Genomic DNA, 121,896 nt, shown 5'->3' on the forward strand with positions numbered 1-121,896 from the left:
CTCCAGTTCTGTAATTCTGTAATCAGAAATATTTTGGTACAACTATCTTAAATACTGGCTGGTGGCACCCATATGTGGAGCATGGAGAAACAAAACAAAGGATCAGACAAACCCAACCAATAACAAACTCTAGAAATCTGACTGTAGAAAACTGAGCCTACCAGAAAAGAAGGGGGAAGAGGAAGGAAAAGAGGAGGTGTTGGGAGAGACCCCGCGCAGTGAGCAGAAGGGCCTTGACCTGAGTCCCTAAGGCATGTGAAAACACATGCGTCTTGGAGAAAAACCTCTGAGTGACAGGACTTGGTGCTGAGTGCCCGGAAAGTGACCTGCGTGGAGTCAGGCCTTTACAACTCCACAGTCTTAGAATAACAAAAATAATGAGCGAACTTCCCAAGCTCTAGCTAGGGGGTGATGAGGTTATGTGCTTGAGAACTAACCACCTGGTAGCCTACTGTCTGAAGTAAATAGATAATAGTAAGAAAGTAGACTAATCATTCATATGTGTTGTCAGTATGTGGTATGCTTTGATGTTAAACCTGCTGCAATTAAAATAGTATATCATGAGCACTAAGACAATAAAGATTTACTGTATACTGGACATGACAGTCCCCCATGTCTGATTTCCCTCACTGTCGTGTCCCAGGTCCAGGACTCACTAGAAGTCCACAAGGAGGGAACAAAACAGACTATGGTGGAGGGCTATGGTGTCTTGGTGTGGGTGGGTGTGGTGTGGTAGCAACACCAGAAGGGGGTGACTCTACACCTGTAAATTATATGCAATGCTGTAAACCAATGTCTCCTCAATAAAACAAATGAATGAGTCTTTAATAAGTTTCAGTTTTAAACTCTTACACTCAATTTCATTAGTTATAATTAAAAGAAATGAAATCCTTATCTTTTGATGGCTAATGGCTAACATTGTCTTCCGCAATAAGAAAGCATAATCATTTAACCATCATTTGTCAGCTTTTAAATCTTTGATATGTTGTGGTTTGCTTTCCCTTTCTAAACACTGATTTTTGCACCTTATTGGTAATTGTCTTTGTTTGTTCAGGGTGTTATAATAAAAATACCATAAACTGGGTGATTTAAACATTTAATTCTCACAGTTGTACAGATGGGATCTCCAAGATCCAGGAACCAGCCAATTCTGTGCTTGGTGGGACCTTCCTAGTTCATAGATATCTAGCTGCCTGTGTATTCATGGGGTGAAATAGACAAGAGAGCTCTCTGGGAGCCCTTTGATAAGGGGACTAATCCCACTCCTGGGGACCCCACCTCTGTGACGTAGTCACCTCCCAAGGATTTCAAAACATGAGATTCAGGGGCCTCCCTGGTAGCACAAGGCTTTAAGTCTCGGCATTATTAAACTATCAGCAGCCACTGCAGCACGAGTTCAATCCCTGGCCGGAGAGCTGACCCACATGGCACAGCAGACCTCTCCTGTCTTGCCCGCTGCTCCCCTCAACAGTATATTTTAGCAGATCCTCTTGTTCTCCTCCCCACTCTGACTCTGGTGAATACTCTTACCACCACACACGCAAATCCGGCCTACACCCCAATTCTTGTATGCATAAATAAATAAAAATAAAACTTTAAAAACATGAGCTTCAGGGGACACAAATATCCAGTCAATAACACTATTCATAATTTAGATTAAAAAAGGAAATTTTTGAATGATCCTTAATTAAAATAACAAAAGTTCCAATTTCAATAGAACCTGGATCCTTCCCTATGAACAGCCATCACCTTCATTTCTACTGATATGTCTGAAATCACAAGAAGCAATATATAAGCTCATAGCAAAATGAAATGGAAACCTCAAATCTTCCCACAGTTGTCCTAGTTAATGAAAAATCTGTGACAATGTACCACTAAGTTACTAGAATGTAAGACGTACTGACTAAACTCTGCTGCTAGTTTATCCCCTTGAACTGTAATATCCTTGTTTTGTGAGGACTTTGTTCTGATTCTACCATCATGCCATTGTCCATCCCCTCCCACCCAGAGGTCTGTCCTTCAGGTGGTCAGATTGATTTCTAAATATGTCCGACACATCCAGATGTGTCAGATGACTGGAGAAAGTAGAAGACATATTTTGAAGAGCTATCTGAAAGTCAGGAACAGCCCTGGCATTGGAATGTTCTAGAGATAGTATACTTGGAATTTGACCTATTTAGAACTAAACATTAGAGGGTCCAGAGATCCATTGTAGGCAATATTGTATGAGATTGCATACAAATAATTGGCTACTTTTTTTAAAGATTTCATTTATTTTTGCATAGAAGAACTGGGGTGTAGGCCATAGGTGGGGGTGGTGAGAGAACTCACCAGAGATAGAATGGGGAGCAGAGCATTGGTTCTCTTTTTTTTTTTTTTTTGTATTGTGATGACTGAGATCCGAAAGTTTAGAACTTCTGATGTTGAGTGAAACCCACAAAAAAGGCAAAGCCATCTCAGGAAAGTAGAGGGCTTTAATTAAAGATCAAAACGGCTTTTCATAGGATCCTGGTTCTCCCAATCACCAACTGAGTCATCTCAAAAGGTTGTTAGTCTCCTTGTGCCTCATTTTTCTCAACTATAAAATAGGAATAATAGCAGTATCTACCACAGAGGGTAGAATGGGAGAATGGAGTGGATGGGTGTAGGGTAGGGTAAAAAGTATCAGGTTTTTCTGAGGGAACCCTGTGGTCCTAAATGCATGCCTGATGGCGGGCACCTGGAGTAGGGTGTGGGCCTATGTAGATGGGATTCACCTGGGCTGAGACTGGGCTTTTAGGGGCGGTGTTGCAGGGATGCCAGCAGAAGCTGAGAGTAAAGAAGCAGTAGAAGCAGAAGCCGAGAAAGAAGCAGGAGAGCAGAGAAGCAGAGAGAACGCCAGAGACCCCAGAGAGTGAAGACTTGCTGGGGGCTGGGAGGCTGGCAGTCCAGCCAGCCCCCCAGCACCCCTTCCTGCCATATGCCTGGCAAATCTAAATAAAAGCCACTGAGGACTCTGAGTCCTCCTTTACCCAGTCTTCTGGATCAGAAAACCTGCTCAGTGCCCCTTCCTGCCCCTACAATGGGATATGGAAAGTTCTTGAACAATGTGTGGCATGCGGCAAATGTTAGCTGCCAGGTACTTGGAACAGAGCTTGAAACTCCGTACTCCCAGCTATAAACCAAAAATAGAGATTTGACTTTTGGAAACAGGGTAGAGAAGGAGGTATTTTGATACTCACACAAAATAATAACAGTGGTCTCTGGAGAATAGCTCACACTCACTACAGAAATGGAAACTGAGAAGACAGCAGCTACACTTGGAGTCTATAAAAATATTGAGATTTAATAAGGAGAATTTAAAAAATGTAGAGGAAGAACATCCTCTAAACTTTACATATAGCTAGATATGTAGATAAATTTATATGTTTATGTAGAGTTAGAAAACAGCTTTTAATTCTCTAATTTTAAAAATTATTTTTTAATTTTTTAAAATATTTTTTTAAAAAATTAAAAAGTATTTCAAGAAAACTAGAAACAAACATTGGCTAGTGGAGAGGCTGGACACAATCACAGTGAATTAGAAACAGGTGGATAAGGTGCAGTTTCATGGAAACTGAAAAGAATATTCATCTTCTTTAACACAATAAAGAGCAGAACTGGCATTGCACAAAATTGTGTGATGTGCCAAACAAACTTGAAAACATTTCTATAAGACAGAAGGATAGGATGAGTTAAGGAAACAATGATAAATATATAAGAGCGAAAAGAAATTATAAAGATGCAAAGGAAGAATGACAGTTTTTCCTAGGAGTAATAGAATAATTAGATTCCAACCAATGATGATAATAAATATAATTAACATTTCTTTAGCTAAAAATTAGCTACAAAAAACAAGAGCATGAAGTTGGAATTGGACATGACAGAAAATTCAGTGAAAATAAATCCACACTTAAAAGCATACAGTTTTTTTCTTGCTATTATAATAGCAAAAGAGAAATTTTTATAGGTATTTGGGATAAAAACACACACAAAAAAACCTTTACAAATAGAAAATTTGGTTATGTTCCAAAGAATATAAATCACCTGTGCTTAAATTACTCTAATTATGTATTTGCAATAATAATGTCAGAAAACAACAAAGCAAGCTCAGTAGCTTTTGAAGATGGTAAACTGTGAATCTAGGAATCCAGAGTTAACAGAAGATTTATTTTAATAGAAAAAAAAAACATGAGTATTCAAGAAGTGAAAGGGAAGCAGGGTGCTCATAGAAATATTGTGCTATGATTATCAAGACTTATCGGTATCCTGGTTAATGTGCCTATGGAATCACTGGACACTGGCTGTAGTTTTTGTTTTGGCCATGACCTGGCATTCTCCATGAAGAGGCAGGAATGGACACAGTGCAGGTTTCTGATCCAGCAGACCGGGTGAAGGAGGAGTCAGAGTCCTCAGTGGCTTTTGCAGGCTTTTATTGGGGTTTACCCGGTACACAGCAGGCAGGGGCGCTGGGGGGCCGGGAGGCTGGCAGGCCTCTCAGCCTCCCGCAAGTCTTCACTCTATCTGGGTGTAGGGTAAGGAAAAATGTCAGGCTTTTCTGCCCTCCCGCCATTAGGCTAGATGATGGATCCTTGCGGTCCTGAATGCATGCCTGATGGTGGACACCTGGAATAGGGTGCGGGCATAAGTAGATGGGATTCACCTGGGCTGAGACTGGGCTTTTAAAGGAGGCATCCCGGGGATGCCAATAGAAGCCAAGAATGAATGGGAGCCAAAAGAGAAAGAGAACGTCAGAGAGCCCAGATAGAGTGAAGATTTTCTGGGGGCTGGGAGGGCTGCCAGCCTCCCAGGCCCCCAGCACTCCTGCCTGCCATGTACCTGCTAAATCCCAATAAAAGACCTGCAAAAAACCACTGAGGACTCTGACTCCTCCTTTATCCAGTCTGCTGGATCCTAGAAAACCTGCTCAGTGGCCATTCCTCGCCCTACACTGGGCTCTCCGGCCTTCTCTCGTGTTCTCTCTTCTCTCGGCTTCTCTGCTCCTCTCTCGGCTTCTGTTTGTTCTTGGCTTCTGCTTCTACTAGTGTCCCCGTGACACTGCCCTTAAAAACCCAGTCTTGGGCCTCCCCAGTGGCTCAGCGGTTGAGCGCTGGTCTGCGAAGCTGCCCGCAGCCTCTGCAGCGCCAGTTTGATTCCTGGCCGCTGGCGAGATTCCCACATGGTGCACAAACCTCTCTTGCTGCGCCCGCTGCTCCCCTCAGCAGTGTACTTCATCAGTCTGTTCTGTTCCCCGCTCTGGCTCTGGTGAATTCTCTCACCCTCCCGCGCTTCTGACTGTACCCAGTGCTCGTATAAATAAATAAATAAATCTTTAAAAAAAAAACAGTCTTAGCCCAGGTGAATCCCATCTACATACACCCACGCTCTACGTCAGGTGTCCGCCATCAGGCATGCATTCAGGACCGCAAGGATCCGTCATCTATCCTGATAGTGGGAGGGCAGAAAAGCCTGATTTTTTACCTTACCCTACACTCCAGTAGCCCTTCTCAGCAGCCCTCCCTTAGTTCCATTTTGTAATGAAAATTGAAGCATGTCCTCATTTAAGGGTTCTTGACACAGTAACAAAGACTAATCATTCACTTGTCCTTAACCTCTCAAAAAATTTCAAAAAGCAGATATCAACATGTGACAAGCTTTGATATCTAGTTCATAAAGCTAGACATTAAACCAACATCCGAACAAAAATAACAATAGCCCCCAGAAATGAAATCTTAGCTAAGGAACTCTTGAGATACTTCAAAGATTCCAATGTGAGCTGATAGTGTGACTTGGATGGGGACAAAAATGCTCCAGACAGCCTTATTCTCCAGAGGACCTCTTCTTTCTGGCCAGCCAGCCATCCCAGCACACTCCTTCTCCTCAGGGATCGGACATCCTGGCTGGGACGCCTTCTCTGTCCTGTGCCAGGCTAGTGATGGATGATTCGTCTTCATTACTTAATCAGTTGTGCACTGAATGTGGAATGGATTCAACAGTCAGAGGAAGAAATGGAAAAACAAGCCTATAATTATTTGGGAGATGATATGACTTAGGTAAAAGCTCTGTTTAAAGCAGCAACATCCTAAGTCTATTCAATCCTATTGGGCTCGCCAAAGAGATGTGCTTCTCTTCCTTTAAACCTGACGCAGAATGCTGGAACCCTAGAAATCTTTGTCAAGAGATGGCAGAAGCCAAGCCACCCTCTCTTCTCATATGTGCCCCAAATCAAATTAATAGAACAATTTCATTAATAAAAACAGATCATTTCCCTCTATCCCTTTCAAAATAGGATGATTTTGTGCTGTCCGTGTTATTGAAAGTCAAGATAGGCCACAGTCTGAGAAAAAGGATGTGGCTGGATATCCATACAGCTGGAAAATAAAATTAGAAAACTATGTTGGATTATGGTTTTCTAAAGAACCAAAGAAACTGCAGGAGAACTCCAAATTCCAGTTAAAATAGAAGCTGGGCACTTGGCCCTGAAATGGAGGCTGGCTTAGTAGTTGAAGAAATGGTTGTCGGTAGAAAGGATTTGGAACCTCAATCATAGGTCCATCATGACTATTCCTTGCTCTTCTGGAACCAAGGAGATTTGGTCTATGTAGGGTAAGTGATTATCAGGCTTTTCTGCCCTCCCACCATTGGCATTGATGATGATGACTCCCTGCAGTCCTACGTGCATGCCTGATGGCGGACACCTGGAGCGGGTGTGGGCATGCATAGGTGGGTACACCTGTGCTGAGACTGGCTTATAAAGGCAGCGTCATGAGGATGCCAGCAGAGCAGAGAAAGAGTAGCAGTGGTGGAAGCAGCAGAGAAGCAGAGACAGTGGGGACACCATGGGAGAATGCCAGAGTCCAGAAAGAGTGAAGACTTGTTGGGGGTTGGGAGGCTGGCAGGCACCCCTGCCTGCTGTGCCCCTGGTGAAATTAAATAAAAGCCTGAAAGGCCACCTCGGGGTACAGAGTTCTCCTTTATCCATCTGCTTGGATCATAGAAAACCTGTGCTAGTCTACTAGCACAGAGAGGAAGAAGAAGAGGGTGGGAGAAGCAGCTTCCTGAGATGTCTGCTTGACTCCCCTTGAAAGATGAACTAAGAAAATTTCAGGAGGAAGAGTCTGAGAAGAATTGGGAGGAGAGAGAAATGTATAGAAAGTCACAATTGGATTCTAGAGAAAAGAATTTGTTGTAGGCCAATAAAAAAACTTGAAGTTGTGGGCTTCCTTGGTGGCCTATGGGTTAAGTCTCAGCACTACCCCCGGGAAGACTCACTGCAAAGACCTGGGTTCAATTCCTGGCCAGGGAGCTGACCCAATATGGCGTAGCAGACCTCTCCTGTCTCGCCCACTGTTCCCCTCGGCAGTGTATTTCAGTAGATACACCTGTTATGCTCCCTACTCTGTCTTTGGTGAATCCTCTCATTCCCCCCCTCACCGTACCTCTGGCCTGCACCCCAGTTCTTCTATGCACAATTGAATAAATAAAATCTTTAAAAAAGGAAAAACTTCTCGTGTTATTTTACTCTAGAGCATAATGTTTCAAGGAAAAACAAAGACAATGGAGCTAAAGAAATCGAATAGGTGTCCCTCCTTTGTTTCAATTTAAGGATTCAGGCTCATCCCTTTACGCAGTCTGTGCATCTATTTCCATGAGATGCAGAGACTCACAGGCAGGCCACATGCCTGTCTGTTGGGGACACAGTGTCTGGCGACAACAACTGTTTGTTGGAAGAATAAGTAACACGGCTATATAGATAAGAACTAGTGATCATTCCTGCAGTCAAACCTCCACCTGGCAGCAGGCACCCCTGAGAGCTGGTATTTCAGAACAGCTTTGAATAATATCAGCGACAAAGAGATGGATACTGGTAAAGGCAATTTGGGTAATTTAAATTATTAAGTCACGTAGTTAGGTGATTTAATTTACTTTTTATTTTATTTTTTTAAAGATTGATTTATTTATGCATACAAGGACTGGGGTACAAGCCAGAGGTGCTGGGGGCTAGGTGGTGAGAGGACTCATCCACCAGAGATAGAGCGGGGAACAGAACAGGCAGACTGACTGAAATATACTGCTGAGGGGAGCAGCGGGGGAGACAGGAGAGGTCTGCTGTGCCATGTGGGAAGCTCCCTGGCTGGCTGGGGATGGAACTTGTGCTGCAGTGGCTGCAGACAACTTCGTAGTGCTGTGCTTAACCCCTTGTGCCACGAGGGAGACCCTGATTTAATTTATTAATTACCTCAACAACTGGATAATTTAGATGGTCTGAATTTATTGAGTTAAAGTACCCTTTGTTCTGTTGATTTTTACCTTACAAAGCCAAATGGAATCTACCATTTTGTGTAGCCCCTCTTTTAAATCTTACTTCTGCTAACTTCTCTTTGGCATTATGACCAAATGCTGTTTGCAAATGCAGAAACTGAAACTCAAATCATCTAAATCACTTACCCAGAGTCAGAATGCCAGGCTTTATGACTATTCTGGGCCTTGAATTCAGTTCTCTTTGATTCCATAATCTATGAGCTTACCCACACTGCTGTACTGAAAATAACTACAACTCCTTAAAATGGACATTTATGAAGTGGCTGCTCCAGCACTTACCATCTCAAAATCCTCTCTCCATACACCATTTAATTTGTCAATACTGCTCACAAAATTCAGCTCAGAAATAAACAGTGTCTCAGATGTTATCTGACTTACCTGCTCACTGTGTAGCAGGATTGTGGCCAAATTTGATTTGCACCCAGTAGTTCCATTTCATTGAACTGAAATTGCCTGGGGGTTGCCAGACTTACACTCACCTAATGGTAAATAAAAATTCAAGATTTTATATGAATTGTTTCAAAGAAATCTCTCCCTGATTCAGTTATAAACCTTGCTGTTTTAATTAAAATGCAGGATGATTTATCTTTGTTAAATATCATCATTTTGGATTAGAAATGCCACAATCATTTTGACACTGGACTCTCACATCTATCATATAAACTAGCCTCCAAACTTGATGGCATCTGCTCCTCGGCTACTGTATTTTTCTAATTATTTAGAAATGGCTAAATTATTAAAAGGACAAGCTAAATAACACAATCTAGGGCCTCCTAGGTGGTCTAGAGGTTTAGTCTCAGTGCTATCACGGCTACTGCCTGAGTTCAATCCTCCGCAAGGAAGCTGACCCACATATGACACAGACCTCTCCTGTCTCGCCTGCTACTCCTCATTAGCAGTGTATTTCAGTAGATCTGCCTGTTCTGCTCCCCACTCTGTCTCTGGTGAGTCCTCTCACACCCCCCCCCCACGCCTCTGGTCTATATGCTGTTCTTCTACACAAACACACACAACAAATTCTAAATCACAAAGTCTAACAGCATTGTGTTAGAAATGCCTCTTAATAAAAAAGAACTGAATATATCTGGAGAAATGATCCAATTGTTTGCAGGATGATAATCCAGACTATATTTCACTACATTATGAAGCAAAAATAAAAGTCAGCTTTATACAAATGCTGTGTTCAAATCATTATACTCTACATGTCAATCCTGTCAAAACAGGGTGATTTGTTCTGACTTATGCTTAGTTAAGAGTGAATCCGGGTTGGTTTGTCTCAATTACACAATCTTTTCTCTAGTCTTAGAAAGCATAAGAGGTTCTAGAATTCTCTTGGGACCAAATATCTGCATGCTTAGGGGCCTTGTTTCTGGCAAAGGAAAATACAGATATTTCAGTGAAAGATATGGTGGGAACATATGTTGATATTATTTGTGGTACCCTGTTTTTTTTTAATATCACATGATTCTCTCCTTTTTTTCTCAACATACACCCTGGCCATTTCACTAACTTCTCAGTTCTGTGAGCCTCCAACTTAGCTGTCTGATTATTCTGAAACTCACATGTTTTGTAGAATGTGATTTTTAAAACTAGAAGACAAACTCTATAGAATCATCTTAGAAATGGGCCTAACTTAGAATGGGATTAACTAACTTAGAAATGCTAACTTCCTTAATGTTGCCAAAGCAATTCGCCATTTGGAAGTCATCTTGTCACTTCAAATCTTTCTGATAACTGTCTATAAGGGCTTGCAGAGACCTCAGTAAGAAGAACTCATGATGCCAGAGCATTTTCTTTATTTAAATCTCTGTCTCCTCTTATAATAAAGATCCCCCCCCAATGTTCCTGTTTAAAAATGTGAATTTAATCCAATATTGTACTTTAATTGTTATCCCTTGAACCTGGTTTCAGCTTTGCGGGATTTGTATCACTCTATCTCGATGTCAAACACGTATTTTCCAGTTATGAGGTCCACTTTTCTTTCTTTTGAAATAGTAATGATCTTTTCTGAACCTGCTCTGCATCTTTGCTGGGTTGTGGCCCATTTGCTAGGCACATTGAGCTGACCCTCTGCAGGTTTGCTCTAAGCCCTGTGCTCTACCCCCACGCTGGGAAACCTGAATCTCCCTGCAGTTCCCATAGGCTCCACATGATGGCGGCCTTGTCTCCGCAAACCGGACTTCAGGCTTCTCCAAGCGCTGAGCATGTTCTGGCCTCAGGTTGGAGCTCCCGTGAGTAATTTGCCAGCGCCCTTCCCTCCCATGGCAGGTCTCCACACCTGTGGCTGAAACGCAGGCGCTGTGAGCTGTAGGGTGCAGCGTGTGGCAATACCCGGACGCCTTCAGATGCTTCTTATTTACACAAATGTGTGGGTTTTGACTTGCTTTTTCTGTTGAATGCTTTTCCAGCATTCATTTTCTGGTTTGTGTGTGTGTGTGTATGTGTGTGTGTGTTGCATAGAAGAACTGGCATGTGTGTGTGTGTGTTGCATAGAAGAACTGGCTTGTAGGGGTGTGTGTGTGTGTGTTGCATAGAAGAACTGGCTTGTAGGGTGTGTGTGTGTGTGTGTGTGTTGCATAGAAGAACTGGCTTGTAGGGGTGTGTGTGTGTTGCATAGAAGAACTGGCTTGTAGGGTGTGTGTGTGTGTGTGTTGCATAGAAGAACTGGCTTGTAGGGGTGTGTGTGTGTGTGTGTTGCATAGAAGAACTGGCTTGTAGGGGTGTGTGTGTGTGTGTGTTGCATAGAAGAACTGGCTTGTAGGGGTGTGTGTGTGTGTGTGTGTGTTGCATAGAAGAACTGGCTTGTAGGCCAGAGGTGCAGGGGATGAGAAACAGAGTGGGGAGCAGGTGAGGCAGATTTACTGAAATACACTGCTAAGGGCAGCAGGGGTGGGGGAAGCCATATTATCCAGGAGAGGTCTGCTTTGCCATATGTGGGTAAGCCCTTGGCCAACGCATTGAAATCAGACCGTGGTAGGGGTAGCGCTGAGACTTAACCTCTACGCCACCAGGGAGGCCCTATTTATGTTTGTTTAATATGAGTGATCATTATTTTGGGTATATCGGGCTAAATAAAGAATAGTAACATTAATTTCACCTGTTATTTGTTAACTTTTTTGAATGTGGCTACTAGAACATAGGAGCTAACAATAATAACTAGACTAATATATATATCTTTTTAATATTTTATTTTATATAATTTTACATCATTTTTCATTTTTGCACAATGTATGCATTTTCATTTTGGTTATATTCCCCATACAATTGCACCCACCCTTATTTTGACCCTAATCCTTCCTCTCCCCGCCTCGCCCCAGACTAATATATTTTTAAGCATCTACTGGCGGGCACAAATGGTACTAACCACGTTTCCCAGGTGCTCTCACAGCAGCTCTTTGAGAGAGGAAATATTGCTGTCACTATTTTGATTTAGGGTAAAGTAAGTTCATTACGGTTAAGTACAAAGTCATGCAAAAATTGAAGTAGCTGGAATATTAATTTAACTTATCTAGTGACATGATTCCTAAATCTACATGTCTTCTTTGGAGAAGTGTCTATTTAGGTTTTCTGCCCATTTTTTGATCGGGTTCTTTATTTTCTTTTTGTTGAATTGTGTGAGTTCATTGTAGATGTTCAATATCCGCCTCTTGTCAGAGGTATCTTTTGCAAATATTTTTTCCCGATTCAGTGGAATGTCTTTTTATATTAATGGTAGTTTCTTTTGCTGCACAGAGACCTTTTTTTTAATTTGATGCAGCCCCTTTGTTTATTTCTGCCTTTGTTTTCTTGGCTGTCGGCATCGAGTGCCCCAAGGTATCGCTGAAGCCCATATCATGGAGTGCTTTGCTGATGTTCTATGTATTTTATACAATCTTGCAGTCTTACATCCAAGACTAGGGGTGTCCTAATATTATCTCAATTAACGATAAATAAGAAGTGGAAGCCATATCATCCATTTAGCCCACGATCGTGTTAATCTGTCAGAGCAGCCCAAGATGACAAATATAGCAGCAAAGGTTCTGCTTGGTTCTCGGAGACAAACAAACAAACATGGGATGTGTGTGTGTGTGTGTGTGTTACATGCCATGCACACTTATTTGGCAATATGGCCAAATATTTATTTAAATAAACAACAGCTTAAGTAAATAAAAATTAAAAGCAGGATAGTTCGCTTTGAGTTCCTGGATAGAAAAGACATGTGAGAGATTTTTGCAGAAAAACTGAAATTCACTTTGTTATAGCTGCTATCCAAATTAATGAAGATATGATTGATAGATCTCATCTCTTATGTATTTTCTCATATATTTTCCACATTGCCAAGATACTTTATTCTTTAATAATACTCACTGTGCTTCGTGTATTTTGTACTATCACCAAAAGTGAGCTTATTATACAACAGGATGACAGAAAGAAAATTAATCTCCCTGGGGCCTCCCTGGTGGCACAGCAGTTGAGCGCTGGGCTGCTAAGCTGCCAGCAGCCTCTGCAGTGCCAGTTCGACCCTCAGACGAGGGCCCCACATGGCACGCAGACCTCTCGCTCAGCGCCTGCTGCTCCCCTCAGCAGTGTATTTCGTCAATCTTCCTGTTCTGCTCCCCGCTCTGGCTCTGGTGAATCCTCTCACTCTCCTGCGCTTCTGACTGTACCCAGTGCTTGTATAAATAATTTTTTTAGAAAAATTAATCTCCCTTTGTTACGTTATCCATTTCTCCCCTATTAAGATTTCCTTCTCATTTTTGACCTTTTAGGTAGCCAGAGCATGGTCACACACTTTTATAATGACAGTCTATACACACATTTTCTATGAGCTTTTATACAGTGCATATAAATACTGTAAAAAGTGTCATCCATTCTTGCAGCTTATATATACAAGAAATATCTTCTCCCTACTTATCATCTTGGAGTCTCTTTTCACTGCTCTCATCAAATGTGAGAAGAGTCTTCTTTCAGAAGGTTATTAAAGTTTGTTTTGCAGTTCATTGGTTGAGAATGAGATTTCCTAGTAAGTTCATTTTGATGTGTTTCCTAATTTGGGTTTAATTCTATTCATCCCAAGAGACATCAGAGTATAGAAATACTTATGACTCTGAATATGTATTATATTACTATGAAGTTGATGGTATTTTAAATAATTTAAGACAGAGCACTTTTTCCTCTAGTCATTTTAATGACCCATATCGACAGCAGAAATTTCAAAAACAGTTACATGAAACAGAATATCACTTGGAAAAGGAAGTTGCACACTTAAATTACCCCATGGAGCAGCATTTCTGTGACTAGTACATCTTGGTTCAAGGGCTGACCCCAACTGACTCAAAGGCTGAATTATCAGCTACCTACTTACTGGCCACATATCATGATCTCTCTGTTTTAATTTATACTGGAATAAGGAAAATAATTATATCTTAGGATGTAATTGATTTTCTTCCTTTAGATAGACCTAAATGGAGTCCCAATAAAATCGGTCATGTCCTGCCAGTAGGTTTGTATGTGGTAGGCATTTTTGCTTAAATTCTTTCCTCCCTCAAGCATGTTCAAAATGGCCCTGAAATGTGGGTCACTGCATCTCCCCTTCATTATCCTGACCATCCTTCATCACCCCGATCACCTCCAGGCCTTCTGGTTCTGATGAGCAGTCCTGTTTCATGATTTGTGACATCATTCTTACATCACTCAATCCCTCAATCTAACAACTATACTTTATAAGAGGTCTTTGCATGTCACCTATTAAACATTAATTTCATAGCTTCACTTTCAGAAGGAAATCCATTTCTCTATAAAATACATTTTCACATTGTCAGAGGCTGCATCACTATAGGCTCCAACTACTAGTAATAGTTTAAAAATAATCGAACATTCATGATTAAAAATTGAAATGTGGTAACTTAAATAAGTCTTAAAAAGGAGACATGAGTTATGAAGTGACATTCATGGTAGTTAGCCATAAGATGTCGAATTCAAGACAGATGTCAGAAAAATCATCTTTATGATTCTTGAAAATAATATGACTTCTTTTTGAGAAACACACCCGTATTACCAACACCAAACAAAAGTCAGTAGCCTATAACAAGTGAAATAATGTCCCCACCCTAGTTTTAATTTATAATGAGAAAAATAATGACATCTCAGCATCTCTCATTTCTTCCACTGCAAATGTGGACAGCAAACCACAACCATATGAGCAGCATTTGTGACCTTGCTGAATGGGAATCACAGCTGGTGTCCCCCCCCATTATAGTTTTGCAGATACCTGCAAATACCGTTTACATGAATTAGTCGTTCCTCTAGTCATTAGACTTCACTCTAGATCTCATGATTGAAGATATAATAATGAAGCAAAATATTTCCATGTCAAGCATTTTGCTCAGTGCAGTAACAACTGTATTGAATACAATTGGAATCCATAATTTATTTTAAGCTTTTAACAATACTGTTTTGTGGTCTTACACCTCTGAATCATATACAGTGTTTATAAACCAATGTTGCTTCAATAAAAAAATAACACCATTCCTTGAAGGGGCCCAGAGGGCTCTCTAGACTAACCAAGGAGCTCATGGAACAAAGAATGTCCTCCTCTGTTAGAATTTTGGCGTTTGTGTTCAACCAAATCTGCTCTCCACCAGCCTGCAGGTAAACAGCTCCATCTATTAGTTCTTCTATTGTTTACTTTCCCGTTTGCACGTGCATTAAGTGAATAAGTGAATTCATCTGGTGATGAAGGCCATCATTTCAAAAGGTCAGGAAGATTCACAAGGGCTTAAATCTAGACAGAGATCTCCACATGTAGGGGCAGGACGGACACAGTGCAGGTTTTCTGATCCAGCAGACCGGGTAAAGGAGGAGTCAGAGACCTCAGTGGCTTTTGCAGGTCTTTTATTTAGATTTACCGGGCACATGGCAGGCAGGGGTGCTGGGGGGCCCGGAGGCTGGCAGGCCTCCCAGCCCCCAGCAAATCTTCACTCTATCTGGGCTCTCTCTGGCCTTCTCTCATGGCCTTGCTTCTCTCTCTCTTCCGGCTTCCGTTCGTTCTTGGCTTCTGCTGGCGTCCCTGCCATGCAGCCCTTATAAACTCAGTCTCTCAACCCAGGTGTACACACTTCAGGTGCCCGCCATCAGGCATGCATTCAGGACCACAGGGTTCCCTCATCTATCCTAATGGCGGGAGGGCAGAAAAGCCTGATACTTTTTACCTTACCCTACAATCCACCCCCTCAGGGTTTTCTGCCATACAGTCTATATGTTTCTCTTGGCAATAGAACACTGCAGGCATGGCCCACAAAAACAAATATACATTACAATAGAACAACAAAATAAATAAAATACAATAGAACACAAATAATTCCAGGCAGGGCACCAGCAGATGAGCCACCAAATCTGCTACCGAAGGCACTGCTCATATGAGGGAGGGGAATCACTCACGGCATCTACTGGAACACTCCAGGAGCCGTCAGGCTTCCCGGCCTTCTCTGGCTGTGGTCTCAGCTACAAGCCACACACCGCATCCACCCCCAGGATGCACTAGCTCTGGGATTGGCGATTCTATTCTGTTGGGGGTAATCGCCAACCCTCAGGGTTTCTGTCTGCAGTCGCTCCAACACTCGGCCTTCACAGCCACCCATGTGACTCTCAGACCCCTGCACTCAGGCCAACCCATTGCACAGGCACATGGGTCGGGGATCCTTGGATACAAACTCTACATTCAGCTTGGGCTCCACCCCAAGGCACATTCCCCACCCGTCTCCCAAGGACGGGTTCCTCAGCTCCGCACCTGCACTCAAGAACGAGCAGGGCATCACCCACAGGTGATTTTATGAGACTCACTGGCCTTCAGCATACTCAGGCTGCTTAACAGCCACTCAGGGCTTCTCAACTCAGCTCCAGCTTTTGCCTTCTCAAAATTGGCTTTTTTCCTCTGCCTGGCTGCTGGGCATACACAGGCTGCTTTTGGCCACTGAGGCCCACCGGCCACCCCAAGGTTCCCAAAAAACATAACGTGCCAAGGTCCTCCGCCTTCTGGCGGGATTGTCAGTCCAAGTCCATTAGTCCCAAGTCCATGGGCTTCTTCCTTGTGTCAGCACTGGCGAGCTCTGAATCATGGTCCTCTAGCTTTCCCCAATGATTCGGCTGCCTCGGCGGTCTTGGGCTGGCCCTCTCGGGTGTCTCCTGCAGGCGAGGTCTTGTCCCACAGCTCCCAGACCTTGTCCATCTCCTGTGCTGCCGTGACGCCTCCAGCGTCGTCACAGGCAAACACAGTCTGCTGCTCCTCAGTCCCTCCAGGTCTTCGGAGGCTACATACCCGTCTGCAGGATCATCCTGCCGACTTACGCCAATTGTAGGGGCAGGAAGGGGCACTGAGCAGGTTTTCTATGATCCAGAAGACCAGGTAAAGGAGGAATCAGAGTCCTCAGTGGTTTTTGCAGGTCTTTTATTTAGATTTACCAGGTACATGGCAGGCAGGGGTGCTGGGGGGCCGGGAAGCTGGCAGGCCTCCCAGCCCCCAGCAAGTCCTCACTCTATCTGGGCCCTCCAGCCTTCTTTCTGCTTCTCTTCTTCTCTCGGCTTCTGTTCATTCTTGGCTTCTACTGGCATCCCCGTGATGCCGCCTTTATAAAACTCAGTCTCTCAGCCCAGGTGTACCTACTTCAGGCGCCCGCCATCAGGCATGCATTCAGGACCACAGGGTTCCCTCATCTATCCTAATGGCGGGAGGGCAGAAAAGCCTGATACTTTTTACCTTACCCTACACCACACATGGGTGGAGCTGCTGAAAGATAGGAAAGAAGAGGGCAATGCATGAGGAAGAAAAGTCTAGACCAGCAGAGAGAGCCCAGCACTCAGCAGCCAGCAGCTGGGGGCATAAGCCACAGGTTGACCAGAGGTTAGCATCTAACAAGTCCAGGAAAAATTGAAAATGTTTGCAGAAATGTAGGGGGGAGGGCTGGGGGGCGGAGACAGTGGCAGCCAGTACAGTAAGATTTGCTAATCCTAAGTGGCCTGTTTGGCCACCATTTTTGTTACCTAGGGCTCTGCACTCCTAAGCAAGGTCAGAACTGCCCAGTCAAGGGGCCTCTCTGGTGGCTCAGGTGGTTGAGCGCAGTGCTATGAAGCTGTCTGCAGCCTCTGCAGCGCGGGTTCGATCCCCACAGGCCTCGGATCAACCCACATAGCACAGCAGACCTGTCCTGTCTCACCTGCTGCTCCCCTCAGCAGTGTATTTCGTCAGTCTGCCTGTTCTGCTCCCCGCTCTGTCTCTGGTGAATCCTCTCATCTTCTCACACATCTGGCCTGTACCCCAGTTCTTGTATAAATAAAATAAATCTTAAAAAAAAAAAAAAGAACTGCCCAACCCTGCAAAGCACCTTTCAAATCAATCAAGTGCCGAAAATTTGATCACCTGGGAAGGGAATGCATTGTGAGGGATGACCAGGAATGCCCTGGGGGCTGTTGACTGATGCATAAACTTACTCCCCACTTACACATCACAAGGTATGACAGAGAATGCCAGGGGAGCCATTGACTGTTGTATAACAAAGGAACCCAGACACTGAGCAGCAAATACCTTGTTGATAAGATTGAAATCAGGGCTGGGGATCTAGGACTTGATCTCAATTACCATGCAGAGACATCAAGCAGATGAGAAGCACCTGGAGGGCAGACTCACAACCCCTGATGCTAGAGATGACAGAGCACATCTTCTATTTCCCTCCTCCCCTTTTCTCTTTCTTCTTCCCCTCACAACTGATGCTGTTTGATTACTCCATCAATAAAAAATTTGAGATCTTGCTCTCCAGCAGCATCCTGCATGGTGTAGCCTGCTCCACCACTCCTGTTTCTTTATCTGTGTGGTGGTGTCGTGGCGACATGAGATCAGGTCAAATATAGACATAGCCTCTGATCTGGAGATTTGACTTATATCAGACAGATGTGCCCAACTGTGGTCTGGGATTCAGGGCCGGGCAAATCTGGGATGGTGATGGTGTGGTTGGGGTGGGAATTGAGAGAGGGAAAGAGCTCACTCCTATAAAGGCCAGAATCGTGGACAGGCTACAGTGAAGTGATTGAGGACAGGGCTTGCGAAGGTAATCAGGTGGAGACTTTATTTCAGGTGACAGTCTTGACCCTGATTTCTTAGACCTGGAGCACACTGTGACGGTAACAGCGCAAGATCAACTGGAGTCGATGTCTTCTTATTGAGTTAGATCATCTTAAATAACCAGGAGAGGATGATGGACAAAATCTGTGTTGGGAGGAAGCCTGCCGATCAAGGTGACCTGAATTATGCTAATGGGAGCTGTAAAGGCAGAGAACTGGGAGTTTATGATGATAACTGGTCAGCTCCATAAATGAGCTTCATTCTCACCATGTATCTATTCAAATACGATGTCAGGCGACCAAAGCATGAAGCAAAATGTGTTATTAAGTCAGATCTCCTCGGATCACAAAGAAAACAATAAGGGAACAGTGATAGAAGAAGAGAAAAAGGAATAATCAAGAGAGAAAATGACTGGGTGGCCAGAGGCAAAACGTATGACAGATCCAAATGGCTTTCATTATTTCTCAGTTGGAAAATTCCAATAACTTCCTAAATTGTTTCCCTATCTTCACTGCTTTGCTATTCAAATTTATCTTGTAAACCATTTCCAGGTGACAGACTAAAATTCTTCAAGTGTAAACACTGTTACTTATTTCACTCTTCTACTGAAAAATGCCATTGAATTCAATTTCTGTACAATATGGCTCCAGCCCATGTCAAAGCTTATTTCATCGTATTGCTTATTTTCAACAGCTGAATATTAAACATAACTAAAGTAATTAATTAAATGATATTATTTTATAAATATTTCCTTTTATTTCTGACGAGTGTGCCCATCTTTGAAGAATGCTGTTCTTTATTTCCCTGTGAATCTGGGGGGGCTGCTAACCTGAAGATGAGGGACTTTCAACAGCTGGGGTACTTGGGGCCCCCATCAGGCCAACCAGAATCTCTTTTCCAGGAGGAGTGTCCCAAGAATGTGGTGACACAGGAATGGAGAGGGATGGAGACTCAAGGGATGGAGACTCGAGGGATGGAGACTCAGGCACGGGTCATTCAGCCTGTTAGATTAGATGAGAGCAGGCAGCTCTGTTAGATTAGACTGCAAGCAGGCAGCTGCCCAGGCCTCTGGCAGAAGAAGGGGTGTCAGGTTGGCACAGGAAAGGTGCAAGGAAGGAGCCATTCTACAGTAATACTTGGCTGAGGTTTGGGGAGAAAGAGGATCTGCCCCCTCCCCCCACATGTGACTCAAACCTGTCAGCTGGTTGCTAAACCTGTGTCCACACTCCCCCAGCTCCTCCACAAGGCCAAGCTCCAGAACACCCCCAAGGTGGTGCTGAGGTTCTGAGGACCCGGTCCAGGAGGGGCTGAGGGCCGTCCTCCGGGAGAGGCAGAGTTTCCTTTGCCCAGACTCCCAAGACTTGCTCCCACGGGGGTTTGGAGTGTCCTTCTCTGGAAGCCTCCTGTGGCCCTTGTGTTTCAGACGCAACACTCGTCCATCACTGCCCCTCTTTGTTTTATTTTCCTTTATTGCACTGACACCACCTATTACATCTTTGTTCTTTTGTCTACAGGGACTCCAAACATGGCCTCCTTTTGCCACGCTTCCTGGGTTCACACCCTGTGTAGTCCCTGCTCCCCAGGGTCTGGGCTGGTCCTGGGACTCATTTTATTTTATTTTTTAATTTTTTTAAGAGTTATTTATTTATTTGCTTGTTTGTTTATTTATACAAGCACTGGGTACAGTTAGAAGCGCGGGAGGGTGAGAGAATTCACCAGAGCCAGAGCGGGGAACAGAACAGGCAGACTGACAAAGTACACTTGAGGGGAGCAGCAGGCGCGGCGGGAGAGGTCTGCGTGCCATGTGGGACCCTCCTCCGGTGGCCGGGGAGCAACTGGGGATCGAACCAGCACTGCAGAGGCTGCGGGCAGCTTGGCAACCCAGCGCAACCCAGTGCTCAACCGCTGCGCCACCGGGGAGACCCTGGGACTCATTTTAAACCCTTGAGTGTGGCAGAAATGACGCTGGGCCAGTCCCAGGCCTAACCCGTTAGGAGGCAGGGGGCTTCCTCCTTGTGCTTTGGAGAGTTCTGTGCTGCCAGCTGCAGAGACCTCATCATGAGGGACCAAGCCTGGGAGGAGGCTACCCTGACACCTGGACACCAAGTCCCACTGGAATCCCATTTTCCCGCTATTTCCACTGAGAAGTCACACGTGAAAGTGAGCCACGATGGCCATCCCCGCTGCTCAACTGATGTCATATGGAACCATCCAGATGAGGCCAACCCACCCCTCGTAGGAGATAATAAAATAAGAGCTGGTTTAAGTCCCTCGGTGGTCCCTTATGTCTTGAAACATAACCCACACTTGATTCATTGTAATTACATTTCTGGCAGGAGTGTAAATTTCCTGAAAATAAGTTTTCTGTGGTCCATTGTGGATTTTTTTTTCTGCATCCGTAACACCAATAATAGTGCTGAGCAATTAAAACACATTGAATGAAAGATTGAATGTATTAATTAATGAATTTAAACCAGTCATAACCTGCAGGGTAAAATGTATAACTAGAATTTGGAAGGGCAAATACAACCAAAGAGATTTTCAAAAATTAACCTATAATAATATATATTATTATCGTTGAAGAATATTTGTTCAAACAGATTTTAGAGATGTCCGTATGAGAATGGAATCTTTCTTTTGGATAAGGTGAATTTTTTGACAAAAATGCATTGACCAAAGAATCCAAATTCAATTTCCCAGTCCAGTACTGGTTAAGTTTTCTAGTTTAATTAATTAATCCTAAATCAAGTGCTCCCCAAAGAAAATTATGTTAGGTGACCAGAAAATCTTTTAACTTATTATAGTGGGAAAAATTTAGAGCCCTCAGCAATCTTTGGTGAGAGCAATATATAGATCTTGCCCACTCTCCACCTGACTACATCCGAGGATAGATTCCCAAGATCTACCCCTCATCCTTGCCACAATACAGTAGATTGGCAAATATGTAAATAAACTGGTAAGAATTTTAATTATTGGGCCTCCCCTGGTGGCACAGGTGGTTGAGTGCAGCGCTGTGAAGCTGTCCACAGCCTCTGCAGCACAGGTTTGATCCCGGCAGGCAGGTGAGAATCCCACATGGCGAAGCAGACCTCTCCTGTCTCACCCGCTGTTCCCCTCAGCGGTGTACTTCGTCAGTCTGCCTGTTCTGTTCCCCGCTCTGTCTCTGGTGAATCCTCTCAGCAAGTCAGAGTGGGGAGCAGAACAGCTGGGTCTACTCAAGTACAATGCTGAGGGGAGTGGAGGGGAGCAGCGGGGAGAGAGGAGAGGCCGTGCATCTGGCCTGTACCGTGGATCTTGTATGCATGAATAAAAAAATCTTTAAAAATAAAGAATTTTAATTATTAACTCTGACTCTCATAAAAGCATGCAACTTTTGAACTTAGGATTCTAAAATTTCTATCAGTTATTACAAGCATCTGAATCAATTTATCATTCACAGTAACTTAGGTAGTTGTATACTTCTCCAAGAATCTCATAAATTTAAAGATTTCTTTGGCCTGTGTTTGATGGATCTGACAATCCAAGACAGAGGGAAAAGAATCATGCTTTGTGATTAGTTTATTTTGTGTAAAATTTGTATCTAAGAGCAAGTTGAGTATATAGATAGAATTGCTTGCCTTTCAGCCCCTAAGGCATTCCTCCAGTCCCAGGAGTTTAGGGATATGATGTCAGGATTTTCCATGTTTTCATTCTCTAATGTAAACTGTAGGGCTTCCATGCACATTTGTTAAAAACAAAAGAAAATATGTGCCAATAATCTAGATACATAACTTTAGCCAACCCCATGAGTGACCTAATGCCATACTTTTAATGGAAATATACATATGAAATATGTATATGAAATATATTGATGTTCTTCCCGTTAAGGTTTTGTCCTTCAAAAAAGTCACTTTTCAGAAATTAGATATTGAGAGCGAATTTTTCTTATTAAAAAACACACATAGGTCCACATTTCTTCGTGTTGAATTATTTTTAAACTACATTATTTTACTTTCATCCCTAGCAGAACAGAGCATTTGACTTTATTATCAGTGCCTTACTTAGAAGACTCAAAGATGGGCCTCCCTGGTGGTGCAAGGGGTTAAGTCTCAGCACTATGAAATTATTGGCAGCCACTGCAGCATGAGTTTGATCCCTGGACATGGAGCTACCCACATGGTGCAACAGACTTTTCCTGTCTTGCCCACTGCAAGTGGGCAGTGTATTTCGTCAGTCTGCCTGTTCTGTTCCCTACTCTGTCTCTGGTGAATCTTCTCATCCTCCTGCACCTCTGACCTACACCCCAGCTCTTGTTTATTTAAATAAATTTATCTTAAATAAATAAGTCTTTAAATAAATTAAAAAAAAAAGAAGACCGAAAGATTAGAAAGAACAGGAGGGGGTGGGTTGATTTCTAAGATTATGGTGTTTATTCTTGTTGAAATGGTCCATATCTTTTATTTCCAGGGCAATTAGAATCCACATAAGTTGAGGTAGGCAGTACTTGAGGGATGGGAAGAATAACTTACATCTCTTTCTCTTAAGGCAAATATATTCCCAGACTCCATAGCTTCTTTGAAAAACAGGTTGAAAATACATCTACTTTGACAGACCTTGAGCAGTTACTATCTGCTACTGAAGTTCCCCACGAGAAAATAGTGTCCTCTCACTTTCTATTTGCTCGATTGTGACAGCCATTTTGAATAGGGAATTACAGGGGGAAAAAAAAAAAACCCTGGTTAGACAAGGAGACATATGGAGAGAATATTTGCATCTCAGAAGTAAACTGTAGAGAATGAAAAGCTTGCTTTTCTCCAAAGTAGTATCTGAAATTTGAGTTTACAGGAAAGTGTTGATCAAATCCTCACCTTCTGATCAAATACAATTAAAAAAACTTAGGGGTTAAAACTCATTGAATTAAAAGTCAGAAAAGAAGAAATTTGATATTCCACATCCAAAATGTTGATCTGCTTTATAATTTTGGAACACATTAATAGAGGAAACTGAGAAAATCCCTTACTAAAGGTTGATAAAGTTCTAATTTTTGTTTGGGGATTATTTTAAAATAATTCAATTTGTGAACAATAATATTTCCTATTACCTTATTCATTGCCTCCTAAGCCATTTTACCTCTTTTTCATTTAAAAATGTATAAAACAAACTTTCAGAATTATGGAGCCAAGAGTTCTATGAGAAGAACTTATATTCCTAATTCTAAAGACATATTTATCTACCAATGGGAAAAATACAATAACACTTTGTTCCTCAAATAAGATTCCTTATAGACAAGCACCTGCAAATGAAGCTATTAAATTTTTATACTCACATCTTCTCACCCACATGATTTATAGAACTTTACTTGAAAATATTCAGTGCTAAATTCTGTTTGAAGATCCACTCCTATAGAGTTAACAAGATATTAGGCTGTCAGTCCAGGAATATAAGTCAAAATATCTTTATTCTGGATTCTCTCCTTTAACACATCTTCATATAACAAGTTCGACAGCATTCTTATGTTGAAGATAGCTGAGTACCCCCCCCCCCCAGAAAACCCAGGCAGAGGTGAACAAGGACATTTTCTGCTCTCTGAAAGGTTGTTTTGGCTAGGCCTTAGGTGGGGCTGCACTGCATCCTGCAGGCTTAATCAAATTTGGGGTAACATCCCTGAAATTCAGCACATTCAGGCACTCTATGAAATACACCTGATGATGATCTGGTTATCTCCTTTTTGTGAGAACTGGTGATTTTTGGTGCTTGTTCTTTGGTGCTTATGTTTCCATAGTTCAGTGATATTCAGTACATTGTTTAAAGTTCCTGGGCTACCATAATTCTTTTTTAAAAAGATTTATGTATTTATGCGTACAAGAACTGGGGTACAAGCCAGAGGTGTGGGGGTAAGAGGATTCACCAGAGACAGAGTGGAGAGCTGAACAGGAAGGTCTACTGAAATACACTGCTGAGGGGAGCAGTGGGTGAGACAGGAGAGGTCTGCTGCACCATGTGGTAGCTCCCTGGCCGGGGATCGAACTAGTTCTGCAATGGCTGGCAATAGCTTCATAGTGCTGTGTCTTAACCCCTTGTGCCACCAGGGAGGCCCTGGGCTAGCATAATTCTTGACACAGGAAAAGTAATTATGTAACCTATGCATTGTAAATTGACATTCCAAGCCTTGCTTTAACAGAAAATCAGGGAATTACATGGTTTATTAGGACTCACTCCTAACAGCCAACCCTCAACCTTTCTGAGGTCTTCTCTGTCCTGAGAATAACAGGGGATGCCATGATTACCTGCAGAACTGCTTGTCCGTTGGGAGATTTTGCATCAGTTAGCCTTAACTCATTACTGATTCATGAGCTGCTGTTTTGACTAAACAATGATGGAGAACAAAGCTACCTGAGAGGCTAACAAAATTTACGGTGGACTTCCACCATCCCTACCCTATGGGACTCTGTTGTCAAAAAACCCACTCAAGACAATGCCTTTCTTTCAGCTCCTCCACCTATCCCCATGGTACTTTTTTATTCCTATTAAGGTCTGCTTGCAAAGGAATTGCATTCACTATTCACATTTCTGTCAAATGCACTTTACAAGTTCTTTGCTTCTATTTATATACCAGTCCATAAAAGCTTCAGTACATACACTCAAAAGTCCATCCCCTCTGGCATTGGGTTTGACTTAGCAGGGAGCTATGGACCCCCCTCCCCCCCCCCCCCCCGCAACATTCCTCGATCCAATGGAGGCTCTGATTAGACGACAGAGACAGTTTAGCTTTGAAGATACTTTAGCTGCATCGTTCCATCAATTCATAATTATTTTATGACCAACTCAGGGCATGTTGCAAGCTTGGTTTCTGAAAATGCACTTAGAGTTGGCAGATAGTTGCTAGTTTATTGAGTTTTATCACTTTAGAATCAGCTACTTCAAGGAAATACTGATCCCTCCCAGCTGGCTTCTGAAACTTGATTTCTCTGAGTAATAGAAGCACAGACTTGTTTACTTAAAGACACAGCTTAGAATCCAGCAGACAAGGGAGGTATACAGCTGCCTTTGGTGCTTGTAGTAGTAACAGAGAAGGAATTTCTGGCTTATACAAAATGAGTACAAACTACCATTCTGCATTATTTGACTCCAATCCTGATTTGGCCTGTATAATTCTGAACTCTTGAATTTAAGAGTATTTTTTTTGTTCCAACAAAAGCTAGACGACTTTGGAATGTTTGTTCAATTCAGTAGCACCATTCTAACTTACTAAATACTGATAGAAAGTTACAGATATAGTTACATCTGTCTCTATCTATCCGTATAAACTTTCTGTAACATCTGTGCCCAAGAGCGATATCATTAGTGTGTTCGATAAATTCTCACTGCTAACAAGTTGATGGATGGAAGACTCTAGGTAACGAAAGGAGGCGGTTATAATATCAAATTATTGCACACAAAGCACCATTTTTTTCAGCATCACCTTGATTTATTTTCCTAGTCTTTTTTGTTCCTCATGTGGAAAAATAATTTCATCAAGAAAACAAATGTTTCTGCCAAAGTGAAAGAATCTCATGTTTTAATGCTTTTCTTTAAAAAAAGTCAACATTGAACTAAGGCATGCTCAACCTCCCTCCCCCCACTTTGCTGACTACATTTTAAAAAATCCATTGGCAGAAAGCAAGATAGTTTCCTCAAATACGATGATTATATTTTATTGCTGCTTTTGTTTAGTATGTATTTTTCTCAATTGGGAAAAAAAGTCTAGGTGAAAAAATTATCTAACAAGAGAAGTAGTTTACATGATCATAACATTTAAATGGCTGCCAAAAGAAAAAAAAAGTAAAAAAAAAAAAAAGATTTTAAATGTAGAATATCACATAACTTCAAAAAAACTTACCTCAATTTGCTATCATTTATCAGGTACTATAAGTCAACTTTCTAAATAGGATTACAGTCCTGTATTATAAGCCTCTAATGGTACTATGGTATACATTTAAAAAAATGCTACTACAAAAATTTTCCTTTCTCCTTTTTCTGCCTATTTTGTACTTAAGCTATGGGTATTTCTGAATAAAAAGCCTATGGTAGGTATAAATGCAATAGTTAACTGGTCCTGTCTGCTGATGTCCTTTTCATTTTTTGCAGAAGGTAGCAACTTTTAGTCCAGCATCTTCTCCTGTTTCTTGCCTTCCTTTTTCTTCTTCTTAGATTCTGCTGTAATTAAAAATAAAAGAAAGAAAAAAAGAGCATCACATTAGTAAGCTATAAGGGGAAGAGGGAAAGCCAGTTTTTCTAGAATTAGCAGAAATGCAGCAAGTACGTTGACAAGGTAGAGAGAGAGAGAGAGAGAGAGAGAGAGAGAGAGAGAGAATGATCAGGAGTAACACTGTCTACCTCCGTGTGAACACCTGCAAATGCCTATTATCTTATTGGTAGCCCCCTGTGATAAATGAAATACCGTCTGCAGGCCCTGCTTACAAAAAAGAAATACAGCAAGCTTCTTTGAGAAAGACTGGTCACCGCTCAGCAAAGAGCTATAAAACCTTTGCTTATACCTCCAGGGACATTGCAGAGACTCCTAGTCTTGGACGAAGCAGGTGGATTGTACCAACCTGGGCTATACCAGTTAACTACAACTATAAGGATTTAAATGAAAAGATTCGATTATTTTCCATTCAGTCATCTTGCCATTTCCCTTTTCCTAAGCACAAATGAAGCATAGCATAGGTCATGTCAGCTCTGGTTCCAAAGATGAGAATGGTTAGAATTAGTAGGCTACCAAGTGAAAGGATATTGTTAAATGTTTCTAAGATACTTCCCCTATCTGGTCTAACCTCGTGTTAAAAACATACGGATTAGGGATAGGCTCAGACTGCTAGAGTTTCTATTTATTTATTCATTTATTTATTTATTTATTTAGACAAGCACTGGGTACAGTCAGAAGCACAGGAAGGTGGAAGAATCAACCAGAGCCAGAGTGAGGAGCAGAACAGGCAGACTGATGAAGTACACTGCTGAGGGGAGCAGCAGGCGCAGCAGGAGAGGTCTGTGCGCCAAGTGGGACCCTCACTGGTGGCCAGGGATTGAACCGGCGCTGCAGAGGCTGCGGGCAGTTTCGCAGCCCAGCGCTCAACCACTGTGCCACTGGGGAGGCCCAGACTGCTAGAGTTTCTATCTGACTTCCTCACTAAGTTACCATAAGACTCTGGAGAAGTTATTTCAAGTATTTATGTCTCAAATTCCTAACCTGTGACTGGGCATACAAATAGTATCTCTTCACAGGGTCAATATCTAAATTAAATGAGTTGTATAAATCCACTGAGAATAGAGCATGACACATTTACACGTGCTCAATAAAGGTCAGCATGTATCATAAATGTGATAATAGACTATGAACAAAAGCTCACTTCTCTGTAAAATGAATATTCTTCATCATCACCAAGACATATTGACTGGGCAGGTGATGGAAAGTGCTAGGAACAGAGGGGAACCAGGACAAAGCAATGGCCAATGGGGGTTAGGGCATTGGTAACTGGACCACAGGGCCTATGTCCAAGAAGGCCCTTAGGCTTCTGGTGAGAGAGGGCAGGATACCAACCACACACATTGTACAAATCTCAGCTTATACCTGAGCAGAGATTGAGCCATTTTCATTCTTTACTTACCACCACATCAGATAAGTCTCAAAGTCCATCAGATTTGAGGCAAATCTAGTATTGCTGTGCAAAGTAATTTGTCCTGAGCGTCCTCTACTTGAACTTCAAGGGCACACCACACACAATCAAGTCAGGAGTTGCTAAAATCTTGCTAAATTGTTGCTTGCATGTATTCCTATCTATCCTCAGCGTTTCCTCCTTCTATATTGAAGAGACAATCATCTGCTCTTTACTTTGGTTTATTACATGTGTCTCCTCTGACATATTAAAGGTGAAATGACCAGAACTTCCAAGTTCAAAGGTACCTCCAAGGTCAAAGAAGGTTTTCTTCTTAATCTCTGAATAGTCAGTGTCCGAACATTTATTAAGTTCCAGTCTTTGACATTTTAAGCAACAGTTGTACATTAGGATGGTGTCATCAGGGAATAATCTAGGGTATCCACTGGGATAGGACTCTTGTTTCCCTTGTCTCAATTTCTCCATATCCCCTACTGGGACTTCTCCATAATTTGTAACTGTCTAGCTCTAGCTCTTACTGTTTGTGGCAGTAATTTGAATATTTTGGCTAGCTTGTTATTTCATACATATGTCTGGACGGATGTCGTATCAATCAGGTGTTTGTATCCATTTATTTAATAAAAATTGAAGTTATTCTCAATATTGTACACTATTTGATCTAGCTAATGTAAGTTAGGGAATGTTTGGGGAACAGGAATTTCTCCTCGATTCTCCTTGGTAAAGGCCAGAGCACAGCCTCACTCTGTTAGCTGCACCTGACATTTATCTTAAAGTCGTTAATTAACAAATTGCTAAATAGCAAGAAATCAACCTATTGCAAATGTAATCTGCACAATACCAACCAATTTACATTTTTATATTACTGGTGAGTCAACATGGCATTTTTCTGACCCACTGCAAACCTTAAGTAAACTCTAGATCATCTGAGTAGAAAAAAATGAGGAGTCTCTAAAAAGCAGTGGGAAGAAGAAAGAATTTTTCTTGCATAATGTTGATTTTATTTCTCACGTAATGAAGGTTTGAATATTTGAAAATAATGGAAAAAATTAAATCAGTAGTATTGTTTCCAGCTAAAAGCAGTTTTTTTTGTGATTTTCACATAATTAAATGACCTTTGTCACTACTTGTTTCTGTGACCTAAAAAATTTGTAAACAGTCTCTCAAGCTTCCAGACTACATGGAATCCACAATCTGGAAAGAACCAAGTCCAACTCCCTTACATAATTGATTAAAAAATAGAGGTAAAGAGAGTCAGTGATTTCTCAAGGTGGACATTGAGCCAGCAGCAGAATGGAATGAGAGACCAGACCCTGGCCATCACATGACTCTTCACGTAACATGGCATCCTCTGGCACTCACTCACTCCACAGCAAATACCTATTTGTCTTACTTCATGCTTATATCTTGCCCATCATTTAAATCTCCTCTTCTTGCTTGAGTCTCTACACTTATTTCACTTCCCAAAACACATCATTCTTTTTCTCTCCTGGTCTTTAGCTTTCTAGTTTGCTCTTCATTCCATCAACCCTATACTTTCACCACCACCTCCCTCTTGTGAATACCATCCCTCAGGTACCAATTTCAATACTTCTAGCTTGCTGACTTTTTGGTGTAAGTTTTTGTAAGTTAGCTCCCTTTTGAGAGCGCTTATCTCTGGTTTTATATTTGCACAGACACACACACACAAACAGACACACACACATGTAGACACATATATACATGTGTGTGCATACACTTACATACATACACATATAAACACACATATATAAGAGGGGACATCACTCCACCAGAAACTCACAGTGGAAACCTTGGTGCATTTTAACTCCCTGGGTTTATAAATTTGCATCCTATCTATACCCAATCTTTGAGTCAATGGAAGATGTAAAACTTTGTGTTATCTGAATAGAAACACCTTGTTTTGTTTAAGATGTCTGAGGCATCCAGAAATTCCAAAATCCTAAGACAAAACACTGTAGAAAATGTTCAGCTTCTTTATATTGCTAACAATCATAACCTCTATGCAATTTTTACCATAATCTACTCAGAAAACTCAAGTTTTAGCCTAGAAAATTCTTTTAATGCATAGTAGCTACTGATAAAAGACAGGAAGTGAGAAGGTACAGGAATTCATAACAGCCCTATGAATAAATTCCGAGTGAGTCCGTGTATTTTTAAAATTCTGAACAGAAAACAAACCCCTGATGGACACTGAAGTATTCTGGCCATTTGTTTTAGAAAGGCAATGAGGAAACAATGAATTTCAGCTAGCAATATGCTGAGAGCCAAGTCTTCCTCTAGAGAATTGTTTCTAATCAATGTCTGTCATTGACTGACTCTGTGATCTTGAGCAAATCAATCAATCTTTCTGCGACTGTTTCCTGTAAACTTGGGTATAATAAAACTGACTCTACACTCCATCATGAATATCATTTAAGATTATGTCCACTAAGTTCCACTCTATTGCCACTGTTCAAAAGACATTCATTTAGCAGATATAGTCTACATGTACACTAATTATCAGGCACTGTGCTAGATGCTGGGATAGAATGACAAACAAGAAAAACCCTGCTTTCACAGAGTTGCCATAATAAATGTTCAGGAATGTTCTACGTGAGCATCTTTCAAAGTTGTTAAGTAGTCTAAAAGTAAATATTTGTATGAAAGATCATGGTATGCAAGAGCTATTGTTTTGGCTTCAATGTCTATTTCTATGATTATTAGATTACTTTGACATCACAGATGTTTATGATGTAAAAGGTGGAGTATACACAGGGAGAATGAATTCCTAAAAGGCATTATGTATGGCAATTCAATGTGGTGAGAAGAGTTTCTCCTCTGAGTTCATTCATTCTTCTTTAAAAAATATTAATTACTTTTCTGGTTTTAAAAACATACAGAACATGTAAAAAATATAAGCACATACATTAACAGAAATGATTCATAATTATACAATATAGAGGTAACACTTTCAGCTGCAGGTTCCAATTATGTGCTCTTTCTGTGATAAATGAAATACAGACTTTCACTAGGAACATAGTGACAGTTGATAAAGAACTTCATACTGAAAATTGAGTATCCTCCATGCCATTGAGTATACTTTGAAACATGACCCTTCTTAATATTCCTCTATGCCATTCCACACCATATTTTTGGTAACCTTTCCTCTTTCATTGTTCAGTTACTTGTTCTCACATTTATCATAAGCAATAATGTAATGCAAAATGTAATAATGCATGTTTTGCAGACAAGTCACTCTAAGTTTTGCCTTTGGTGTGGATTACTAGAAGAGGACCTGATGAATTAAAGGGCAGACCATTTTTAAAACTTTATATAGTGAAAAAAATTTTCCTGAAAGGAAATATTCATTTAAATTCTTATCAGCAACTTCTGAGATCCTATTGCAGCAAACTTGTTCTCAAAAGGCAAATAATCAAATAGCATGCATCATCTCTTTCCATCTATTCACAAACCCTTCCAGAAATAGGATTACCATGTCATTGGCACAAGTAAACATCCACCCAAAATTTCAGCACTAGGGGAATCTGATAGAAACAGCATTGGAAATGGGTATTGAAAGAAAGACACCAATTCAAAGGCCTTTCAAAGACCTTCAGGGGATGTGTTTATTCCAAGTAGTGGAAGAGTTGAAAATTCTGGAATAAGCTTATCTGGTTTTCTTAGCAAAACTTCTTGGTTTGATTCCCTTATTTTACAGATGGCCTGCTGTGGATACAGGAAACATGACAAGGAAATTAAGAGATGAAGTGACTGAGAAAAGACTGAATCTTAACTATTTATAAAGTAAGTCAACTTCTGTTTACTATGGGTCTAAACAAAGTGATTTTGGGTTACCACACCAATGGAAGGAATAATTGACTAGAATAGAAATGAGAGATTTGCGCCTTCTAAGATCTAGAATTCATTTATGAGGAAGCTATGAACACCACAGATTCAGAGGTCACCAGTTACAGCTGGTGGCATGGAATAGCTATCATAACCCCTACTTGAGAGACTTGTTCCATAAAGCCTGAGAACCTAAGGAAGGAAAAATTAATTGATTAATTAACTCACACATTATTACAAAAAAAAAACCAGGATTGTAACACTGAACAGCAGTACTATCACAATGTAATATGTTCAAAAGTCAGAATATCACTACAATCCTTGCAATGCTCTCTGTATCTATGAAAATTAACTCCCCTATGCTTTAGAACTAGTTGCCCAGAGGATCATAAAGTGATCAACAATGTTCAATGCTATTGAGAACCAGATGGAAACAGACAAATTCAAACTGAGGGACATTCTACAATACAAAGTAATTGACCTGTACTTTTCAAAATTGTCAGCATCAGGAAATACAAAGAAAGACTAAGAAACTTGGATTAAAGGAGACAAACCAGACATGAAAACTGGCAATGCAATGCATGATCTGGAACAAAACTCCCAGGGCTGCTGTGGAGATTAAGCAAGTCAGCGCAAGCCAGGGACTTCGAACAATGCTCATCAAACCATAACTACTCCGTCCATAAGAATTGATTTTAAAGAATTGCTGATGACAATAGTAACAACTTCAAACATGGAACAGATCAGATCATCTCAGTCCAGAAGTTAGAATGTAGAAAAGCTTGAGGGGAGGGAATAAAAGGTCCCTCAAAGTGGTGACTCATTAGTGTGAACACTGTTCTCTTCGGCAGCCTGCTTTATCACTAATTATTATAGAGCTGTTTTGTGTGCACACAGCTAATGAGCCTCTGTGCATGGAATTTACCAAGGGAGATGAAAGCAGACACACAGTGTGAAGTAAACCCTGCAAATATTTATAGTTCTAGTTCTCACATCTGTCCTGGCAATTAGGACTAGGACATTTTTTAATAAGGATGGGACTAAAATACCCAGATGGCTTCTTCCAGGTAGCACATTGCTTTGACCTGGATTTTTCTGTACATCTTGGAGTCCATGAAAGCATGATGGGAGATAGGGCAATTTGGCTGGACACATCCTTCATTCATTCATTCATTCATTCCTCCATCCATCCATTCACTTAAGTCAGTACTATTCACCTCAGTCCATACTCTCATGGAGTGTGGATAACTAGAGGCTGTACTTTACCAAGATAAATGAGATATGGCTCCTGTCCTCAAGAGTTTCATCCACAGAATGTCACCATCCCTTTCCTATGGAGTCCCAGAAAAGAGAAGGAAATGTCAGCCCCTTCTTTTATCTTTGAAAGAGCTAACAAAAGAATCTGCATAGTGGAGAAGACCTGAGAATTCTGGGATTTTCCATTTACTGACCCCCATTTCCCATTTAACAATCAGCTGCCAAATGCTGTGGCCTGCACAGCTGAGTCCTGCCCTTCAACAGTTGCTGGTCCTTTGATCTATGAGGAGGAACTGTCAAACCTAAGAGAGAGCTAGGCAACTGTCCAAAAAAAAAAAAAAAAAAAAAAAAGAACAGCAAGATGGCAAAACTGTTAGAAATAGCTGGGAAGAAATAAAAGGAATAGAGGTTATCGTGAGCAGGGACTCAAGATTTAACGTTTCTTACATTTTACAGGATGGGAAATTGTTACTGAGCATGTTCATTAAATATTCTGAGGGGTCTTTATTAATCATGTCTCCTCTGTGTCCTGTTTATCCCAAATTTACCAAAACTTTCCATAGTCACCCAGCCCCACCAACATACCCGACCCAATCACACTCCCATATTTTTGCTCCTCATACATTTAGCTATAGTTTTCTCTGACTCATAGGAGTGAAAGAGGACAGTGTCTGTGTGTGTGCATGTGTGTACAGGTATGTGTGTGCATATAGGATGCATGTATATATCTATGTGGCCTTTCTTCTTTTTTTTTTTTTTTTTTTTTTTTTTAATTTTCTAGAGGCATGTCTTATTTATTTATTTATTATTTGTTTGTTTGTTTGGTTTATACAAGCACTGGGTACAGTCAGAAGCGCGGGAGGGTGAGAGAATTCACCAGAGCCAGAGCAGGGAGCAGAGCAGGCAGAAGGACCGAAGTACACTGCTGAGGGGAGCAGCGGGCGGCAGGAGAGGTCTGCGCGCCATGTGGGACCCTCCTCCGGTGGCCGGGGAGCAGCCGGGGATCGAACCGGCGCCGCAGAGGCCGCAGGTAGCTTCACAACCCAGCGCTCAACCGCTGCGCCACCGGGGAGGCCCTATGTGGCCTTTCTTAACTAACTTCAGACTAGAGAGATAATTCTTTACTTTGGCTACCTGTTAAAATCTTATAAGGAGCATTTTAATATTTAAAATTTCTGGAAGGCAGCTATGCTCACCACTATACCACCAACATGATATTTAAAATTTCTGATGTTGATTTAGTAGGTCTGGGTTATGCCTGGGTGTTGAGCTTTTTATAAATTCCTATAGAAAATTCTTTGTAGTCCAGATTGAAAACCACTGAGTTAGAAAACAGAAGATTCCTTAATTCATTTTCTTTTCCACACTATAGGTGCTGAATATGTTGGTTTTCTGACTGGGCTAAGTACACATTGATTTGAAAGCTGTGTCTCTGAGCTCGTGTAGTTTGGGGTATGTCTGGTTGAATAGATGTGGCCATTAATTTTCATTAGATCTCTACAGCGGTCCCTGGACAGATGACATTTGTAAAGTTGACACCAGGCCCAGTGTGCTGACCCCAGCTCTACGTCATGCACACAAAAAGCAGCAGAGACCTGCCCTACCTGGGAAGGCAGCCTGAAACCCGCACCGGCCATCCTGAAGGAAATCATTTCCACAGACAAGTCCATCACAGGCTGAAAATCTGGGCCTCAGAAATGAATCCTTTTTGTCTACCAGCAACAGGTAATCCTCTCCTTTTTTGTTCTATTTTCATTTATTATAGGCTTCATGATCGTTTTTCTGAGTTTCTCTCTGTAATTAATCTGGTCAATATGAATTTTCAGGTCCATGTTAGAGCAGAGCCATGAAGGTATCTGAATCTGGAGTTAAGAGGCCCATTACATTAATTTCCTAGGGTACCCATAGGGTAGTGCCATAGAATGGGTGGTTTACACAAAGGAAATTTAATGTCTGCAAGTTCTTGAGGCTAGAAGTTCAAGATCAAGGTGTCATCAGGATCAATTACTCCTGGAGCATCCTTGGCTTGCAGAAGACCCTCTTCTAGGGCCTCCCCAGTGGCGCAGCGGTTGAGCGCTGGGTTGAGAAGCTGCCCGCGGCCTCTGCAGCGCCAGTTCGATCCCCGGCTGCTCCCCGGCCACCAGAGGAGGGTCCCACATGGCCCGCAGACCTCTCCTGCCACCCGCTGCTCCCCTCAGCAGTGTACTTCGGTCCTTCTGCCTGCTCTGTTCCCCGCTCTGGCTCTGGTGAATTCTCTTACCCTCCCGCACTCTGACTGTACCCAGTGCTTATATAAATAAATAAAATCTTAAAAAAAAAAGACTATAACTATTTAAAAAAAATAAAGTCTTTGTCAGATAATTCCAGAATCTATATTAATAGTGTGGATTTTGTCATTGATTATATTTAAAAAAAAAAAGGCCCTCTTCAATGTCTTCACGTGTTCTTCCCTCTGGTAGGTCCATGTCTAATCTCTTATAAGCACACAGGTCCACTTGGTATAGAGTCCACTGCATGACCTCATTTCATTTTGATTTCCTCTTTATAAAGGTCCTATCTCCAAATACACTTACATTCTAAGGTATATTAACAAATGTTAGGATATCACATATAGTGTTATAAACCAGTGTTACCTCAATTTAAAAAATAGTTACAGAAAAAAAAATAAATAAAAAACCATGGGGAAAAAGTCTTAGGACTTCAACATATGAATTTGAGTGAGACTAATTCAACCAAAAACATTCATGAAACAGAATAGTTTAGGACCTTTCTGTCTTCTCTGGGATTCCATTTGTATGAAACCATGGCTGTGATGTTCGTTTTTTATTTTCTTGCTCTAGTATGAGAATAGAGACTGGCTTTCTGAGAATGATTAGAAAGACAACTCTATAAAATTTTGGAATTCTATGATAACTGTAGTTGGTCAGTTAATCTAAGAAAATATTAAGACTCTGAAAGAAATATAAGAGATATAGAATCTGTCAAAGTATGGTGGTAAAAGGAAAAAATGTGAAATAACTTAGCTGACTTCCTGAAATCTACATATGTCAGATAATCTGGGAGAGATTAGGTTGAAAGCTGCCTGTCTTGTGATTTCCTTTATACTTGTCAAGATGTGGTCCCAGCTGAAGGTGTGGGAGATAGAGCCAACATACAACGACTTCTCAAGAGGCCTGTTTTGCTAAGTGGTTATTTCTGCTATGGGATTGCACCCATCCCTCATCTGGGTAAATGACTTCACTTTGAGCTCATCAACTGTCCACTAACCAGTGACTGTGTTCAACATGAGGTTTTTTCAAGGCCCAGCTTAATTCACCCAAGATTTCCTTCTAGAAAATTCATGCTTCCACATCTTAAGATTCTGCCTGAATACATCAGTCCATGCACATGGAAACTGCAGTGTAAAGGCAGGTACTTACCTTGAGGCTTGGGCTTAGTCAGCTTGCCACAGGGCTTGGAGATGGTGACTGTCTTCTGACAATCAGCGTTATGGAGGGCTCGCTTCAGACTTCCGGTTCTAGTCTTCAAGGCGGTATTCAGGTCACATTCTCCCCAGGCCTGGAATTGATACTTGCACTCCGCTATAAGCAGGGTAAGACCAAGCAGAATTCTTTGAGAACCTCTTGCAGTGCCATGAACATAAAGACATGCCTTTGTGTTGAATCTTTTTTGTAGTGAGATCATGGCAGATTCACAAGCACTTGCAAGAAATAATACAGAGAAATTCCATATCCTTTCAGCCAATCCCTCATTTGTGATATCTTGCATAATTACAGTCCAGGAAATTGACTTTCATCATTCACCAATTCACAAGTACTTATTTATGTATGTGTGTGTGTGTATTCAACTCTGTGTGGCTTTATCATATGTAGATACCAGTGAACACCACCAGTGTTAATACACAGAACAGTTCCAACATAAGGGCTCTGTGGGCTATCATTTGTTTTTAAAAAAGATTTATTTGTTTATGCATATAAGAGCTGGGGTACAGGCCAGAGGTGTGGGGGGTAAGAGGATTCACCAGAGACAGAGTGGGGAACAGAACAGGCAGAATGACCGAAGTACACTGCTGAGGGGAGCAGCAGGCGAGACAGTTGAGGTCTGCTGCACCATGTGGGATGCTCCCTGGCCAGCTGGGGATCGAACATGTGCTGCAGAGGCTGCAGACAGCTTCATAGGTTGCATCTTAACCCCATGTACCACCAAGGAGGCCCTGGGTAATCTTTTTATAGCCATAGCCTTTTTCCCTTTCTCCTTCCCATCACCCTGGAGACGATAATCTGTCCTCCATCGCTCTAACTTTGTCATCTAAAAAGTGTTATATAAATAGAACCATATAGTATGTATGACTTTCTTCACACAGCATAATTTCTTGGAGAGCCATCCAAATTGTATATATCAAATGTCTGTTTCCTTTCTATTGATGAGTAGTATTCCATCGCATACCACAGTTTAACCATTCACCAGTTGAAAGACACTGGATTGTTTCCAGCTATTGGCTACGATAAATAAAACTGCTATACACAATTGTGCACAGATTTTTATGGGAACATAAGTTTTCATTTCTTACAGAAAAATGACCAAGTGTTCAACTACTATATTGCATGGTAAACACATTTAGTTTTATAAAAAATAAGTAAACTTCTGTACTCCTATACTTTTTTCTAGAATGGCTATACCATTTTACATTTCCATCAAAAATACATGCAGGATCTAATTACTCTGCTTCCTGGATAGCACTTGGTGTTGTTCTTAATTTCAGTCATTCTAATAGGTACACGTTATAGAGTGATAGTTTGTGTCCCTAACAGGGAAAAGATGTTAAACATCTTTTCAAGTATTTATTTGACACCTGTATGTCCTCTTTAGGGAAAATGATTACTCCTGTGTTTTGTCCACTTTCTAATTCAATTGTATGGTTTGAGAATTTTTATATATTCTAGCCACACCTCTGGCCTACACCCCAGCTCTTATATACATAAATAAACAAAAATAAATGTTTAAAATAAATAGTAGACAGCATCAATAAGATATTTAGTGGAAAATTAAATCCATGGGACAACAGAGGAGAGACGTACCTCCAAATTGCTTTTTCCAGTTGCAGGGGATCTTACATCTCTGGGTCTTCATGGTTTGCTTGCACTCGGCTCCAGTGCGGGTGCCCTCCCGGGTGCCCAGCCCGCAGTCTCCACTGGTGGGCACACACACGCTCCACTGCCATTCTCCACAGTCAGACTTCTTTACTTTTTTTTCTGGCAGTAAGGAAAATAATCAACTTTCAGAAAACTCTTTAATTCCTAGATAAAACTGAGTTAATTCCCAAGTGACTTAATTGCTGGGTCTGTATTTTTAACTCCAGCTTCAGTGTCTAGGAAACAGTAGGCGCTTGAGAGGTGTTGGTGAAGTGATTAAATGAATGGTTGACCCAAAGAAGGAGAAAGAAAACTGAGGAAGGAACAAAAACCAATAATAACTCAACTCTTACTATGTGCTATGGGCTGTGCTAAATGATTTACTGGCATATTTTTTTAGAAGCACACATTTCTATACAAGAAAGATGGTCAAAAATTGTTAAACTTTAGGGCCTCCCCTGGCGGCACAGGTGGTTGAGCCCAGCACTGTGAAGCTGTCCGCAGCCTCTGTAAAGTGGGTTTGATCCCGGCCCAGCCAGGGAGATATCCACACAGTGCGGCAGACCTCTCCTGTCTTGCCCGCTGCTCCCCTCAGCAGTGTATTTCATCAGTCTGCCTGTTCTGTTCCCTACTCTGTCTCTGGTGAATCCTCTCACCCTCCTGTGCATCTGGCCTGTACCCCAGTTCTTGTATAAATAAAAATAAATAAATCTTTTAAAAAATTATTAAACTTTAAAAATGAGAAAACATTCTTTTAGAATAACTGACTAATCAGACAGTTTTCTTATGAGCCATTTTAATGCATTCCACTGAAATGAAATAGAAGTAGTATATCACAGAAGTAAAAAGACTTCCAGCTCCACAGTCTACTTATGACTTTGGGAGAGACATAGCAAAGGTGCTTTATCCCCTCTCGTCTTCAGTTGCCTCCTTTGTACATCTGAGCTACAATAAGAATTCCTCGCAGGACTCTTCCAGAAGGAAAAAGGTAGCACAAGTAAAATACCTGATTGTTGGTCTAAGTTCTGTATGTAGCAGCTGATAATGGGATCATTTGGTTAAAGATCATTATCATTTATAGTTCAGGAATTACAATGGGAGGAATAGAGGAATATAAGTTATAAATTATATTCCTCTATTTAGGCAAAAGAAAGGGAGGAAGGAAGAGAAGGAAAGAAGGAGGAAGGGAGAGCAGAAGGGAGGGAGGGAAAGTGGACAAAGAGCACATATTGGGTGAGATGGATATTAATCAAGGAAGTGTCTCTGCCTTCATAACTCTACCCCTTACCTGGTTTCTCTTTTTTCCCTGCTTCAGCAGAATCCACAGCTGCCAAAATGAAAATGAATGCCAAGAAGGCAGCTGCAAATTTTCGACGCTGCTGCTGGTACTGCTGGGACTGCATTCTAGGAATAAGCAAAGAAACAGAAGGTGGAATCAGACTAAGTCAGGAGGAAGACTCATTGAACTCCTGTAGAAGGGCTGTATTTTCCATTGCTAGAATTTCAGATTTTAGAAAGATTTATATCAATTATCCTGGACAAAATTCTATCTTTTTTCTCTAACAACTACAGAACTACATCCTCTTCTGTAATCAGTCATGTATTTGCAGCAAAATACAACAGCTCTCCATATATAAACCTCACAAACATCAACTTGCTAAATATGATTCAAGAATGATGATGACAAAAGAATTTTGATGACATTCATTAGAGCTGATTCCTACAGTAAATCTTGTCTATAATGTCCCTGGGTAATGTCAATTAACTACAATGAGCTGTTTAACTCCTGGTAATCCCTAATACAATGAAGGTGCTATGGTACATGTGGAATAATTTGAATGGAAACAATGGAGTATCTATACAAGTACATAGATTGTCTAGATAGATAGATTGATTGATTGATAGATAGATAGATAGATAGATAGATAGATATTAAACAGATACCCTATTATTTTTAACTGCATTGGTAATAACCAACATCTTTGATTTTTTAAATCACTTCCATGATCATTAGCATCTATCATCAGCATTCCACTAGCCATTGATCTACTGAGAGTGAAGCACAAACAGAATTAGAGACAACACACCTTTGATATATATATAGATAGATATAGATACAGATAGAGATAGAGATGATATATATATATATATATCTCAAACCCATTTATAAACTCATATAATGAAAATCCTCTAAATTCTAGGATATAATGGAAAGTACTTACACTCACCCTTAATTTTAAATCTTCTATATTTGATATGAATCAAAATCTCCAAAGTCAGCATGGCTGCTGACTAAAGTACACCCGAGGAAGTCTCAGTCTACACCCCAGGAGAATCCAGTTCTCAGTTGGCTCCACCAACTCACCTGGCAGTTATTTATCACTATCTGACAATTCATGCTGTTTTATATCTCATATAAAAAAATGAAACTAATAATCATTCGCTGTGAGAATTTTTTTTCCAGAGTTGGTAATCTATTTAGTTCAGAGTAAGTTTACATACTCTTAAATATGAGCAATGAAACCTCTCGATTGATCAATAGATGGATGGATGGAGGGATGGGTGTATATAAATATATATATATATATGTATCTATAATGTGTATATATGAAATCATTCTATTCTGCAATTCGTTTGTGCTTTCAAAAAGATCTATGAAATGATACTCTTGACTATGAATTTCTGCAATGTTTTTGGAAATGCTATCCTTTATTAGTGTTCTCTGTTTTGTTTGAAGACTTCATAAAAGAAGAAAGTAAGGAATTTTAAAAGGGTATGATTAAAAATTATACAAAATTCAAGTATGTCCAAACAATATCCAATTAGCATGCTGGTGCCTTGCTGTTGTAGTCAAGGCTTGGGTAATTGGTCCATGGGAGGGTAAAGGTTCCCTTCATGTGGTATTTGTACAGTTGATTGTTTATTTGTCCTTAGTATCCAGTAAAGGCAAAACCTCTCTCCCCTGTATATATTTAACCCTGTGCCAGATGAGAGCAGAGGCAAGAGCTTTGATCTACAGAAAGTCAGATGGATCATGACTTAATTTTCACACTGAAGAAAATAAAACAATATAAAAAGAAGCTTGCTAAGTTAGCTCAATTCTTTCCCAAAAAAATTTTAACTCCCTTTTAGGGCTATTTTTCATTATACTTGTGGCTTTGGTAGATGGTAGATGGTACTGGTTTCCGGATATTATTGTAGCATTGTCTCAATCACTAATGAAATCTGAAGCACAAAAATTAAAAGGAATTAAAGTTAAACAAACTAACGTGGGTAAGGTGTTAATTTATTAAATTCTTATCTCTTCTCTAGAGAAATAGCTGTTAGAAGGGAGAGCATCCCTTTCCTTTAACATTTTTATAAGATCAAGAATTTTTAAAAGATGATTAACATCTGATGAAAATACAAAATAAAGATGCTGGAACATGTTTCTTAGTGATCTGTTTGGAAGGACTAATATGGGATTTGGAAGTAAAAGCTTTGGCTCAAACTTTCACTCCATCTACTTTTTTGGAATGTCCTTGGACAAAGCACAAACATTTGAACCTCTGTTTTGATACCTGCAAAGTAGGAGTGATTCTAACAGCTACTTGAAAGATTTGTCATGAAAATGCAAGATGTGGACATATAGATAACCCAGAATACTTTTAAAAATTATTAATTGTCAAAGAATGTTATTTTACCTCTGCATCATAATTGGTTGCAATAAGGAAAGACTTTTTTTTTATTCAGAACAATAAGCATTGTCATTTGAGTTATCTCATGTTAACCAAAGCAAAAGATGATAGGATAAAACATGAGACACAGAGAGATGATTTAATTAAAGTCAACTAAAGTCTTGTTCAACTTGATCAGGGTACACAAGCAGTCTGTCCTTTGACTTCTTAGAAAGTTAAGGTTAAATGTCCAGGCCCTTCATCCCCAGTGTTTCTTTGGAGTTCTCTGAAGTCAAGAGATCTCATATAAAACATCAAGGCATTATTGATACAATTTAACTTCTATAAAATGAAAAAAACTCACTTGGAAATTGTTTTTTATATCCCTGTGTTGTAAGAAAATTCCCCTTCACTCCTTTTTTATTTTTTTATTTTTCCTTCACTCCTTTTGTTTCAATACCAGGACAGGGTCCCAGCACATAGCTGCTACTCAGGAAAATTTGTGCTAGTGAGAAATATGCAAAACTTGGTATTGAACAGAAAATTAATATTCATGGTAAAATGATGATTCAATCCTTTGTCCATGTCAGGGAACATGCGATTTTCTGAACAATTGAGACTGGAAATATCAAGCAGAATATAAAGCAATGAGTAAGGCTAGTAAAGGACATGGGGAATGTGCTAGTTAAATATAAAATTAAGCACTTGATTTACCCCACGTTACATAAACAATGATATCAAAATAACAATATAACACAAAAAACACCAACCACAAATTCTAAAAGAAGTTAAAATTAATTTTGCATATGATATTTCCTTTGGGCTCTCATTTTTTATGGTTACAGTTTGGGGGAACGTTTTTCTGTTTCTTTTTTTTTTTAAGATTTATTTATTTATTTATACAAGCACTGGGTACAGTCAGAAGTGCGAGAGGGTGAGAGGATTCACCAGAGCTAGAGTGGGGAACAGAACAGGCAGACTGGCGAAGTACACTGCTGAGGGGAGCAGCGAGCGCGGCAGGAGAGGTCTGCGTGCCATGTGGGACCCTCACCAGCAGCCAGGGATCAAACCAGCACTGTGGAGGCTGCGGGCAGCTTAGCAACCCAGCGCTCAACTGCTATGCCACCAGGAAGGTCCTTTTTTCTGTTTCTTGAACACATTCTTCACTGTCTTTGGGGACATTATTCTCTCCTTATTCTCTTTATTTTCTCTTTACATGAGATTTTCCCTGAATACCTTTCTTCGGCTCATATTTATAGTTCCTTTAGTTTCACAAATTCCCTTTTTATGTTCTTCCCATATAATATTTAAAACATGGCACCTACCTTTCTGAGATTTACTGGTTTCTATTTTCCTGTCCTTACTTTCATCTAGACAAATAAATAGTCAATACAATTCACCAAGCTTTGATAAGCACTACTAAGTGTCATGAAGTATAAGGAAAGAACAATTATTTTGAATTTCTCTTTCTTTATGTGAACTAACTTAAGACAGGGATTCAGTTAGTCAAAGGTTTAATTTCCCTGAAGTTCCTACAAAGCAAATAATACCACTTATATATAGAAATTCTGTTATGGAGCAATAATTGTTAATCATGTTCCTGATGACTTCAGTCATGGAGTAATTGGTCTTTCTGCTCTTATTTATCAGAAATGCTTTTAATGTAGTTTAAGGAAGGTCAGTCAGCCTGCATCAATCAGAAAGGGACTCACTTATATCTTTACAGTACTAGATACAAGGACTTGTCTTAGTACTTTATAGAAATTGGCATATGCTAATGTAATCCGATATTTGATTTATCGAAAATTGTGTATCCATTTACAATTATTTACAAGTATTCATAAAACCACATGTATGTAAGAACTGCATCTTTTATAACCTAGTTGTAGGCAAAAGAGACTAGAAGTTGAACAAGATGAATAAGATTGCTACCCAACATGCTGATATTAGTGGGAAGATAAAAATAACATGTAAACAAATAGGCAAGCAATAAGTTTTATATGTAAGATAATCTGTGGTAAATTGTGTGAACCAAAAAAAAGACAATGAAAAATAATGAATGATGTGTACAATTTAGGAAGTGTGGTTATTTATGGATAGTTTCTTCCTGACTGAGAAAATGTCAGTGAAGTTTAATATCCCTGCTAATTAATATTCTACTCCTGAATTACCACCTGCTCTTCATTCTTCCACAATCTCTGGATCCACATATCCACATCATTTTGATCAACAACTAACAATTTCTCAACCTTATTAAATCACTGGCTGGCATCCCAGTCACCCTGAAAAATCCCCAGTTTATAACCTGGATTAAATCTAATGTTGTATTAAAAAGTAAAATGAAACAAGCAAAGCATAGCTTGAAAAAAAAATGTTTCTCTTTCTCAAGAAAAATAATGACCACCATTTGTTTAATTCAAACATGATATCCCAGAATGTTCATTCATCATGTTTTCTGACTTGTTAATTTAGGGTCAACTAAAAGCACATAGCCCTTCACCTCTGCCCCCTATTAATCTTTACAATGATACGCAGGTTTCTTGACAATTGCTTTCTACTTCAATTTCAGTTCTAAATACACAAAAGGATTCATGAATGAGAAAGGGAAAAATAAATCAAGTGAAACAAGCATTCAGTGGGAATAGATTTGGTTTTCCCTTGAAAGTATGATCATGATATGAGGTATATTTATACAGTAATTTTTTTATGTCAAATCGAGTTCGAAAGATACTTGGGTTGTTTGTATTATTCCTCTACTGTTTTTATTTGTTATGATCAAAAGTAACAGAAGATCAACTTTTAGAATTTTTTAGTTGTCTCTTAATCCAGTTTCATATCTATCTGCTGCAACTTGATATAGAGGAACAAGTAAGGGTTTTAGAGTAAGTCAGACCAAGTTAGATTCCCAGCTAGGACTTGGTAACCAGCAGTACATTTAATTCCTCTGAAGCTTATTTTCCTTAGCTGTAGACACAGATATAAAATCCACCCACCCAATGATCTGAGATTAGAAATTATGCATGAAAAGTCAGCAACACTGTGCCTGGCATGAGCAAACCCACGCGCTATCTCCTCTGAGTATGGGCTTCCTTGACTTATACTGCAGTCCCTTCATCTCTAACTATACAATGACAAATTGATATTTTGGATGGAATTTTCCTACAATAGAAAACAAAACCCTGCATTTTCACTGGGAAAAAATGACAATCCAGTTCTGCCCTTCACAGATTATTGTACTATCTTTTAACTCAACTTTTTGCTGCCTTTTTTGCTTGCTGCTAATTTATGGTCCTCTAAAGCCAAAGCTTCTAGAACATCTCAAAACCTTACTTTCTCACAGGAATCCCTTTCGTATTGACCTCTTGAACCAATCCATATGTCTTACTCAGAAAATACAACAAGTTACATATCAAAGAAGTAACAACTCAAAAAAAAAAAAAAAACAAAAGTACTCATCATCCTCTATTTCCACAAACACTGATCAACTGATCATTTGCTCCTACTGTCTGATGTGATTTGAAGTTTTTTTCTCAAATTCCTCTACCTGTGCAAGTATTTGACACCTTCCAGGGTACATAGTTCAAAGACATTACCTTCAGCAAAGCCTTCGAGAAAGGAAGACTGTCCTTTTGATCTTTAAAGCTCAGTCTACCATGTTCATTCTATAGACTCTGATCACTTACAACTCCTAATGTACAACTGGCTAGTCACTGACTTTATAAACTATAGTGGGTATAACTGAGAAAATGAGATATGCCCTCCAGACCATTAGATTTGGCAAACACCACTTTTTCAGGTCCCTTTCAGCTCTTTTCTTTCTTTACCACATAGTAGAAATTGACCCTTTGACAGAGTTATTTCCTTCTCAAAACAAGCAAAGAATATCAAGTCTGCCCTGGAAAGCAGACACTGAGAAGTCATCTAAGTTTCCTGAGGTTCCTTATTAGCTAAATGAATGACCCTATCACCAATCAAGACTTAAATACCTCCTAGGAAACCTACCAGCAATACAAGCCAGGGATGTTTTGAGATCTTAGTAGAAAGGTTGTCAGTTTAAAAATTCTCTAGTGCAGTTCTATAAAAATGATAGAATCATATAATTTTCACAGTATGCCCATATGTTTATGGTTGTGTTTAAGTATCTGTATAGATAACTGTGTGTGTGTGTGTGTGTGTGTGTGTGTGTGTGTGTGTGTAGAAACACATTCAGGCACACCTCAGAATACTGAAGTTTCAGTTCTAAACTACAATAAAGCAGATATCACCATCAAGACAATTTTTGTGGTTTCATAGTGCTTAAAAAGTTTAATTTATACTATATGGTAGTCTGTTAAATATGCAGTAGCACTAAGTCTAAAACACAATGTACAGGGTCTCCCTGGTGGCGCAAGGGGTTAAGACACAACCTATGAAGCTATCTGCAGCCACTGTAGCACAAGTTCAATCCCCAGCCAGGGAGCTGACCCACATGGTGCAGCAGACCTCTCCTGACTCACCCACTGCTCCCTTCAGCAATGTCTATCAGTCAATCTGACTATTCTGTTCCCCACTCTTCTCTGGTGAATCCTCTCACCCACCACACCTCTGGCTTGTACCCTGGTTGTTGTATGCATTAATAAGTAAATCTTTTAAAAAAAACACAATGTACAGATCCCAATTTATTTTTTTATTCTTTTTAAAGATTTATTTATTCATACAAGAACCAGTGTACAGGCCAGATGTGCAGGAGGGTGTGAGGATTCACCAGAGACAGAGCAGGGAACAGAACAGGCAGAGAGACTGAAATACACTGCTGAGGGGTGCAGTGGGTGAGACAGGAGAGGTCTGCCATGCAATGTGGGTATCTCCCCAGCTGGCAGGGCTCAAACTTGCTGCAGTGGCTGGGGACAGCTTCACAGCACTGTGCTCAACTGCCTGTGCCACCAGAGAGGCCTCCCAGGCCCTAATTTAAAAACACTTTATTGATAAGAAATGCTAACCATCAGTGAGCCTTCAGGGAGTTCTGACTTTGCTGGTGGAGGTTTCCATTTCTCTGGTAGTGTCAACTAACTGACCAGGATGTGGTAGCTGAAGTTGAGGTGGTTGTGGCAAATACTTAAAATAAAACAGCAATAAAGCTTGCTACATTAATTTACTCTATTTTTCAGATACTCCATATTTCACAATATGGTGTGACATGATTTTATTTTCTTATCAAAGATCACATATGATCTAACGAAGTATGATACAGTTATGTTGAAAATATGACAGATAATCATAACGCATTATAAACAAGATTTAATACTGTGGAAAGAGAAAATGGTTTGGAGTCAGCCAGATTTCTACAACATTGACTTAATGACTTATTATATCTGTGATCTGGGATGAGTCGTCACTCTCTTTTACTCTTAGTAGCCTACTAATGGAAACAGTTTTATTATGTGGGATGACCGTTTATCTCATGACTGCAATGAGATAAGAGACATAAGATGCCTGGCATCTTGTTGGTCATATATTAGGTACTCCATCAGCGGTAGCTCCTGTGGCTATTAGAGAAGATAATGGAGGTGGCAGAGAGTGTATCTTCTTAAAAGGTTCTCAGAGGCATGTTCATAAAGCGGTGGGGATAGCACAACTTGTTAAGATGGTAAGGATTTTGACAGGTAAATCTGGAATGAAAACATTTCCAATGGGAGAAATAGAATAAGCCAACATTTAAGGTGACAAACAAGAAACCATTTTAAAGTAAATCATTCAATTTGGTAATAAATGAAGAAATAAGCTGATGCCATAGCAGGTGAGTTTTAAAATCATAATTATCATCAGTGAGTATTTAGGGGCCACCTATTATATACAAAATGGATAAATACCCATGTTGACTAAAAACACAAAGTCATACTCATTTGGCCTCGCTCAGTAAGAAACCATATTTTAAAAATATGTAGATCTCGGCTTTGAGTAAACAGATATTTCTGTTGTGACTACGGTCTCATTTTCATATTCTTCCACACCACTAACTACAGCTTCATGAACTACTGAGTTCAGATACCATCGCTAGTAACTGGTGATTTTCTTCAGATGAAACCACTCAATAAAAAATGAAACAAGATTTCATACAGATTTTCCTGCTCTAGCATAGTCTCGTGCTAAGTGAAAGAAGACTGTTCCACATGATCACACACTTGGGGGAGGTGAAGAATAGATAGTCTATGACTGTGTGAGACAGAGACTTCTCAGATAACATTGGGCAGGTTCAGAGAAGCTCTTCTACATTTGCACCCAGGTCAAACACCTTGTGAGTGGATTCCAGCTAGGAAGCAGGAATTTTGAAATGGGTTCTAAACCTGTTGATTGATAAAATGAAGGCTCTAACATTTGGACCAGAGTAGGAACTGATTATTACTTTTGGTTGCAAAGAAATCACAGAAAAGCTTTGCCTAGTATGTCCTATTGCCACTGAGCAGAAACAGGTGTCTCAATTTGATCCTTACCAAAGAGACTGAAATGTATAGAGTTCCATTTAAACTAGAAAGGAGTTACCCAAGAAAGCTGCCAGAACTAAGAGTGAGTCAGTGTGTTATAGCATATCAACTCAACAATAATGAGACACAATAAAAATATTGGCCAAGTAAACACGTTTCAAAGATGATTCATGAATGGAAGATAAGTAGATGAGAAGTCTCCCCACATTATCAGGAAAACCTCACTCAGTGTCAGTACATATCCCCACTCAGCAGACTAAAAGACTAACCCATCAGGTATTGGCAAAGGTATGGAATAACTGTAACTCTCATAATCTGCTGGTCACACCACTTTGGAAATCATCTTGGCAGTTCCTTAAGAATTTAAACATATGTCTATCATACAACCCAACCACTTTACTAATTAAATATTTTCCCAAGAGAAATGAAAACTTAGTGCCACACTAAGACTCATACACAAATATTTATAGCAGCTTGCAACATAATGTAGGTTTATGAAATATTTCATAAGTAAATAAGATCTAACCTAAAGACATATGACATATACTAAACACATTTTATTTCTCAGAAAATCTGATTATTTAGGTTCTTTGACTCTCATTTTCAGATCAGCAACTAAGACTTGAAGAAGTCAAGTGACTAAATTTAATGAAAGGCAGTAATGTTCTGTTTGGACCTGGTGAGTATGTGATACCAGTAGGACATTTGAGTTGAAACAGATAGTAGCTATGGATCTGGAAAATAGCTCTGTCTTGAAGATAGTAATTAAAGTGAAGTCAATAAATGCCATTTAAGTACAAAGACTTGGGGTTGACTGAGGAGATAGAGTAAGAAGTGAAGAGGTAGGCAAGAGGTGAGAATTCTAGTTCTTACATCAGTAAATTAGGGGTTCAAGCAGAAGAGTAACCAGAGAGTTGAACCATCCAAATCAAGTATACAGGAAGTTTCAAGAAGAAATGGTGACAGCCAAAGCGTTCAAATAGGTGTCCATTTCCATAGAAATTAGCAATAAGAAGTCACTAGTAACTTTAATAAGGTATGTTCTAGTAAGATTTTAAAAACATGTATTTCAGAAACAATCATTAAGGTAGCATAGCATTAGTTTAGTGACTCTTTCTTGGTCAGTGAATAGTCTGTGTGACTTGGCCAAGTTACTATGTTAGCAGAGCCCAATAATACCAAGCGTGACATTGTGAGTGGTTTGAGGACTGATGTAGTATAACAGAAAGGACAGCCCAAGAATCAGGGAACACAATGCCTGCTGAGGAAGCTGGTATGTATAATGGGGTCTGTCAGAAATACAATCCTGGGCAACTCTTTCAGGTTATTTTGGAGAAACCTTTTTACTCATACAAGAATAAGAGGAATGAGACCACCTCACTGCTTAGGGTTGTGATCCAAAGACTCTCAGGCACTGGATACTATGTGTTTAATAAAGCTCTAAGAGGATGATCTCCACACCTCTCCTCTGTACCCTCCTACAACAAGCTCTACTGTGAGCACCAGCAGCCTCAGTATTTTGTTAGAAATGTAAACTCACAAATCCCATCCCAGACCTTTGAACTAGAATTTACATTTTGACAAGTCAGGATTCCTCACTGATCTCCTCCTACATACATGGAAGTTCAAGACATAAACCCTCCTTCTAAAACCAACACTTCTTTGGGAATAAAATCATTTAGTACCTGCTTTATTTTTAATGACTTACTGTTTTGTTTAATGACTTATTTAATTTATAGTCCAACTTCTTCCACTAAGGTAGCTTTAAAAGATATACATTCTAACTTCTCTGAAGAGGAAATGCAAATGGCCAACAGGCATATGAAAAAATGTTCAACATCACTTGTAATCAGGGAAATGCAAATCAAAACTACCATGAGATACCATCTTACACCAGTGAGAATGGCACATATTAAGAAAACTAGCAACAACAAATGTTGGCGAGGGTGTGGAGAAAAAGGAACTCTTCTGCACTGCTAGAGGGAGTGCAAACTGGTCCAACCACTATGGAGAGCTGTGTGGAGATTTCTGGACCTACTAAACATAGAGCTTCCATATGATCCAGCAATTCCACTCCTAGGTATTTACCCAAAGGACACAGAAACATCAATTCCAAAGGGCACCTGCACCCCTATGTTTATAGCAGCACTATTTACAATAGCTAAGCTTTGGAAACAACCCAAATGCCCAAAAATAGATGACTGGATCAAGAACATGTGGTACATATACACCATGGAATATTACTCAGCATTCAAAAAAGATAAACACATGCAATTTGCAGCAACATGGATGGTGCTGGAAGGGATCATGCTCAGCAAAATAAGCCAGAAAGAAAAAGAAAAATACCGGATGGTCTCACTCATAGCAGGAATCTAGAAAACCTAAATAAGGGACCAGGAAAATGAATAACTATAAGAAAGTGAAAATCAAAATCAACAAACAACTATTAACCAGAGACTGTCTATGGGGGGTGGGGGTGGGGAGGGGAGGGATTGGGGTCAAAATAAGGGGGTTGCAATTGTATGGGGAATATAAAAATAAAATTTATTTAAAAAAATAAATTCAAAAAGTCGTAAAATAAATAAATAAATAAATAAATAAATAAATAAATAAATAAATAAAAGATATACAGTCTAGAAAGTACGCACACTCACTCTATAGACATTCTTTACTTCTAATAAAGAAAAAGGCAAAGGGAAAATAAGAGTAGGGAAAGATCACAGACTTCATGGATTAAAGCTTTGTTCTGTGCTAAGAACATTATCCTTTTATCCTCACAATAATTTTAGAGGGCAGTCAATATTATTCCAGGCAAGGAAAACAAAAGTGAGAGTTTAGGGAACTTGCCCAAGATAATAAAGGATTAGATACAGAGATTGAACCTAGCTCTGTAACACCAAATCAGGCCTTTGCTCTTAATCATAATGTTAAATAGCAAAGTAAAAATATAAAATTTCTGTAACAAATTACTCTCATACACTTACTAATGATTTAACCTACATTTGGCACTAAACTTGTAGAAGTTGCTGTGAAGAGAGGTTCTAAGAACAATCTTCACAGAGTTCACATTTAATTCTCTGTCTACCATATTATTTCTTTCATAGAAAAAAGCAATCACTATTTTTTAAAAGCTGCATATCCTTGTAAAAGTGTGTGAACTGTATAAAACTTCAACAAACTGGAATGTATATGATGGATTTAAGGTCCTATTTTTTTTAGCTAATATATGTATAACATGCATCCAGAGAATTGTTAATAGTGGAGCAAAATCTTGCACAAACTTTAACTGGATGACTGATAGTGTATTATTATTATGAATTTAGAAACTGGGCAGGGCGTGGGAGAACAAAGAGCAAAATAGAGGGTTAGGTACAGGTCCTGTCATCCAGGGCCATTTTATCCACTACCCACTATATTCAGACTGTCTAGAACTATAGACTTTTTGGAAGTTTTCAAATATGTTTGAGATATGAAAAAAGTCTCTAAAATAAGAAAATAACATCTGAAATCAATGTTTAATAATGGCTACACAGCAAAGCATGATACCAACTTCATAAAGTATAATATAATAAAGTCTAATATTTAGCCATAAAATGTATACTATTTAGCAATAAAAATATCACTGTGTTTGAAAACCAACTTCAGATTTGATTTTCTCACTTTGCAGGATTTCTTTAATATACTTAGTGATAGTTTAGAATTGAATTACTTGAAGGCAAATAATGTATGAAAAGCAAAATTATAAATAATGTTTACCCCCACCCCCCTCCGCCCTGCCAATGTGCTATACATCATCTGTAAGATGTTAGACATCCTGGCCCCTGACATAGATACCAAAGTAGATGAGGTCACCTGACTTCCAGAGCCCTAACTTTGTCCCCTGGCTGGAGTTTAGGTCCTAGGCTGTTAGGACTGGAATAGAAAAGATCCAAAGAACCTGCAGGTTACCCCTCGGCCCCCCTCCCCGCTCCTCCCACCCCACCACGTGATGTAAAATCCCTTCCTACACAGTTCCCACACTACCAGGAGGTGTCCAAGTGGGCATTAAGCCACTGCAAGGTACAGATGTGATGTGTAGTTCCTTGGTTTAGCTTGCAGAGGCTGGATTGCTAATGCCTGGGTCCATACCAGGAACAAAACCCTAGAATAATCTAACAATTACCCAGGAAGCCATTTGGATTGCAGCTAGCCTCTCCTTCAAGAACGGAAGAGCCAACACTTGCCAGCTTTGATTTACACGCCTTTCAGCTACTATTTCCAGTTGATTCAGTTCATACAACTCCAGCTTTCATTTAGGGCTGAACCCATTGACTACAAAAATAAAGGAAAACAGAAAAAAAAAACAAGAAAAGAAATCAAGGAAAGGCTTCATTGATTATGCAGAGTGTCGCTTTGGGAAAGGCAAAAATCTTGTTAGAGACCTGGCAAACTCACTTCATTAGGGACCTGGTGACATCTTCTAAAAGCAGAACATTACATCAGAAGGCCTCCTCTTTTAAAGCATCAGTGACCTTACAGCTTGGGAGGGGGTACCCATCTCTGTCCATTCTGTCTGCCTCATTCTTCATAATTTTAGCAATGGCAAAAAGTTTGCTTGTATTAAAAAATACGCTGAAAGAAATGCAATGTATTAGAAATCAGAAACCTTAAGATGTGGGATTGATTCTGCTCACTCACCTTGCCCTCTAAAAGCTCGCTTTCTTTTTCTGCTTGTGTGGTTTTCTTTACTTCATTCCTACCATCCTCTCTCATATACATAGTTGTATTTATTCTCCTTTCGCCCATCGACTCACTCTACACGATGTTGGTAAATGAACGTGAACACGAACACCATGTCTCATAATGGTGCATGAGACAATTGCTTCTTGCACCTTCAGAGAACCTCTGAAGTTCTTCTGCAAGGTTTCCACATCAAGGAATTAACTGTGTTTTCTTCTTTTCTTCGGGAGCATCAAGTGCTCCACTCACTGAAATGCCTCCTTTCTAGAAATAATTAGCCTCAGGGCTAAAACTACCATTGAAATTTATGAAAGTGTAACTAAGACATCAAATGGTTCAGTCATGCCAAATAAACTTATTTAGCTGAGTGAGAAAGTGGCTCATAAGAGTGATCTTAAGACCACGGTCCCTAGGTTCCAGGAAATTTTGACACCTGTTATGAGAACATGCCTCTGAGCAAAAGTTCACATTTGACAATGGCATTAGGAAGTGGATACACTGTTAAATAACTACAAACTGGACAGTCAACCTTGAACACTGCCTATAAGAAATCCACCGAAAATTCTCTCATGTACTTACTATGTTCTGTAAAAACTTCTGTTAATAATTGGAATAAAAACATCAAGAGAATTCTAGTTAAATGTGCAGGGTACTTAAAATTTGGGGAAATATGAAATTGTGTCAATGATAAAATCATGGTTAATTCTCAATGAACTACACCATTGGCTTTAAATGAATATAAATTTAACAGTAACTTTAAAGTCCTGCATTTGAATATGTTTGCATCAATAATTTAAATAATGGAACAGAACTTGATTTACAGTGGCTCACAGATAACAGTGGGTTAACCTGAATATACAGATGGTAAAGATGGGAGGAAAAATGACATTAATGGGGCAAATCAGTATATCCAGTTTTGAGAAGCTCAACTTGTTAGAATATTCTTCCTTATATTGAGCTGGAATCTAACCACCATAAATTTCATTTAATTTTTCTCAGAGAGGAATGAGGTGAAATTCAGTCAATTCACACATAAACAAGATGATGCAAAATTAACTCTCATGAGAGGCTGTCTAATGTGACAGTGATAACAAGGACCAACTCTCAAATAGATCAGAGATCACTCCCTTGCATTTGCAAAAGTAACTAGATTTAAAGTAATTGCTAACCCAGATTATTTCCTATTATTTCCTTTACCCATAAAAGAATATCTTGTTTTATTGGCATATAAATCTAGCAACTTTGTGTATCTAAAACACTATATCTGGTGTACCTAGTCTTGTGTACTTATTACCATACCTTGGCAGTTGGCAAATATTTACCAAATGAATGAATGACATTGAAAAGACTGCCCAGCCAAACCTAGTGAAATATTATCATGTGTTTCATACCCTTAGGATATTAACCACAATCTTCTGGATTTTACATATAATCTACAGGCTTAGCTATTTGGTTTTGGGTTCTACAGTACATTAGAAGGAAGACAAGTAAAAGCTTCTGTCAAGCACATTGGGATCCTCATGAAATAGAGAAAAATATAGGGAAATTATATTTAAAAACTCAGAAGCAGAAATAAGCCAGTTGGGGTGAAGTCAACTCCCAACAACTGATTTGCCTGATTAAAGTATCCACACACTTTACAGCATTTGTATCTGTACGACAGATCTGTAAGATCTGTTATCTGTAAGATCTGTAAGATCATGGTATACTTGCATTTACTTAGAAGGCATTATGTGATCAGCATATAGGAAAACGTGCACTATAGCTTTATATGTCCAGCTCACAGGCACGAAGCCCTCCATGCTCTACATATCCGCAAACTCCATATCCATGGTGACTTGCTCCCGCTGGGATTATGGCAGTCTCAACTTCATCATAGTTCTAGAAAACCTTGTAGCAACTCAGTACTACCTCCCAGTATTCCTATTTCTACCTCAATGATCATAAAACCTCAGAGTGGTAGAGTGAGAACATTGTAGTCACGTTACGGCTAGATAAAGCAGATGAACACCCAAAAAGTAAATTAGGAGAGAGTAAGGTTAAGTCACTCTCAAAGGTAGAGTTTTTTTTTCATCTAGTCACTCACTGAGATCAAATAAATTTATAATGTGGATGTGGACTAAGGACAAAGCACCAGGACCGGTGATGCAAATGTAGAGATAAGGCAACACTCTTGCAAAAATATCTGGAATAATAGTTTCAGGATTAATTAAAAATCAGCAGTTTGGATATGTTTAAAATAACATACATATGGTACAAAGTTATCTTCTTTTAAACTCTCTTCTTTTTTAAAACACTAATTAGACTAAATAAACATTGACTACTTTTCAGGCCCCAAATGACATGATTCTATCTTGTTCAACTCCACAATTTCACTGGGAGATAAACAATGCAGACATTGCTAATCTGTAGTTAATAGACTATGAAATTGAAGATTTAGTAGATTGCATACCTTACCCTAAACACACAGCTAGTTAGTAGTGAAGTCAGATAAGAAGCTAACTTGATTTGAACATTAACTAATTACCCTATTTATTATGTCTCTTTCATGTTTTGTGATAGGAAATCATTGCCTATCCTGTTTCATAGACTAAAATCTCATTGTGGTGGTACTTTTATAAAGAAACATACAAATAAATGAGGCTTATTTCCCAAATGGTGAAATATTTGTTATTTTGCTAAAAAAAAAATTTGTCTTTTCTCTTAGCATTCCACATGCACAATCTGTGAACAAATTCACTGTTATGTCTACTTGTCGTGCTTTTTTTAAATAATGGCTGTTGCCAGAGGATTTGTGAAAAGTAACTTAAGAATTATCAAAGCTGATAACTGTGTATATTTAAAGCTTGTCAGTTGTTAGGGGCTGAGGTGGAGTTCCTTTTGAGTTGGATCAGGATGTTAACTAAGTACAGTCAAAATGTGTATTTTTTTCCGAGAATTTTAGAAAGGGGCATGGCCTTAAATTGATCCTTCAGCTCCTAATCCATTGACCAGAATTTAATTCATGCTATTAAGTACAAACAGTATGAACATAAAAATATAAATATAAAAGATGACCCTTTAAGAACCTAAACTAAAACTTGAAGGTGTTCAGGAAAATTTAAATGTAGCGCCTGTGCAAACATGACAAAATATCCTAGAGAGTCAGAAGTCTTATACTGTATGTACTTCTCAAAATATTTACCATCCACTCTAAGCCAGGGAACTCTAATGGATAACTGCTTCTTTTTAATAAAGCTTTTCCAGATTATAAAAGGCATCGATGATAATTATTATCAACTGTTAACTCCCTGTGGAAGACTAACTGGAAAATTCTATTGACTGAGTAAGCTAATTTACTAAACCTAGTACAGTAAGGAAGGATTTAACTTTGATTGTGACTTAGTGTCTCATAGGTCCAGCAGGATATTCTAGGGCTTTGAGGCCTGGTTTCAAGTGATTCAAGTTGAATTTCGCAAGGCAGGGAATTATGAGTGAGTCAAGTTCCTGATATAATAGTTTAGTAAAGTAAATGTCTTAAAGTGCATCTAAATAAGTGAACTGTTGTTTAATAAGTCAACTATTTACCCAAGCAGGCGATCAATTGTTCTACTAGAACAGTTTGCCCAGATGAGTGAACTGGCTATGTAAGCTTTCAAGAAATTTATAAAGTAACAAAGTTATGAATAATAAGGGAATTATTTCTTAGTTTCCATTTGCTTAGATGTTTAATATGATTCGTGATTGTTTATACTTTAAAGAATATGTGACCACATGCTAGGGGGCTCCAATAAACATAGCACATATATACATTATCAAATAGATGTATTTATTTCAGTTTATTTAAAATTAAAGGCATTTTTCAGTTTTAAATTTAGTGTTGTGACCAAAAAAAAAGAGACTATTATTTACACGCAGATGAAAAGGAACATTTACTTGGGAAATACAAAACATTCATTTAGAGTTATAAAAGTTTGGGTCTGTCATTCCTTAAAAAAACCAAAAATGTATTTGGTTTTATATGTACATATACATGATAGTCATTAGAATGATATTATTATAGGCTATCACTTTCCATAAAAACACTAAAAAGGTAGAATCAGTCCCTCTACTGGATAATGAACTTAATTTTAAAAAGCCAACAAAAGAAAGCAAGTTAAATGTGCACTTGGTTTTAATCCCCACTGAAGCAGCATTGAGATCTCTGTTTATTTTGCATTTAGAGGCAGGTGCTGTGCTAAAGCTTTGCACATACACATCCTCATTTTACAGGGAGAATAAACAAAATCAAACAGGCTAAGTACATTGCCCCAACCCCTAGTCCTCCTTAGTAAAAACAAGACTTGAACATCTGATTGTCAAGCATGTCCTCTCAGGTCTGGTAAGAGGAAGCAGCATGGCTAGTCATGGAATGAGAACCTCAGTAGTGAAATGCATTTTCCCAGCTCCTAGTAATGACCGTATGGCCAGAAGGGACTTTTTTTTTTTCCATCAGAAGCAAAGAACAGGGCCTCCCTGATGGCCCAAGGGTTAAGACTCAGCTCTACCACAGTGATAGACTGAGTTTGATCCCTGGCCAGGGAGCTGACCCACATGGCACAGCAGACCTCTCCTGTCTTGCCTGCTGTTCCCCTCAGCAGTGTATTTCAGTGAATCTGCCTTTTTTGCCTCCCACTCTGTCTCTGGTGAATCCTCTCACCCCTGCACCTCTGGCCTGCACCCCAGTTCTTACATGCATAAATAAATAAATCTTAAAAAAAAAGTTTGAAACATAAAAAAAAAACCCTGAGTCTTTAGGCCTCATGACTTAGGAAAGTTTCATTTGTGATCACCTTAACAGTTCACCCACCTGCACATTTCTTTTTATATAGCTACCATCTCACGAAAGTCACAATATTGCCTTGTTCTCAGAATTTAGCAAACCAGACTTCTTCCATGCCCCTAGGTAATGTCTTCTGTTTTCACGGCTGCAGTTTTTCACGGCAGCTATTTTTGCCGATCTCACCAGCTTTCAAAAGTGCAGATTTTTGCTTAACTAGGCAAAGATAGGAAGGTCCAAAGTCATATCACACAACCCAGTTACCTCCAATCGGCAATTCCAGGGTCACCTCCAGGCCTGCTTTCCTTCCCTGGAGCTATTCCTGGTCCTACAAATGAGTTAATCTAAACAGAGTCTTATGATTGAGCTAACCAACAGAGTTTGTTTAGACCTAAATCTGCTTAGCAGCAAAGTCAAGAGATAAGAGTGAAAAATAATCCATAAATAGATGATGGGAAGCCAGCTGCTCCTTCCTGACTCAGGAGAGGAGAAATGAGTAATAAAAACTGTGCACTGATAGGGACAGGCATTCTTTCACCTCCCAAGGGGAAAGCAAAATGCAAGCACCTCTAGATAACTTTACAAGCCATTCATCACACAATTGTTAAAGTTTCTAGACTAGAATACTTGAGACCCTAGCAATGAAGGGTGGAGTTGGTTGTGCAGGGTGTTGGCGGGGTGGAGGGGTATTATGGAAATCTTTGATTCTGGAAGTGAAACTTTGGCAGATTCTTCAAAGCACAGCACCCCAAGGGTAGCAAACTTAGCTGACCTCAGTTTTGAAACTGAACCGTTTATTAAGGAATAAGGCTGAGATCATGTGAGAAAGAGCAGAACAGTGAATCTTAATGTTACTTTTATTAGGTGTGATGAGGGTATTGTGGTTTCAATTTTTAAAAAACAAACTTTCATCTTGGCATTATCAGATGAAATAATGAAATATCTAAGATTTATTTTAAAATACTTACAGAAAACAAGAGTTTTGGCATACCACCCAAGCAAAAACTATTGACAAAGTCTTACCACTTGATTCTGTTCTCATATATACACTTACAGAGTTCATTGTCTTTTGTCTCCTTTTATTTTATTTCCTGGAAAGAAATAATATACACTCACATTTAGATTAATCTCATATATCTAGGGGCGTTCATATTTTAGACTTTAGCTGCAAACTGATTTTTTATGGCCATTGTGGATACTTTTTTTAAAAAAAAGATTCATTTTAGTTATTTATGCATACAAGAACTGGGGTGTAGGCCAGAGGTATGAGGGGGGTGAGAGGATTCACCAGAGACAGAGTGGGGAGCAGAACAGGCAGATCTACTGAAATACACTGCTGAGGGGAGCAGTGGGTGAGACAGTAGAGGTTCGCTGCACATGTGAGTAGCTCCCTGGCCAGGGATCGAACTCAGGTTGTAGTGGCTGCCGATAGCCATTGTGGATACTTTTAACAGCTTAGCCAGAGGCAGTTGTTCCTTCTGGCCAACACTTGAATGTCCAGCTTGGCTGACACTGAAGAGGGCTACTGAGGGCCCTTCAAGTTTCCTTCACAAAATGTAACAATGACACCCCAGGTGGGTGAACACAAGCCACTCGGGGTCCACTGAGCATAGATTTGACTCCCCAACCTCCCCCTTGGCGGGGGAGTCACACACAGACACAATCCAGTCCTGTTCCTGACCATTAAGTTCCCCCCCACTCCATGCCTTTTTTTTTTCTTTAGCCTCTGGCTGCTTTGCTTGGCAGTCAAGTATTTAGCCAGAAGCCAAATTAGGATCACTTGCTCCCCACCAGGACATCTCAGGCCCCACCAACATTGCTTGGCCTGTTAGCAAATTTCGCTGCCATTTGCCACAGTCACCAGAAAGCAGGCCAAATTGCAGTTACTGAAAAGCCCCTATTTATTGTGTCTTTTAGTGCATCTCGCTGTGTGCTACTGTGATATTGCATATTTGACCATTAGGAGAAGGTGAGGAGGGGAAATTATTATTATTATTATTATTATTATTATTATTATTGCTGCTGCTGATTGTTGTTCATGAAAGAGACAGTAACAGTTTTAGTTAAGCAAGTATGGAATTAGATGTGGGTTTCTTTCCTCTTTTATAAAGTGATTCAAAATTGGAGCTCACTCAGGTTTCCAGAGAGTTTGATGAGCACAGAGACTAGAAAAAAAAACAAAACTTAAATAATTGTCCTACATCACACATTCTGTGATTTATATTGGTAATAGATTCAGTTTTCTACCTCCAAAATCAATACCTATCGGGTGTCACTAGCCAGTGTGGCTCTTGAAAACAGGAAATGTAGGAAGTCTGAGATGAGCTGTAAGTAAGAAATACAAGAATTTGAAGATTTAGTTATGAACCAGAAAAAGACTATATAATATTTCAAATACAATTATTCATCCCATCCATAGTTCATTCATTTATAAAACAAGATCATTCCTGGACCTCATGGAACTAAAATTTAGTAGATGCTTTTGAAATTTTTATTTCATTACTGGATGGTTCTTTTTTTAAATTTATTTATATATTTTTTTTTACATCATTTTTCACTTTTTTACAATGTTTGCTTTCTTTTCTCAGGGGTAGTCTCCATAGAATTTCCACCACCAGTTCACCCGTGGTTCTTGTGTAAATACTCTGACACTACCTGTAATAGCCTCGAAGCCTACCCCTCTGCAGCCCTGCTGTAATGCCAAGGACAGGAACGCGTTCTCAGGGTTCATTACCAATTGTCCCCTGGCAAAGGTGCACTCGGAATTGCTCTTGAGCCTCATTGTTCAATAAAATTGCCACTTGGCTCATGCTCAGTGAAATAAGCCAGAAAGAAAAAGAAAAATACCTAATGGTCTCACTCATAGCCGGAATTTAGAAAACCTAAATAAGGGACCATGAAAAATACTAACTATAATGAAGTAAAAATCAAAATCAACAAGCAACTATAAACCAGAGACACACTATGGGGATGGGGGAGAGAAGGGAATAGGATCAAAACAAGGGTGGTGGGAATTGTATGGGGACTATAACGAAGATGAAAATGCAGACATTGTGCAAAAATGAAAAATGATGTAAAAAATATATAAAATTTAAAAATTTTTTAAAAAATTGCCCCTTGTCCCAGACAAACACTTGAATGTGACTCATCTGAATTGAGATGGGCTATCAGTGTAAAACACATACTGGATTTCAAAGATAGTAAGAAAAAAATGAACATAAAGGATCTCATTCATAATTTTATATTGATTACATGGTGAGAAGGGAATTATTTTATATAGATTGGATTAAAAAATATAGTCTTAAAATAATTGCTCCTACTTAGCTTTACTTTTTAAATGTAGTTAGAAGAACACTTAAGATTACAGATGTGGCTCACAGCATGTTGCATTGGCCAACATTTCTCTGCACTGAGCTTTTCCAGGCCCCCAGGGCTGCTCAGAGCAGGCTCTGCCGCCCTCCAGGCAAATATAAAGCAACAGGGAGGAACTGGAGCCTCACATAACTTCCTCCTCTTTTCTTTTTCATTTAAGGATTAGTTGCACCTTAAGTGAACAGTGAACAGGATTCATGGAGAAGCAGCAGCTAATCTAAAAACCTTGATTCTGCTGGTCTCAGAGTTTTCACTTACTGAAAGATGAAGCGAAATGATGCAGAATCTCTATCTCTTTGAGTAAAAATATAAAATAATAATAACATAAAATATACAATATAGATATAAAAATAATCTGCTCTCTCTATTTGGGATAGAATTATACTAAGTGGGGTCAATACATGTGAAACCACCTGATAAACTATAAGCTGTATTATTATAAGTGATAAATGATCATCATTTAAATAATAACTACAATAAATACTTCCATAAGCAATCAGGAAAACATTTATGATATAGGAGATTAAAATGCCATAATTCTAGGGAAATTACAAAAACAACAAAAATTCAAATAAGATTATAAAAATATTAATGTTTAAATAGTGAGGTTAATAAGGGAATAAGTGAGTTAAGTATTAGAAGGACACATGCATAAGAGTGGGAAAAATTTGGTTTTGGAACTCACATCTATATTAATTGCCAGAAGTCAAGAGTTTGCTGTGACATTACTTGCCTTTCTATTATATAGTTTTATAGGACCTATTAAAATACTACTGGTTAAAAAAAACCTCCCCCTGTTTACATTGTGGTCAATTATTTGGGTATTTCTGCAGTAGCAAAAGGTGGGCAGTTGGCCTCTGAGTTCACACTGCCTAAGTTGAAGCTTGTTGAAACAGAGGGTACTTTGTATAGTTTCTGGCTTAGCAATACCAGGCACCACACCACTTAGCTATAATTGCATACTAGTGAAACACAGAGACATAATTATTTTTCCGAGTTTCCAAGCTGATCCCAACATTCCTAGTCTTCATCAGCCCCTAAAATCAAGGCAGATCCAATGACTTCACAAGTCCTATTTAGGCTGTGCTTATTTAGTCTCAGAAACTTGTTCTAGTGTGCAAAAGCAAAGTGATTTACACTTCCTTGACTGCACAAATGATTCAAAACTATTCCAAATCAGAGCTAATCTAAATCACTAAATACATTTTCTAAAGTATATGACAAAGAGGTTGACCTCATGGGGAAACATATTGGAATGAAAGAAATCCCAAAGAAGCTTCCATAGGTGTGAACAGGTAAATAATATTAGATAATATCATTTTCAAATAAGGCATGTTAGAATACAGCACCTGATCATTAGTTCCAAAGAACTGTTATTTCCAAAGAATCTGTACCATCACTTCCCTTGGAAGTGGCCAGTCAAGAGTGCATGGTTAAGTCTGGCTTAAGAGTGGGTTTGTGGAATGAAAGACATGGAGTATTACTTGTGAAAGTGGGAAAACCCCAGAAGATACTTAATAAACCGTGAGCAAACCCATGTGAACAAAATGGAGGTTTCAACTGTGGCAGAGAAGAGAGACTCAGCAGGAAGCAGATGGTGCAGTCCAGTGGATTCTCTGAGGAGAGTTGAAGGGATGTGCTCTATAAAATGATGTGAGAAGAGTAAAGTGCATCCAAGGGGAGATGTTGAAGAATACTTAGGTGAACAACAGCAACAAGGTTTTAACCACCTTCAAATCTGAGGTGGGAAGAAGTCTTGTGAGAGTTAGAGATAGACCTAGAAGTAGAACTAGAGGGCCTTCCCTCCCCCCGGTGGCACAGTGGGCTGAGCACAGGGTTGGGAAGCTGTCTGCAGACTCTGCAGCCTCTGCTGCCTTTGCAGCACAGGTTTGATCCTGGTCGGATGGTGAGAATCCCACTTGGTATGGCAGACCTCTCCTTTCTCGCCCGCTGCTCCCCTCAGCAGTGTATTTCAGTCAGTCTGCCTGTTCTGTTCCCCATTCTGTCTCTGGTGAATCCTCTCACCCTCTGCACCTCTGGCCTGCACCCTGGTTCTTGTATGCATAAATAAATAAATCTTTAAAAAAAAATAAGAAGTATAACTAGTACTACATAGAAGAGAGTGGTAGGTGTAGTCTTGAGAGAGTTAGAGTTATGGGAGAGGGCAACTTCAAGAGGATCGAGTTCTGAAAACTCAAGAGTGAACAAGGAGAAAGAGAAGAAGTCAGCAGCTGATGTGTAACCTTGTCCCATTCCCTCATCAGTGTCTCCTTTGGCCAAAGCCAACCAGAAGCCCAATGACAAAGAAATCTTTTCTCCATAAAGGTGAACAGAATGGAGAGGATGGAAGATAGGAACTGGACACAGAAGGAGAGCATTTCCCAAAGAGCTGATAAGTTAGATCCAGATGAGATTAGATTTTGAGGCGTTAGAAGCTTTCTTATGGTGAGCAGGAATGGAGAGGTTGGGTTTTTCTATAATTTAAAAACATTTTTATAAAAGTGACAGTCATACGCAGCACTATGTAGGTTCCACATCTGCAGTTTCTCACCTGAGCTACTGTATGTATCACATCACGCTCACCACCCAGTCCAGTCATCTCCACCCCCAATAAATGGGCCCCCTCTACCTGTGTGCCCCCACCCATCTTCCCCACAGGTGACTACCATTTTGTTGTCAAGAATCTAAGTGCTTGTTTTTAATTTTGTTTGTCCTTTTTTCTTTATATTTCACAAATGAGTGTAATTATATTGTAAATGTCTTTTTCTGACTTACTTCACTTAGCATAATCTCCTTAAGGTCCATCCATGTTGTCACAAATGTCAAGATTTTTGTCTTTTTATGGCTGTGTAGTATTCCACTGTGTATATATATTTATGGGGCTGTTTTCTGTCTATACCCACTTGTTCTGCCACAAGTATGCTCTGAATCTGCTTCCTATGGTCCACGTGACAAGGTAGTTCATACTGTACACAGCAAGAAACTGTTTCAAGAATTTCTTCTAAGAACACCAAGATTCAATAATCAAATCAAGGATTAAGGAGCAAGCACAAACAAGAAATAGGTCCACAAGCAACTTTAAGTGTACAATAAGAATTCTTAGATAGAAAAGTTATACTGTTTTTAATCTTGAGTTTTTCTATAATCTTGAGCTTTGTGTAAATCCAATTCTTTATTAAATTTTTATTGAACTAATCCTGAGCTCTGTATTCATTAGCTGAGTAAATATGCTTTTGATTTACTTTTTCTTAACTTAAACCAGATATTGGCCTGAACTATCCAAATCTCTGCATAGACATTAAGCAGAAAAAAGAATCTGGTCATTAACTGTAGTAGATTCTTTAATGTAATTTTCTTTCAATTTTACTGATTTTTTCCATAGGTTTTAACATAAAGATGTTGTAGTTAAAGAGTTTTAAATGTCTCATTATAATGCATATTAATAAATGTGTGACCCCCGGGTGCCTTGCTATTGAGACAGAGAGACCCAGTCTAAATTCTGTGCACTCCTGGTGGCTCAGCACCCTGCATTGAAAACAGATTGTTTTCATAGAAGCCCTGCTTTCTTCCTAGCCCTGCTGCCCATAATTATTGTAAAGCAGAACGATTTCCTGCCTTCCTGCCCAAAATAGCAGGAAGCATCCAACTCTTTCAACCCACTTTGCTCCTGGCACCTCCTCTCCACAGGGGTTAGGGTTCACTGCCAGGAATTTCAAAAAAGCTAACTCTGTTTTGGTTTCTTATCCTGAACTGAGCTTGTGAGCAAAGAAATGAAGCGAGATCTGTAATCTATCCAGGGATTTAGAGAAATGGCTTCAGGCCGCTTACCAGCCCCAAGCCAGGGGCCAGGCTGCAGCCCTTGCTCTTTTCCAGATTCAATGTGGCAGTGAGTTCCAGGTAAGATCTGGTGATCCTCTGATGAGTCAGAAGCAGTTGGGGAACTCTACAGAACGTCTTACGAAGAACTAAGAGCAAAGAGCATGTTCACCCCCCCCCCCTTCAGATTTAAATAGAAATTGCACCAAGTCTTCCTATGTGCCTCATCCAGGGATAGATGCTATGTACCCCTGGACCCTCACATCATAATAGCCCCAGGCCCAACTTTGGGAAGCCCCTGAAGGCATATTAATTACCCCAACTATAATACTTAACAGGAGCTGCTATTTGCTGTTGCTTTTTTTTTTTTTTAATTTAGTTCTGGGTACAATATAAATGCCTTCTATGCACTCACCTCACTTAATTCTTATCATGACCCCATCTGGGACATGACTGTTAACTCCATTTTACAAATGGGAAAGCTGAGTTTTAAAAAGATGGAGTCATTAGACACGTTTCATAACGAACAGAACTAGGAACAAGCTAGTAAGTACAGTACCACCCAGTGCTATGAGCCTATGGGCTTGCCCCTCTGAGAGGCCTCTGAGGACCTCGAACAGCATCATGCAGGACACAAGGAGCACCCTATGGGGCCACCAGACACAGTGGGTGGTTCACTCTAACGAGGAGGCAATAATAGTTAATGTTACCAAAATCTTGCTCTGGCATGGAAGACTGACTCCTATCAAATGTCTAACCTTTGGGGCCTCCCTGGTGGTGCAAGGGGTTAACTCTTAGCGCTATGAAGCTATCCACATCCACTGCAGCATGAGTTGGGTCCCCGGCCAGGATCCTGACCCTCATGGCACAGCAGACCTCTCCTGTCTTGTCAGCTGTTCCCCTCAGCAGTGTATTTCAGTAGATCTGCCAGTTCTGCTCCCCACTCTGTCTCTGGTGAATCTGCTCAGCTCCCCTCACCTCTGGCCTGTACCCCAGCTCTTGTATGCATAAAATAAAAATAAAATAAATTTTAAAAAGTCTAACCTTTGACCTTAGATAATCTGCCATGACTCCTTATCCCTGATTCCATCCTATGAAACAGACAAATGTCAAGAAACATTGTGCTTCTGTTTCTAACTTCTTTATCTGAGAATCAGCCCCAAGTAATCAATTTTCTGACTCTTTTGCCAGAGACTCTGTCCTGGCGCAAGTCTCATAATGCCCCCCAAATAAAAGGCACTCCTAAAAGTCCCCAAATTCTACCATTGGAGATAAATTCTCAAAAGTCCCCTTCAATGGGTCTAAGCTTAAAATCCTTTCACAAATAGCCCATACTCTTTACCCTAAATCTTGTAGTCTAGGCAACACGGGAACAAAAGTCCTGAAGTGAAGTGACTGCCTTGCTCGGAGGAAGCAATGTCACTTCTTCTCCCTTTAAAACTGAATCCCCAGGATGGATGGATGGATGGATGATGGATGGATGATGGATGGGTGGATGGATGATGGATGGATGGATGATGGATGGATGATGGATGGATGGATGGATGGATGATGGATGGATGGATGGATGGATGGATGATGGATGGATGGATGGATGGATGGATGGATGGATGGATGGATGGACTTACATGCATGCATAATGCATACATATATATATAAAACACTGGTATTGTATTAAAATTATTGTATAAACACTTTCATATCTTTTTCTCATTTGACTCAGAATTTTATGATCATCAGAAGATCATAGAGTCTCCGATGTGGGCAGTTGATACCAGTCAATAGATAGTTAAATCCAGTTGGGATACCCCAGCATGCCTCTAGGCTTTACGAGAAGCACAAAACTACATCAGCTATTTCAAACAGTCAACACTTTCCCCACTATTTCTTCATCCATTCATTCTTATGAATATCTACCAAGTGCTTCATAGGCATTAACCATGGTCCTAGAGACCAAACTAGAAACAAAGCATGGTGTGGTACCAACCCTCAAGAAGATCACAGCCTGATACAGGAAACTGGTAAATATGCCAACAATAATACAGAGAATACCTTATGGAATCAGAGTAGAGCAAGGACCTAACTCATCCTTGGGAGTCCTGCATCAGTGAAGGAAGGTGTTTCAGAAACAGTAAGCCTGGTGGAGCTGCAAGAGGATAGGCAGCCATTCGCTGATTGAATATCAGTGACGAGAGATGCCGGGTGGGTCTCAGCACAGTGAGTCTGACCCACACTCCTAGTGGAGGTTGGGGAAGTTTTTGCAATAAGAGCAAAGGTCAGATCTCTATGTTTTTTAGATTTTTCCCTGATTCCATCCCACTTCAACTCCAAGGGATCATAACTGATTTCTGAGCACTACCGTGCCCAGCTAAAGATTCACATTTCAAAAATCCTATTCTTGGATTTGGTACACAGTTTGTCCAATCTATGTCTGCCTTTAGAGTTGAGCCCTTCATCTGTGCCTTAAACTGAATTCCCATTCATTCCCCACTTTTAATGTTGTGCAAACAGGCACTTTGAGGATGTTTTGAACAGTTACAAAAGAGTAAGACCCAGGTCTAGAGAGAAAAGATTATAAAGGGTACTGTACAGTTTTTGTTTAAAAGTGATTCTTGTAATCAACATTCTTATTATTAGAGTTTCCTAAACAATATCCTGAAGACTGGCAGTATGTGTCAGAGAGAGAAATGAACAAAAGCAATTGGGGGAATAGAGTTGACATGTGAATTAAAGTGCTACCCAGTTACAGTCTGACATGGGCAAGAAAGAAAGAAGGATCACAGAATCAGCCCTATAAATGCCCCCAAATCTATCAGGAGAAAGAATCATCCTAATGTTGGAACCAGCTCACACGCAGATGGAGCTAGATGTTTAAAGGGAGGACTCATTGACCAGTTCTGATAGATGGAAAAGTAATTCATAGTAGGTTCTACAGTTTTCCCCAGGATACCAAGAGTGACTGAAAATTGTGTATATGAAGTCAATAGGAAGATTAACAAACTTAGTACAGAATACTATGTGTAATAGAAATCTGACTTTTGGATTCTCATGAAAAAGTGCCAATGAACTCACTGACAGATGCTGAGTAAGCAGAATTCCCAAAACTCAGATTAAAACTATCATGTAAACCATTTTCTTGTTCTTTGAATTCCAATGCAAAAATATGTTTTTTTCTGATTCTTTTAAATTAATGTCATAATTTAAGAAAAAAAAAGTCTTATTATTTCAAGACCAAGACCTAGCAACATAGAGGTAATTCAGAAAATCATTACTCTTGATAGTCAAAAATTCAGGATAAAAGTCGCACTGTTAATAAAAGACCCTTACAAATTCTATTAATTTATTGTTTTTGTTATTGCTTGGTTTTCCACATCATGCGGGTAAGAAGTATTATTTTTAGAAATATTGTCACCATTTTTTCCATGTAAAATAAAAATCTCCAAAGAATTCAGCACAATAAAGAAAGTGAAGCTTAGTGAGTCCCTGAGTTTATAGCGTAATTTATGGTTTACAAAGACTGTTGTACATCTTTTCTTACTTGGGGTCTCATTTGAGTGAAGCAGATGGTGCATTCTGTTTTGTCTCTATCTTCTAGGGGTGAAACCCAATCCTCAGAGAAGCTAAATAATTGGAAGAACTTAATCCCATCCATAAGAAACAAAGCAGAGGCAACACGCCACGCCTGCCTCTCACCCTTAAATACGGTTTGTCTTGAACATTGTTGGCTTTGCAACTCAGTGTTTAGCAATGCGTAAAAAGGAAAAAATGGGCCTGTTGGAAAATGAAAATAAGCAATTCTAGCAATCAGGTAAGAATTCAGTGGGGAAAAAAAATCATGAGAACAGAATAGATAATGCAAAAAGGAATAGGAATCAGAAATGGCTGCAAAGTTGTTGAATGGGCCACCATCAATATCAACTATCGCTGGGAGTTTCCCTGGACCATCAAATCACTTCTGAGTGGAATGTCAAAAGGTATCCAGTTTTATGGTTGCTGTTATTATAATAAAATGTTAAGAAGAACGCAGTTTACATGAACCTGGTGTTTAAAATTTTACGGCCTTTCCATTAGAATGATCTTTCTTTGTGTGTGAGTAGGTGGCCAGAATATACAACAGGTGCCTCAGTGATAGAACACAGTTCCTCAAATGTCTCAAAATATCTCAGAAATGTATCAGTTCAGTCCTGCTTTCCCCACTCCCAATATATACTGTGTGCAATTTAGCTTCTTCCTGGAACAATAGCTATTACTTACAAGGCTTCAAAGTGAAAGCACTTGAAATTCATGTTTATTCATTGTATAGTATTTATTGTAATCATATCAATAAGGCACTGTCTCTATGACCAGCTGCAAAAGACACGGAAATAGTTCTCCCCCGCCCCCATACACACACACCCCAGCATCCTTCAGTCTCTCCTTCTCTCTCTTCCTTTTCCTTTAATTTTTTTTTGTTATAATGAAATTTTGTCATATATGGCTGGGATTTCTGCTACATGTTGAATAGTTTGTTTGCAAGACATGATTTCCCTTCTTTTCTTTCCCTGCCCTGTGCAGTAGTTTACAAAACAATTCTCACATCAGAATCACTGGTTATGAAACTCATAAAGGAGAATTTTTAAGTTTCCCAAGTGATTCTGGTGAGTTGCCAGCTTTTAAAACAATTGTTCTACTGCCACACCCATTTATTGATAGATATTGTTATAGGCTGCTTTTACACGATTTGAAAGTGATGATGAAAGTTAGGCCTAAGCAAATACTAAAATATTTACTATTTGGACCTTTACAGAAAAAGTTGCTTATTCCCTTCCTTAAATCATTATAAAACTCTATCATGTCATATATACATTTTTTTTGTAGTAAGGACAGATATTTTTCTAATACTCATAATTGAAATATGATGTTTTGAAAGAACAAAATGAAGTGATGACAGTGTTGTAATTTGCCTTATCAAATAATCTTGCTATCAAATTGCTAAAATAAATAAGTAAATAAATAAATAAATAAAGCAATTGTTCTAAGGAAATTTGACTTCATTGCCAACATACGTTAAATCATTGGTTTTTGAGGGTTCTACCTGATTGTCACTGAATTTCTTGTCCAGGAAATCTTTTCCCTGGACAGAAGGAGGAGCTTTCTGCATGAAAACTTTTCTTAGAATGACTCTCAATTTGTATCAGGATTATTTGATATAAACCAGGTAACATCCCAGTCTATAAATAAAGACTGCTTAAGATGTCTGAAAAATTCTCAAATCCCCTTTGTCTGTCATTCTTTCTTTCTACACACAATTATTAAACACCGCTGAGGTTTGTTTTAGAGGCATAAAGACAAGCAGAATGGGGCTCAAGTCCTAAAATATTCAGTGGGAAAATTACAATTTGATTTAGATGTTAATTCATTTCTCATTTAAATTGCATTTGCAGTGTTAGAACAGGATGTAGGCATGAAAAAAACAAGCAAATATTCACCAAACTTCTCTAGAATTGCTTACAGTTTATCCCTGAGACAACCGTTAAGACACTAAAACAAACTTGAAGGGCTGGTCTTGCAAAGTCACTAAGAAGTGACAAAAACTGTAATTAGTAGCATAACCCCACCCCCGAAAAGCGTTATTGTTGCACAATAGTTGGCCACTTAAAGATAAATATCAGATGGTTTCACTTACATGCGGAATAGAGAAACGAAATAGCTTTCAATAAAGCTGCCTAGAAAGCAGGGAGTCTGTAACCTTCTAGCCGCTGCCCGGCACCTCCCAGGTCCAAGCCTCGAGAAGCCAGAGCAGTTCAAAACATAATGGCTGCCTATGGAGACACCACACACTATTTTAAAAACACTGCAAATAATGCTAACTGACCCCAGGGTTTGGGTTCCTCCCCTTCTCTCTGATCTTTCCCTCCCTTTTTCTCCACCCCCCCTTTTCTTTCAGCCTCCTGACAGCCAAGTACTTGCACAGTTACTTTGGTTTACAATATGTTATCCCCAGTGGAAATCAGAAGCTTTAATTCAAAAGGTGACCACTCTTGACCTCTGACCCTGGCGCCTCCCACCCTGCTGCTCCCCTCCATTTGCTGTCTCCATGGAACTGAATAGCCAAGTGGAAAAATGGGAGCAGGCAGAGTCTATAGCTATTCACAGACCACCCCGCTCCCCTTGTCCCCCCACCCCCGCCAAAAAAAAAAGAGTAAGAAAGATGAATGAAACTCATTCATCAATAAGCAGGAGATGAAGAAGAAAGCCCTATTGGCTGAAATGCAAGTTGAAAAACAGGGAGGGCAACGGAGGAGGAGAGCCAGGGAATGAAATGGAGACGAGGAAAGAAAGTAGTGTGGAGGGGGAGCGGTGAGTTCTCAAAGGTAAAGCCTCAGGGCTGAATGTTTGCAGGTTGCTAAGGGGCCCTGTTGCCACTGTGCATGCGTAGGAGTTGAGCTCCACCTTCTTGGAACGAAGGACACACCTGCAGGACAACCATGTAGAGAAGCCCCGGGGTTCCTGGGATTTTCCTGTCTTAAATCCTGGTGGCACTGTTTGGGAGCTGAAGCTATGGAAACAGGACACCTTGTCAGAGAGTGGGGAACAGAGGACTCCCACAAAATCCCACGCTCCTCCAGAGGAAATGTTTACACACGTCAGGAAGCAAGTGAGATCAGGTAGATTCTTGGGGTTACACAGACAGTCCATCTTTATTTCAGCCAGTTTCGCTGAGCATGCTCATGCACGCAGGAACAACGGCATGCTAAGGAAGAGTCCGGTATAGACAGTTCCATGGCCTGGCAGTCAACCCGCTTGGTCCCAGCTCAGCAGCGGCACATAGAGTGCACTCCCTACCTTAGGATGCTCAGATGTGGGGGGAAATCAGCAAGACCACTCTATCAATCTCAAAACTGGGGCGAGTGCTATCACCCCATAGTATTCACCATATTCTCCCTGTGCCCAGAAGATGTTCACAATTCCTTATTTATTCCCCTGAAAACATTTTGGGTTGTTTTTCATATGACTGTCATCTCTGAGACAAGCACTCCACAAAGCTTCCATTATGTGCAGCAAAGAAAGCACTACAGGCTTCAGATTAAAGAAATGTGAGAAAAGAAGATATTTTATCACCTTAGCCTCATGCATTCCTCATGCACCACAAGGACATCACCTGCAACATTATGGCTGGAGAGGGATTGTACTTGCAGGAAATCAGGGTTCCCCTGTCCTCACTGACATATTCCAGTTACATTCAAATGGAACTCTTAAACTATTTTGCCAGAAAAGGTGGCCTTGTTCTAAATGGCATTTCCCCCTTATTTTCCTATCTCATGATACTTCTCTGACTAGATACATGTTCTACCACTCTAAGATTTCCTGCAAAAGAATATGCACAAAGGAGGTGATGTGTAAAGACTGTGAAAAAGCATGAAGGAGGCTGATAGTGAAGTTGGCAAATGGGCATGAACTGGAATCATCAAGCAGAAACCCTCTGGACTTCAAGCATGCCTGCTTACCATCATCAAGGGAAGGGTTGAGGGCATCTCGAAAAGTCACAAAATATGGAGGAAGGACAGAGACCCACCAGAGCAAATACTCTTGTGATTACCCCCTCTCTGCTCTACTCTCTCACCTCCTCCTTTTACAATTCTACAGATTCCCATGAAAAGCACTGAAATAAGGACTAGAATGCAGAGGCCAAGTGGATTCAATTCCTTTTGGGTCTCTGCCAGATTCTCATTAGGTCCTGGACATGTGAACCAATGCTGATTTCCATGCCTGATCTACCCTAAATCTGCCCTTCCTGAAACACTAGCTTTTGTTCCTGGCCGTCGCCGACTCTAAATGGGGATTTGGGTGAGGGCAATACCAAAGGGCCCGTCATTATACACCCATTATGATGAAATTGATGGGCTCCCAGTCTCTCTGGCTGAAAGCTCTGACAGGGTGAGATCACATTGGATTGTGGATTCTTTGCTTCCCTTGGTAAATCAGGATACAAATGAGAACTAGAATTGGAGGGAGAGTAAGGAAGAGGATAAAGGAAGAGTGTTTTTCCTCAAATTCACCTCACTTCATGCTGGAGTGAGAAGCCACCCATACTCACGAAAGGCTAATTATATAAATCAGATGCCCTGGCTGAGTTTCCAAGCTCCTGGGCGCAGGGAGAGCTAGGAATAAATGAGGTCTTCTGTAAAATGAAAGAAACCCTTTGAAAAAACGCCAAAGCCAATGGTTACACAGCTTAACTCAACATTTTTTAATAGAAACAGAAAAATCTGGACAACGGATAACAAAAATAGCTGAGTTTCATCTTCCAGTAGGTTTGGAAATGTACTCTGAATGTATTTCTCTCCTTGCCAGTGTCTACTTTACTTTGCATTACTAAATATGACAATTCCTGATACATCCACAAAGTGAATTCTGAATTATATTCTGTGAAAATCACATTTGTGTTAGGATGCCACGATAAAATCTATTGTTTAGATAACAAAGGCTAAACGTGGTGGGGAAAAAAAAATCTCAGCACTAAGAAACAGGGGTACATAAGTCTTTCCTTCTGGCTTTGCCACTCGCTCACAGTCTTGGGCAGTTACTTTCCAAGTCCTCAGAAACCTCCTAGGAAAATAGTGGGTTTGACATAGACTAGTAAGTAGTACTCCTTGATCTATAATACTAATTTTCCATGCCACAGGTGTCAATGCTTATTTGAAAAATCGAAATTCAATCCAGGTATCAATGGCATAGAGGCTACTACTTTGATGAGCAGATAAAAAAAAAAAAATGGGCTTTGGTGGAGGTTAACAATTTTTCCTTATGGATGGATTGTCTTAGCCTCCATGAAATTCAATTTTTCTTTTTCCAACTCATTGATACTGCCTTCTGCTAAATCCACTGAGAGATGTTTAATTCTTGACAATGTAAGTTACTTCTTAAGGCAGGACAGACAAGTACTCAGTCTCTCAAATCCAGAACTCAGAAGCCATACAATACATGTTTGCTAGAATAAATGATGAGATGTTTACGTGAATGGCAAAATCACTTAAGTATTTTTATGAATGCCTCTATCTGGTTGGACAGTTGACTTATTCATATTCAATTTTCTTTCCAATGACCCATTTGTCTAACTTTTAGTTCTGACCAGAACAACTAATTATAATCCATTCTTTCTTAATTTAGGACTCAGGTTAAATATTTAAATGAAAGCATAGTGATACAAAGACAGAACAGATCACTAAGACATTTGGTCCACCCCATTTTATGTTAAATTTTTCCCGAGGTTAGAGGCTAAGAAAGGTGAGATGAAATACCTTGCTCAAAATTAAACAATCATATATATAGCTAGTGGTAGGGCTGAAATCAGCCCATGTTTCAAGATTACTTTCTTGCTCACATGACTTCTTCACAGAAAGACATACAAATGTCAGTACGTGCCTACGGAGGGAAAGTGGATTTGCCAGCATGGGAAAAAAACTACAGTGCTAGTTCTTTTTTTTTTTCACATCATCACTTCATGAAAATACATGCATGACTATGTACATGTGTGCATCCAAACAGTGGTGATTAGATTCTCAAATCAGATCACCAAAAATGGCTGAAACTACTGCCAATGGATTAGCCATCTACCTTATTTCTTTTTCAAGATAGATTATGACAAGTTGATGGTGAGTTCTGGGATTCAGAAATTGGTAAGAAAAATTTTTGTTAAAGTTATCACAGGGCCTCCCTGATGGCACAGTGGTTAGAGACAGTGCTATCAAGCTATTACCAACCACTGCAGCATGAGTGTAATCCCCAGCCAGCCAGGGAGCTACCCACTTGGTGCAGCAGACCTCTCCTGACTTGCCCGCTGCTCCCCTCAGCAGTGTATTTCAGTAGATCTGCCTGTTCTGCTCCCCACTCTCTCTGGTGAATCCTCTTACACACATACCCCTGCGCCTCTGGCTTACACTCCAGTTCTTGTATGCATAAGTAATCTTTTTTAAAAAATAAAGTTATCACAGTAGAGACTCCATTTGGTGGTCTGGTCATGACCAGTCTACTCTAAAAAAGGTAAGGATTAAAATCTTTGTAACAAGCAGAATGACCCAGAATAAGTTACTCCCACCCTTGAATCCATTTCTCCACCTTTGGCCACTGTACTGACTTTTAGTAACTTCCCCAGAACTTAGACACCATGCCAAGGAGGGTAAAGATTAGCAAAGAGTGAGAAGATTTTGTATCAACCGACCAACCCTAGATATGTTTGATTGCCCTGAATTGTTGAGCTTGATACTTTGCTACCTGACAAACTTGAATGGAAATTAAGTTACCTCTAGACCTGAGAGCTTGACTTATCCTATCAACTCAAATCGCCATGTGAAGCTGAGACTGACTGAAAGAGAAAAATATTTGGGGATTCAAAATAAACACTGAAATGGATCTTAAAACAAATATCTTTAGAAGGCTGGAGCACCTGAGGAAATTGTTTTTTATCATTGATTGGTCATGTTACACAAAGGCAGATAGACATGGTTTTAAGATACAAGTGGTAATTATAAAGTTTTGGAAATCTATAAAACCTACCAGACATTGCTGACATGGGAGAAGTGTGATGTCTTCAAATTTTGAAGGATGGGATATTATTGTCTATTTTTGGTATAGATGGTTGGTTTTTTTTTTTAAGATTTTTATTTATTTATTCATACAAGCACTGGGTACAGCCAGAAGTGCGGGAGGGTGAGAGAATTCACCAGAGCCAGAGCGGGATGCAGAACAGGCAGAAGGGCCGAAGTACACTGCTGAAGGGAGCAGTGGGCGGCAGGACAGGTCTGCGCGCCATGTGGGACCCTCATCATGCAGCCGGGGATCAAACCAGCGCTGCAGAGGCTGAAGGCAGCTTCGCAACCCAGCGCTCAACCACTGAGCCACCAGGAAGGCCCATTGGCATGGACGGTTTTCAAAGCCAATTTTTTAATCATAACATTTGTAATCATTCTCCAGTGAAAATGACCATAAATTAGAGAATGAAGCAATGAGGCAGTCAAATGAATCCATCCATTGTCTTTGGGAAGTCTCTGCAGTGTATATTTCTTAGGACAGTTATACTTGAAGAATCTTAACTTGCTTTGCTATCAATGAGAAAGAACAGGGTCAAGAGGACAGGGAACTAAGCAGTAAGATGTCTATGAAAATGAGAAATGAAAGATAACCAAAAAGGAACTTTTTGCCTGGTTTGAAGTTTTATCTGGATGGTTTGTTGGGTTACTCATTTCCTTTACCTGATGTTTAATTGCGATCTCCACAGTTCCTGAACCACACTCTTTATCTGCGCTCTCAAATTCAGTTTAAATACTACTTATTTTTTATTTGATTAATTTTGTTTCATTGCTGTTTTATTAATCTTGTGATTGAGTTTTAATTTTTACCACTCCCCAATCTCTCCTTCATATGTAATGAAATATAGAAGTTATTAACACTGGAGAGATTGTCAACATCTGGTCCAATGGAAGTCAAAAACAGATGAAGTGAAGGCTAGAAAATTATTTTTTAATAAAAATCTTAAAATATTGAATCTAAAATAGAGTCCTACTCTAGTTTAAAGTAGCTTAATGGAAGACAAATATATAAAAGACTATTATGGTGAAGGAATTAGTTGACATTGAAACAAAATCAACTTCTTTACCTATCTCATAAGATTGGTGGAAGAATCAAATGAAAAAAGAAATTGAACATAATAAAAACCATAGAATAATGGTATACCATAATATGTGTTGTTTACATGTTTGTCACTGATGGAATTTCAGAAACAGTCTCTCTTTTTCTTCTGGTAGTTCCTGGTCCCTCATCCATTATGCTGCTGTCCAGAGCCTCCTGAGTGCCCTCACCTGCTTTCCACAGATGCTTCAAAGAGGTTCCTTATTGAGAGTCAGTTATACCATGGATTGGTTTGCTCAGTATACCCACCCCAACCCTCTCCCAGCAAGCAAAGCCAAAAAAAAAAGAGAAACACAACAAAGCAAAGTTTAACAAGCGAACACTAAAAGTGTAATTGAGTTTCTTTTAATGTCAACTAATTCCTTCACTCCATAATTAAGTATTTCACATATTTGTCTTACAGTAAGCTACTTGAAACTAGAGTAGAACAGTTTTGCAGGTGATTTAGAATTCCAGGAACTAAGTCCTGAGGGCACAGAGGCAAGTGTCTGGTATCCAGCATATGGATGAGGATGGATGAGGAACTTGGTCTGGACACAGCAGTTCTGTCACTGGCCTTGTGATTCAGCAGGGAGGCTAGCTCTCTTCCTTTCTATTGGTGATAGAAATGTGTGATACTAGAGGCAGCTGTTGTGATAGCAGCTTCCTGAAGTTAAGTTTTCTGATCCTGGCTAAGGCAACAATTCCAATGTTGACTCGGCTCTCCAGGGTGTTTTTAGGCGTTATTTCCAGAAGTTCAGCTCAGAATTTATTTCTTCAACTCTCCCAATAATGTCTATCCTATAATCAATATTTTACTGCTTAAGCTAGCCAGAGGGGATTTTGTTGTTTGCAACTAAAAAAGCTAACCTAAACTCCCTCTTTCCCTCAGCAAATTCTGTTCTCATCCAATCCTTCCATAATGGTCAAAGGATGAAATAAATTCTCACAAAGAGGTTTTATTTCAATTCATACATGAAAAACTTCTAAAAATTTATGAGGCATGGTACTATCTCCAATAGTCTCTGAAAGATATCTTATTTGTTGGGATGGCAAGCTTTATTTAAGATACTTAATGCCCCACAAGACCCTACACCCTCTGGAAATGTAACCTCTTCTCAGCAATGGACATTCTCCATGTGCAGTTTCACTGGACTGGGTCAGACATAGGTTTCTTATGCAGCCTCTTTAAGCAACTTCTGAGTGATAAACAGGAGCTGAACTCATGTTAGGAAGACAAAAAAGAAAGGCACAGAAGTCATTAAAGGAAATCTTTAAGATACAAAATACAGAATAACCCCTGGTGGTGCAAGGATTTAAGATGCAACCGATGAAGCTGTCCACAGCCTCTGCAGCACGAGTTCAATCCCTGGCCAGAGAGCTACCCGCATGGTGCAGCAGACCTCTCCTGACTCGCCCACTGCTCCCCTCAGTGTGTTTCAGTAGATCTGCCTGTTCTGTTCCCCACTCTGTCTCTGGTGAATCCTCTCACCCCCTGCATCTCTGGCCTGCACTCCAGCTCTTGTATGCATAAATAAATAAATCTTTTTTAAAAAAAGATACAAAATACAAAATGTTCAGAAGACTGAATATCCTAAAAGGCAGAATCCTAAAACAGGTTTCCCAAAACAGGGTCTCTCTTGAGTAGTCCCTTAACTGAAGCAGGTCAGCAGTGTCTGGCTCATCCATTTCTGCATTTTTGACCTATCTTTATTTCATCTATTAGGGCATCGGGCAGAGAAAAGACTAACCATTAAGATACCCACTGCTACAGGGAGGCAGACATGGATAAAGATATTCACAGCAAAGTGGTATGAATAAGTGAAAAGTGCTATAAGAATTCAGACTCTGTCTCAGGAGATTTGATAGGCTTAGCCATCAAAGGAAGTTATATACAAATATACAGAATATATTGTGCCTAGTTTTAAATTCTTAAGTCCAAATCATCCTTTATATGCTGTTTTGTGATTTTCCATGAATCCTTAGGGTATTATTTTCAGTTACCTAGTTAATAACTTTATACATATTTAACTGATAATGTGTATTGATTCTCTCTGTCAGAAACCTCAGTGTGGTTTATCTCTTAGCTGGTCCTGAGTGATCCAGAAATCGCTAATAGGCATAAGACAAGGAATCGGACCTCATATGTAGCATTTAGGGTCGGTTTGGCTGTGTCTTTGGGTTTGGATAAAGTGACAGACTCCATGTCTGTGCAAAACAGGATGCTAATCACTTATATAATGTGATGGCACCGAAGTTCATCAGATGAACACCTGCACCTGATTGCTGTAAAGAGCCTACGGAATAAAGTACCTTCAAAGCCCAGATGGTTGCTGTCCTTGACCAATATGGAGACAGTGATGATCGTGAGGGCTGTGGTATGGACTGGATTCTTCTAGTACTCTGGAGTGATTATAGAAAGAAGTGACAAGCACAGGTCTAAATTCTGATCACAAATCACAGAAGAGAAGTTACGTGGCAATCCTACAACAATCTCATAACTCTTGTAACCTCCAGACTAAATTCATTGAAAATCAAGTACAACATGTAATTGTGTGTTATAGAATTATTAGCTATGTCAAAGCCACAGTTCTCTCATGTACCAGCTGGGGCATGGTCTGGGAGTATAGTTCTTAAAATTTGGCAAGGGAAGATCTATTTGTACTCTGACAAAAACCCCAGCTCTTAAAGCCCTGAACTATTCGGAGTTTACTTCTAATACCTGCTATTGACTGTCTAACTTTAAGTCAACTGGCAAAATGGAAATGAATTATGTGCCCCAACCCAGCACCACAGGGTAGAGTGTACAGAGTAAATTTGGAACTGAAAGACAGTATAACATGTACCAGAAAGACCTGTGATCTGAGGTCCCTTATATTCTATGATTTTAAGTAAGTCTCTGCCTCTCTTTCTGCATTTGCATAATATTAAGCAAATATTGGGCTGGGTAGCTTTGTTTTTAAGCAGCAAAAACTTCTTTGTCAAATAAAACCATGCATAAAAGTCCAATATATAAAATGATAAAAATAAGTTGTTCTGATTCTTATATCAAAATAGGGAGACACCCTTGCAAACCATATCCCCTCTTTAGAATCCTAAGACTTTATGGAAGGTGGTCAGTAAAGCAACCTATTAAGGCTCTTCTTGCTGTAAAGGTAACTGATCTAAGACCCTCTCTCCATGTCTAAAATACTTGCTCTTAAGGTGTGCTCCTCAGACCATCTCCATTTCAGAACCAAGAGACTTGCAGAAATGAAAATTCCTGAGACTCTGAGCTCACCCTGCCTCAGCTCAGCTCAGCCCCCCGCTCACTGGCTGTGTGAAATCAGACAAGGTGCTTATCCTCAGCTTTCATTTCTACCCCTGGAATTTCCATCTTGGAGGCCTCCTCCATAGTGAGGCAACACAGACCACATGAGAAAATCCCTTGCGAGGACAAACAATTAGTGTTTCTGAGAAATTCAGAGTGAGGCATTTTCCATGACCACATGTGTTGAGGGATGCATTGGAAGCAAACCTTATAAAGGCACGCCAAGGTCATCCACATTAACAACAGGGGCCTCACATCTTTCAATCAGGAAGGGGCTGATTTCAAAAATGACCATCGTCAGCCACCAGAGGATCAAGAGAGCCCAAGGGAGAGTGGAAAGCCCTCTCTTTGCTGTAGAAATCAGCTGGTCGATTCAGCAAGAACAAAAGCTGGGGGGACTAAAGCCCTCCTGGGGAGCATCGGGTTGCAGAGTGGGTTCCCAAAACATCACCTTTCCGAGGAATTAGCCAGCTGCCAGATTTGGTAAACATCATAAATCTCCAAGAACAGGGCTGCACTCACGAGGTGACCCAGGTGTTTGACCATCGAGGATGTTGAAATATGCAAGGCCAGCGCTGCCCGTGCCAAATGGGTCACAGCCGCCCCTCTGTGCGCCACTTTCCCAGGCCCCTGAGTGGAACTGCTCACAATCAGCTGCTTTGTCTGTCACCAGGCCTGCCTCTCGGTTGGACATGGGGTTCCTCTCACTTTGGTGGGCTCCTCTCTCCCTCCCTCTCTTATTTTCACTCACACATAGCAGTTTGCATCAGAAATTACATCAGTCACCTAGCGCTTTCCCGAGACTGTGCTAGCAAATCCATCACTAAGCATGGCTGGTCGCTGAAAAGCGGGTCTGGATGGGGAGGGGGAGGGGGGGGAGGTGGGTGCACACACGCGGTCCCCTCCTTGGGGCCCTCGCCTCCACTTGTCAGGTGCTCCTGCGCTTTGATGGCTTCAGTTCAGGAACCAAAATGCGATTTTTCTTCCCATGTGTTTACTAAGGGTTGAATTTGAATATCAAGAATTTTATTAAAATGCCTAAAATCCCTCCAGAACGATGACTTCTCTAAACTTTTTTTTTTAATTTTTATTTATGCATACAAGAGCTGGGGTGCAGGCCAGAGATGCAGGGGGGTGAGAGGATTCACCAGAGACAGAGTGGGGAACAGAACAGGCAGACTGACTGAAATACACTGCTGAGGGGAGCAGCGGGTGAGACAGGAGAGGTCTGCTGCACCATGTGGGTAGCTCCCTGGCCAGGGATGGAACTCGTGCTGCAGAGACTGTGGATAGCTTCATAGTGCTGTATCTTAACCCCTTGCGCCACCAGGGAGGCCCCCAACTTCTGTAAATTTAACAGCAGTGGAGGTGAGAATGTAGGCAGAGAATAGGAGGCCACAGAGGTCCTCAACACGGCAAGCTCTATACTCCAAATCTGGACCACATGCACATAAATCCCAGCTTTAGGTAACTCTGTAGATTATAGATTTTGTAGATTAAGATTTAACAACTTTTCATACTTGCCAGAAACTTCAAAATGTTGTCGTTTCATAGGACTGATGCAGTGATGAGAAAACATGTTTCTTTCTTGCTGTCTCTGAATTTTACAAGGTTTTCTTGAGAGAGCATCTTCACCAAATACAGTGAAATAATCCCTTGTGGAGCACTCAATATGTAAACAGTGCTGCCTTGCGGGGTATTGTGCTATAGATATTTTTAAAAAGAAAAAAGGCATAGACTCTTCCCAAATTAGTTTACTCTTTTCAGGAAGAAAATATATCCACTGAGAAACTGAGTGACATGGGGAGTGTGAATAATTGTGAGTGTGAGTTAGTTTCCCTGGAGCTCAGTGGATGTTGAGATCATCTGGAGTGTTTAAAGGAGATTCCCTGGAGAAGATGAACTGAACCTTTCTTCATAGGAAGTAATCTATTCAGCTGTGTCCTTAGGGGATAAAGTTCTGCAATGGGCTGAGAATTTCAACACCTCCATGTCCCCAAACTGGTCCTGACAGCAATTTTAGCTATTTCAGAATTGTCAAAGTCAGGAAAAGTCAAGTGGAATTCTTTCTAGACATTATCTTACAAGCATTTTATCATGTGTGGATCTCATGAAATATTCACCTTCATCTATTTCCAGCTCATCATACACAATTTTAAGACAACAAATCACAGGCTCTAAATCCCATCTAACTTCGAGTTCCCATGAATGAGTGTGCCCTGAACGAACAGGGAAGGAACAAATGGTCGCAGCTCCTTCCTGAAAGATAAGCTCCTCCTCCCGCCTGCAGGTCCTTTCATTCCTTGTGGGGCCAGAAACACAGTCTGAATTCCGGAGTCAGACAATTGGATTTCAGATCTAGCTTTTACTAATGACTGGTTGATGAGAGTCATCTTAACCTTCCTGACACCTCAGTCTCCTTATCTGTCAAATAGGATGACAGCATCCCGAGGAGGGTAAAGGCAAGAAGGCATGCCCTGGCCAGGCAAGAAGACATGTGTGGAATTCATGTCTCCCCTCCAGCACTGGAGTCTGTTCTGCAACATTTTAGTATCTGGTGTCACTGATCTCTTTTAGGGAACCATCTTTCTGTTCTATCCTTCTAGCTAGCTATTTCTCTCTCAGTTCACCCCACCAGTATCTAATTTATGTATTTTACTGGCATTGCATAACTGCTGATGGCTTTGGGTTCTGGAGTAAACACACCCTGGCTTCCCATCTCACCTACTGATCCAAAGATCTCATGCAGTTTACTCAACAACTCTCAGTGTCACTTTCCCCATCTGTGAAATGGGATCAACTAATTTCCATATCTTACAGAATGATTGTGAGAACTGGAGTCACATCCATAAAGCAATTATCAGAGTTCCTGGCTGGAAGAATGTAAGATATTACAGAAGTTTTTTTTTTTTCTTCTTTCCCTTTCTTCTCAGGAAACTTAGTCTTCAAAGAGGGCTTGACCACAATAGCCAGAACCTGAGAGCTCCTTTTTTGAGTATTTCCTTAAAACTTGACATTGAAGGGCTAGGGCCTCCAGGGGACGGAAGGAAACATCTCTCTTTCATTCCACCAAGACCACAGTCCTCAGGCAGCAGCTCCCAGTTCTTTCTCTGCCTGTTCAGCTTCCTCTGCAGTCATTGAAATGGAAAACTTAGGATTTCTCCCCCCCCCCCCCCCGTAGGACTTTGTTTTCCATTTAATCAGAATCTGACTGAGATCTCTGACTGGAGCACCCACAAAGGGTATTCAAACCTGCACAGATGAGGACAAACTGCCAAGAGGTCAGGAACTAGAGGCTGGGGGGTGCTTGGGCCCTGGGCTCTCCCCCTTGTTGGAACTCACTGATGTGTCTCTGTACATTTAGGGTAGGATTTCAGTGACATCTAAGTATCCGAGGGAATATCAAGAGGGTCTATGCCAATGTTTTTAGTCCCTACTGAGTAGTGCTGCCTTCCTGGATACACATGCCACTAAGCCACATCCACACGTCTGTGATCCCTGTGGCCATTCTCAAAGTGGGTAACAAATTCCTTCTTCCTAACTCTGTGATTCTCTTGCACACTCTATATATGCAGAATGGGTGCCTGCTTGTTTGGAAGACACAAAGGCACACACTCATATTTAGATACAAACATGATGGTGTGTGTCATGATGGTGGTGGCCGTGGTGATTTTAAGCCATGCAGGAATGAAATAGTTGTATCTTTTCTCCAAATCATCTTTCACTATGACTCACCCACACACACATATCCCCTCCCCCCCCTACTCACACCAGCTTCTGCTTGATAGAAAGAATAAGAGCTACCCATGGAGTATAAAGTCTTTGTCTAAGGCAGAAATTTTACTGTCAGAGTGAAAAGTGAGGACAATATTTTCGATGCAATGTATTGCAGTTAAATACTGTATCATTTCACGTTTCCAGGAAATTTAGAATGGGTGCTTTTCTCTTAAGGTTTTATTCCTGCATAGTATTAATAAATCGGTACTCATAAAGATTGCACGTTTGTTCGTTCCATCTTAAACTTAAAGCTATGGTTGGGAGAGATAAAAGGAAGGAAAAAAAATACTCTGGAGGGTGTTTAGGTTGAGCGCTAAGGCTGGGGTCAGGTGGAATATAGAAAGCAGACCCAGGCAGTGAATAGAGAAAAAAGTAAGTTAACTTTTATAACACTGTGGGGTTTTCTTTTTAAGTTTGCATTATCTGCCTTCTCTTGTTTTTTTTTTTTTTCACATTAGGTTGGCAAGTGCATTTCCTTCCTAACAGCAGCAGCCTCACATGAAGCATCAATCTGCTTTCTCAGGTCCTGCAACTCATTGTCAACTACCCCATGGGAGACCTTGTTATTCCTGCTCCAGAGTCTCGCTGTGGGACCATTCATCTCACAGATCATGCTGGGATTGGGAGACCCCTCTGTGTTCTAACTTCTGGCTTCATCTTTCACAGACTCAAAGTAACTTCTGGGTGAACTGTGTGCTATGCCTCTATAATGAGCTTCAACCAAGTATGTTGTGTCCATAGGTGTTCCAATCAGTGTGTCCTGACTAACGGACAGTTAAGGAGACACCCCAACAGCTGGTCAGCCTCCCCATCTTGTGTCTATGCTCCAGGCTGTGCTGAATTATATAACACATGAAAGGCGTTCCCTTGCTCTCTCCTCCAAATTCTAAGGTTATAACCACTCCTCCAACTGACTTTGGGGCTGGGTTTATACCTGCTGGCAGTGTGGCTCAGAATCCAAGAGATGTTTGTTTTGCAAGAATGCAATACTTCAAATCAAATATAGTTGGGTATCCTGTTTGGCTTTAAAATAGTTCTTAAATAATACTTTCTCTCTCTCTCTCTCTCTCTCTCTCTCTCTCTCTCTCTCTCTCTCTCTCTCTCTCTCTCTCCAGGAGAGTATATACTTCTCTCTCTCTCTCTCTCTCTCTCTCTCTCTCTCTCTCTCTCTCTCTCTCTCTCTCTCTCTCAGGAGAGTATATACTTTATATACTTTATTTCTGTTCATATCTTTTAATAGTTTCATATTTCACCACCTAAAACAATTACCCAATATTTGTGTTCTTACCCCCATGCTAACTAGAACATTCTTAGAGGTAACAGTACATCTGTTGTCACTACCAGTGTCTCATGGATGTGAAGCTCTTAAATGACAGGTGATGAAAGATAGTTTATTTAAGGACTTATAATTGCTGTTTAACAAAGTTATTTTTTCTAGATGTTGACTAAAGCTTATGCGGCTTTTTGGTTTTAAGCAAACATCAGAATATGGTTTCCTCTTCTTGTGTAAACACTATTTAATATTTATTTCTCAGTTGAATTAAGGCCACAGCCTTAGGGATTCCAACAAATGAACCCAGATTGAAAAATATGTAATCAATAAAGTTAAATACTATTTACTGCTTAAATTATGGATGAAGTTATCATAGTCCTGAGTTAAATTACTCTTTCCAAATTTGTTATTAGCTTTTTTTAATTTTGTTTTAATTAAAATAGGCCCTCCATGATTAGGATAAGTGAAATAGCGTGTTTGATGTTAGTAATCATTTAGTTTTCATAAGTATAAGAAGTCTGGATTAAGTTGCTGAAATTGTATGAGGCAAAACGCCAAGTTGCTTCCTCCCCGTGTTGGGTGGGACGTCAGTGGTCTCTCCAGACACCTCCTCCCTCACTGGGCCTCCTTCCCGCTCCATACCTCAGAACAGTCATTCTGTCTCTTTACCTTCCTTTGTTTTCCTTCTAAATCTTACCAGTAACTGAAGTTATGTCTACTGTTTGATTTTTCATTTATCAAGAATGAAAAATCAAGGTTTTTACCCCTGTGTTATAGGGTTTAGAAGAACAGTGTGTGGGAATATAAACATTTGATGAGTAAATAAATAGATGGCTGCTTTCAGATGGTGGCATCTATACTCTTAAAATTATGAAAGGGAGGGGTCTGGTGGCATAGGGGTTAAGTCTCTGCGCTACCACCACTAGGGCATGAGTTTGATCCTGGCCAGGGTCAGAAATTGCAGGGTCAGAGAAAGCAGGGCTTCTCAAATTTGATCATGAATTTGAATCACCTAGGCCATTGATAAAAGCAGATGGCTTTATGATTAAGCAAGGTTGGGGTCATCCGTGAGAATCTGCATTTCTAACAAGTTCCCAGGTGAAGCTAATGCTATAGATCAGGAGACACATTTCAAGACCAAATTACTTAAACACAATCAGAAGGCTATTCCATGGGTGAGGGGAACCAGGACACCAAGTCTGCCAAGAGCATGGACACCCAATCAAGCACTTAAGGAGATGTAGAGATAGTTTAGTGCGGGTCCTCTGTTTCACAATGAAGGAAATGGAAGCCTGCAAAATTCAAGTGATTTAATTAAAATACAAAGTTAGTCCCTCTCAGAGTTTGGTCTGGAACTTAGTATCTATTTCCAATACTTTCTGAAAGGCAGATAGCATCATAATTGACCCATTTCTCAATATAGGGACAATGTTTCACACACATATTAGGAAAGAGGCTGGCAAACTTTATTGACTATGAAGTAGTCCTGGGACTGATTAAAAATGAAGTGACCACACTTGAGAGGAGAAATCTATACTGTCAAAATATTAACAAAGATATACAATAATGTTACTTCATTTTAAAAAGTAGATAGGGCCTCCCTGGTGGCGCAAGTGTTAGAACGCGACCTATAAAGCAATCTGTAGCCTCTGCAGCACGAGTTCGATCCCTGGCCAGGGAGCTACCCACATGGCAGAGCAGACCTCTCCTGTCTCACCTGCTGCTCCCCTCAGCAGTGTATGTCAGTAGATCTGCCTGTTCTGCTCCCCACTCTGTCTCTGGTGAATCCTCTCACACCCTGCACCTCTGGCCTGCACCCCAGTTCTTGTATGCATAAATAAAAATAAATTATTTAAAAATAAATTAAATTAAATTAAATGAACTTTCTTAAGCCCTTACATAAAGTTTCTGATTCCATAGGTGTAGGAAAAGGACCTTTTAGATTTCAACCCCATGAGATTCAGATGTAGGTGGATGGTGCTTTGAGAAACTGCGTCCCAGAATTGTATAAACCAATGTTCTAAGATATGGAAGAGGAACACAGGAAAGAACAGAATGAGCCATTTTTTTAAATAAAATACTTCCATAGACCATGTCAACTCCTCCAAATAATCTAGGAGGTAAATGAGGCAACTAGCATTCTTCCTCTTAGGGAAACCTTGGAAAAGTCTCCATTCCTGCAGTCTCCTTGTCCTCAGCTCTAGAAAGGGTGAAACTTCTCAAACTAGGGATACATGGGATCAGATCTATGAAAGCAATTTGTGAATACTAAAATATTACATGGACGTTAACTGTTGGCATCATTATGGAAAAGCTAGAATGTTATTAAATGTATCTTGGGCTCAAAGGCTTTCTGAGAAAATATCTTGTCTAATCTCTATCCGCGGGACATTTCCTGCCTCTTCTGACTCACAATGAGTTGGGGGTTGGAAATGAGACAATTTTAACTTGCTGAGCTTTCTTTCTGCAAAGCTGAACAAATAATTATTAAGGAAGGAAAATGATCCATTTACCTCCACTCTGCCCTTGCTTTGAAAGAGAATCCCTGGACGTGGGTAAAAGAAACACTGCAGGGAAGGGACCATCTTCACCTCCTGGGGGGTTGGGGTGGCAGGACAGGGGCTGACTCTAGACAGCAGAGAGGCAGTAGCTTTACCAAATATCCTTCTAAGAAAGCAACCCTCTCAACAAAGAACAGAAGATTCTGTCTCTCTTTGAGAACACAAAGCTTTGTTTTCCTCCATTTAATCAATATTTGTGGAACCATAATCATCTGGCCTCCCCTGAGATGCTGCTGCTGAGTTTCATGAGCAACTACTTATACTAGCAACTGCAGAAGTAATGACTCTATATAACTGGCCCAAGATAATTCATTTGCACAAAGGAGAATGGGTAGTTTCAAGGAAGATGCTGGCCTCAGTGTGGGTGAATCAGTGCCCATCTAAAAGGCAGCTGTTCCAGCTGCAGGAGATGACAGGTCAGTCAATCTCTTTGGAAGATGTGACTTCGAATCACAGGTTGTGTGATTAAGCACCATCTTCATTAAGATGGTGCTTATGCATACACCTACGTGAAATGTCGAAACCTGATTATATTTTTCTTGAACATCAACCCAACCAAGGAACCAGTGAGGTAGGAGAAGGGAAACCAAGAGTATTCCCTACACATGACAACTATTAATGTGATCACACCTCATTCCAGCACAAGTGTGTTGCAAGATCGCTGGAGAGGAAGGTATAGGCATGAGCCAGGGAATTTAGTTGCAGTGGGAACACTGACCAAGTGCTCCCTGCCCGAGGCTAATTATCATCAACTGGCTTCCCCCAAACATGAACGGTGCCCACAAATTTCAGGGAGACCAGAAAAATCTGCTTGTAGCTCACATTCAATTCTGAGGATAACCCTGTCTCTCCATGATTCCTTCAAACCTAGATCCCTCATCTACCCACCCCAGACCAGCTTGTACTCCAAGTGTCTCTTTTCTATCACCATCACTACAATTCCCCCCAAATTTATCAGCATCAACCTTTTTTTTTATTTACCCTGCAAGTATCCACCTTCCATGTTAATCCCTAGACTTCAGGTATCTTCCAAAATGTGTTTTAAATTTTATTGCATTTAGTTTAAATTTCAATTAGCTTAATTGAGATAATGTTGGTTTACAAGACTGTGTATGATGTGGATATATGTTCACACCTCTTCATATATGTTAGTGACACACCCACAACCAGTCTACCCATCGTCCTCCACCATATTCCTTGTGCCCCCCACCGTTAAACCCCTTCTACCTCCCCTCTAGTAGCCTCAGTTCTGCTACCATACTTTTTCATTTCTCTTTGTAGTGTCTCCAGAAAGGATTCCTCCTTACTACCTACTTTTACCAAGTTATCAGCAATTTTTACTTTCATTCATCTGTCACTGTGTTAGCACTGGGCTGAGAGTTCTGTATTTAAGTAGGGATAAGCTAGTTGTTTAAAGTAACAGATTGTGTGCCAAGAATGAGTCAGGATCCACAGTGTTGCATCTCCCTACAACACCTACTTTCTCCCTTAACTTCTTCGGTCTTTTAACACAAGTCAGGGGACACTTCCTCCAGGAAGCCTGCCCTGAATCAACTCACAGCTGAATTAGGTGTGTCACCACTGGGCTTTTAAAAATGCACATCTATTCAATACATCAGTCCACTGAGGCTGTGCAGATGAGCTCTTCACATGCCTTCCCCGACTACACTGAGGTCAGAAGGGACACCATGTTGCAGTTACCTCTGTAAGACGATGCTTAACACAGTGCCTGGGATTGTGTACATTGTGTTCACAGTTGATGAATGATATGTGAATGCAGACAAAACTAGAAAGGAAAAGTCATAAAAGTTGTGAAACAGAAAAAAAAAAAGGAGTAACTGTTCAAATTAGGGAATAAAGACAATTTTCATGGAAGAAGATGATATTTAAGCAAATTGCTGAAATATGAACAGAATTGCTAGAAATTGCAAAGAACTAGAGGGGCGAGGAGAGATTACACATGACTGATTCTCTCACCTCTAACCTGTTGCTTCTCTAAAAAAAAAATTCTCCTTGTATTCTACTGACTTTTTATTTTATATATTTTTTACATCATTTTTCATATTTGCACAATGTGTGCATTTTCATCTTGGTTATAGTCCCTGTGAAATTCCCACCCCCCTTGTTTTGACCCTACTCCTTTCTCCCTCCCCACCCCCATAGTGCATCTCTGGTTTATAGTTGCTTGTTGATTTTGATTTTTACTTTATTATAATTAGTCTTTTTCCTGGTCCCTTATTTAGGTTTTCTAGATTCCTGCTATGAGTGAGACCATCCGGTATTTTCCTTTTTCTTTCTGGCTTATTTCGCTGAGCATGATCCCTTCCAGCTCCATCCATGTTGCTGCAAATTGCATGAGTTTATCTTTTTTGATTGCTGAGTAATATTCCATTGCATATATGCAGAGTTTTTATTTTCTTCCCTGGATATGGAGAAACTTCCTACCTCACGTGATAGGATTCAAGCAGGTCAGCTTGCACATTGAGAGAATCACCCACCAATTTTCCCTAATCCTAACTTTCACTCTCTGCACAAATCAGGTCCATCTGCTTTCTCAGTGCCCCAATATCTTGCTTTTCATCATCTCTTTGGTGTTCCTCTTTCTCCAGCCCTGCCCTGGGGGCCCCCACTTCTTTCCACGATATGCAATGCCTGTCTGTCTCTGACAATTCCACTCCCTCACGCTGCCTCCTTTTCCACCCCAGGCAGAACACCCTCTTCCCAAGGAAACCCGATGGAGTCACGTGGACTGCACTGGACAGTGTTCTAACTACAAGCCCGCCTCCCTCCCCACTCCCTCACAAAGACCAGGGAGAGTAAGCACAGACCAGGATCACGGATGGTGTCTTCCTGTGACTTTCACATGTCTCAGATTAGACACCATGTTTCTTTTGTTTAGATAAGTGTGTCTGCATGGATTAGAAATTCTGGATAACTTAAGTCTCCTCTAAGGATCTATGAAAGCTCTTCCTTGGGGCAGATGAATTGTCACTCAGCTACAGTGAACAGGGTGCTTACAACAGACATGAGTCAATTTAATGAAAAAAAGTCAAATTCTATTATCAGTTCATGTATATTATGAAATCATTAACTTTATCTACATTATGAAATAAAAACTTTCTTCTTCCCTTTTGCACGGATAGACTTGTAATCTTCATGAGCCCAAAGTGAACCCTTTCTGTTGCATGACTAGCCCTTTAAATGGGAATATTCTTTTACTGCCGTCACTCTTGTAATTGTGGAACTCCTTCAAGCTTTTCAGCCTTCCAGGCTTTGCCCCTCATCAAATCACATCAATATCAGTCTGAGTCCTTAATCGTAAAAGACATTTAGAGGGGCAGAGGCTCAACCCTTCACGTGAAGGAATGACTTCATCACACAGAACAGACGGCGGGGCATGGAGAATCCATCCCCTACCCTTTCCCAGTCTCTGTTCATCTGTGCCCCACTGTTGGGTGTCCAAGCTTGACAGTGAATGCTTTCCATTGGGAAACTGTAACAGGATTTTTTTTTTTCCCATCCTTTGGCCCTTATTGTATATTCAGCTGCACTGGATCTAACTGCTAATCAAAGCCAGAGACTCTCATACACAAACAAACACAGTATTGTGGCCTCCCCAGGGCTGGAACATGGCAATCTAACAAACAATTTAGTCAGGTGATAGCAGACTGGAGGAACAGAAGAGCATCCCTCAGATGCCCTCTGGCCTATGACCTCCCTGGCCCCTTCTTTAGCACAGACCAGTTGGGCCACCAAACTAGGCAAACTGAGGCTTAAGAAACAATGGAGGGCCTCCCCAGTGGCACAGAGGTTGAGCACTGGGTTGCAAAGCTGCCCCGCAGCCTCTGCAGTGCCAGTTCGATCCCCGGCCTCCGGGGGAGGGTCCCACATGGCGCTCAGACCCCTCCTGCCGCCCGCTGCTCCCCTCAGCAGTGTATTTCATCAGTCTGCCTGTTCTGTTCCCCGCTCTAGCTCTGGTGAATCCTCTCACCCTCCCGCGCTTCTGACTGTACCCAGTGCTTGTATAAATACATAAATCTTAAAAAAAAATAAGAAAACAATGGAGAATGTAACAATATACAATAGTATGTAATCACTGAATGTGATGTCTAATGTCTGAAACACTGGTCTAGTCTAAAACACTCTTTGCCCACAAGAGCATATTCTCCTGACCGCAGGGAAAGAGAAATAAAATACACCTCAGGGAAGCAGGATCCGGATGCCTGGTAAGAAGGGATACTGGAGGAAAAACACCTTCACATATCCACTGAACCCTGGTCATAGAAGATTTTAAGAGCTTTGTGGAGACATATATTTGAATGGCAATCTCGATTCTACCTCTCACTAGTTTATGATCCCAGTCCTGTTACTTAACCATTTGGAGACTCAGTTCTCTCATCTGTTATCTCAGCAGGAAAACAGTGTTGACACCAGAGGGTTGTCAGGAGCTATAAAGTCCTGGTACTGAGTTCATCATCTAGAATGTACTCAAGAAATATTAAGGTATTATTGCTAATATTGGGGCACTGCACTCAAAAAGGGAAAAAATAATAAAAGAAACCAGGTCTTTAGCTTCTAGAAGTAGCTGGTAAAAAAGGGACCACGGCTTCTTGAAGTTCTACTATCAGTATCCGAGGACTTGGCAGGTCCTGAACTTGGACGTATTGCCATGTGTCCCTAGAAACACAGGTATCCCCAAATCTAAAGATGGCAATGACCAGTATGATGTCGAGATGAAGATGTCTTCATACAATAGTAGGAGGCAGAGCTCTGGGAGTCTGAACACTGAGAATGGAACCACACTCTAACATGAAGGAGAGAACAAAACAGAAAAACTGGAGCATGCAAAGAAAATGACTGCTTGTGCCACCATTTTAGACTGGGGAAGCAGTAAATGTTAAATCTTGTAGGGTCAGTGCAGGGAGGGGATAAAATATAATCTAGGTACAAGATACTAATTCTGTGCTGCAAACATCTATAATGTGAGCATCTATAATGTGTCAGCTGTTATTTGGACAGTGGCAGAGAAAAAGACTAGAAAGTGTTTTCTAGATGTCTGATAGGAAAATGAGAATCAGTGACCATATAAATGGCTGATGAAACTCAGAATTAATATAATGACCTTCTGTAACTGTAAAGGACCAACAATCCAAAATGATTTGACAATGGAAGTATCTTAACATGGAACCTATGAATGGAAATAATGCCAGTTAGATTTTCATCCTGGGGAATGTACTATAAGACCTGCAGATCTGCTTCAGGAAACACCAGTCCATATTCTCATGTCCTGTCCTTTGTCCTGTGCACCATAAACGTCCCTCAATTCTTCATTGGGTATCCCCTGGTCCCTCAATTCAGTAAATGTCAAATTTATCTGATAAGCCACAGTCCTACAGTTTCTCCATGTCCACCCTTTGGGAGAATTTTAGGAGAATTGCTTGCTCCTTAGAGTCTTACTAATTTAGTGTCTGTATTTCACTATCACATTTCCCACCTCATCCAATTCAGAAGATCCTGAACTCTCAGCATCATGCATCATAATAGATATAAATAATTGAACATTCTCAAGAGACAAAGAGTGATTTTGCTTAAATTCCACCAAGAATATAGATAAGCGATCCCAAGACACATTAGCTAAGCAATGAAATCCATCCTCCTTTAAAGCCTGCAAATACTGAAATTCTTCCCCAAAGGGACACTGAACGTCCTCAAGAGAAGTAGCCTTCTCCCTGTTCTGTACTTATTCCCAATTGTCGCTCAAGTTCTGATGGATGATGAAAGACCAGACTACAAAGGAAGGGGTCAGTTTGTGATGGGAAGAAGAAAAACGAATAATATTTGTTGTTTAAAATAAAACTGGACTTTTTAATACAAATGCAAAAGCTTCAATTTTTTTTTAATGTAATCAGGATACTTAACATTACATTTCACAGTGGTAATAAAACTCAAGGTAGAAAACTTAGAAAACTAACCAGGGTATGTGTTGCTAAGCCCTGGGCCTGGAGAAATCCTACTGAGATCCAGTCCATAAAAGGGGGCCTTCTAGTCTCCTCTCTTGTCCCCTTCAAAGGCGGGGAACACAGGATGGAAACAATGGGTTATAGGTGGACTGTGTTACAGAAGACTTAGCTCCAACCACCAGCTTGTGTAACTGCTGGCCCTATACAGGGACTGGTCACTGGAATCACTGATACTGCTCTGTCTTCAAATACTTCCTCTGAAAAGAACAATGGGACAGGGTTACCCCACAAAGCTGGATTGACTTCATGGCATTACTATACTAAGGGGCACCTAACATCCTAGAGATTTGGAAAACAGAAGATAAATCCACCCCAGAGAAATCTCCTAACGAACCCCATCAGAATCAGCTGGACCAAAGGACCCAAGGTCCTCCATCCACAGTGGGGGAAAATGTCAACACTATTGGATAAAGTTTTCTGTAGGGTCTGAAGTTTCTTTCCCTGGAGTTAGGGTTTCTATCAGATTTGGGGATTTTTTCCCTAAGATCTCAGTTCAAGGCCGCTTGTATTTCTTGTCTTCTTGGTGCTGCTGACTTTATTAGCTGCCATGTTAACTCCTTGCAAGAGAACATCACCAGATGAAATGTTAGAAACCTACCCAGCTGGTTTGCTTTTAGGAAATGAGGATCTAATTGGAGAGCAATTGGTAGAAATCCATCTCTACACACTATTCCTGCTGACTTGGTTTTGATGTCTCTCTCCAAACCAAACTATTTATGATAGCCTTGAAATACATCTTCAAATCCCCAGATATCATATATCAGCAGGCAAACACTGTGATCACTAAGCATCAGACTGAAACCCCTATTTAAAACAACTAGAATCATTCAGGGTCAAGTTGGTGGGAATCCCAATACTGGTATAAACAATAAAAGCATCTGACTTCCCCCTTTCTCTGCAATCACAAATGTGGCTGTCAAGCCCCAACTGGAGCTAACTTACTTTAAACTGGAGCCAATTTGTACAGCAGTCTTTCCAAATAATAACATGGCAGATAAAGAACTCCCCAAAGGGTGCCGCATCCTGGAGTGACACGCATCAAAAAGACTTGCTGCCCCTGCAGTTTCTCCACCTGCAAGACCTCAGGCTCACTCCTTCTGTCCTCAGAGTGGCTCAAGGACCCAGACTCCTGGGCCCAGCTAAAGGGTTAGACTGAACCACAGACAGCTGTGTCTTCCCTGGGGCGAGTACCCTCACCCATACATATCAGGAGGGTCCTACAGGGTAAGAAGGGAAGATAATGTTTACTGGATTTGACCTGCAATTGGCACACACTCCATTCAACCAGGTTATTTGTTCCCGTCTAAACAGCACAGCCTTTGCTGGGACAATGAGGGTTTTTTTTGTTTGTGTGCTTCAAGAGATTATGTTTCTTTGTTTGCATTTTTCTATTTCCAACTTTTTCATCATCCAAATTTAGCTCCACCAAGTAAAATAAATTAAATTTCCATCTTTATTGGCCCACTTAATAAATTCAAAAGCACATGTGAAGCTGTGGAATGCTATTAAAATATACCACTTATTTTTACATCATGCATTAGTTATAATGTTGACTTTAAAAGCAGGATACATGATTATTCATGCAGCTAGTTAAGAAAGTTACATCAGAGGGTTGTCTATTTTGAGGATTATAAGTGAGTTTGTTCCTTCTTTGTAATTTAAAAAATTAATATTTTGTAGCATGAACACATTTTTCCACAAGGAGAAAAATTAATGTGCTTCTTTAGTGATGTATTCCTGTTTTCCTAATAAACATAATCATAATAAAAAACCTTTTACATTTTCCAGTTAATTAAAATGACTCAACCTTTTCAGTAGTTTGATGTGCATTTAACTGTATTTGAGATCCTGCATATTGCCAGAGATATTGCATTTAATAATTAAAGGTATGTTGTGTATAAGAAAAGATGGAAAGGTTTTTATTTTCCAAAACATAAGTACTTACACCTGTTAAAGTAATCCAGTAAACTACCTAAATTCCAGCAGCTCCAGGCTCCCTCATTAAACCCACTGGACCACATCTAGAGAAATGTGTTGTGCACAGAGCCAATATTTTTTGTTGTAAATGTTTTGGGGAACTAAATTGACCCTTGCCTCAGATTCTCCAAAGCTTCAGGGATTAGTTTTTGTTAATTTGTTTTTAGCACCCCATCTGACCTGCTGGCAAATGCCTGATAGAACACCTGTGATGTTCTACGCACAGATGAAGTCCACTGTATGTGTGTGTCTTTCTGTGTGTCTGTGTGATTTATATTGAGATAATGTTTGTTTATAACACGATTCAAAAGTTCGTTCTCACCTCTTCAGATGTATGCCCTCACACCAACCTCACCATCCAAGCACCCATCCATTTGTTAAAACCTCAGAAACTACTCCCTGCTATTAGGAGGAGTAAGCCCCTGACAAGGTTTAGAAATGACCATGTTATCAGCAATCAACAAAGGCCATTATGAAAACCGTTTGAGAGTTTTGAATGATGTCGGTTTGTTTTAGCCTGAGCAAAGACTTTCTCGGTTCCCAAAGTGTGTGCCTTTTGATTATATCTGGACCCTGACACAAAAATCAAATCCCTGGTCCCCTGGACATCCCGGTGTCTTCTGGAAAGTCACATAGATGTATGAGCCTGCTCTGCTCCCAATGTAACAAGAAAGGGAGCTGTATAAGTGGGTGCTGCCTGCTAAAACCCCAAGAAGGAAACATACAGGTACAAAGAAAACGTATAAAGGTCTATCTTCTTCACATCAAGAACTAAGTTTCCAAACTCTTCCCACTCACAGCAAGAAAGCATTTAGGTGCTGAAGATAAGGGTGTGAACAGCTTTTGCACAAAGCAAGAAGATCATTGCCAATGATCTCTTTGCTTTTATTTAGCTATGTCATGTGCTGTGAAGGATTCTGTCAACCTGAACTCCAGAGGCTGCTCCTCAAATGCAGGCCTGCAGTGCATTAGAAATGCATGGTCTGGGGGTGCATTAGAAATGCAGACTCAGAGACCACCAGAGACCCAACTGTATCAGAATCTGAATTTTAGCAAGACCATCAGGGCTTGCATAATCAGAGGGTTGCTGACCAATTACAAAGGCCTGACTCAATGAGAATAACCATGTATCATTTCATATTTCTGGGAAATTGAGCATGACCGTAACCTCTGCCACTCTTAGGAAGAACGAGGGCATTATAAAGCAGTTCATGACCATTTGAGTTGAGCCTTTTTGAAGATTGTCTACTCACTTGTTTGGGTTTTTCTTTTTTTCACTATGACCCAGATTACATTTTTTCACCCCTGTCACACGTCATCGGCTCAAACTTACCTTCTGCCATCCTAGGCAACCTCTAGGTTTCCTGAGAAAATGACGAGGACAAGCAGCCAACACAGGAAAAGAAACAGACCTGGCCCCACTCATGTTATTATAAGTAGCTCATATACCAGTTGATAGTTTATAAATGTTGCAGTCTCACGATTTACCTTCCCCATCAACCTGTGCAGTAGACAAAGCAGATAAAATTATCATCATTTCCAACTTAGAGCTGGAAAACATGAATTTCCAAGAGATTTTGGGACAGACTCAGCATCCCATGCCAGCACCAGACTACAGGGAAATACTGTGGGTTCCTGAATCTCAACTTGACCCCTTTCTCTAAGATGATGCCTCCATGGGGGCAGCAAGGACCCAGGAAGAGATGGCTAAGGTATTGCCAATGTTAGCTCGAACCTTAGATGGGAGGGTATCGTGTGCAAAATACTCTGCTAAACTCTATGGGAAATGTCAAGGTCAACAGTGTCAAAGTTCCCAGCCCTTGAGCATGATCCAATGTTCTATGTGCTCTTTTCAGAAGAGTTTTGGATCTGCATTGAGACAGAATGAGTGTGGGAATGTGGTGGGAAGAGGACTTTCAAGAAGCAGGGACTTTCAGCACAGGTTCTGTTCATATGTTTTGCTGGAGAACCCAACCAGGCAGGAGAAATAAGTGGGAGGTAGGGGGGACTTTCCTCGATCCCCCTCAACCATGATCAGCATTTTTATCATCCTCATAAGACACTCTTTAGCGATCAGACTTGGGGCTCAGGACTTCATTCATTTTCTCAATTAATATTCATGTCAATCCCAGGAGGTAAATACAAGTGCCCTCATTTGAAAGGTAAGAAATTGAAGAAGAAAAACCACAATGTTTGCTGATGGTCACACAGTTAATAATAAGTGTAGCTGTGGTTTATACCTCAATGTGTTGACCTTAGAGAGTCAGTTCTAAAGTGTTTAATGCATTACCTGCATCCAGAAGTGTGTTATTTGTTTGTCCAGGTTCCTTGACTGCACATCTCAAATCAGAATACCTGGGGATGGCCCCCAAGACTCTAGGTGTGATGACTTGACTTTAGAAATTCGGATAAACACTGAAGACAGGAAACCACTATTTCAGTTTTTTAGCCTCATACTTAACATACATTGGAGCTTTGGTTTGATGTGAAAGCCACTGGGACATAAAGTTAATTTGCCAAAAAGAAATCTGGCTTGATATTATAGAGGAGAAAAAATACCCAAAGCAGGAATTTTAATACCTCTGTTTAAGTAACTGTAGGTCATTTATGGGCCATCTTTAGCCCCTCCAAACTCATGTTTCCATGCTAATGTTCTTTTTTAATCCTGCCCAGCGTACCTAAGGAAAATTTTTGATGTTGAGAAAATGAAAAATTCTGATATGATTGTGAAAGTATGCTTTATGACCAAATCTTCTAGCTTAGAATATGGCATGGTCAAGAAGAGGTAGGCAGGATTTCTCTCTGTAAGGGAGGTAGCCATGAGTCAGAGCCTACACAGCATTTGGAGCCTTAAAGTGAGTAAGAGGGAGGGTGATGGGAAGATACGCCAGAGAACCGGTGAATCTGTATCACATCTGCAATAAAGGAGGTGAGGAAAAGAAAGATGGAGTAGCTCCTTCTGGAGAGTCAAAATTGAGAATGGGGTCCTTAGGTTTCAACAGGAACTTGGTGATGTCTAGGGGAGTTGGGGACAGAGGACAGATGGTCGAGGAAGAGAGTGTGGGATTCAGTTGTTTGTTTTTTCCCTCATTTGCCAGACATGTCTTAGACATTTTTCAATGGTCTTCTGCGAGATAGCCTAGGGTTCTTGAGATGGGTAAGCCAGTATCTGTCTACTACCACTAGCACTGTCTGCTCCCACCAGAGCTGGTGTCATGGTGAGTAATTAAGAAGAGGTAAAGGAGCCATCTTCCCATGTCCACGCTGCTAGAGAAAGAGGAGTTAAGTCACTGACAGGAGTGAGAGGATGAGGAGACAAGAGAAGGGGGAGCCAGAGCTCCTTAGAGGGAGACGTGCTCGGCCCCCTCCCTCGGCCCCCATGTCTGAAAGTCATTTAATACAGTCTCACCCAAGTTCTACACTGCCCCTCCATTTCTGAATTTTCATTGAAGGGTGTAGAGTGCTCATTGAACTGTTTAGGGTGAGTTCTCACATCTTTACAATTGTATTTATTTAGGGTGAGGTGTCATGCCTTTAAAATTATACTTATTCTTGATCCAATCATCTATTTTTGGGCATTAGGGTTGTTTCCATAGCTTAGCCATTGTAAATTGTGCTGCTATAAACATAGGGGTTCAGGTGCCCTTTGGAATTAATGTTTTTGCGTCCTTTGGGTAAATACCTAGGAGTGGAATTGTTGGGTCATATGGAATCTCCACACAGCTCTCTATAGTGGTTGGACCAGTTTGCACTCCCACCAGCAGTGCAGGAGAGTTCCTTTTTCTCCACATCCTCGCCAACATTGTTGTTGCTAGTTTTTTTAATATGTGCCATTCTCACAGGTGTAAGATATAAAAAAATATATAAAATAAAATATTAAAAAAATAAAACAAAATTATACTTATTCTAAATAGCTCAGAATGAATTCTTGAGTTTCACTTTCTGTTTGGTGATGTGGCCAATGTGAAGTGAACATGACAGAACTGAGCTCAATTTCTCTTTCAAAATAAACATTAAAACAATAAAAAGGCAGTGATGCCTCCGAAGTAAGTATTATCACCTTCTCATTTAGCATTTTGTGAGTTGCACATTCCATTTTCTCATGAAAATGTGTCTGTGGCCCTTTGTCTCTTAGAACTGCTAATACAAAACCTTTGCATGTACCTATCCTTGACTTGCATTGTAGTAATTTGTGTCTCAAGCTTCTTAGTCACACAGGCCTTGAGTAGACCATAAGTTGCTTGAGGGCATAGTGTTTATCTCGCTCCCCATTCCTCTACCCAACCTGTCACATGGAAGCCAGTACTGTAGCAGGCTCTTAGCAAGAAGAATAAAATTATAAGAAGCCCTTGACTTCTATTTCCTTCCTCAAGTAAGATTATACTCAAATCATTCCCCTCATTATTCGTTAAAAAATTTTAAATGCGAGACTAAAACTCAATAGAGAATGGAGACTTGAGAGTTGTTCTCATTGAAAACTGGAGCCGAACAAGAAGAGTCGGGATAAAGACAGAAGCATTTGGGGAGAGAGGGAGAGGCAGGTAAAGAAGAGAGAAAGAAATGGAGAGAGAGGGAGAGAACTGAAATATTTGAGGATGAATGTCCACATTTGGACTTGAGGGGGAAAAGGCAAAAAAAAAAAAAAAAAAAGACGAGAGGCATGGCCAAGGGAGTTGGGGAACATTACAGTAACAATATGTTAAACAGTTTACAGTAAAAGGTAATATAAGAAGGTAATGTGGCTGCATTGTAAGGAAAAGCAAGAAATGCAAAGAGCCATTGGTTAGATGACATGAGCTATAATTTTTAAAGTGTTTTTTATACCCCCGAGATAAGTGGGGTTTAATGGATTTTTATTGCTTGGAATCTCTTTCAAATGGATTTCTAACAGCGGATTAAACAAACTAGCACCCTTTCTAGTATTTGCAACTGTATTGCAAATATTTGCAACTGTAAAAGTGGGTTTCCTAAAGGAAAAGAACTCTGCTGTATTTCTGAAATATACTCCATGTCCAACGTAGCCTTAGGCACCTCGGCAGATAGAGCGTAAGTATTGTTGGTTATTGTTCGATTGAACTTTTCATAGAAGCAAGAATCATTGGAGGGTTGAACTAGGGCCAAGGAGGGTGTGATGGAGATGAGAAATCCTGGTCCAACCCTCTCTGAAGTTGAGGAGCTGAGAGAGAATGAAGTCAACATTTATTGGAGAGATGAAAGGTAAGTTGTCTGCACCCAGGGACTGCATGAAAAAGGAAATAATCCAGTGGTGTCTACAGAGAGCACATTGAACCAGGTCAGAAAAATATCAGCACTTCAGTTCTCAAGGTCCAGCCTTCCATGCATTCCAAGACATGGACAGAGGACTGTTCCGGAGACACAGGTGCCTAAATGGATCTATGACAGACACCTGGGAAGACTCCAAGGGGCTTGCTGAATGGGCAATGCTGGCGGCCAGACCAATATAACAGAGAAATGAGAGCCAAAGGAGGCGAGCAGGTATATGTAACAGTGGAAGAGGTGGAAACAAAGCTACAGCATGCTATATGTGCTTTTTTTAAAAAGATTTATTTATTTTTATATACGAGCTGGGGTACAGGCCAGAGGCACAGGAGGGTGAGAGGATTCACCAGAGACAGAGCGGGGAACAGAACTGACTGAAATACACTGCTCAGGGGAGCAGCGGGTGAGACAGGAGAGGTCTGCTGCACCATGTGGGAATCTCCCTGGCATGCCAGGAATTGAACCCGTGCTGCAGAGGCGGCGGACAGTCTCACAGAGCTGAGCTTAAGCCGCTGCACCACCGGGGAGGCCCTGCTTTTTGAGTTTTTAAATGATGTTTTGGTTTTTTTAAGAACAATTCATAGAAGAGCCCAAGTCACTTAGTATGACTCATTTCTTTCAAGATTAATATGTAGCAAGAGATTTTTTTTGTTTACTTTAAGAATGAAGTTTAAGAATCTTGCTTTCAGAAAACTCACAGGATGGTCTTTTTTTATTTCAAATGTCACTTTATAGTGTGAAGAAATGTCTCCAAAGTATAGTACAGGAGAAAAAGTTAAATTTTATTTCTCAAAATAGCTTAAGCATGAATAATTCACTTGCCTATCCTTAAAAAAATAGAGATTTGTAGCAAATTTAATCTACATAAGCAAATCCACAATATTACCATAATTATAATGCCCTCTGATAATGTGACATTATGGTTACCCTTGAAAACCACAGAAGTTTTAAGTTATTTACCAAATACTAAAATAGGGGAGAAACAGAAAAGATTTGTCGAATTTGATAATCTAGAAAGTTCATTTGACACCGGAGACACAGCACCACAAAAAAGTTGGCATAAAGTGGATGGAAAACTAGCCCAGTGGATGGAAACCTGAATTGGCCATAAACATCTAGAATGGACAACAACTTTTTCACTCAAGTCCATTGCTCTGGATGAAAAAAATAAAGGCAGGCCCAGCTCAAATAATGTCCATATCTCAATAACATTGACCTTGGCTCCATGACATGGCCTGGTGCAAGAAGGAGACAAAAGCTTTTTTGGTGTATAGACAGATGTGGGTTGATTATATGCACACCTGAAGTTTACATAATGTTGCAACTCAATGTTCTCTGCAGCGTGAACCAGACTTCAGCTGGGAGGATCTGCTCTCGAGTAGAGAATATATATGTTCTCTGATCACCCTGGATGGCGTCCCTTTACACATTAACTTCATGAGAGAGGTCAAGGACAATACTCCTGGTCACGATGCCGCTGTATTAAAACACGTAAGTGTTTGGAAAACTGGGAAATTATATTCTAAATGCAGACATCTGGCTCTCCTAGTGTTAACTGATGGCACCATTTTGAACAAGTCAACGAAACTGTCTTCGAGCAAATTCTGAATGGTAATAAAAACACCACATGGCAAACAGGGATAGGATCAGAATTCCTGTAAGAATGTCACTTCAACGAGAAAGCAAGAGTATCCTCAAAGGGAGGGGAAAAAAAAAACTTAAGAAGTTTAATTTTTAAGATTGATTTTATTGTTAAGAGCCATTAAAGAATTAGGGAACCTTATTTCTCTCAGGTTATTTATGATAATCAGGTTTTGTGAAAATTCAAACCTGCTCATTGGCTTTATTGGCTATTTAAGAGAAATGTGGGTCCTGCAACATGTTGCTAGATACAAAGACCAAACAAGGATTGTGGACATTTTCAATCAATTAGTAAATCTGTTGCTTTAAATACCAGGGAAAAAGAGCTAGGAAGCCACTGGATGATGTATTGCCATGAAATGCATACACGTATATAGTTAAATATTTTTATTTTCATTCTGTATAATACCTCATGTAAAAGTCAAGCAACGAAAGGCCTATATTAACGGGAGTTTCATCTCTCACAGCTCTACCCGTGAACAGAATGCATCTTGTCTGCAAGCAAACAGGGAGCACATGGCACCTTCTGAGAGCTTCAGGTGGGTGTCCCCAGACCTTCACTAAAGGAGGGGAGATGTGTCCTAAAGGGGGGCTGGGAACAGCAGGAGAGGAGCCAGCACCTTCTAAAGGCTCAAAATAAAATTCAAGAACTCAAAGCACAGAAGTTTCTTCAAGCACAAAAGGACAGCATGAGGGTTTTTTAAAATTAAAATTTGAACAACTCATCCTCGAATTTAATTGAGAAGGTACAGATATTGTTTCTCTGAAATGGCTCCTGTCCCAAAGCGGGGAAGAAAGGAAATATCCGATCTGATTTCCTTTGGATGTAACAGGACTATAAATGTTTTTTAATGATCGGGTCTTGAAAATGCATAATTTACTTTTAAAAGGGGCCTAATGAAGATGGAAAGCGCAGGCTTTACTTTCCTTGCTGGAGAGTTCTCTTTGTGTCCCTCCCATTACCTTTGAATATTTCCACACAGCCATTCATCCCCACATGATCCAGGGGCTGAACTGTGCTCTGCTGTTTCATCAATTCCACATTTGCCTGGAATCATGAAAGTGCTTCATTATGTTATTAGCTCAGAAGCTCTTCCCTGTAAGTCCTGAATCTCCTCCCAGGCCCTTCCCTCCAACACATACACACACACACACACACACACACACACACACACACGACCTTCCTCAAGCTGCTAAAATGAAAGATGCAGAAAATGGGCATTTTGATGTCCCTCACACTGTTCCTTCTTTGCTCTCATCTCCACGCCTGCCACCACATTCTATTCTTTCAGTGTCTCCCCAAACTTAAAAAGCAGCTGTTAGCAGAGAGGGGGTGAGTTAACAATAGAGTGAGTGTGTGTGTGTATATATATCTCTCTATATATAAAGTCTGTGTGTGTTCTTGTTTGCATGTGGGCTCGTGTGTGTGTGTGTGTGTGTGTGTGTGTGTGTGTGTGTGTGTGTGTAGGGAGATGAGGTTTGGATACATTCCTGCCTTTAAAAATATTTTGTTAACTCATCAGAAATATCAGCTCAGAAACCAAGCATCTGGCACATCGGTTATAAATATGCCCAATTTTATGTGGGCGACATAAAAAGGTCAAGCGCCTGCGTGCAGGTCAGTTACCAGAATCAGCCATCACAGGAAGAGGGGCTTCAAACTTTAAACTTAATCATATCTGGAACCATTTCTGGGCCGCGGGCAGGACAGGGGCGCTGGGTGCCCTGGGGGAGGGGTTCCCCATCAGCTAGTCCGGGCGAGGAAACAGCCCCGCGTTCACCTAGAAGAGCCAGCTAAGAGCCATCAGCTGGGCAGCCCCGGGGCAACCCGAAAAGCCGAGAAAGGATGGGGGAAACCAGCCCAGCTCACTCTGACTCCTTCTGTTCTCTCCCCGGCGCCAGACACACCTACTAAGCAGGTCTTACAAAGAGCAAAGCCCCCGCGCGCCGTGTGGCTCGCAGGAAACCTGCCCCAGGCTCGCCTGCCGTTCCCAAAGCGCCCTGCCTTCCACGCACCCCCGGACACCCCGACCATCCCGACCCCGCTCCCTGCTCCCCAATCTGCCTCAGTTTGCCTCGGGCGCACATCGGCTTCGCTGGCAGCCTCTCCCCCACGCCTCCCACCCTCCTGTGCTGACACCCAGAAAAGTGGCCGGGGGGCAGGGAAACTCGCCTGGGGAGACCTCTCCAGAATCGCGCGCTCCCTTCCACTTACTTGGAGTTGCAAACGTGCCGTGCGCGCTCAGGCTGCCTTTGTTGCAAGGGGCGAGGGTCTCCGCTCCGGATCCAGGTGCCCGAGTCGCTGCTGCTGGCGCCGCGGCTGCTGCGCCCTCCCTGCTGGCCGGCGGCTCGCTGGTCTCTCTCCCCCTGGCTCCGCTGGGGATTTGCCTCTGCTCAGCGGCTCCCTTGGCGGGATTTTCGGACTGGAAGGCGGGGGAACCTGATCCTGCCTTCCACTCAACTACGCCCTGGCAGGGAGGGAACGGAAGGGAGTGTAGAAAGGGAGGGATGGGAGGCGCGGGCAGGGAGAGGACGCGGCGGGGCGCGGGAGGGAGCGCGCCGTTCCCTCGCGAGCTGATTGGGAAGCTTATTAAGAGCAGAGCGCTCCAGGGGCGTCTCTCCCGCAGGAGCCAGCGCACGGGTTGAACCCAGAGGCCCTGCGATGGAGCCTTGTTTTGTTGGTAGCCCAGCGATCCAAGCCCACCTTGCTTTTCCAAACTTTACGCACGACCTGTTCTTGGGATGGGTGCGTCCCCAGGGGGGTCGAGTTAGCAGAGTATGAACGCACGATGGGTGGCATGTAAGGTGGCAGGGTTCGCCCCCGACATGTTCTTTTGAAGTGAGAATATGGAGTGAAAAATAAGGCTTCCATCCTCGCTTCCCCTGCCCCCCACTCCGGAGTGCTCGCCCCCCACCCAGTGCCAGCAGCGCCTTCAGCTGCCAGTCTCTTCCCACCTGCAGTCATAAAATGTGCAAGCACTTTTTTTGCGCTTTTCACAAAGAATGGCAGATGTCTGAAAGTTCCCAATTAAATGCTACTTTCCTTTGGGGGCGATTTCCATTTTGGGCTCCCTGGGTGCCTCTCGTGACCTAGTTAGTGAGTTTCCTTTGCCGCCCAAGAATTCAAGGGATGAGTCAATGCAGCTCAAACTCTGGGGTTTGTAAATGCAGCACCGGGGCTTCTTGGCTTTCTGGGTTTCCCATTTTGTTCATGGGTGGAAAGAGGCAAAGGTGAATCTCTTTAGGGCTAGTTGCATAACACAAAGATGACTATTTGGGTAGATGAGATTAAAACATTGAGTAAAATGACTAGATAGCATAATACAAATTTACCCAAATAGTCTTTTCTACAAGCGAATGTCTAGATTTTCTGCCAAAATCATCAGTCTTTTCCCACACCACGCCTCATCTTGCTCCTCTACTTTCTTTCTGCTCATTTGGTGGCGTCCACCCCACCCCAAATGAGGTTGCACACAGTATGCTTCCATTTCCCTGAGTCTGAGATGACAGCCTGTTGTTCCATCTGATAAATACCTATTATACACCTTATATAACTCTAAAATTTACATTTACTTAGAACTAGAACTTAGAAGCATTTTTGGGTGGTAAATAGTTCTTAGGGACTCTATTTTGAGAGCTACCTGGACATATATCCCATAGAGGTAACAGATGAGGACAAAGAGTTGTCTCTACACAAGGAAAGCTTTTCATCAAACATTCATTTTTTTGCAAAGGAGACGAGGCATCAGAAATGCACTTTGCCACCTCCAGTCTAACCTCATAACCAAACTGCACACACATGCCACACACCATACTCGAATGAAATGAATAAATGAGGATCTCTGTCTCTGCACACAGAGGTCAAGTTCCCTGTCTCCCTTTGTGACTCCATTTTCCCAAGGAACAAGTAATGTTTGTTTTAATCTGACTTCACCTGTATAAATTATGGAGAAATGTACAGTATCCTCTTTATTATTCTTTACCCCAGACTCTTAATGAAAAGTCCTATGTGACCATTCACTAGCCCTCATAGAGATCCCAAGTCATTGAACAAAGGCTTATACATTTTCTGTTTCTTTCCTAAATTATATCTCACATCTACTGGCGTAACAGTACCAGTTAGATGAGTGATGCTATTTTTATTGTGGTATTTACCTAGAGGGTTGCTAAAGTAAGTATGAGATGTTCGTGATTTTCACTCTGCATATAACACTGCATGTGTTATAGCAAAAAAAAAAAAATCACTTTGATCAAATAGGAATAGGTGGAAATTATTTATATCAGTAGATCTTGACCAGAAACAATTTACTATCCAGGGGGACAGTCAATAATGACTGGAAACATGCTTTGTTGTCGCAGTTTGGGGGAGAGGTTGTTGCTGGTGAGCAAAGGTGCAGCTCAACACCCTACTATGCACAGATTATACACCCTACTATACATATAGCCTACATTTTTATGTATATAAATACATAAGCCAAAAAAATCGAAGAATTGATTTTTTTTTATGTGATAAATGCCATGGGGAAAAAAAAAGAAAAGAAAGGAAGGGAAAATTGACAATTTGGGGGAGAACAGACTGACTGGACTGAAGTTTAAGTGAAGTTAAAATGGGGGATAAATATCCCATGTAAATATTTGGGAGAAGAGTCTCCATCTCCAGAGAAGGGAAGAGCAAGTGGAAAGGTCTTGTGGTCTGACTCCCCCCAGGTCGAGGGGGATAGAGGGAGGTGAACTCAACCAGTGTAGGGAGGCCTTGAGGCCAAAGGCATAATAGGCCAGGTCAGGTCGGGCCTGTGTCCATTGTAGAGAATTGTTCCTTTTTCACTGAATGACATAGAAAGTCACTGAGAGTGACCAAACCTAGCTCTGAGCTAACAGGGTCTCACAGCCATATTGAACAGAACACAGGAGGGCAGGGTGGGAGCAGTTAGAAGGCTAATGTAATAACCCACTGTCCAGACTTCTTCCCCTTGGCCCTTTTCCTTGTGAAAAAGAACTAACTATAAACCTGCCCTTTCACACTCTCTCTGGCCCCAAAGCTCCTGTCACAGTGACTTTGTCTGGCTAGTGTTCACCCGTCTGCCAGTTCCCAGTCTCTCCAGGTGTAATTAATGAGCCCCCCACATGAGTGCTACCAGACTAAAATATGACTAATGTCATGTGATTTGAAATCATAGAAATTATAGCATGTCCTAAGGGTGTCTGGAAAATGAGACCACTGATTTTGCAGCGACAGTACAAGAAGTGTGATCTACATGAAGTCAAAAAATGTGAAGGAACCTGATGGAAAATGTGTCAGGAGATCTCCTGGGTTGCCTGCTTGGCAGCTTATTTACATTCTTAATGCTCTGAGTTCTTCACCATCCTTAACATGCCAAAGGACAATGCATCGAGCTCTCCCAGATTGATGCCTATCCCAGGAACACATCTGTCTTCCTCTCCCTGAGATAATTCAATGGTAATTTAAAAAATATTTTGATTACTGTAACTATATTACAAAGCTTACTTCCCTATTAAATGATAATGTATGCCATTTTTATTAAAAAACAAAAACTCAACTGAAGTTGGATTAATTAATTCAGGACTATATCTTTTTTTTTAAATATATATATATATTTAAATTTTATTTACTTTTGCATAGAAGAACTATAGTGCAAGCCAGAGGTGGGGGTTGGGGTGAGTATTCACCAGAGACAGAGTGGGGAGTCAGTCGAACCGGCAGATCAATTGAAATACACTGCCAAGGGGAGCAGCAGATGAAACAGGGGAGGTCTGCTGTGCCATGTGGGTCAGCTCCCTTGCCAGGGATCAAACTTAGGCCTTAGGAGTGATAGATCTGAGATTTAACTCCCACGTCACCAGGGAGGACCAAGGACTGTATCTTAAAAACATGAGTTGGTAAAGTCAGTGTCTCAAAGTCTTCAAGGACCCAAGTGCTTCCATCGTTTTGACGATGGAACTGCATGTTCAGTTTGTGAACCAAGCCTCCCCATGGTTTCAAGGATTTTCAAAGTAAATGAGACCGAATCCCTACCAGAGGCTATGTCAGTTTCTCAATTGTCAGGGTGCAAAGGAAATCATTCCATATGCCTTTGGGTTCTTCAGAGATGACAAATAATCAAATAAGCATCAGACATAGTCATAAGAAAAAAAAGCCAAGCAGCTTAATAACTCGTATATCCCCTGTATACATTGGAGAGGCCCATCAAGGTTGACTAACTAACCTTATGGCTTTAGATGCCATTTAAATAGCTTTGCTAAAATAAGAGAGGTTGGGGAACAAAAGGAAAAAAAAAGAACATTTCAGGAGTTTACCAAGGAAGGCATGGTAAACAAAAGTATGCAGGCTTGAGTTCTGCCTTCTCAGAGAAAAGAGATACTATTAGGTCACCCCAGTATGTCCCCTTATAGAGAGATTTACATTTAAGTGTCTTTTTAAAAAAAAAAAAAAAAACTTCCACCCAGTCTTCAGAGCCCTTTCCATGAAATCAGCCTTTCACAAAGAGATATTTTGGGTTGGCAAATATTTGCTCTTCTACTCAAATCACATGGTCACAAAGGCTATGCCAGCGAAAGGAAGAGGTGAAAAGGATTTAGGTAGCAATGAGCTACAATTTCATCCAAAAATTTTTATAACTTTTCACCTTTTTAGTCATGCGCTTATGAATCTAAGTAAGCTTGACTTAAGTCTTGTTTTCCTCATCAAGAATTGCTAAAACCAAGGTGCTAAGTTAACAAAGCTGAAGAGCAGGACTTGGACAATGACCCCACCCACACTCACCCGAACCAGGTCTGAAATTCGCAAAGAAGTTTGATCACACATTACAAGGGGAAAAACCTACAAATGTCATCAATTCAATACCAACATTGCATAAAAATAGAATATTATATACCATATTGGATTTCTATCCTTGAAATTCAAGCTTGGTTTTATATGTGAAAACCAGGCAATATAAATCACTGTATTAACAGAACAAAGGAACACATTTATTTACATATATATATATATATATATATATGAAAAGCATTGAAAAAAGTCAACTCCTGTTCATCATTAAAATTCTCAGCAATTTAGAGTATAAATGAATATTCATGTTCTGATAAGGCATCTATAGAAAACCTCCAGACAATGAGATATTTAATGATTAAGAATTAATACTTTCTAAGATTAAGAATCAAATAAGAATAAGCATTCAACATTTTTATTCAATGTTGTACTGGAGATCTTAGCTGGTAACATAGATCAGGATAAGAAATAAAAATAATGGGAAGAAGGGCCTCCCTGGTAGCCTAGGGGTTAACTCTAAGTGCCTTAACCACTAAGGCCTGAGTTCCATCCTGGTCAGGAACTAACTGACATGGCACAGCAGACCTCTCCTATCTCACATAATCCTCCCCTTAGTACTGTATTTCACTGCTGCTACCCACTCTGTCTCTGGTGAATCCTTTCACCCCCCACACCTCTGGCCTACACCCCAGTTTTTCTACACACACACACACACACACACACAAAGGGAAGGAACAAGTTCAACTGTCTTTATTCTCACATGACATGAGCATGTACAAAGAAAGTTATCAGGAATACACAGAAAAGCTTTTTAAGAACTAAGAAGTGTCTTTCATTGGATACAAGTTTAAATTATAAAAATCAATTTTATATCTATATTCTAGCACTTGGAACATGAACAATTGGAAATGAAATATTTAAAATGTTTATCTGGAGCATGAAATACTTATGGAATAAATTTAACAAAATATGCCCAAGGCTTCTATACTGAAAAAAATATCATATATTTCTGATAAAAGTTAGACTACACACAGAAATAGCTGAGTTAATCATGTTCAATGATTTGAAAATTTAAGACTCTCTATATGTATCTCCAAGTTCAATGCAATTTTAAACCACAATAAGCTTTTTAATAGAAATTAACAAAGAGATACTAAAATTTCTATGCTAGTGAAAATAATGTTGATAGGCAAAAGTCTTTTGAAATAAAGAATGAAGCTGAAGAACTAACACTGCTTGGTAGCATGTCTTTTTGTAAAGCAAAATTAACCAGGATTATTGTCTAGTACTGGCATAAAAATAGACTAATCAACAGAGAATAAAACCATCAATTGGAAAATAGACTCAAAAATATTTAAATAAGGAAATGGTCCAGAAAGAACCGAATACCCATATTCAGAGTAAAGTTTGACATGAAAGAGAAAAGTTAACTCAAAATGTATTAATGACCTGACTGTAAAAGTAAATGCTATAGCATTTCTAGAAAATTATTAGGGAAAAAAAAAAAAAAAAAACTTTGTTTCCTTGGGGTAGGCAAAAATTTCTTTGGACATGAAAAGTACAAACTGTTATTACAACAATAAAAGAAAAGAATTTCATCAAAATTAAAATTTTGTTCAAAGTAGTTCCAGTTGGCTCAAACTGGATCTAATCTAGTTAATCTAGTTCCAATCAGTTCTGACCAGTTCTAAGTCGGTCAAACCAATTCCAGCAGCTCAAACCAGTTTTAGCTGTTTCAAACTAGTTACAGCTACTGATTGGTTCAAATCCAACAAGTTGAACTGGTTTTGACCAATTCAAACCAGTTCCAGCTAGTTCAAACCAGTTCTGACCAGTTCTAACCAGTTCCAGCCATTTCTGACTGGCTTAAACCAGTAACAGCTGGTTCAAACCAGTACGAGTTCAATCCAGTACCATCCAGCTCAAAATGGTTCTTACCAGCTCAAGCCAGTTTCAGTGAGTCTGACTACTTCAAACTGGCTCCAGCTGGTTCATACTAAATTCTGACCAGTTGAAGCTGGTTCCCACTGGTTCCAGCTCTGACCAGTTCAAATTGGTCCCAGCTAGTTCAGACCAGTTAAAACTAGCTCTGACATATTTGGACCAGTTTCAGCAAGGGCAAACCATTTCTGAAAGATTCTGGCCATTTCCAGCTGATTTTGATCGGTTCCAGCTGTCTCAAGCTGGTATTGACCAGTTTTAATTATTCTAGCTGGTTGTGACGAGTTTAAACCTGTTACAGTTAGTTCAAACCATTTCTGACCACTTCAATGCAACTGGTTCAAATCAGTTCCGACTGGTTCTAAGAACTTTGAACTGTTCCAGCAGGCTTAAACTGGTTTTGACAGATTCAATCCAGTTCCAGCCTGTTCAAAACTGGTTCTAAAAGGTTCAAACCAGTCCAATAGGCTCAAACTGGTTCTGACCAATTCTGAACTAGCTCAATCCAGTTATAGCCAGTTCCAACTGGTTCTAACCAGTTCTAACAATTTCTACATATTCTAAGTGTTTCAGACTGGTTCCAGCTGTCTCAACTGGTTGTGACTGATTCTAGATTATTCCAGCCAGTTCTGACTAGCTCAAACTGGTGCCAACTGGTTCAAACTGGTTCTGACCAGTTCAAACCAGTTCCAGCTGGCTGAAACTTTCTGGCCAGTTCTACTGGATTCTGACTGGCTCAAAAAAGTATAAACTGGTTCAAACAGGTACTGACCAGCTCTATGCGGTTCAAAACAGTTCTTCCCAGCTCAAACTGGTTTTACCCAGCTCAACCAGTTCTAACCAGTTTGACAAGCTTAAACTGCTACCAGGTGGCTCAAACCATTTATGATCGGTTCTGTGTAGTTCAAACTGGTTCCAGACAACTCAACAACTCAACCCAGTTTTAAATGGCTCAAATCATTGTCAGACAGTTCAAATAGATTCTTACCAGTTCTTGCTGTTTCCAGCCAGTTCTGGCTAGCTCAAACCAGTACCAGGTGGCTCAAATCACCTCCAGCTAGATACAGTTCCAGGCAGTTCAAACTTATTCTAGACTGTTCATACTGGTTTTGATCTCTTTAAACCAGTTTCAACTAGTTTTGTCCAGTTCAAACCAGTTCCAGCTAGTTGCAACTGGTTTCTGACTGGTTCAAACCAGTTCCAGCCAGCTCAATTTCTGACCAGTTCATTCCATTTCCAGCTGGATTAAACTTATTTGAATTGGTTCAAACTGGTTTTAAACTGGTACCAGCTGTTTCAAAATTGTTCTCACCAGTTTCAGCCAGTTCAAACCAATAACTGGAACCAACTTGTTCCAGGGAGGGCAAACCACGTCTGACAGGTTCATACCAGTTGCAGCTGATTCTGCCCCAGTCAAATTGGTTCTACCCAGCTCAAATGACTTTGACCAGCTCAAACCAGTGACACCTGTTTCTAACTGCTTTTTTTGCCAGCTCAAACCAGTTTTGATCTGTTCAAGCCAGCTCCAGTCAGCTCAAACTGGTTCTGATCGGCCTTAACCAGTTCCAGTCAGTTCAAATAATTGCTGACCAGTTCTAACCTATTTAGACCAGTTCCAGCCAGTTCAAGCCAGTTCTGACCATTTTCAACTGGTTCCAGCCACCAAAAACTGTTTGTTTTTTTTACCATTTATAACCATTTCTAGCTGGTTCCTGTTAGTTCACACTGGTTCTAACCTCTTCAAAGTGGTTCCAGCTGGTTCTGACCAATTCAAACCAGTTATAACTAGTACAAATTTTCAATCCAGTTCTAGCTGTTCCAAATGAATACTGACAGGTTTAAGTCTGTGCCTACTGGCTCAAAGTCATTTTAAGTGCTTCAAACTAGTTCTAGCCAATTCAAACCATTTCTGGTCAGTTCTAACCAGTTTAGATCAGTTCCAACTGACTCAAAATAGTTCTAACCAGCTCCAGTTGGTTCCAGATGGGTCAAGCTGATTTTGACCAATTCTGACCATTTCTAGGTGCTTACATCAGTTCAAACTGGTTTCAGTCAACTTATACTAGTTCTATCCAGTTCAAACCAGTTTCAGACAGTTAAAGTGCATTTTGACTGCTTCCAACCAGTTTCAGTCAGCTCAAGCCACTTCAAATAAGTTCAGCCAGCTCTAACCACTTCCAGCTGGCTCAAACCACATTACAATAAGACTAGATCCACCTATAAAAGGAAATGTATGTTATGATGTAATAAGCATTAGCTGTAGATATTCCCTTTAAGTTTTAAGATTTTTCAAGGGTAAACTCTGTTTTAAGATAACATTTTTTTTCTTTTGTTTTTTTGGTTCATTTTGGTTCAAAGTCTATTGCCAACCCTTATTATTAACAGATATTCATGGTAACCCAAGAAGGCTGTTTTCAGTGTGTAGGTGCCTAACTAGAGTCACTTCAAATTCTGCTTCAGGGCCAGCTCAACCTGGGCTGGGGCCACACAAAGACATATGCCCTAACCTCAAAAAGAGATTATACACATTGTTCAGAGATGGCAATTATTCCAGTTGAGAAAGATTACAAAATCCAGGAAGATTTCTGGGTATGGTTTGTAAACAATTTTGGCTGAAGCAGAGGGTTGGATATGGAAACAAACTTGAGACCTACAGAGATATGGGAGCTTCTGAAACAAACTGACAGTACAAGTAATATATAGAAGATTAATTTGCCTAATGTATAAAGCATGGGGACAGCCTAAAAGAAAGAAAATCTATTAAGAATTAGTCATCTTCTCAATCCTGCATTTAATAATCTAAACTTCGATAGCATCAGATAAAATGTATTTGAGGGCCATCATTCAAAATTTGGCCTTTACTGATGAGTTCATTTTCCTTGTCTCCAATGAGTTACTTCTATTGTAGTCAGAGACTTCTCCTCAAAGATTTCTTTATACATCTTTCTTTTTTAAAAGACATTTTTTAAAGATTTATTTATTTATGCATACAAGAGCTAGGGTATAGGCCAGAGGTGTGGAGGGTGAGAGGATTCACCAGAGACTGAGCGGGGAACAAAACAGACAGACTGACTGAAATACAGTACTGAGGGAAGCAGCAGGCGAGGCAGGAGAGGTCTGCTGTGCCATGTGGGCTGCTCCCTGGCCAGCCGGGGATCAAACTCATGCTGCAGTGCTAAGAACAGCTTCAGAGGTTGTATCTAACCCGTTGTGCCACCAGGGAGGCCCCTAAAAAGATTTTTTTTATTGAGTTGTTGGTTTATATGGCTTTCATTATAGAAGTGTAGAAACCACTCCCACCTCCTTTTCAGACATTGTTGCCAAAGTGCTCCCATCACCAAAGGACCCCTAGTTCACCACCATTGACTCTCGTGTGTTCTCCCTTCTGGTTCTCATCCTTCCCTTCCTCCATTCCCTTCCCTCTCTGGTTGCCCTCTAAGTCAGCTTAGCATTTTAGTTTGGCTTTGTCTGGCCCTTTGTTTGGTGTTTCTATGTTCCACATGTAAGTGCCACCATCTGGTATTTGTCTTTCTCCTTCTGGCCCATTTCATTTAGTAGGATTCTTCTAGCTCCATCTATGTTGCTGGAAATAGTAGGACTTAAGCTTTGTTTGTCATTCAATAATGTTCCATTGTGTATGTATATATCTCGCTTCCTCTTAATCCATTTATCTGTTCTTGAGCATTGTAAATAAATAGTGCTGCAATGAACATGGGATGGCAGGCTTCCTTCTGAATTACTGTTTTTTTACTTTTGTGGTATATACCAAGGAGTGGAATTGCTGGGTCATATGGCAGATCATTTGTAGTCTTTTTGGGAAACCGCCATACTGTTTCCAGATGGGTAACACCAGTCTCACCACCAACGGTGTAAAAAGAAAGGTTCCTTTTTCTTCACATCCTAGCCAGCATTTATTGTTTCTGGTTTTTTGAGGTGGGTCATTCTCAGAGATCACAGCGTGCTTATTTATGCTTCATAGGTTCTTACTATTTTATGTACCAATAATGTCTTCTTGCTCTATTACATTTCACCAAATCCTACCTTTTGATCAAATTCCTCCTATACCAGATAGCCTTTCCAGGTTTCCAAAGCCACCTTGAGCTGTCCCATCACCTCTCACTACTTGCTTATCAGAAAAAAAAATCATTGAGTTGTCATTTGGAAGGGATGCAGACATAAGGACATGAGCCTGAAAATGAGCAGCACTGGATTCCCTAGATCTGCTGCTGTTTAGTTTTCTGACTTTGGATAAATCACTAATGAACTTCACCTTTCCTTATCTCTAAAATATGGTGGGACTAGCTATCTTTAAGAGACCTGTTATGCGATCTCAGGTATTGGATTAGATATTTTATTACAATTTTAGGAATTTGGGACCACGTAGCTAACTTGTATTCACATGAACAAAATTTATCTTTCTATAATATTCCACCTTAAATATTGTCATCTTTCCATACTACAGCAGCACAATATTGTCCTTTGAATAATGGAAAATTTCCACCAAAGTCTTTATATATATTCTCATTTAATACACGTCATGAACCCTATAAAGAGCGATATCATTATTATGATATAGATAGCATTCTATTTCATAGCTGAGAAAGCAAAAGTTTAATCCTGAAATGAGGAGAATGAAAACTTTTCACAGAGACTTTTATGAATTATCTAAGCATTCTCTCTCTCTCTCTCTCTCTCTCTCTCTCTCTCTCTCTCTCTCTCACTCTTTCCCTCTCTCTCTCTCTCGGAAAATGTACATATATTACACTCAAAATTAACTGATTGTTCAGTAGTTGCAGATCAGTGATATAATGAAAAGAAGTTTGGTTATGCACAAATACTCAATTTAGACTTTTCTTAAGACATTAACATTTCCTTTCTTGTATCAGTAGATATTTTTAGGGCAATCCAGCAGAGATGTGAGCTTGAGTCATTTTGTTATGATAAGTTGGGTTTCTGTGGTTTGTTTTAAAGTCAGTTACTATTTAGCAACTCATGGTCTGAGTTTTATTCTGGAAATGACTTTTAGTTTCCACTGGCCATGAATGTTTCAGATAAGGTGATCATTATTATTATTACTGGAAACCCAAGTTTATCCTACGGAACGCAGAGGAACATGTGCCAAGACTCAAGTAGAGTATAACCCTAGGACACAGGATTAGAGATGGATTCTGCAAAGCCCACATCACCTACCTGCTCTCAACGACACAATTGTGCACACACATGCAGAGGAAAGATTGAAAGAAAATCTGTCAACAAATGACGTATTACATATGGCCTTTCGGCAGAGGGTCTGTCCACACACAAAACACACACTTTCACGAACACGCATATCTTGAAAATGAAGGAAATGTGCCCACAAATTATGTTGACCAAAATTGCTCCTTGAGATGAAATTTCAGAGTAGTCATTAGTTCATTAGAGAGGGAGAAAGAGGATAGGGAAGGGAGGAGAAAGCAGGGAAGACTTAAGATACTGAATACCTTGTTTGTCCAAGGCTCACTTGCAGTATCTTATATCCATAAAGCAATTTTCCTTTCAAGGACAAACCAGACTATCCATTTCCTGCTCAATGTGCATAACGAAATAAATACAGATGTTGGATAACTGAGCTGGAAACGGAAATTTTCTCCTTACTCCTGGGGTACAAGCACTCAGAGTTTGCTGCAATTTCTGCGTCTGCCTTCTCCCCCCCACACCCCCATCCCCAGCACGGGTTTGGGTTTTGCATGAAAGGGGAGATTCTGTGACTAATATCAATGAGACAAAGAAATGAAAGCCCTCTAATCCCTGGGCCAGGTGCCAGCCAGCCCACTGTACGGGGCCATTGGCCAGAAATCCCACTGTATGCTGGGCCCAAGGCCAACCAGCATCGGGCACAATGAGTTTCACAGCCACCTTTTCAGAGCTGACAGCAAATGTCGGAGCACCAACAGCCTTTGATAGGAGCTCCAACTTTCCCCTAACATTTCTACTCTGTAATAATAAAGCTTTTTTATTTATAAGCGGTACTCTCTTGAAGATTGCTTAGTGCTTTTAGAGACACAAACTCATTCATCAAAATGCTTATAGTGAGAAGGGGTGGGGCAGGTGGCCAAGACTGAGAATCAATATTCTCTTCCTGTTTTGAGAGAGGAGAGAGAGGGGGGGGGTGCAGAGAGAGAGAGAGAGAGAGAGAGAGAGAGAGAGAGAGAGAATACTTTACACCATAGTTCATCCTATCAGTGAATGTTCTAGACAAAAGTCTTACATGAATATTCTTCCTTAAATGTGTTTGCATGAGCTGATGGAAACTTACTGTGTGATTCCTAATGAGCTGTTTACTTAGAATGTCTTCTCTCCTCTTAAGACTGGGAGTTTTTGAAAGGCCAAACACATACACAAACCAGTTAACACTGGCACTCCTCATTGAACTTTCTGGCTGTTTCAGATTTAAATATTGATTTCTTTCTCTCACCCTCCCTGGCTCTTCACAATGGTAGCAGCTGTCAGGAAGTTGGGAACTTCATGCCAAGAAAGCCCCCAAGAGAATATGAATGCCATTAAAATATTTTTTACCTTTTGCTTGATTGTTATTCTCTAAAGCTCTTGAGTAGGGAGTGGAATATTGGGTAACCAAGAAGGGCTGCTCTCCACTGGGGAAACATTGGATCTGATTTCCATTAGAGATTCTGAATTATTTAGTGGGAACTGAGTGCCCCAATCAGCTGGTTTCTGAGTAGTTGGCTCTCAGCATCCATTCATGCTCAGTTGTGTTGAAGTCTTCTCTTGAAGCCAAAGCATGCCTGATCTGTGACTTGTTCATTTTCATTTCCAAAGTACCTTACTTTCCAAGAATTAGATCGAATACGAAGCATATCTAGTATGCAAAATGGAGCTTAGAACATTGAAAATTAAAAGAATTGTGAATACCTCATTTAATCACAATCTGTCCTCATTTCCAAATCTTTCATAATGTATTCCAGCATGTAATTTTCAGATTTCACATTCTTTCAAGCTGTAAATGAATAGCAATTGCTTTAAGAAGTTAAATTTCTGGCACTCGTGTCACCTTGCTGCCTAATCAGTTTATATTTAATGGCTATATATTTTAATTGACATTCATAGAGATTTCAGTGGAAATCTAGACAAGAAATTGAAAGATTAAAAGAAGAGCTGATATCTAGATACACATATAACCCTTTCTATCTCTGTTTATGTGTGAAGGAGCAATCAAGACTGAAAGAAGACATATGACCACTTATTATAGACTTGCCTTTTGTCAAATTACATAGTGGGCTTAGAAAGAGGTTGTAGGGGGCAAATCTGAAGGGATGAGCATGGTCAGTTCTACCGATAACCTTTCCAACATTCTGGAGGACATTATCCTCTATTTCATGTTTATAGGCATTCCTAGATATGCTTTAAGCCATGGCATGCTCCCTCTCAGGCCTCCATTTTAAATATCTCCCTGGCTGTATTGAGTAGATAGAGCAGAAAGGGTGAAGATGAAGCTTGGACACCAGTGGACACAACCTAGGTGAGCTTGTAATGGTTGCCTGAGTATATAGACCAGCTTTGGTGATGAAGAGACAATAGATCAGAGAGAAAATCTTTCACAAGAAGTAGTAGATGATTGACCATGGGTGGTATGCAAAAATAACCCCTAGGATTCCAGTTTTGAGCATGATGAATCCAAGCATTGAGATTGGGAATAGGCTTGGACAACTAGAAACAAATCCACCTTCAGAAACAGTGAGTTTGGAAGTTTATTTGAAATTTCAGGGGAGAATCTATTATTTAAGCAAGTTTTAGAAGAAGTATATACTATGGCATAAGTTGACAATTTTAAATTCACCTTTTATGTATTTTCAAAGAAAGCCCCCAAATTATAGACTACTTGCTTTAATTAGCCCATGTGCAATGCCTCCCTAAATCAATTTGTGCAAGAAGCATTCAACCCTATAATAAAAACCCAGGCTCCAGTTTGCCCTTTTAAGAGGGGGTACTTAATTGATCTTTTTGAGGCTTCCAGTCTATGTCCAAAGTGAAAAGGAGAAACTTGGCTGATGATTGATTCTCTCATTTCTATCCCCCTCTGGGAGGTAACAATATTGGGTCATTCCTTATATCAAATGACTGGAGAAAAAAGAAGTCATGTCTTTATTTATTTATTTATTATGTATTTTTTTTTAAATAGAGGCATGTTTATTTATTTGTTTGTTTGTTTGTTTGTTTATACAAGCACTGGGTACAGTCAGAAGCGCGGGAGGGTGAGAGAATTCACCAGAGCCAGAGCAGAGCAGGCAGAAGGACCGAAGCACACTGCTGAGGGGAGCAGGGGGCGGCAGGAGAGGTCTGCGCACCATGTGGGACCCTCCTCTGGTGGCCGGGGAGCAGCCGGGGATCGAACCAGCGCCGCGGGCAGCTTCGCAACCCAGTGCTCAACCGCTGTGCCACCAGGGAGGCCCCATGTCTTTATTTAAATTAAAACCTGGTCACCTGCTTCTTAAGTGACAAAGTTGGTAGCTTAACTTAACCAGCCACGCTGGCCACCCCTTCATGATTTTCCATCTAAGCAATGATTCTAATAAATACTTAGTTAACACGCAAATGGATTTTTGCAATTAGCTGAGGCCTGCAATGCTCAGGCCTTGTATTCTACTTACCTTCTGTTTTGTGTATATCTCTCAGCTCCCTTTCTTGTTTTGTGTTATTTTGTTCTGGTTCTCAGTGTATATGCAGGACAGGATCAATGTTACCTTAACTTGAGCTCCAACCCCCTACCCCAGTTAGATGACAATCTAGCTGGTGTTGGTTTTATATCCTTAGTGCTGCACACCTAATCCCAGTTAATGTGATAACACAGCCCAGGAATATTCTCCCCCAACTACTTACTCTACACTAATTTTGCTTTCATCTTAGTAAGACGAGTGAGGGCAAAGTTGGGGAAAAGATTGCAGTGGTTGATTTATTGTAACATCTAAAGAATTGGAATAACTACTCAGGAAAATCTTTGGCACCCATGAGAATTTTGTCAGAAAAGGGGAAACAGACTAAGTTTGAGAGGTAAAGCAATATAAAGATTTTCTGCAAAAGCACAAGTTACTTTCAAGAAGATGACTATAAACTTGAACATTTATTCTTCAAATTAATTCAGCCGTATATAACCATAACAGGTTGTAATTATCTGCATTGTTCAGGCACGGGGGTAAGTGATTTACAAATAGCTCATGCAGTTCTCACAACCACCTGGGAGGTAGATGACTCATTATCCCTATTTTTCAAATGAGATCACACCGCTAGGGGTGGTCCAGTAGGGGTTGGCCAGATCTGACCCACAAGGTAATCTGCTCTTTTTACTCATCATCTTCCTAAATTTTTCATTACATTTCTGCCACATTGTATAGCATTTTGATCTGTGGGAAATGAGTCATTGTGATAACTTCCCCTTGGAGACCATAAGTTGTTTGAGAAAAGTCATAATGGAATTCAGATGAGGAGATACGTTTCTATCATAACTTGTGGACTCCATTTTCAGGAACAGTTAAGAATGCTCTTAACTTCAAATAGCAGAAAACCTGCCAACAATGTTGCACTTAACACGACTTCTGGAAATATGTGGTTACTGGTCTCGACTCTGAGTTTCAGAGATCTGGAGCCTGCTTGGTGTGTCTGTCAAGTGCCTCCTGCCCCCTTTTGTCTCCCAGAACTCTGAGTCTCAGGATATAGTGCTGGGCAGAGTGTTTCTCCTTCAGCATCTCTCAGGGAAACAGATCAATCCTTCCAAATATCAAGAAAGACCTTTCCTAATATGTTATCAGCCATGACAGTGTCACAGGTTACCATCTATGGGAGGAAGATCAAACGCATTTGAAGGGATGATTTTTTTTTTCAGTTTATCAATAAAAGGCTGGCAACTAATGCAGATTATTTTCCCTTCCATATGACCAGCAAAGTGTGGGTGCACAATTTCTTCCCCAAAGACCAAATGTGATGACTTGCACCTGCCTGGGTTGGTGTCATAATTATTGATTTTTAATGCTGAATTTCAGCTCTCTCATCTGTATTGAGTTTTAGCAACATTGTTAATTTCCTACTTAATGACCACAGGCTTAATAAACTCTTGCAATGAAAAAATAGCTATTTTACAGTTAATTTCCATTAAATCTGCCAGCCTGCTTCACTTCTGACAGTACCCATTTTAAACTGTTCTATTTTTTTTCCTTTATACCTTTCTTTTTTTATTTCAGTCTCTTCATTTAGACTTTTTTGGTGATTGAGTTGTCAGAAATTTCATATCATAAACTCAAAATTCCTTAGCAAGATCTATTGATAACTAACTCGTCTACAATGAAGTTGACTATATATTAGATATTAACATTTTTATTTCTCTGGTTAAAGGAGAAGGTAAAATTAGCTGGTGAGAAACACAGTTTTGAGTCATTTTTCTATCATAATGTTTAGAATAAGAAAACAGTAAAAGCATGACCTGTAACCCCAGTAAGTTATGCTAATAAATACCTCAATTAGCTAAATATTTTATTTCTAAAAGTGCCCCAAAAAATTCTTCTAAAAGAGGAAT

At 40.3% G+C, this 121,896-nt stretch overlaps 1 protein-coding gene across 1 annotated transcript; it reads right to left on the minus strand.

Moving 5' to 3' along the window:
- Positions 1-26,552: 26,552 nt before the first annotated feature.
- Positions 26,553-105,051, minus strand: PTN (pleiotrophin; the record flags this gene model as incomplete). Its single annotated transcript, XM_084229719.1, has 5 exons — positions 104,823-105,051; positions 39,589-39,704; positions 38,247-38,420; positions 36,588-36,749; positions 26,553-26,608 (listed from the first exon to the last, which is right to left on the minus strand). Exons 2-5 carry the CDS (start codon positions 39,701-39,703, stop codon positions 26,553-26,555), a joined length of 507 nt encoding a protein of 168 aa, XP_084085845.1. The 5' UTR covers position 39,704; positions 104,823-105,051.
- Positions 105,052-121,896: the final 16,845 nt, after the last annotated feature.

This window comes from Talpa europaea, assembly GCF_964194135.1.
Source record: "Talpa europaea genome assembly, chromosome: 3".
NCBI classification, from domain to species: Eukaryota; Metazoa; Chordata; class Mammalia; order Eulipotyphla; family Talpidae; genus Talpa; species Talpa europaea.